At 46.4% G+C, this 132,173-nt stretch overlaps 2 protein-coding genes and 1 non-coding gene across 6 annotated transcripts in view; 1 reads left to right on the top strand and 2 right to left on the bottom strand.

Moving 5' to 3' along the window:
• Nucleotides 1–12,697: 12,697 nt before the first annotated feature.
• LOC149360282 (uncharacterized) lies at nt 12,698–63,865 on the bottom strand. Of its 2 annotated transcripts, XM_089572244.1 has the most exons (11): nt 63,743–63,848; nt 43,131–43,247; nt 41,747–41,947; nt 37,833–38,034; nt 32,219–32,322; nt 28,182–28,384; nt 23,873–24,041; nt 22,293–22,568; nt 16,698–16,842; nt 15,699–15,965; nt 12,698–12,877 (listed from the first exon to the last, which is right to left on the bottom strand). In XM_089572244.1, the coding sequence occupies exons 3-11, from the start codon at nt 41,867–41,869 to the stop codon at nt 12,750–12,752; spliced, it is 1,617 nt and encodes a 538-aa protein (XP_089428370.1). In that variant the 5' UTR covers nt 41,870–41,947; nt 43,131–43,247; nt 63,743–63,848; the 3' UTR covers nt 12,698–12,749. The 2 variants fall into 2 exon arrangements, with proteins under 2 accessions (XP_089428370.1, XP_089428371.1); XM_089572245.1 differs by lacking the exon at nt 43,131–43,247 and having other exon boundaries at nt 63,743–63,865.
• Nucleotides 63,866–75,152: 11,287 nt separating this feature from the next.
• TRNAS-AGA (transfer RNA serine (anticodon AGA)) lies at nt 75,153–75,234 on the bottom strand. Its single transcript has one exon. It is a non-coding gene; the product is annotated as a tRNA-Ser (tRNA).
• Nucleotides 75,235–104,033: 28,799 nt separating this feature from the next.
• Nucleotides 104,034–132,173, top strand: part of LOC149360280 (N-acetylglucosamine-6-sulfatase-like) — a 49,490-nt gene continuing 21,350 nt past the window's right edge. For 2 of the 3 annotated variants that reach the window (XM_089572235.1, XM_089572233.1), the window contains exons 1-10: nt 104,034–104,116; nt 106,295–106,547; nt 109,023–109,082; nt 116,352–116,555; nt 118,607–118,672; nt 122,592–122,690; nt 124,042–124,215; nt 124,913–124,995; nt 127,995–128,113; nt 131,460–131,563. In XM_089572235.1, coding sequence (XP_089428361.1) covers nt 106,419–106,547; nt 109,023–109,082; nt 116,352–116,555; nt 118,607–118,672; nt 122,592–122,690; nt 124,042–124,215; nt 124,913–124,995; nt 127,995–128,113; nt 131,460–131,563 — 1,038 coding nt within the window. In that variant the 5' untranslated portion in view covers nt 104,034–104,116; nt 106,295–106,418. The remainder of the gene's footprint in view (nt 104,117–106,294; nt 106,548–109,022; nt 109,083–116,351; nt 116,556–118,606; nt 118,673–122,591; nt 122,691–124,041; nt 124,216–124,912; nt 124,996–127,994; nt 128,114–131,459; nt 131,564–132,173) is intronic. The other variant, XM_089572234.1, reaches the window with a different exon arrangement.

Below are 132,173 nucleotides of genomic sequence, written 5' to 3'. Positions count from 1 at the left end.
TAGCTGCTGATGGCGATGATGACAGTTAGCGATAGTGATAGTTGGGGGTAGCTATTGTGATGGTAGCGATAAAGACAATAGAGTAAAATAAAAACAGAAAAATGATAAAAATAATAACCACGAAAATAAATCAATAAATAAAAATGAAACTGGGAGTGATGAACAAAGGCAAAGGAAAGGCTTTCCCATTTCTACTTTTAAGCAGATTGAAGTGCAATCCTGTAATTCTTAAACTTCAGTCTTCATTTCTGGTTGGTTGGTTTATGGGGTTTAACGTCCCAAAGCGACTAAGGCTATGAGAGACGCAGTCTTCATTTCTACATTTCAGCCTCGACCTCAAGTAGCTAAAGTCCGGATTATTGCAATTCATGGCAACCACTTCCAAATCGCTTGCACGTCGTTCCACTTTTAGAAATTTATGCCCAGAAAGAGGTTTTTTTGTGCAGATGAGGTCTTACCACATTCATTTTGCTCCTTTTATTTTGCAGTACTTCACAGAACTCTTGAGTGGTTTGAGCCCAGCCCCTACACCCGTAAAGTTGACCGTGACCACCACGCAGGAAAAGAAACAGCGAAGATTGTCACTATTTCGCGGGGTGAGTTTTACGGACACATTTTTATTTATTTGCTTTCTGTCAGAACGATCAGCGCCTTGCAAAGAAAAAAAAATACTGTCAGATCCCAAGCCTGGTTACGTGCAGCGAGACATTTGTGTTACGATACACTTACTGTTCTTAGGAGCTTAAAGAGAAATGCAGTTGAACCTTAGTATAACAAAGCTGAAGGGTCCCGGGGATTATTTCTTTATAGCCTTTCTTCGTTATAGCCCGCACTGACTATGAGCAAACTGATAGCATGCCAACTGACCTGCCTACCACTTTGATGACCGAGGACAACATAAGTTTCGTTCAAGTGGCGGGCAATCACCGCCCGTGATGAAATTGAAATTAAATTTTGACCAGCAAGGATATAAATCTTTGCAGCATTAAGTATTTTATTCCAAGGAAACATTATTCAGCTCATTTCGGTGGAAAAAGTGCGTGATTTCTTTCTGGAGAGTCTTTCTCAAGAGAAAGGTTGCGTTCTCACAATCATCATTCCTTCGTCAGTTCCTCGTCCCGGGCACGTAGCCAATCCGCAAAAATCTTATGCGTGAGCCATGCTTTGTGGTTGGACACGTATTTAGGCCTAATTTAGAGCTTGCTCTTTCCTTTGAAGCAACAGGGAGAGACACGTTTGCCTACCACGAGATGTGGTATCTTTTCCGAGGCGCCCAACTTCGCTGAGAAAAAGACCGCGATGCACAGTTTAGTATGCTTGCCCCCGCGACATGAGTCACCTCTGAGAACTAATGTTTGCTGCGGTAACGTCCGGAAAAACAAGGTGGTCTTGTCAGCACTGAAAATATTTCTCTCACCGTACGTGTTCAGTCAGCAGAGGTTCAATGCTTTCTTTTACCCACATCACATGAACCCGCTGGTCGATGGACTTAGCTTTGCCGCTGAGCACTTTCCCGATGATCTCGTGACATTCCTTGAAAGGCTGGAGCCAACCGTACTAGCCACAAAACGGTCGAAGTCTACGATGCATGCGAAATCTGTGGCTATTGTTTGGAGCACTGCTCCAGTCGCTGACACATTCCTGGCTCTTCTATCTAGAAACCATTTCAAGCGCGCTCTCTAGAACGCCCCGAATGCAGGGAATCAACTTCGCCTTGGATCCTTTGACACCCGACTGAAGGCGTCAATGATGGCGTCGTCTTTGCCAAGGATTGTAGAAAGTGCTGAGTGGAACTCCAAAGACCTTCGCTATTTGAGACTTCTTTGCACCCATTGTAAGCGTTGTTATCATGGTCGCCTTTTGCTCACCGGAAGTCGTCTTCCGCTTTCGTTTTCCACCACTGTCACTCATGTTGGACTTCAGGAGCGGTGGAACGGCGATGCAGTAAAACTCGCCAAACAAGAAGCGGAACGGCCAAACAACACCGCCAAGCAGAAACCACGCAATGCTGCACGCGATACAAAATACGAGGTCTGTTAGAAAAGTATCCGACTTTATTTTGTTTTTGCGAACACCTGATGGATATGAAAGAAGCGCGCTTACAGCAGCCGACCTTGAACCCTCGTGCGCATGCACGAATCTTTTCCCGCCTGCCGATAGCGTCAGTCGCTGGGAAGCAGCGTTTGAGTGAGGCAGTGCGCAGTGCTCTCGTCGGTTTTTTGTTGCAAGGAAAATGGCGGCGCGAGAGGAGCAGCGCTACTACCTCAAATTTGGCCAGAAACTTGGCGATAGCCAAGTGGAAACCATTCGAAATGTTCAGGCGCCTTTCGGTGATGATGCTATGAGCAGCACACAGATTAAGCAGTGGTGCAACTGGTTTAAAGAAGGCCGCACATCCGTGGAGAGAGAGCCACGCTCCGGTCGGCCATCAACATGCCGAAATGACCAGGTAATTGCCGAAGTGAACGCTGTGGTGATGCGGGACCGTTGTGTGACTATCCGAGAAATTGCGGAAGAGGTGGACATCAGCAATTTTTCTGCACATTCCATTATCACCGAAGATTTGGCCATGGAGAGAGTTGCGGCGAAGTTGGTGCCGAAGCTGCTGACGGTGGAGAAAAAGCAGCTTCGTGTTGAAGTCTCACAGGAGATGCTGGATTCCACAAACAGTTACCTTGACTTTACCGACGCCGTAATCGCTAGTGACGAGTCTTGGGTGTACGGGTACGACCCGGAAACCAAATCCCAGTCGTCACAGAGGACGCATTCCACGTCACCAAGACCAAAGAAGGCCCGCCAAGTGCGCAGCAATGTCAAAGTGGTGCTGACTGCTTTTTTGACTCCCTCTGTGTGGCACACCACGAGTACGCACCCCACATGGTCAAAGAATGACTAAAGAGTACTACAGGAATGTCCTCAATCGCCTTCGTGGTGCTGTGCGGCGCAAGAGACCGGAATTGAGGTCAACAAAAAATTGGCGCATCCCTCGCGGCATTGCTCCTGCACATTCCTCGCATTTGATTCAGACTTTTATGACGAAAAACCTGACTCCTGTAGTTCAACAGGCTCCTTACTCTCCTGATATGTCCCCCTACGACTTCTGGGTGTTACCTAAAATCAATATGCCATTGAAAGGAGCGCGATTTCAGAAAAGAATGGACATTATGGCTGCAACGACAGCAGAGCTAAATTCCATTCCGAAAAGAGCCTTCCAACAATTGCAGCACCGCTGGGAGATGTATATGGAGCCCCAAGCAGACTACTTTGAAGGTTATTAGGTTTTTAACGCTCCAGTTATGCCAGTTTTTTTTTCTTCGGGCAAAGGTCGGATACTTTTCTAACAGACCTCGTATGCATACCGCTCTCAGCGGGCAGGGGGCTGGAGAATGATGATTTGCAGTGTACCCTGCGAACTCTTGTCGAGCCGAGCGGGCCTTGAGCATTGCGCCTGCGGGCGTAGTTCATCGGGACGCGTGCCTGAGTTTAAGCAAGAAATATCTGAAGCTAGTCTAAACCTGGTTGTATGGAGCGAAAGCTCGTCGCACAGCTGGGACCCACCTGTGGCTCTGCCATGGGTCTGTGAAGCACCAAGCAGCGCCCGCGCTTATATTTCGCCGAACATCAGTCACGTATCAGGCTCACCTATGAGACAAAGCGAGCGCCCGGCGCCGAGCTAATGACGAGTCACGTGATTAGGCGCACAAGCTGAGCGAGCGAGTGCCACCGGCTCTCCGCGTCGCATCTGCGGTAGAGATGCTCAGCGAGCCACGGGTTACGGCGCACAGCAACCAGCTGCGCTACTTTGAAGGTCGCTGGTGCGGCGCGACATGACCTTCAGCTTTGCGTGGGAGAAGTGGAGCTTTCGCCCCAAAATGGTTGCGCGCGCTCGCCGAATGTGACTGTGGCGTATCGTCAGGAGAAACGTTCCTCGCGGGCCCCACTCAGGAGTGGAAGTGTTGCGCGCTCTTTTTGCGCGCTCGAATGCCGCATGTAATGGTTATCGAAGTGTTAATTGCCACTCCCCATCAGTTTGTGCATTGCGAAACGGCCAGTAAGATTTATTTGGGGTTGTAATATCATTCTGCGGAAAATTTTGTTGCGGAATAACGATATATCAGATAGATGGGCTTCTACGCGAGATTCCGAGGGAAATCGTCATTTCTTCGTTGTATCCATCATTACGGTATAAACTGTTTCTTTATAACGAGGTTCAACTGTAATTTTATCTTTTTAAGGCGGAAACTTGGGCTAGTTGGAAAGCGTTTGGAATCATATTTGCTAGCGCTTAGTGAACACACGGCACAAGAACACAAATACACAGGATGCGCATGTGTGGGTTCAGCTATTCTGAGATGTCATATATTGATTGTCTTTCGAATAAACGGCAGTTGAAGAGTAGCGTCTGTTCTGTGCATTCACCAAGCGCTAGGAAATATGTAATGGTATCGTGCCTAGGCTCATAAAGCAGCTTGCGCTTCTTGGTGTGTGTATCAACGGTTCGAGACAAGCCGTGGCGTCACGTCCGGGCCAGATGACGTGGACTCACGCAAGATGAGCGCCGTATTTGTTGGCCAATAAGTCTCCCCTCTACTGAGCCCCATGATGTCACAACGTCACAGCTCCTTGATTCCCTCCTAACCTGAAAACCTCCTCGCCGGAGCTCTCGCTACGTTATCGAAACAAATGGCCAGAAAACGAGGATTTCCAGCGTAAAGCATGTGCACATTTTCTCCAGGCTGCGAAGCCCAACCTCGACTCCCAGGGTCTCAGGGAGCTCCTGACCACTCTGCATAGCACGGTCACACCCTCGGTCTCTTCTCGCGGCAAGCCAGGAACGGTCTCCGGTGGCTCGTTCGACGACAAGGCCCAGGACCGCACTAGGCGGCGCTTCGCCGCCTCGCTTTGCGCAGGCTTCGCCGCTTTCGTCTTGGTGCTTGTTGTCGTGGGCTGGCTGAACAGCGGGCCCGCTGAGCGGCGCAGCCTTCCGTGCGACTCTCTCCAGTGCCGCTACTACGCCCAGATCCTCGACGATGTCGCGAACATCTCCATCGACCCGTGCCACGATTTCCACGCGCACGTCTGCTCCCGATGGGTCTCCCGCAGCGAGCTGCCAGTCAAGGAAACCATGCTCGACAAGTTAGTATGCGAGAGCGGATCCTTATTCGTGCGCTGTCTGTACGCGGCTGCGCGTCACACCCCGTCAGCGCCTGACACGCTTCCGGACGGAGGCATAGCTCTAAACAGCTGAGATCCCTCTGTACAGTCTGACGCGATTTGAAGGTCATCACTTCATGCTCAACCCGTTCAACACAAAAGCTCTTACGCGATTTATTTTAGCATAAAAACTGAAAAGAAACGCGAGTGCAGCTAGCCGACAGATTCCTTTATTCTGCACCGTCGTTTTATTGCACATTAAGCCAAAGTCACACCACGAAAAACTGTCAGCACATTTTGACCGGGACGAAATCAGTAATCTTCCAATTTCACGAGACTGTACGCATACTGTTTTCCCTGCCTTCCGCATCAGTCATTGGACCAGTGTGGACACGGTATAATGAATTGCTCGGCTAGCCCTGATTTTTATTTTTCTTAAAACTTCCGCGAATCGCGCAGAGAACGACCTCACCTTGCGTGTCGTTTCAACCGGAGCGGTCGAACGACTGATAACCGAACGAGTAGCATAAATTTTTGAACAGAAGCGATTTTGATCTCTTAAGTTACAAATTATTTTTCTGTCGAAGAAACGCTTATGAAATTTAAGATTGTTTAATAGTAACATGCTTAGATACCAAAATACACAAAAAACACGCTACCCTCCCTGATGAATAATTCTGCAATCTGCAGGTCCGGTTGTCTCTACTTCAAGACTCTCCACTGTTTACAGGAGTCGATTGTGCATCTTTTGACACAATTTGTAATAAAAAATTGGGCACCTTTTTAACCACTTGCTTAAAGAAGAAAACGCGACAACGTTTAGGTTGCCTGCCATTGTGTTTACAATGAGTGTCTAATATTCTTGCAATTTTCCCGCCAAAGCGCCGCTTGGAATCGTTTCTATTACCCTTATATAATATGCAAGAGTCATCACCTTCAAGAATGCTCGAGGAACTTTCATTAGAGTACCTTGTGGGTTTATATTAATCCGACCCAGAAATCCGCCTTAAATGAACGGCTACTCTCTACTGACTTTCCTTAGTCGATTTTAGGGCTGGACCAACTTCCAAAGCTCTCTTATTAAGACCACTTACCAGTTTCTTGGTGTCCATCAACAGTGGCAATACTATGTCGGAAAACCCATATTTTTCCTCACGAAGCCTATGTTTGGAAATTAATAATGTGTTGCCCGGAAAACCATGTACAGGGTTATATTCAATTTAGCGGGAGGCTTTGTTAGTAGGTGGCACAGCCTTCTGCCTAAAAGTCTAGTATTTACTGCCTTTGCCATTTGCGGCTTTCTTCATTGGCAATATCTGCAACGCGTTATGCAGCCACGGAACCAGCCAGCGCTATCTCGTGGCGATGCGTGCACTTACAACATTCGCCTAAATTTCACGTTGTGCTCACAGAAGCTCATCCGAAGCCTGATGATACTTAGAAAATGATTCTTTAAAGGCGCCGGGTAAGAGCTTTCAAAAAGGTAGGCTGTAAATTCGTTTAAGAATGACAGTACGTCATGGACCTCTCCAAGAAGATTTTTTGCAGTGCTTTTTGCAGAAACAGAGCTATCCGGGATCGCAATTTATCCTCTGATCTTTTAATACTTTCTCTTCTCTATGATTCCCAGCATGCAAAAAGCTATAGGCGGCTCTTTAACGGCCCTACGCAGTGAGACGCCACAGAAGAAGTAATAATATCTTAATTTAGTTTCCACGTGTTATTTATCTAAAAAGGCAGCAAGTTCCAGCCACTACCCGCGTTATTGGCATACCGGCATACCGGCCTTAAAAGATGAAGTGATACAAATCTCATTACTCAGTGTCCCGTGAGAAAGCCACACGTTTTCTTTTATTTTGACTCTGCCTTCAGCTTCGCTGCTACATGTCTAGCACTGCGCGGTCTGTGCGCTTAGCCGGAAGCACCTAGATTTAGCTCTGGGATTAAAAGACCGACCTCAATTCGTGGGTTCTCCCTTGCGCCTGCTAGCATGGTTCCTTGGGTCGTGACAATATGCACTGTGAGTGAGAGGCTCCAGAGCGCACAAACAATTTTTTTGTTTGTTTTATCAGCTTTCTGCAGAGTGTGGCTGCACGGGCTTTCAAGACGACAGTGCCTCGTAAAGGTCAGAGCGCCGAACAAAAGGCGGCGCAGTTCTTCCAGTCGTGCAACGCGGTAGCCACTGGAAAGGTCAGCGAACTTAATGCTCTGAAATTCATTCTGTTGAAGTGCGGAGTCCACTGGCCGGAGCTAACCAACACGTCCCGCCTGCTTCACACTATATTTTCTCTGACTGCACTGTGGAACTGGAGTCCCATGGTCAAGTTCATCATGGACCGCTCCGGATTCCTCACCATAAGGCCCGAAGAATCCTACGGTGAAACGCTACTTCGAAGGCGCTACATGCTTAGTCAACCAAGCGGTGCGCAGAGCCAGTACGAGGACTACTTCCGCCTAATGGTGCAGGCTTTTCGGAACGGCAAGGAACCCGTCGAGTACGAACAACTCCTGAAACTTGAAGGCAGAGTCGTACCAAGCCTGTACCATTCATTCGTGCTCTCGAACTCAACGACCCTTTATAACCAGAGCATGCAGACGGTGATTGCCGCAGCCGAGGACGCCTATAGCCTCCACATCTGGGAAGACAGCCTTCGGGTGCATCTGAACATGTCAGCACACTCAGCGCGGGTGGTAACATTCGAAAATGTGGAGTTCTTCGCTGCCTTCTTCCGCCTTGTAGCGAGCGTAGGTGAGGCCCAGATGGCCTACTACCATAGCTGGGCGCTGGTGCAGATGGCGTCCCTGCTTGCCGGCAAGGAGCTGGCCACATTGTATACGTTGCGCAAGACAAACCGGTGGCGAGCTCAAAGGCTCTTCTGCGCCTGGTCATCGCATCACTACATGGGGCTGGCCTTCTACGCCGCATATATGAGGGACGCAATTAATCTAGACATGACCGCCGAAGTCTCTGCCCTGGTCTCTTCCATTCAACAGGCAGCGGAGAAAAAGCTTGCTCGCTCTCCGTGGCCAAGCGCAATCAGCACTGTGCAGGCAGCGAGTCCACCGAACAGCAGCAACGCTTTACACAGGCTTCTCAGCGAAACCGATCCCGCAAGCCTCGACGTTACGTATCGCCTGTTCCCAGATATGACCGACTCTGTCACCACCAACTTCGAGTTGGCGACCATAGGCCGACGTCGTACGGTAGCCAGCACGAGGATGCCTCCCTTCGTGGACAAACGAACTGTGCGCTATATCCACGTCGACGATTCCGGCCGTCTGGTGCTCTTGCCCATCATATTCGAGCTTCCGTTTTTCCCAGACGGACCCACCTTTCGAGCAGTCAAGTATGGAGCTCTCGGAGGGGAAGTCGCGGACGCGCTGTCGTCGCTTCTCTTCCAGCGATTACGTGAGCTTTACGGGAATTTTATGAGGACAGCGTTGAGCATGCCGTGCTTGGTTAAGTCATCTCAAGGTGGCCATAGACAGCCGGCGGACCATGACAAGTTGCTCCTCCTACGAAAGGCTTCATCCATCCGCTTCTTGTATGAAGCGTTCGCGCATACCAATCCGAGCTCCGTGCCTCTTCGCCTGCGTAACCACGAACACTTGACGGAAATTCAGATGTTTTTCATCTTCTGGTGTCTCATCCAATGCGGCTTGGACGGCGCGAGCACCGCATGCAACGAAGCGCTCATGGGATTCGACAGGTTCTCTGCAGCATTCCAGTGCACAGACACGAGCCCGGCGTCATCAAGTGAGCAGTGTGACATCCTTAATTTAAGCATGTGAGCACTTTCCCCGATATCATCAGATGTGAACGAAAACTTTGACGCAATTCGATTACTTAGAAATACCCTTGCTTTTGTTTTGCGGTTTATTAGTGGTCAGGCACCATTCTATGTGTCATATTTTGTGCTCTCAGAAGGAGGCATGTTTCGATCGCAAGTGTTTTCGCTTTGAATGTTTTTATTCGTTGTATGCTTATAGCCTTACTTCCTGCATATTTATCTCAAACAGTGCTTAACGCTTCGTGTATTTGAATGCATTGTCGAAATACTAGAACCAAATCTTTTGTTCCCATCCCTCATAACCTTGTGTGCGATTCTCTGCTCAATTTTAACCTTCCCGCTAACTTGCTATTGTCCCCCATTTGTGGTAGTTCAAAGGAAGGGTGCTGACCCAACTAGCGTTTAAACATTGTCTAAGAGCTTTTGTAGGCGACAGCCTCATATTTTACTTGTTTACTACGGCCTGTCGCTACAGAGGCAAGCTGCATAGTAATTCCTTGGTATTCAACGGAGGCAACGTACTTCGAGAAACTTTTGCTGTTTTTTGCTCCTTGCACATCTTATCGCTGTTCCGGCCACTAGGACTCAGACCCGGACGAAAGTTCTTATGATTTTCATGCACAATCTGCTTCAGCCGGACGGTCCGTTTGTGTGTGTGTGTGTGGGGGGGGGGGGGGAATTTTTGACATTTTTTTTACAGCTCAGCCAGAAAAATTATTTCTCCCTTGATAGCTGTTACACAGCAGTGCCAATTTAAGAATATGGTTTTGTGTCAAACAAGTTTCTTTAGAAAAACGAACGATGGAATTCCTATCGTTATTTCAGTCCACCATTTCGCCCCTTTTATGGCATGCTGTTGTTAGTTAAAATCAATGCAAAGAAAAAATTGTGCGAAGAAAACGCATCGGTGCCATCGAACTGAGGTACAGCTTTAATCGTGAGCTTCGCGTCTTATTTTGTGTGTGCACGCAAGCATTCTGTTTCGTTTCTCGACTTGTCTCCTTGGTGTATTCAGCGGCTTCATAGAAGCTGCATCATTTGCGCATGCACCACTGGTTGGTTCTGCTGAACTTACATGCCTTCTTTGTAACTGCTTAGGACAGTTATACTGCTTTCAACCCCATCCGTAACAAATGTGGCAAAAATGTATTCTTTTTTTTTTAAAGTGCCCTGGTTCTTACCTGTTTGTGTGTTTTCTTCTTACTAAAGAAACACAGAACAGCACAGCGTTCGCTTTCACATTTCAACCCTTTTTGTGCTGTTTTCTGGACATTTGAAACCTAAACGTCTTTGTAAAGTTGCCCGCAACTGCTAGTCTAAAAAACTGAAGCAGACGTTTCTTCTCCAACAAATGATTTTACCTCTGTAAGCCCCAGGAAGCGACCTACGATCGACATTACGGGTGGGCTATATCGCTGCAACGGCAGAGGAACACGGAATAAATTGGGAAAAAACGCTCGCCGCGCATCACTTTTTTTTTTGTAGTCTGGTTCATCTCTTGGTACTCACTTCTTTCCTTTATTTCACTCTTTATGCGCTGCTTTTCTACTCGGCTGGTGCGGCAAGGAAGCGCGCACTACGTACGTAATCTGTCTAGAAGCAAGTCTTGCATATTTGAGTGCTCACCGCTGTGTTTCAGTCTCACGAAGCATATTTTTCACGTTTATGATAATCAATTCTAACACTGATTTCGCCATTTCGCTGCAAACTGCCGCAAGTCACTCGTCGTAAATTGGCTCTTCTCCCCATGCCAGCGAGCTTCACCACACACTCCCTTCCAAAAATAGTCGCCATTTACACGGAAAAGACTTAATCGTAGTGCCTAGCGTAAATTTTTTGCGTAACAACAAATTATATCCGAAGATCCATTTCCCCCACGCGGCTCATTTTGCGAACTTTGCCGTCGAAAATATATTCCAGAGTCTTCAAGGCAGTCGTAACTACTCGATGAGAGCGCTGGACACCTTCCGTGAGGCAGTTTTTTCACAGCATCACAGCGTCTATTAACTTTTAACTGTTTTCTCGAAATTAAAACTTCAAAATTTCTCCAATGTTTTCCACACTGCTTCCGCTAGCAGCTGACAGATGACGCTAAGGTGTTGTCCACGAAAGCGACTTGTGTCCCATAGAAAAGTGCGATCAGCTTTCTTCAGTGCAGTGAGCATGACTTCCGAATAAAATCCTGAACAGTGTTTACCAAAAGTAACCTGGCTGCCGTAGAGTGGCGGCCTTACCGCTCTACTCAACACCAAAACGCCTTCAAAGGTGAGGAAAAGGATGTGCCTAACCCTACCAAGATTTATAGTTTAAAAGCGCCCTAGATGCGCCTCTCAACGACTTAGAAGCAAAACGTTCAGGTTAGTTACTTTGGAAACAGAGTGCTATTGTAGGCTTTTGTTCCCCTTCAGAAAAGTTAATTGTTGGGCTGGTTAACACTGCAGATTTAAGGTCCTTTTTAACACAACAGCGCAACAGCTAGCACACGGCCGAAGAAAGAAGGCAGAAGAGAGACCAAAAAGGACGAAACGCAGCGGTTACAACTGTTTACCCACGAGCAAACTGGTGGTACCGGGTTCAAAGCCCGGACCAGGACTTTTTTTCCTTATGTACGAAGTCCCTGTGGAAGCTATAGAGCTTTCCTTTGTAGCCTTATGACTGCGGTTAGGTGGATGCGTATGAGAAATTACTCCCCGATTAAAAAAAAATATGCTATACCTTCAGGGATTCCCCTTAACATTTAACGAACACAGTTCCCACATCGAGTAAGTGATCAATACGGTCTCGCGCTACCGTACAGCAGCCGTCCAGGTAAGCTCATTAGGTAGAGCGACAGCCTTGTTGAAGCCGCGGTGGTCCCGGGTTCGAAACTCTGCCAAGGAGAAATTTTTCTTTAACTACAAAGCTTCTGTGCAAGCTGTATAGTCTTCTTCTGTAGGTGTGTGGCTGCATTTGGGTGGCTGACAATAAGTAATCAAACTTGCGCCGGCGCAATCAGTAAAGGAAGAACAAAACGTATTTCAGCTTCATCAAAAGAATCGCGAAAGAAACATCTTTTCCGTGTCATGTAACAAAGGTGAGCTATTGCCGACGACACATCGTGGTCCAGCCTTTTTTGATATAATAGGCTTCTAATCATTCACGTATTATTTGCAGTCTACTTCTGCTCAGAATCTTCACGTCCGAAAATCGTGGTGTACAATCTTTGCAAGTGCTGCAGTGCTCAAAAAGATTGATAGTGATGTCGTCTTCCAGATCTTTTGCTTGCATGCTCCCTGAGCTGGTAGTTAACGCAAGCCACCTTTTGGCAATTGTACAATTTGCCCCACGACAATGGAATTCCGTAAACAGCAGTAGTTGCATGTTATAAAAAAAACTCTTTTTGCGGCCGTGCTATTCGTTTTCATCAGTGTTACGACAGCTGAAATCTGCAAGCTTCCTAAGGGATAAAAAAAGCTACCGGCGGGTTCAACCGGTTGGCCACCTTTTTGGGAGCATGAGAAACTGTACGTAAGACACCATTACAGGCCCTTATTTACCCTGCAGGGAGTTCGATAATTCTTTCTTATCTTTGGGCTCCTTTTTTTTTCATGAGGAGCGTTTCAGCCACTGCCAGAAAAGTCATCCCAGTACAGCCAGTCGTTGCAGAGCAAGTCGCTGTTCGTAGCGTTTAAAACAAGCCAGCCTATCAATATTTTAAACAGACACACGTAGACATGTTCTAAACTGACACTTTCCAGATTTTGTGCAATAAATCTTTAATTGTAAATTAATGGTTTCGCATATTCGTGCGAAGAGCATTTTTTTTCAGCAAGCACATCCTGCAGCGCATGCTTGCGCCAGTGTGGTGCGGCTGACTTTTCCAGTCTCTGTCTTTGGTAGCGAGTCCAGGAAAAAGACGCCTCCATGAAGATTTTTGTGCACCGCCAGGTTGTCTGCCAGGAAGCGAAATAAAAAGTTATTACAATCTTCGAACGAAACTGTTAAGCACAATGTTTTGTCTTGTGGCAACATGGCGATTGTGATTCAAATAAACTACCATGTAGAGGACTGGCGATGCATGTCAGCATAGCTACAATTCTTTTCGATGACACAATTTATTTAATAGTTGAGTGCTGCCAGTGTTTAAGACATTATCATCATAACCGCGCTTCCCAATAGAGGTGAAGTACAACCGCGAGGTGGCGGCCTCCGGATTGAGGTAGTTGATGGTTGGTTGGTTTATGGGGTTTAACGTCCCAAAGCGACTAAGGCTATGAGAGACGCCGTAGTGGAGGGCTCCGGAAATTTCGACCACCTGGGGTTCTTTAACGTGCACTGACATTTCTCCTCCAAAGAAATTCTAGCCGCCGCGGCGGGTTGAATCGCGGGCCTGAAAAATCACTACTGGAGGCGAAGGCAAGAAATAAATAAAGCCTGTCAAATATGCTTAGTCGAACAAACGATCTGATGCTAGAAATCAGCGTTAGCAGTATTGGTTGTGTATTTCGCTTTTACATCTATCGCCTCCTCATTGTGTCTTTGAACATGAATTCGCTGTCGCGTTTAATGCAGTAGCACTACTATGCGCGTTCTCTGATTTCCCGCATACGAACGAACATGCTTTCCTGAAGCCTGCTTTGTTGCAGGCGGCACACCTGCCCACCGCGCTGTGGACAACCACCAGGTGTAAACAAGTGGCATCTGAGTGAAGGCTTTCAAGGTAGATGCCTTCAGGGTACAGGCCTATATTCCACAGGCTTTTACGATGAAGGACTTTAGGGGAAATACGTTGTGAAGGCCTTGAAGGCAAATGACTTCGGTATAAAATTGTTCAGCCCGAAGGCCTTCGACCTAAACAATTTTATACCGAAGTCATTTGCCTTCAAGGCCTTCACATCAGGACGGTTGCCCACAACCCGGCAAGCAGGTGGGTCGCCTGCCACAGAGCAGGCTTTAAAGGCATTATAGTAAAGGTCTTTGGGTGAACGCCTTCATGGTAAATGCCTTTCATGGAAAACACTTTAGGTAGAAGGTGTTTAAGGCAATTTGATTTAGTTGAAATGCCCTCAGCACGAACGGACCTTAAGTTGCCAAAGTGCTACTGCACGATGTTCTGCTCTTAGCCATACTAAACCGTCTCAATTTTTTTCGTTGTATTTCTACGTGGGCTTTTGTAGGGCAAGTATGGGTGTGCTGATGGTGGGTGCAGGCTCGAAAGTGCACACGCTGGAGAGTGTTCCGGAAAAGAGCGTGCGCGCGCAGAGGCCCCACTTTTCGAAAAAGAGGACTATACTCATCAATGAAATCGCATCGGCTCCTAACCCAGAGCCGTGTTGAAATAACATGCGTCATGTGTGGTTCATGTGAACTGTTAAAGACGATGAGTGATTCTGGTTAACCAACGTAATTATAAACAAGTCACAGGAGACACTATCCGAAACATAACATTTGATTCTGATTCAAAAATTCTTATGATTACTTCTCATTTTATGTCGTGCGTCCCTTTGACCGTGCATTCATCCATGACACAGCTACTCTTTCTTCCGGCCATAGAATGTTTGGCGGTTTTCGCGAATCCCACGCAAGACACGAAAATAATCATCAGGATCCATTCTAAAACATTTTGGCTTTTAAAGAACGAAAAAGTGTTTTGACCCAGCAGGACAGTCTTGTTTGCAACTGCAAGTTGTGAATAACGCAGAAAATCATCGTTGGCGAGTCCTCTTCAGGAAGGAAACACATCACTCTTGCTAGGAACTTCTCTCTTCGCTCCTGACGGCTCACTAATTCAAAAAGTGCTGAAAGGGAAGGCGTTCAAAAAGTTATCCACCTCACCCGCAGGCAGAACATCTGTTAATTCGTCAGTGCACGGAACAGATCCACAGGTGGTCTAAATTATTCCTGCGTTTTCCCCTACGGCATTCCTTCCTCTATTTCTTCTGTTCCTTATCTGTTTCTGCAGTGCAGGGTAGCCAATCGCTACAACCTTCTGTTTCAGCTCCCTGCCTTTCCTCTACCTTTCTCTCACTAGATAAGAAAACAAATCGCAAGACGGTAATACGCGTGTAACGCGAATGTCTGAACGTTAGCTGTGGTGCGAGAGCCAAGAAACAAGACAGACGTCCGGCCGGAGGATGCTTGCACCCAGCCTTGTCCGCCAGTGCGCTTCAAACCCATCACCTCCCCAGCCGAGGCGGGAGCCCAGACCACTAGTCCACAAATCGCCTCCCACCCTTTATCACTCTTCCCCCTCCCTCAACTTGAAGATGACGAGGGGGGTTTCCCAACTTTCCTTTCCACTGCCAACCGACGAAGATGGCACGGTGGATGCCAACGACGGCGCGACGGTGAGGATCGAGCTAATAGGAGCTAATGCCGTAGAGAGCGGGTTATTAATGCAGTGGCACCCCAGCAAGCGGAATTAAAACCTGGAGCACTGCTTGGCTTAACTCAATGAATATCCTCCGCCAAAACAATACACAGTCAAGATTCGATCATTTAACAAAAAAAATGTTTCCGCCTTTCGTCATTGTTTTATACACCGCCGCACTGCTCCTTTTAAGGTGATTGTCCCCACAGGAGCGCCAACGAAAAGATGTAAATGGAGTTCAAAGAAAAGACCACTTGTTTTAAACTATCCAAAACACATCTCCCTTCTTCGAAGTATTATAATCATGGAAAAGAAGGAATGTGTCTCGCATCTGAAGGGTGAATTCCAAGGAATAAAAGAGTTCGCAAACGCAGGCACAAAACAACGCGCCACTGCGCACCAACCTGCGATTGTGGCCTTGATCTTCTTGGCAAGATCTGCAGGGTTGGTGTCGTTGTGGTTCTTGAGCACCAGAGCAGCAGCCGGAGCCTCGCCGTACTGCGGATGCGGCAGGCCCACCACGGCCACTTCGGATATGTCCTCCGTGTGCTGCTGGAGAATCAGTTCCTCGAGCTCCGCGGGAACAACCTGGTTATCCATGCACTTGATCATTTCCTTGACCCGCTGGACGAAGAAAAGGCGTCCATCTTCGTCGTAGTATCCCGCATCTCCTGCGTTAAATCATTGCACAGGGTTGAGAAACAGGCTTTTGTCCATTTTAGAAATGTCTCGCCTCCTCATATTTACTTTATGTAGGAATGCGCTAACGCGCCTCGTTGGTTCAGTCTTTTAGCCTACTTAACAGAAATATTTCTAGCACAAATACCACAAGGCGATCAAGTTGAACTCAAATAGCAGTTAGTTCTCTTCCGATATATTAAATCAAGTGGCAATGCAATATGGCAAGCATGGCCTCACTTGTTCGCTAAAAATTTTCTTTCTTGACGCAGGGAAGTTCCTTTTGTTTAAAAATCTGTGCAAGTTCAGTCAGGCCCTTAGTTTATATCTTGCCTCGTCGTAGACTCATTCACTTAGGGGGCCTTTTTCGTCATTCTAGAATAGGCATAAAACACGAAAAGTACAACCAGGAGCTAAAATTTATACCGAAGCTAGTCAACAACGGCTTGAAGGTCAGAGAATTTTCTATGTCTTTTGGTATTATTTTAGAGCAATCCGATGCTGGAACAGTTTTCCATCTAGCAATGCATACATCACATCAAATTCTTGTTTTTCTTCGTGTTTTGCACTTATTTCTTCGTGTCCATATTTCACATTACTTATAGTAATGCCTTAGAGGGCAATGCAGGTAACCAATAAACAAATAAAAATTAATTCTCAGCTTTACATACCGTATTCAACTCTCAGTGATCAACGTCATCGCCGAAAGAAGATGCGTAACGCACCTGACTTGCACCAGCCGTCTTCATCAAAGGTTCCGGCAGTATCCTGTGGCCTGTTGTAGTACTCTTTGAACATCGTGGGTGCACGAAAGCATATTTCGCCCGTCTGGTTTGGTCCTAGTTTTTGCCTCGTCACCATGTCAGCAATCTGCGAGGGCATTTTCATCAATATTCATGTTCAAGGTAATTCTTCTGATATTGCAAATTGAGATGCTCACTTCAATGTCGTAAGATGAACATTAAGCCCGTGCGCACAAAAAAAGCCACAGAAAACTTCCTTGCGTTTCAGAATTTCAAGTTTTCGCCACCCCTGCAGTTGAATAATCTGTTTTACGTCCAGCCTGGAGATGTCTCATTGTTTTCTTTTCTTTAGCGCTTGAAGACCAGTGGTCTGTTTGAAAGCGAAGGAAGTCTTAAAGACACTCTCAGGCTCTTTTCCCTGTCTTGGGAGTAAATAATTCTAAGGACAGTTGCGCAACTGCCTAATGCGAAATTTGAGCGCAGCTGAGTAGGTGTCCTGATTTTGCGATATATTGAGGCAATGCACTTGAGATACGTGTATGTATGTACAGTTACAAGGCATTCTTTATTTTCTACACACACTTCCCTCGAGTAACACTCCTCTCCCAGTCTTTGATTGTCCTGAATGTGGCTTTGTGTTCAGAGAAATGGATAAAGCTGTGTTGAATCTGCTGCGCCTACGCCTGGTTCATAAGCAGCCGGTTTTTACTAGGAAGACAGCGCTGTATGTGGCGTGGCCGACGCGGACAATCGATCGCATGCAGCGCACATTTAACAGCACCGCTCGCCAACGGAACGGAGCGCGGCGCGACTGCTAGGAGGTAGCGCGTGGGGGCGCATGTCGCCGCATGTCGCCGCAGACAGGTAAAGCCCCTGGAAATTTTTAAAGTAACGACAACCTTTGCAGAACGCCGCCTCTCCCTCTCCTGCGCCCGTCGCCTCTTCCCATTGGTCGATGGTTTCGCGCGTAAAAGTCCTTTAAACCCGCGCTTTTCGCGGCCGCAGACGCCATATTGTCCGCTCCAACCGCGCACTGTAGCTTCGGCAGGCGTCGTTGCGGACACTGCGCTTTTGCTTGCTGTGAAGAACAGCGGCTTTTGTTTTGCTCGGAACGTGTGTTAGTCACCTAACTTCAAGCCGACTATCTGTGCGGCATGACGGGCTGCTGCGCCTTCGGGTGCGAGAACCGTCACGACGGTGGAAAGCGGTTATTCGCGATCCCATCAACGAAAACCGACGCGGGCCGGAAGGTTCGGTTAATTTTAACGCAACGCCATCGATCAGACTGTGCGAGGTCAGTGACGTGCTTTCAAAAGCTGCTGAGTTTTCCTTTTTTTTTTCAAGCTACGCTGTGCAGTGGTTTGTTCGCAATCGAGCGTATGGCCGCAGTAAGCTCGACATAAGGGCGCTTGCGTTGAGCGCATCGTGATTGCACGCACGCAAACGTGTAACTGACGCGAGGCACACACCTAACTGTAGAGTGACGTTCCTTAAATTTTAGCGCATGCCGCAGTTAGACATACATGCGTACTATAAGCGCTGACCAAACTGCGCTCTCACATGGTGAAGCGCACGCGTTACATTCTGCAGTCGCGCGCGTGCATATTATATATAGATATATTACAGAAAAAGACAAAAAGAGAATTATCGCGCCGATATGCATCGTCAAGGCACCGTAGGCACCGTTGGTGGAAACACCAGCTAGCGGGCGCTGGCTTGCGTTTACTCTCGAAATATGACCAGTAGCTGTGGGTATGAGTGATAGTGCCCATCGTAAGTGGGTCGCGCGTTTCCTGTCACATACTTTGTAACATCACTTCCGCGTTCTCACTTCCCCTTGACGCCTAACTAGTTAGGAGGAGGCTACGAATGCGAGGAAATCTGTGATAACCTCTTTTATTAATGTTAAAACTTTTTTTTTGTTAACGTTGCCCAGAGTTAGGCCTCCATTATCTCCATTTTTAAAAGTTTTGTAGCCACTTTTTTTTTTAATGAGATCCATATAACAAAAGGCTTCTGCTTTACCGGTGTGCATTTAGTACTCGGGCTGTCTCCGAGCCTTAGCCGGGCATGTCTACCTCGTGGGCCGGGCCGGGTTCGGGCCTATATCGAAAAAAATCGGGCCGGGCTGGGGCGGGTAACGAAAAAGGTTGACGGGCTCGGGACGCGTGAATAATTAAGGCCCGTGCAGTGCTCTAATAGCGACTATACGAATAAGGAAGATTATCGGACAGATGTGTTAAAAGCGAGGTAGGTTTTGCTTCTCACTAAATGACTGATGCCGATGAAACATTTACGTAGAACTTTGTTATCCCTTTGCTGGCAGGCGAAGGATATTTGCGAAGTAGGTTTTCTCCTTACTAACTATTTCAAAGAAAATTTTATTGCGGGAGTCTATATCGTTACTGTTCATGCACGCGAGAGAACATTAGGGGAGGCACAGATAAGTACACACGTAGCGTGGCCTTCATACCTCATTTTCGAGCATTCCCTCAAGCGTCTTACCTGGTCCGCGATACACTGCAGCAGACCAAAACCAAAAGCCACTAGGAGAGCGGATGAACTACGGGCATTTAGAATGCCTTCACTTGCAGTTGTATTTTCGAATGTCAAACCTGTGCATCCGTTGTAGCACGTCCAGTGTTCCGACGGGGGCGGTCGTTCTGTTTGCATACTCCTCTTCATCAAAACAGATCACCGCAAATTCATTATAAGGCCTCGTGATTCACGGTCACGTTCAATGCACGCCCCACTCTCGATATCAAACTTGGCACTCCGCATAAAGCCCGGCGCACCCGTACACGGTGCGCGTGCGGCTCTACCAAAACAATCCATCAATGCGTGCTCATTTTTGCCTTTACACGATTCAGTGAAGCATGCAAATGTTTCTCCTAAGTCACCCATGTATTTATGCAGCGGAACGCACGGTTAATGCGGAGACATAGAGAAGAACTCGGCAACCACGGGAATCCAGCGCAACCAATTGAAAAGGGGCCTTAGTTCCTTCGGAGCGGGCTAGAGGTCGCCACCGCAGTCATATGAATTCACAAAGAAAACAAAAGTCGTTCGACCGGCGCGCGGGGGAGGAGGAGAGAAGAGGGAGGGCGTCTTGTCGCTACTTTAGTTTTTTCAGGGGCTTTACAGACAGGCCTCCCCTCCCCTATCCAACCTACCTCCGCACATGCGGTGGCGATGAACAACGGCGCACACGGCGCGCTGCACTTTGGCGCCATCTATGAGCGAGCAGCGGTACTTTTGTTAACTCGGCACGGCCGGTCTCGAGTAGAGCGCACTCGCTCTACTCTCGCTCTCCTCCCCTCACTCTCCTCTTGCTCGGGTACACCAACGGCGACGGCGATGCTGTTGAACCCACGAACGGGAGCATAAAAGGCGCGCTGTAAAACTTTGGGACAGTGATTTACATTGCATGTTGGGGATACGAAAGTACAGAATTCTGAAGTCCGTTTTGCCTGTTTATTTTCCTCCATCACTGTTGCTCGCATGCGCTAAGCCTCTGTATTCACCGATGCTCTATTTTTAGCGACATACTTCAGTTCTCGTCCTCGACACTTGCGGGAATTTTCGTCGACCGTAGGCACACGCTGCTTCTATTCTGGATTAGAGATGTGAAGGCCTGAAAAAAACACTGCAAATTTGAAAAAAAAACGTTTTTTTTTCGTTTTTTTCAGACGAGACAAAATAGAAAGAAAGATCGAAAATTTCACAACACAATTTTAAGGTTTTATGATTGCTTGCTTTTAGTTCAGGTTTTTGTTTTTGCTTTGAAAACCATAACAGCGTACATCGTCGAACGATTGGACAGCAGTCGTCATCGCCGGTTCCAGGTAGTGCTTTTAAAACGTTCGTGCTGCGAGTACGCGAGTTGAAGGCCAGGTCACATATCAGATCCAGGCTTGACTTAAAAACAGACTAATACTTGAACTCACGGCTGTAGTAGAACAAAATGGCTGCAAATTCTACAGCGTTGCACACACGGCATAAATAACATAGGCTGCTGTGCACGTAAGCGGTTTTAACCAAATGCAAGCCCGGCTTCGTGATTTCCAACGTAGCAGAGTACAGGACATCCGCAGCAATTTGGTCCAGGACAGCGGTCTTCAGCGAAGCACGTGGCCCATCTACCTGGTGGCAAGGCCTTTGCACCAACCAGCCGCTAACTCGTCTGGCTTGCTGACTGCTGCAGATACCACCATCATCCGCCAGCTGGCAACGAAACTGGTCCCGTTTCGGAAACTTCCATACAAGGATTCGCAACAGGCTTTCAGGGGAACGCGTTCGAATGTTAGTGTATGTGCAGCCGAACCTAGCTGTGGACACAGCTTCGATTCATGCTACTGCGCGTAGCGCCGCATCCACCGACAGTGACTCTGAGTCCGATGTGGAGTGACTTATGGAGCAGGTTCCATGTTCCCTTTCTCGGTGCAATAGAACAGGAAGTTGGTTGGTTGGTTTATGGGGTTTAACGTCCCAAAGCGACTAAGGCTATGAGAGACGCCGTAGTGGAGGGCTCCGGAAATTTCGACCACCTGGGGTTCTTTAACGTGCACTGACATCGCACAGTACACGGGCCTCGAATTTCTCCTCCAAAGAAATTCAGCCGCCGCGGCCGGGATCGAACCCGCGTCTTTCGGGCCAGCAGCCGAGCACCATAGCCACTGAGCCACCGCGGCGGCAGAACAGGAAGTTCGTTCCACAAATATGATAATTATATCTCCATATTCGCCTGAAGTGCAAATCATTATCATCTGGGTGCAATAGAACAAGAAGTACGTTTCACAATATGGCATCTATAACTGCATATTGGACTGAACGCCGGAGCATTACTATTAATCGTTGTGCTGTTGCAAATAAATCTGCTTTTGTCATGTTCTGCAAAATTTCCAATTTTTCATGAAAAAACCCTGAAAAAAACGTGTTTTTTTCATGCCATTCGAAATTTATTGAAATTTTACATCTCTATTCTGGACCCATATAATCTGCATAAGCGGAGCTATCTAGACGCGTCTGCATACAACCAAGCGCATCGCCATTTGCCGCACGCCCGCCACCGCGTTAGGCACTGCCATGTGACCAGCTGACCTGCCAAATCGGCCACATCACGCGGCTGTCTCATGACATCACACCACGTCGACCAGTCAGCGTACCGCCATGTCAGATGACCCTGTGACGTCCTCGCGTCTTGACCAATCGGAAAATTTTATCACTAACTAGGTCATGTTTCTTTATCACTCACCACGCCATGTTTGTTTCAGTGATGAGGTTTCTAATGCTGTCGGAATAATAATTACTAGCGTTAGCTGCTTATTACACACGCGGAAGTGCTTAAATGAAAAAGATAAAGCTCTTGATTGAGCTCATCGTAATTGCTTTTCCCTTGATTAGCACTACTGACTAGAGCTTGTTGGTTATTTGATTTGGTTAAGAACAAATGTCTCCTCTATTATGGTCGGCGTTAATGGTTTTACAATTTGTTCGTTTTGGCATGGTGGTTTTCGTTTCGTTATCAGTGCAATCCACCAAGAGTAGATAACATAAAACATCTTCATACGCTCGCACCTTTATCTGCGACCACGGAGCAGGGAAGCCGACGTCCGTCCCTTGGGCCGCATGGACAGAGGGCGAACAGAGGACGCCCATGCACTCGGTCATGGCATACATGTGCACTACGCATTCAAGGTCACTGAACGCGGCCTGCGCTGCCCTGCGGGTAGTCTCCGGGAACGCGCCGCCACTGAGGTTGATGCGGCGGACGCCAGCGAGGCTTCTGCGTGTCTTCTGCATTTCGGCCACGAGTGAGCTTAGGTGTCCCGGTAAAACAGACAGGACGGTCACCTGGAAGTACACGGAAATATTTTAGCCTTGAATGCAACCAAATACTGTTCAACAAATGCTGATGCCGAAGAGTGCACCGTACAAAGTGAATGAAGAATGGTACCCCACGTCAGTTTTTGTTGCTTTTCGTTCACACATGTTTGTGGAAGCCTGATGCAAAAGAATTGTGGGTACCTCTCGCGCGAACGAGAGCGCTGATGAAGCCACTCTAAAAGTGCACTGTGAAGAAGACGTCGAAAGGGTAATAGAAATGGCGGCCGTTTATTATCTGCTTAGGTTGCATAAGAGGGTAGCGAAAGGAAAGCAGGGAAGTGGAGATCGACATGAATTGGTGGAGCTTGAAAGCGAGTTAGGTGGGAAGGAACATAATTTCACCGGCACTCAGAGAAGTTCCCTTATCGACGTGGCATCTTTGTAAATGATCTCCGGTAATCTGTCTGTACAGGAGAAGTATCATTGCCCTTGGGTCTTTTTTTTTATCTGCAAATTGGATTAAGCCTATTGTACGTATGTGGTGCAGGCAGGAGCTTATTATTTTCTATTCTTTTTAGGTTCCCCCCAACCTAATGAATGTACAGGTGGAGTGGTGCTGGTCTAAATGTGCCGGCGGGATTAGCCTTGCAGTGGCGGGTCAGCAATTACTCCGCCGGAGTCACTGATTTAAATCACTGCGTCTCTGTTACTGTTACGAAGGGCCAGTATCCTCTAAAAACTTCAACAGTGATCGTGACACTGACCACCGCTCAGTTCGGGCGCCCTCACAGTACATGATGCGAAAAATGTCGTCCGAGGGAGCGTTCAGTCTCTTCAGTATGGATGCACAAGATTCACCGTGCCACCTCAGCTATGTGCGTACACTGTGATTTTGTGGGTGATGTGAACCATTTCGTTTTAGCCCGCTTCCAGTCGTCCTGCCTATCCCGTCAAGTTTAAGGTATAGTCGCAAAGGCAATAAACCATAGGAGCTCAGTTGTTTTTCTAACCATGCAAGGCTGGTTTGGTTTATTGGGGTTTAACGTCCCAAAGCGACTTAGGCTGTGATGCAAGGCATCAGTATTCCACACCCCGTTGCGCAAACCACCGCACACCTGCAATGCTTTTTAAGACACTTTCAACTAAAATAAGACCTTCATTTGCTATGCAGCACATCTGCCAAATATCATGTAAAAAATATCATCTAGACCATCACCTTAAAAGACGTTTATCTCTCACGGAAAGTAATACTCGGAGAGTTCAGTGTATTATTAATACCGTATATGCAATCCGTTAAAGCAAATTTCTGAAATTAGAGAAAGCGTTCACACCTTGTACTTGCTGACCAACTGGCTGACTTGTTCCAAATTAGCGCCGGGGGACGCCATGACAACTGCAGCGCCCAGAAGGACGCCAATTGTGACGAAGACGAACCCCGACCCGTGCGTGATGGGGGACGGTGCGAGAACCACGTCAGTTACTTCCCAGCACAAGCAGGGCCTGCGAAACCACAGTGAATCATGATTGCGGTGTGCCGATGCGTCAGAGAAGCATCATTTTTTGCTTGATAAAAATGGCTGGCTGCTTAGTATTTCTAACCACCAAATATCGTACGAAAGCACGGTTTCGAACGTGGGTCAACCCAATTTTCAAATTTTCGGGGGGAGGGCCAACCACATTTTTGGAGGTGGGCCAATTCCATTTCGAGCGTAGGTCAAACTGATCTCCCACCCGAGCACACCCAGGCTCGTCGGCAGTCAAATTCGGCTAAGGTCATTCATGTCAAAGGTCAAGGGCAAAGGTCGATGCTTCAAAGACTAATCGGCTATTTCAAGGTTCAGACTCAGAATAAGTTTATTGGAATAAAAAGAAAATATACGGTGGACAAATTTGTACAGAAGGAGATCCCGTAGTTCCGCGCTAAAATGAGCAGTGACCTCAAAGTATAGCTGCAAACTTTCACCATTGATTCAAATACACTGAGCAGAACTGAAGACACCGTTGATGGCAGCCACATCCTCGAGTGCTACACCGTTCATTGCCAGTGTACGCCGACAAGTAGTACAGTCGTGGAGAAAATTTTGCGGGACGCTGATCTCCGAAAAAAAAAATTTCTCCGTTGCCTCACTGGACAGGCAGATTGTAATTTTGCAGCAGATAGAACACGCATGTCTTCTTATGTTCCTATGTTATGTTCCTATGCCTGACCTCACAGCAATAATTTTTTTCCGCGAGCTTGCATCGCCCAAACTTTTGTCCTTGACTTCGAACATCTGTGGCGCTAAAGGCGAACCACGAAGGAAAGATGCAGGTGTCGTGAGCTCTTTTTCCACCACCAACACACCCTCTTTCCTATTCACTATCCCTAACTCTTACCTCCCTACTCGCTACCTCTGTAGCAAAGTGCTCTAAGTAGTGGACCCGCGGCAGGCGGCAGTGGACAAGTTTAGCTCGAGCTCTCGGAGCTAAGTGGCCGACGTTAGGAGCTCTTGCGCTTAGCGATAGGTTTCCTCTGTAAAGGTCTCGATTAGGGTATCTTTAAGCTTCCTTCCCTTTCTTCCCTATTCTTTCGCACTGGTGTACGCGATTTCTTCTGCCTTTACGAATTGTCTTTCTTTACATTTTACCAAGCTTTACATTTTACCAAGAGCAAACTAGCGAGGAGACCGGTGCATGCACTTGTGAAACTGTGCCAATTCGGAAGTATGCATCCTCGACCTAGGTGGGCGTATTTGAATTTATGCACGGTTCAGAAGCGCTTTACGGTAGAGGCTGTAGCTTGTTTTGCGTCGGTTTACGTTAAGAGCTCCCAGCCGCTGACAACAGGCCTTATCATTTCCTCTCCGCCGCGCATCGAGAGTTATCTTGCGAGTTGGCTCTAGATCTTTCCCCAAGGTTTGCGATAACGCGCGACCAATTGTCCTCTAATGATTGTTTGAGCTTTAAGAGGCTGTTTTATGGTTTCACTGCGATGGCCTGATTTGATAAGCACAGGAGGCCGACAGGGGGCCGACAGAAAGCGTGGGGGGGGGGAGTCCAGTCTGCGGAAATTTGCGCGGAAATTTTCGGCCATTGTTCTCGAGGGGCAGCTGTCACACCTGATGTTCAATAGCACTGGGTACTTACGCATGCCCGGATACTCTCGGTTTAAAAAATTACATTACTGACTCCATGCATCCAGGTCTCTGTTTATTTTAATGTATAGTTTTGTTAAAGGAGCCGAAGCAGGATCCATCGACGAATTGTGTGCATCGTGCTACGTGACGCCATTACTTCGATCAAGACGTTCCAATTATTTTCCATTGATTTGAGATTGGCTGCGTTATGTAAAAAGGTGGCATCTTGGCCGAGAAAGGACAAAGAAAGGACAGAACATGTGGTCACTACGAATTGAAATCTTGCAGTGGGAGAGGAACGTATTCCCGTCACAGTGATGTTTAATACAGCTCCTAACACATTTCAAAAGGTGCACATGTGGAAGAAAATAGAATAAGCCTCCAAGGTCAGTAGCGAACGCACGCTGAATTACAACACGGGTTATCTAGTATTGAGGAAAGCGTCAATCATATTCGGTGATTTGCTTTGTAGCAAGGTGGAAATTTTATGCTGCCACGTTTTGCGTTCATAAACAATAACACAGAAGGGGTCTTCCAGTTATGCGTTTTAGCTGCGGAAAACACGCTAGGCCTTCCTGTGCCCAATTAACGGCTGGAATTAAACTCCCAAGGTTGAGATCACCGAGTAACTTGAGCGCTTTCCTTTTCACAATGTACTGTTCAACGGAAAGCCGGGTGAAGTATTTCTCAACTGCTTGGTTCGGCTTTCAAACAAGCAGGCCTTTCTGTAGCGCCACGAAACTTACTTCTTCGTTCGAGACCACGGCCTTTAATTCATTCGTCAATAGCACTTGTTCTGTCCTTTCTTCGTCTGCGTCTCCGTTCCTGGGGTGCCACATCAGTATGGATGCCTTATGTGCTACATGTGATCTGCCCGTTCGCAGTTGTTGAAGGGCAGAACAATGGCCAAGGCATATTCGAAACGCTCTGAAAACTTGGAATCTGTTCGTAAGACTGCTAAATATACAGGGTTTTGTCTTACGTTTTTTTATCGAGTAACACTTTTTTAGCCCCAGAACACTTTCTCTTTGAAGATAAGCATGGAAAGCTCGCGCGTCACATGCCCCGGCGCCTTATCAAACACTACGCGGGATGCTTCGCTAATCGCGCTGCCTGATCAAAACCAGAGCGGAACACGTCGTCTCCATCAGTGCTTTTTCAATCGCTCTGCGACACGCGTCGTTTTCACCAGCGAAAACAATTTAAAAACCCGCGCTATTGATGCCGGAAGCTCTTTGGGGCTAGTGTCATCATCAACACTTACGCTTGCTTACAAACACCGAAATCTGTATAGGCGCAATCGAATGTGATTGGACGACAGCGCAGTAAAAATGATTAGGCGAGGTAGCACCCTGAGCGTGGGTTTCGAAGTGCTTGACGGAAATGATGTTCTTGCCAATGTGACCCTCTTGTTGGCATGCCGGGAATACTAAATTCACGAGGCTCTTGCACAGCAAATTCAGTTATTCACTAGGACAGCGAAGTATAGAACTAACGCGGATAATGCAAAGGAAAGGCAGAGGGTTACCTTGAGGCATCTTACACGCAAGATATAGGCTTTGTAAATAATTACTCGCCCCCCTGCGTTTGCTTCGGGATCATGCATTGTCCCAACATTCTAAACATGAATACGCCTATACGGAAGTAAAAAAGAAGTTGGCCCCTTGCGTAGTTCTTTTTATAAAAGCGAGTGCGCAAGAGAACAGCTCAATCCATTTCTACTCTTTTCTGTTTAGAGTGTAGTCTTGCATCGCCAACAATGGCAGCTATTTAATTTAGGGCTTACGCGCTTGTTGGCTTGCCCGAGAACACCGCTTGGAACCGAACCTTTGGGCAGTATAGTAAAGCCTTAGCACTAAAAGCCTCATGTGGGCAGAATGCGTCGTTAGACATAAAGTTTGCCCTTTGCCTAGATGGAAGTTACGTCACAGATTGGATAATTCCTTTTATCTCTAGGGAAGTGACCCCGCTTCCGGTAATGCATCAACTGCTTGTAACCTTGTAGCACAGCCAACACACATTGTCATTCTTTTTGCATATGCTGTGCCTATATCTGCAAGTATTCATATACAAATTATCTGCTGTGCCTTTGTCTGTGGTAGTGGTTTTTTTTTTTACTGGTTCCTATGAGTATGCACAAATGTTTCAGCGTCGAGTATTCAAGTTCACGTACTTCATCACAGAATATTTCGACAGACTTGACGCCACCATTTATATTCCGTAAACATGCTTGGTTCAGGTGCTTTTGCAGTGCATGCACTTGTAAAAGCGCCGGAATCATCAACGAAACCTTCAACTTCAACAGTTTTACGCGACTTTCCTTTGTTCCCGTTCTCGTTCACCTAGTTGGCCATTCACTTTCTCCAGAAAGTTGGCGTAGGAGGTGGAATTATAGACATCAAAGTACCCCTATACGGCTTGTGTTGGTTCTAAAGCTGCAGTTTGGGCTTCTTTAAACACTATTCGTTACAATATGCGCAGCCTTGCTTCCATGCGAAGTCTCCAGAAGTGCCCACAAGCACACCCTTCAGTGGCCATGTTGGCCAGGAAGCCGTAGTGGGTGGAAACGACCCCCTTGGGAAGACCAGTTGTGCCCGACGTGTAGCAAATGGAGAGCACGCAATTCCGAAGGTCCTGGACGGGAACCTCTCGGAAGGTGGCTTCATCCAGGTCCAGAAACGCAGCCGTCGACACGAATCCTTCCGCGGGTCCGGTGGCAAAAAAACCCTGCGCAAAGGGTGGAAGAGAATTTGTCATTCCAAAAAATATTCGCAGAAGGAGGTCTTCTACCATACCTTCCTTCACTTTTAACTCCTCTGTATGGTTTCTACGCCCAAGAGCTGCAGTAGGAAAATAAATAAATAACAGTTTTATAATGTTTTATTTGTTCAACTGCGTAGTTTTTTTAGGTCCTTAACCAAAGTTACGCTCAGGAAAGATACTGGACACTCCGCTGTCAAAAATGATTTTTATTAAATGATCAACTCAAACAGCGCAAAGACTTATACGACAGCACAGACCAGCACACGAGAGGAATCACCAGACATGATGAAAAACTAATCGACATCTTAGGCGATCGCATAAGTTGATGTGTAAAATTAACCCGGTTACTTTTTTTCAGGTGCCATTTAACAAGCTGGGGCTTCCTTCACCATATGTGACAATGTATGCTAAGGTGGCGCGAAGCACGTTCGAATAAATAGTTCGATTCTTTTAAGTACTCGTTCAATCAATTCCTCGCCATCCCAAAATACTCATTTGCGTAACTTAATGGTGCATATTGCCTTACAGGGAGAACGCCGAAACAGAGGTAGAAAAAAATATCGCATATACGTGTCACGCGTGTCTATGTACAGTATGATCGATGTGTCATATGTGCCCAGATAGGAAAATTTACTTGTATTTGTTGTACATGTCCTCTTTATACGTGGTGATGATAAAAGGAAAAGCTGAGCCGGAATAAAATGTGTGACCTATAAAGTAGCCGCCATAAAGTATATTAAAATAAAATGACTGGAAAAGGGGTGAAGGCGCAGGAAAAAAACCGTGCCGCCATTATTCTTCGGACAGGCAAGCCACAGATCTCCAACTGAATACGTTAAATACTGCACCACAATTTTTTTTTCTTTATCCGGAAATTGTCTTTTTAAAGTTATCTGCGCTCTGTCAAGTGTTCCAATACAGACAACACCTGCCGCACACACACACTAGTTATTTCTGCTTTTCAACAAATCATGGCGTACTCTCACGGAAATGCAGCAGCGTGGGCCTTGCGCCCGGATCACAATTCAAACAGGCCCCGCTTGGACACCATAAGGAACAGAGCTTTGCGAGCATAATGGGGTAGTGTTAAAGTCCGTCATTATTATTTGACGCTGTGTTTCAATGTGCCATTTCTTATCGCGAAGTGTAGGCAACCTGAAACTGTAGATCGCCTTTCTTTATATTGCGACAGAGTCTATACTTTTGGCACGACCTCCAGAGAAATATAAAAGAACGGTTTTCGTGGATCTACACAATATTGGACAATATTTCACTACACCACAACTTCCACATAATATTTGTGCATGTTTTCTATGACAAGTCTCACTATGTTTCCGCTTTCTGGGTTCTAACTGGTAAAGTTAGAAGTTGCGGCCGTTAGGCTATTGTCCCTGAAGTGCTCCGAAGTTTCTTGTAGGCTCTCGGGAGGTGCCACAGATATCGCGAATTTAAATGTGCACTGTGCAATGTATCAAAAACTTTCGCATAACGTAATCCTTGCAGTGTAGGCACTTCGGTCGTTATCTAAGCTGCACATAATTCTCGCTACACGTGTACTTCTGCAGCGAGAAAATCTGGCGTTATGTGTTACGTAGCCTCTCAACTGTCCAGCGGAGGAGAGATGGCTTACTTATATTTCAACCAAGCGTAACTTATATGAAAACACACCGGGAACTATTCGACGATAGACAGCTCGGCTGAAGATATTTAGAGAAAGAAAAGACCGAAAGTGGAGAAACAGAGAGGACACTGCCCGGAATGAGCGCTCTTTTGGTTCGTCACTTACTAGCCACTACTTTCCGTGTATTTCACCAAACAAGCACGTGTTTAAACGAGGCGCTTATGAGCCGCTTTGTGTCCCATATATGACGCAGATGCGACTGATACCAAACATATCTTAGCTGATGTCTCCTCAAGTGCGTCTCTCTTATCGACTCGAGAGCTTGAAGATATGCTTGGCCCAGTTTGTTAAAACCGCTGCATATCCAGATTTAAGCTTCTTTTATCTTTCTTTCCATGCACAATCACTTTTCCGGCAAGCCTTGAGCCACGTCGCCGGTAAGAGTACCGGGATATAGCGGGGCGCGACCCAGTGGCACTGAAAGCTCGGTCTCTTGAAACTGGTTTGGTTTTGGGGGGTTTAACGTCCCAAAGCGACTAAGGCTATGAGAGACGCCGTAGTGAAGGGCTCCGGAAATTTCGACCACCTGGGGTTCTTTAACGTGCACTGACATCGCACAGCACACGGGCCTCTAGAATTTCTCCTCCAAAGAAATTCTAGCCGCCGCGGCCGGGATCGAACCCGCGTCTTTTGGGCCAGCAGCCGAGCACCATAGCCACTCAGCCACCGCGGCGGCTGGTCTCTTGAAACTATCTGACCATTGTATTTGGGTCACACTGGATGTATTTTCGCGTAATTTAACAACGCTGGCCATTTGAATATCACGCCAGTTTGGTGGTCCCCTTGCTAGTTCCGTAGGCCGCGGAAGTATTTTTTTTTTCTCGGATGAATAACGCCATCAAGGTGCTACTGAAATCTCTAAGAGATACAAGCTGGAGTGGAGGCCCGTAAATTCACGCTGGGCGTCCTTCGCTGTTACAGAAAGAACGACGGCATGAAGACATTGCGTTCTACAAACTGAGCAGGCGTTTCATTGCCTCTTCTATTTCGCTCTGTCTCCCCACGTGAAGAGTAGGCAGTTGGTTATTGCCTGGTTAGCCTCCATGCATTTTTTTTCTCCGGTCTGCATCTCTCTGTATGTCTAGAGCACTCTACAGCCTGGTCTTGAGCCGCCTTTTCTGTAATTACAACTAGTAGATGGCAGCAGCTGCACTGAGTTCAAATTTTCTAAGCGAATTCTAGTCGGTGCTTATACATGTGTTAGTCTGCGTGCTCTTAAAAGTATTTAGAATTCGCAAGTTTATACTACTATCTGCAACAGAAAGCGCATTTACCGCGCATATAGTACCGTGTGGACTCGATGAACAGGAAGTAACCACCTCTTGTATGTGATCTATTGATGCCATGTATTGAAAACAAAAATCACCGCACCACTGAGGGAAGTTATCAGCGGCGACTGTGCTCAAATGAAATTATAAATCAGGCTACAATTCATACTAAATGGTCCTTAATAATCTGCGACATTTTCGCTTCGGTACTAGTTGGTGCATTTAGATAGCCATTTAGAGAGCGGTTGTTAAAAATAAGCAAGGAAAATTTAGCCAGCTCTCTTCGAACGTGGCAGCTAGAAAGTGATGAAATACACCATCTATCCGGTTGGCGTTTATGTTATGCCGCCTACTAGCGAGGTACAGAGTAGGGCAGGTAAGAATAATACGGAACAAGAGCTGTCGAAACGCTGAACGAAATATATTGAGGCCAACGCATAACAGCGCATATAAGCATGCTGAGATACGATACCGGCGCCGGGGTGCATGTGGATCCACACATGTTTGCGCATCACAGTCGGCGCTCTCGGTTTACGCTGCCGCAGTTCGGAAGTTTCTATGCGATACCAGTGGATGCAGCGGTACTACGGACATTCGGGCACCAAATAAAGACTTTTTCCAAAGGTTGTTAATTCCAGGCCTGATGCTTCTTGGAAAGTAAAGAAAGATTTTTTGAAAAAGGCCCCTAGCATCATTCTCGACGAAAATAAAAATAAGAACGTAACAAAACACCAAACCATCGACGCAAAGCTGAACAGCGTCATTTGCTGCGTTATATAGTTAGGCAAACATTGACGCATTGTCATATAGGTATATCGCAAAGTGTTATTCTGGATTGCTGCACTTTACCTTTATTCTCAGAGACGCTGCTGCTTTGGTAGTCTTCTCTGCATACACTGGCTCCGTCAGGACGTGGGTGCTGTCACTGTCGTTGAGCTGGTAGCGCAATTCGCCTTGACACGCAAAAAGAAAAACAATCATGCACCGGGACTAGAGTTTCCATATCATGCATCACTGGCGTACGATATCTTGCACATTGTAATGGCGTTCTTGGTACAGAATCCGTTTGGTGCCGGCATTTCAATTTGAAGAAATTGAATACTTCACGACACATCTACCAAATGCCGACCTTCAACAGAAAATCGCAACCTTTATCATTAAATGACGACGTTGAAGAATTTGCCCCTAAAACAGAGAAGCGGACGGTTCGGCACTTTATAAGGAAACTCACGCACACTTCCAAAGCTGAGTTTTCCATTCCGTATTTGAAAGGAAGTGTTAGCTTTGCGGACCTTTCTGTCCAAGCCATAGCCATAAGACACTGCGCAGAGGCCTTAAACATTTGAGACACCTTTTCTTATTAATATTGGCCTGTACACGTGTCCAGAAGCCGAGTTAGGGCCCGTTTAAATGAGAAGCAAAAAAAAAAAGTTTTGCACAGGCATTATTCAAAACTTTTTACATTGCATGACTAACTGCAAGTTGTAGCATCGAGACATGATAAGTAAAAAAAAATGTGCTTGAGGAATATGTAATAACCTTTATTTCTGATCTCGCTGATGACGCGACAAATATGAAATAAAAACGAAGCGCACATCAGACTACTTACGTGCTTTAAATGCGAAAGTGCTGTTTTTTTATTTCCTATTTATTTTTACACCTTTTAAATTTCTTCCTTTCTAACGACACACCTACTCATTAGCATGCAGTCGTAAGGAGACGCATCTAGCAGGCTCGCTTTAGCTCGCCATGCAGGAAAGCCGTTTGGTGGCTTATAAATTGCGTGTTCACCTCGCAGTCTGAAAGTTCTGGCTTCAATTCCCCACACCTTTGGAAGAAACTTTATTGTTCTTTGATACCACGGTGACGTCATCCGATATTTATGGGACCACTGCTGCTGGTAAACGCCAACGGCGGGTTTCATTGCCGATGGGCCATATAATGCTTCCGTATTAATAAAATGCTTTTATTGCTTGAGATGGTCTAAAAATATCTCCTGGTTTCTCATCGCTAAGCACGAAATGAACTTGAAAATGAGTGAATGAACTTTATTCCCATAACTTTATTTAATGAGGCAGATTGGGGCGACGTGGCCCCTATATAGGTTGGGTCGACTGCCTGGGCCCACGACGCGAGAGCGACTTGTTGCATAAGTAGTAGTAGTAGTATTAGTAGTAGTAAAAGACTTTTATTCAACCATAATTTATAGGGCGAGCATGTCGACCGCCTGGGCGACCAGAAGCCGCTGTTCTTCCCCTTCAGCGCCAAGCCAGTCGAGCCAGGTGGTGATGGATAGAGAGGGTGGGGGGAAGGAACCCGACTGCTGAGCAGCCGGGCAATAGAAGAGGCAATGGGCAAGGTCTGCATAGATACAGGGGCAGTTGGGACAGGAAGGGTCCGATCGATAGCGATAGAGGAAGAGGCGGGACGGGGTGATAACTGCATTCATGTGAATGTGCCGAAGAAGGCGAGACTCCGGCACCGTGAGTGATAGATGAGGGGCAGGGTAAAGGCGTTTGTCGAGGCGGAGCTCAAGGTAGACCATAAAAGTTCATTCAATCCCTCTTCCGTGTGAGCTGGCTCTAGGGCGTGTGGGGGCGGTTGTTTGGCGCAACCCCGTAAGATGCGAACCTGCGTTCCGGGGCTACCATTGTTACGAGAGAGAGAAACACCTTTATTGACACACCAGTCAATGAACGCCAGGAGAGAAGTCCATCTCCCTCGTCGGCCGGAATCCCTTTGGACACAGCAGCATGCAGTAAGGGCTTGACTATATGTCCTGCTGGACTTCTCCACTTAACATCCTCTTTCTTATTTAGCGTTCTGACCGCTGGCAGATAAGTTTCTCGATTTAGTCTGGAGTAAAATCGTGGTTTGGGCTAGTTGGTACATCTTCAAAATTTCACCAGCGCTGCGACTAGGAACAAGAACAGAGAAGGAAGGACAACTTAACAGGGCTAAGATTAAATTCAGACATCCAGATCAGCTGACTAGGGAGTTGTGTGAAGCCTATCACATTCACAAGAGCAGCTACACGTGCGTTAGGACATCATCTGTAAACTTACATGAGTGTGAAATTTTGTATCTAGGTTCTTAACTTTCTTTTGCGAGCCTTTTGCGGGAAGCGCAGGGGCTTTGGGTTGTCAGTTGTGTGCATATAATCAGTGTTCTTACAAATAAACTTTCAGTTGTTAGTAGCGCTTGTCCTTGTCCTTCCTTCTCTGTTCTTGTTCCTAGTGGCAGCGCTGGTGAAATTTTGTCGATTTAGTCTGCAGTATAGTGCGATTTCATGGTATGAGCGCATATCCTCCCTGCGCCACTTTTTAGATCCGGATAGCGCAAAGAATCCGAACAACAGCTGGAAAGACTGACGAAATCTACGAAAGCACGGTGTTTTGCAGGTGGACACCACCGCATGTACCTGAAAGCGCGATTCAGGTGTCGAGTGAGCCAGGTAGCCAGTTATACGCCTTTCTTCTCAAAATCAAAGGGGGTGTACAACGTTGTCAGCGCCAATGAACGCGGGCATCGTATTGCTCCAGTGCCGCGTTTCTGCCACAATGTTAACGCCAACGCATGAAGCGCACATCTCTAGCTAGTTATACGCGTTTTCTCTCCTTTCGTGGCTATCTCAGATGTTTCACATCCACCTGCGGATTTTTCGGGGCAATAGAAGTAAATTGGTTTTTGTGATAAGGAAATGACGCAGTAACTGTGGCACCCGCCACAGAGGATTCAGGAGGATGACCTCTGTTGGCTCACGCAAGCTTTCCGCATTAACAGGAGAGTGTACTCCTAAACCTGCTATCACCTTCGCCGGAAGGACGAGGAAGCTGTGAACAGCGTTATACGTTCAGCGTACAAAGCGGCACTGGGGCTACCCCATTACGCCAGCAGACAGCTTCTCTTCCAACTCGACATCTACAGCACGCTCACCGAGCTCATAGAGGCACACAAGATCGCCCAAAACCACCGCCTCTCCCGTGCTCAACAAGGGCGGCTCATACTTGACCGTCTCAACATCAACCCCATAGGCGACGTCCGCCCCACGGCGCCCATTCCGATAGGTGTTCATAGCCGCCTAGTCATAACACCAATCCCCAAAAACATGCTACCTCGCCGCCATGATCAGCGCCGTCAGCTAAAAGTCCAAGAACTAGATGTCACATACCTTGCCGACGAACACGAAATATACGTGGACGCTGCACGGCAAAATACAAACACATATATGGCTTGTGCCACCACGCCACAATCTACTCTCGTCACCGCCGCCACAGTAGGAGCTCACTCTCCCAGAGCGGCAGGAGAAACCGTCTTCGCGCTGGTCACCGCTTACCCACGTACGCGCACAGTCCTAAGCGGCTCCAAAAGAGCGATGCAAAATTACTCGGCAGGTTATATCTGCAACCTCACTGCATGCATCCTTCGCGGCTGCACTCCCGACCACAAGATCAACCTGATCTGGGCACCCGCCCACGCGGGAAACTCTGGAAACGAAGGGGTCGACCGACTAGCCCGAAGGCTAACCAACTGGGCGGCCGGCCCCACGGGCCCAGACACTCTTGCCGAGGCTCCCCAGACCTTTGCCGAAATCCCCAACCTCCACAGAGAGATAAGACGTCATTTCCTGCCTCCCCACCCCGACTTAAATCGAGTGCAAGCCACCTTACTCCGCAGGTTGCAGACACACTCCATCCTTAGCCATTCTAGACTTTCACTCATGTCAGACGGGGAATACGACCCCGTCAGCCAAAATTGTTGCCAGGGAGAAATCGCCACCCAGGCGCACAATCTTCGGGGTTGCGCGGAAAATCCGCCCCCTCGAACCTTACTGCCAGCTCCCTCCGAGGAGGGATGGAACCAACTCCTCAGAAGGCCTGACAAGAGCGTCCAAATGGCACTCATTTCGTGGGTCCAGGAAGTCGCTCCCACCTTGGGGTAACACCAAGCCCACCTGCCGTTAATCCCGCCAATCTATGGCAATAAAGATGTCTCTCTCTCACTGCCTCTCTCTCTCCCTCTCATATCTCGGTGGACACTACAACCACGCCGTAAGGGAAGAGTGGAAGGTGGAAGTGAAAGAAGAGAGAAAGAGGTGCCGTAGTGCAGGACTCCGAAATAATTTCGACCACTTGGCGATCTTTAACGTGCACTGACATCGCACTGCACACAGGTGCCTCTTGCGTTCCGCCTCCATCGAAACGCGGCCGCCGCGATCGGGTTCGAACCCGGGTACTCCGGCTCGGTAGACGAGCGCCTTAAGCACGGCGGATTCGGGGCAGGAGGCTGCGTGCTTTTTGCGCGCGGATGAAAGTTGATGAAGACGACGACGGGCAATGTATAGCGCGAGGGTGTGGCAGGTAAACACGAGGTGTGATCGGTTGCAGCGATAGCGTAGTGCTCTCGCGTTATTTTCATCGCAGTAGAGGCGCTTTCTAGTATGAAAGCCCTATTAGCCTTCTACCCCGCAAAATTCACGTGAAGCCTTTCAATCCACTGTCCGTGAACCTGCGAGCTTCCGATGCGCAGTACTGTGTACGCAGCGTCTAAAACTGTAATTGGCTTCCAATCAGAACCTCGCTACGGTGGATAACGAGGCTTCACTTTTACACACTCACCACTATCCTCCGAAGCCAAGACTTTTGAGTTCTCCGCATGCTTAACGCCTCTGCTGCGCTGCCAATACACGGTGGAAGCGTAGCATTATCAATGCATAACTGTAGCGCCCAAGTGTTTTCGTTAAATTTTTTACCGCGAGAATCGAAATAGCATCGGCGATGACATCCAACGAAAACGTTGGCCTCAAACGCCAGATCATACAATTCCGAATAAGAGCTAAAGGGAATCAACAACAGCAAACGTAGGTGCATGCAGTGGTCAACAAAATAGAAAAGCTTCTAGGCTATCCCGTCCTACTTCTGGATTAGAGAACTGTAATTTATGCAGAGGAGCAGACGCAATAGAATACCTTCTCGCTGCGCTTCGTTCCATGGAGCTCCGACAGGTGCACTCTTGTAAATATATGGGCTGTCCTCTCCAAGTAAACTGTATAGGCGACTTAAAATCCAATTGAATCCCATGGTTAAAGCGGCGCCTGTCTGAGGGACATTTGGCCCGTTAGTTTCACGATGTTGGTTGCACGCTCCGGTACAGCTTAGCGCAGCGCAACCAAACGTTTAGAACAGGTGTAGTTGGATTTTGGGGTAGGTACTCTTGTTACACTACGTGCTCAAGCTGGGACATCTTTATTTTTATTCTTTTTGGTAGTGCTGCCTCTGCGGACCGAAGGACGGCCAAAAATGAGCTGACACGTAGGAAGCGAGAGCCCGGAGAGCGAAGGCGGTACAGCAGTTCGGAAGACTGGACAGCGGGAGACAGGACATGGATAAGCCAGTGTACGCGTATAACGCTTTCCGTGCGATAAAAACATCTGATTAATATGTTCTGTATGCAGGCCACTTACGTTCGGTGAGTGATGCTTTGGCCAGCATGACGCTTGCCCCGGCGAAGACGCAGCCCCACATGGCAGCGAAATTGTCCACGCTGTTGCTGACGTGGACGGACACCCGATGGCCAGGCCCCAGGCCATGCTTTTGGAAGCCCGCGGCGTAGCGTTGCATGCGCCTGAAGAGCTCTCGACGCGTCACCACGGTGGAGCCATCCGCCTGTGTTGTATTTTTTTCGCCCTGTCGAACTTGAAGCATCATAAAGCATAGGCATATTGACGTTGGCGGAGCTCAGCCAACATAATAAAATGAACTAAAGTAGGTGTTTGGGGTTGTTGGTCTGCGATCGTGGTTAAGGAATACAGCGTGACAAAAACGAGGACAAACGAAGAAATTGGTTGCGTTAGTTTATGGGGTTTAACGTCCCAAAGCGACTCAGGCTATGAGAGACGCTGTAGTGAAGGGCTCCGGAAATTTCGACCACCTCGTGCCCTTTAACGTGCACTGACATCGCACAGTACGCGGGCCTGTACAATTTCGCCTCCATAGAAATTCAGCCGCCGCGGCCGAGATCGAACCCGCGTCTTTTGGGTCAGTAGTCGAGCACCATAACCACTGAGCCACCGGGGCGGTCTCTGAACGATGAAATGGACAGGACAGGCCTTGAGTAGAGAAATAAAAATAATATGTGTATCGTTATGAGATCAGAGGCTTGCGGAGTGGGAACATACGCGGGTTAATGACATCCTAGTCGAATGCGCAGGGCATGCAGTACGAAGGCAAGAGGAGTGGATTCCAAACGAAGGCAAGCGTAGCAGGGGGTGGCAACAAGTTAGATGGGCAGTTGAGGTTAACAAGTTTTCGGGGATACGGTGGCCGCAACTGGCAAATGACAGGGTTAATTGGAGAGACATGGCAGAGGCTTTTGCCCTGTAGTGGGAGTAGTCAGGCTGATGATGATGATGAAGTGCAAGCCAGCATAGATTATGCGATACAGCTTGTCACACAGTCGGGCGTTGAAACAAAGGGGCAGAACGGAGCTAACGACGAGACTGAGCTACTATTATAAGCAGAGCACACGTAGCAGCCGCGCGCATATTAAGTGGCAGATAAGCAGTGCGAAAGATTAGAAGAGTCTTGAGTGCGGAACGCAGACTTACGCTACATTTGAAGCATTTTCTCATCAGGCTTCCAATAATTGTCCTTAATTCTGTTCAAGGCTGGTAACGAGGAATGCATCAGCACCAGGCTATTCCTGAAGCTACAAGCAGCCCCTATGACCACTTGCCTGGGCGCCGTCGAAATGTCGTAAGGGTCGGCAGGATGATTGTATGCCTGCTTGCGCTACCAGAGCGGCAATATTGGGTACAAAGTACCCCCTTTCTTATCGCTTATTATATTATATTTTTCGTCTCTTGAATGCACGCTCTGTTCATTTAATCTTTTCACCGCGCTTTGAAACCAAGGTTATTCCTGTGTAAACTTTGTGTAGTGCAAAAGATTAGTCGACTATGCAAAATAAAACGGATCGGCAATGCTGGCTAAATTGTCGCCTATAATCCGAGCGATTTACGCCGCTCATACGCTGTTATAGCAACGATAAAACACTGATATTGCATGCACTGCTGACGACAGTCTGGAAGACAGCGATAAGGGCTTCCTAGAGGAACTGCTTATGGGGTGACCTGCGCGCACAAAGAAATAGATTACTCGGCGGCGTCCGTAACAGCAAGCGGTTCACGGTGGTCATCGAACAGAATCACTGCCGCTCTCGGCCACGCTGAATTTAAAGCTGGCAAGTAACCATCGAGATAAGGCGCCAAAAGTGGCTACAACAATCTGGAACAATGTGGAAAAAGTTGCGCCCGACTGCGATCCCTCGAGATTAAGCTGACCGTATTTCGCGCGACAAAGGAAATGATAAAACCGAGTGCCGGCGACTTTGGGCGAGAACAAACAGTACGAAGCTTCGGTTATCTTGACGGTATTGTTACTCGCGAATACCGGACAAAGAAATAAAGCTCACGTGCACGCTCATGCAGTGTCAGCGGATGCCTCAGGAAATCTGCGCCGCACCGAGAGTGTGGTTACGCAACGGTTACTTCGCGCTGGGCTATCAGTGCTCTCAACGTAAGAACGGTCTGATACACTCCTCCACTCCTTTCTCGTGTTGATTCGCTGCAAGATTATGCCTTACCAGTAGCAACGGTGCCTACGCTTTGGTCACCGGTGATGCGCCTTGCGGCGCAGTGCAGAGGGACTTCGGATTACGTCACTCAGGCCGAGATGTCGCGCGTTGCTTCCGCTACGCGACGCCATCTGGCGGGACCTGACGTCTCCAGCCTATGCCGTTAAAGACAGGAATCGAAGCGAGCGGTACAGGTCAGGACTGAGGAGAGATAGGAAAGGGCTTGAATCGCCGTTCCGGCTGATGTCTACGGGCATTGAAAGAAATATCGCTTGTTCCTGTCGTTATCTGGGTGTTCGTGAGCTGGCTGGTGTTCCGCCGCCTTGATTCACGGCTACTTGTTATCGTTAAGCGCGCGTTAACAGTGGCGCAACGCGACTCGTTCTAGTAAAGCTAGAAGGTCCAGAAAAATATGCGCATGTGCAAGCGACTTGGCTGTAATTTCTGCTTCATGGATTAAAGGCAGTGGAGCCAAGAAATGCAGCCAGTCTCTCGGCGGAATGAGTAGAGAGCCACTATAGACTCCATCTAGCCGTTCCTTTTATGGGAGTTGATCACTTTTACAAGGTTCGACTCTAAACACGTTAGAGCTCGAACTGGATATCGTCACCGCCACGTTACAATATGCATTAGCTTAACTATAGCCCTGTCCAGTCACTGTGACGACAAGCAGTATAGAGGCAAAAATTCTTCGTCGCAAAGCTGCTTAACGAATCTGCGCCCTCTAATGAAAGAAAATGACCTCGGTGGCGGCGATAATAATGAGAACTCCGCAGTTGTCATTATGATAGCAGCCGTAATTATCAGGCGCTCCCTTCTTAAACATGAATGGCAACCTGCGAGGCAATATATGCGCTCCGCCGCCAACAGTGTCGAACATTGCTGAACACGTGAACACGAATATTTACAAAGAATCCAAAAGCGCCTGCCGCGAACGAAACGAATAACTCAGCGCTTGTCGCCACCAAAGATTATAAGAGCATGTGCAGAAAACTGACGGAACGCAATAACCGTATGAAACGTTCGCGACAATATGAACTTGCGGCACGACGGCCACGTTTGCGCAAGGCACTTTGGGAAAATTTTTCTCGAAGGAAATCTGTGCGATGGAAGCCACAATCTGTTTCACATAATGAGAGGGTTATTTCGTATCTATACCTAATAATAGCTTCCCACGTCAAGAAACAGAGATAGACGTCGCCGACTTGCACGGCTCGCCTAAGAAGTGCTCTCAGGCGTTGCCATTTTGGTCTTTTCTGAAGGAGTAGAATGTGTTACTGAAGGACACTGCAGCTGATTTTTCGTTGCCGAAACAGCATCGCATGAAACGGAGAAAAAAAATAAATTTGCCAAAAGTGGCTTCTCCGGAAAAGTAAGGCTTGAATACACGGAGCGTATAAGTCTGCGGCGCGCGTGAATGTTAAAGTTGAGCAATTCATGATATTTTGTAATCGGTGGGCTGTAAGTATACACCGGCATATTCTTAGGTTTTTTGTTAATATAACATAATGTGTGCAGAAGGGGATGTATTAAATTCAAGGGATAGATTCAAGATACATAAGGAATCCACAATTTTCGAAGCTTTCTCGAGAATCACATGCCGTTGGCGTTTTCAGAATAAGCAGCCAGGCAATAACTTACCACGTTCCATGCGACTGACCAGCGACAGTGTGCGGCCTCCTCCTTATGCCTGTATTCACTCGCGTTTGTGCGTTTAATGAAGCCAGACGCGGGGCCACTTACCAGCGCCATCTTGTCTGGATCTTTAAGAAGCGCCTCCTTGGCAGCTTCGTAGACGGAGCAGCAAGGTATCTCGACCGCGGGGAAGGGTGAGTGGACGACGCAGTCTTCGATCCTGGCCCTCATCTCAACCGATGAGCCCGTGCAGCGCAGCAGGATTCGTTGAGTGAATGATAGTTGTACACCTGGTTTCCTCGACGAAAACTGTGATGTAGCGGAAAAAAATAGTTATGTCGCCAAGTGAAGGAAGGATAGACCACTTCCCGTAAACGAGGGGTAAACACTTATGATTATACTTACCACTAAGAGCATCACTTTAACAGAGTAATTTCAGCTCTTGTTAGAAGCTCCTCGAAATCTTTTTTTCTTCCATGAGTGAAATAAACACCTATATGGCTCCAACATCCGAACTTCAGCGCGCTCAGAATGCTCAAACTAGCGGTCCTTGTAACAGATTCTGCACTCAGGTATACGTCGTGCAAGATATACCCAGTACAAAACCCATTCGGAAACTAAGCTTAGCAGGCAAAAGTGCGCACTACCACTTTCTATGTTTCTCTCTTTTTTTTCATCTTTGAATTCGTTCGTGCCCTCCAAACACTGCCTTGAAAGGAACGGCCAATGCTCAGACAGCAAAGTGCACGACCCTTTTTATTTGTTGGTGCTTAATGCTTCATAAATGAACTCTCTTGTCGCATCTCCTGCGGGGGCTTTCTTTAGCCATACTCCGATCATCGCTTTTGTTTTCATTCTTAGTCGTTAAACTAGAGAAAACATTCATGTTGGATTTCAGTTTAGAGTAAGCGCTTTCAGAGTAGTATATTTTTCATTGCACGCAGCGGCCGCGTACGGGGCTAAACATATTTTACGGGGATAAATACTGAGATTCGGTAAGAAACCTATCCTGTCTTACTACGCCCTAAAAGTGAAAAAAAATTGTATTGAATACCGGCATGTGGCCGTGCCTGTCACACGGCAGCGGAAACAAGAAGCTTATTTCTATGCAAGCCGAACAACGATACATCTTGCACGTAATGGCTAAGTGAAAGGCAGACAGTATATTATAAATAACTTGGATGGGTGAACGAGGCCACGGGGCGGTACCACAGTAAAGATTATCGTTCTGGCGCAGCGGACGGTACGGATGCTGTACACTGTTCAGACGCACAATCACTGCCTTACTATGCAGCGGTCCGTAGCCGGGTCCCTGTCTGGGGCAACTGGTTTAATTCCACAATACTGGAATTTTTGCTTGCGTAAGACTCCAAAAAATAGTCTATGCGTCACATGCATAAGACAGTAAACTTAACTACCTGCTTTTAAGCGCACAGAGTGGGCCTAATAAAGGATAAAAACAAAGTTTTAAAGAGCGGTAGCACACAAATACCGTTTTGAGGAAGTAAGATAGGGCTTGGCGTCAGTTATGGCAGACCGTAGACACAGTCTTGTCGACACAGTTGGCGGGATGCAGTCCAGCTCGCTCTGAAGCCTGCGCGCGCCCCTGCTGAAGATAAATATTCAGGGAGCGCGGTTCATCAAGATAAGAGATAAGAACGAGCCTTCAGTGGACTTGGATTAGCGGTCATAATGCTCGCTAAACGACACTTTGCAAGCGTAAACAAAGCTCTCACCTCAACACGTCACAAGTGGCACGTGAGAAGGTGAAACCTATCCGGCATCTGATGCCTCTGAAAACGTATATATGCACGCTTCAGGGCATTGTGCAGTATGGGCGATAACAAAGAACAATTCAAGCCGAAAGAACGTTGCAAAGAAAAAATCACGTTTCGAAAGACAGATCAAAAGGCAGTGAGGTAGTCTTTTATCGGCTAATCGGTGACTCATGAGTGGCGAGATCGCGAGATGTAACTGTTCTGATTGTGATTAAGCAAACAAGAGAACGGGATGAGGGGCTCGTTATAAATACGAGAGAAGCCAACAGCCACAGAAACCGAGGAGCACTGGGGATTTTTTTTAATTATTTTTTTTTGTGGTGTTGATCAAGTAAGAATATTACTGAATATGTTGTCGCTTAAAGCTAATTGATTAGAAAAGCAGAAGAAAAAACAACCACATGCCGCCGGTGGGATCCGAACCCACGACCTCCGAATTACGCGTCCGGTGCTCTACCTCTGAGCTACGTCGACGGCTGCCAATCCTTCTGCTTTCGGGGGTATTTATGTTTACAAGTAACCTAACCTTGAGAGTGTTCATCAGCGCCACCCACGTTCGTAAGCGGCGGACGTGGAACGTCCTGAGTTACCGCTGGTGTGACGTAGAACGCCATTGAACGGCGAGGGTGGAAGCTGTGTGAGAACCCTCTTATGCTTCCTATGGCGTCAAGGCTGCCAGAATCGAGACCCTCGCTAAGCAATTAAGCAAACAACGGAAGGGGAATGAGGGGCTCGTTATAAATACGAGAGAAGCCAACAGCCACAGAAACCGAGGAGCACTGGGGATTTTTTTTTTAATTATTTTTTTTGTGGTGTTGATCAAGTAAGAATATTACTGAATATGTTGTCGCTTCAAGCTACTTGATTAGAAAAACAGAAGAAAAAACAACCACATGCCGCCGGTGGGATCCGAACCCACCTGGGTGGCGCTGATGAACACTCTCAAGGTTAGGTTATTTGTAAACATAAATACCCCCGAAAGCAGAAGGATTGGCAGCCGTCGCCGTAGCTCAGAGGTAGGGCACCGGACGCGTAATTCGGAGGTCGTGGGTTCGGATCCCACCGGCGGCATGTGGTTGTTTTTTCTTCTGCTTTTCTAATCAATTAGCTTTAAGCGACAACATATTCAGTAATATTCTTACTTGATCAACACCACAAAAAATAATAAAAAAAATCCCCAGTGCTCCTCGGTTTCTGTGGCTGTTGGCTTCTCTCTGATTGTGATTAGCAGGATGCGTCGAACGCGGCAAGGTTATCAGTAGGATAGTTGTGCCAAAGCTCAGATGGAAGTGTTAAAAGTTGTGCCCCAGAAATGCGACGAAACATTTGAAGGTACGAATGCAGCAACTATTTCAGTGCGTACAAAACTGGCAGGGCGCTGCAAGCAGCCGTCTCGAACAGACGCACGCTCGCATCGCTCCGACTTTTTGAAGCTTTTTGGCCCGGACGTTTTTGGGCTAGGCTCCCAAAAATGAACGGGCCACCCCCATCGTGTTCCTCGCCACCTGTGGACGACGGTTTCAACGCTTCCGCGTCAACGACTACCCCAGGAAACCATCCGGATGCATCGGATACGCCTACCGCCGAAGCCGCCTACATGGCTTCGCAGCAGCCTCGGCAAGACGCCGCGGTAACATCGCTTTGCAGCTGCACAGATAACGCGGCCCAACCTGACGCCGTGCTCGGCGCCGACGAAAGCATGACGGATGACGAAGCCATTCAAGTGGTTGCGACGATACCTGTCTCCAACCCATTCTCTGTTCTTTCCACGGAAAACAAGCCGGGAAGCGCCCCTTCCGAGGTAGGATCTTGCACTTTTCCGTTTTCGAAATTTGCCAAGCAACCTAAGATGATGGGGTCAGGCACATCGCGGATGGCTCAAGAAAGCACTCGCTTTGAGAACAAACGACACGGCGTAAAACATACCCACTCGCAGATAGCTATAAATGCTCGCTTCACGGATGCGCATTATCGATCGCTAGGCTGTGCCTCAGCGTCCATAGTCACCCCAATGGGCAGAATCGATCACTTGGCCGATAATGAACATACTGAAGAAGATGAATGGCAGCCTGTTAGGCGAAAGAACAAGGCCACAGCCGCCGTTCCAATCAGTGTTAAATACACTGTGATAATTAAGCTAACCGCACCTGGACAACTAGGGACACTCCCCGCACACTGGCTGCACGAAGCTGTTGCTAATGGGCTTCGGAAAATTCAATTTCCACTCTGGCTTTCAATTACGGCCTCTTGAACGAAGCAATCAGTTTGCTGTCGACATATCGCATATGCATGCGAGAGACCATCTGATTGGACTGCAGTCTCTCCTAATTTCTGGAAAGGAGAAACCTATCCAAGCTTATGAAACCAAACGCCCCGGCCAGATCCGCGGGGTCATTTATCGTGCCAACGGGTTAACAAGCGAACAGCTCATGGCAAACCTCACGTGCTACCTGTGCAGGATAATAAACGCCAGGCCTATGGGCAAGAACGGAGCAGCTCTAATCACGTTTGAGGGCTCCAGACTTCCCCGAAAAATTCATCTGTACAGCATACTCCTTCCTGTGACGCCTTATCACCCGAAGTCTATCATATGTGAGACCTGTCACAAAATCGGACACAGGGCAATTTCGTGTCCATTAGTCGACCAACGTCGCTGCTCGTACTGCGGTCGCCTTGCACATGGAAACCTCGAGGTTTGTCCGACGGAACCACTATGCCGCAATTGCAGAGGTCCCCACGTAGCCACGGACCCACAGTGCCCTGCTCGGCGGCAGGCCACAAAAACCTTGAGGAATGGCATTTTCCGTCGTATCCGAGTATCGCGACGAAAAGAACGCAAACAAGCCGAGATTCTACGTGGTAACCAAACGATGTCGACGACGGCGCACAAGGGCCCTGTCAGTACACAGCAATCAGCCTCGAATCCAATTGTGCTTGTTTATCAGGACTTCCCTCCACTACAAAGTCAGCCGTTGCCGAAGACACGAGACAGCGAAAACAAAACTAAACGGCAAGGCGCGCACAAGCCCTCCACAGAATCTGAGAGCAATAGTCAAAGGAATGCCACCTCATCTCTAACCGCAGTTTTTGAGCATACCGCGGCGGCACCAAAGCAAGCGCGCATTCATCGGGTTTACGCCGAAACACTCCGTGATACGCAACGCGGCGCGCAAACGAATCTTACAAAAGATAGTTCGCGTACGCTACACTTAGATGAAAACCAGCTCACGCGCATTATCGAACTGGTCACTGCCGAGGTGATCAAGCGTATGCTCCCACTCTTGGGAATGTCACAGGTTTCTCCGAATCAAGAGCCTGAAATTGGGCACACATCATCTTCACTTCCGCGTACCTTTCAGTTTAATAATGGCAGGAATTAGCGCGAAACCACATGACATTTTTGCTTCGGACTCTCCTATATGGTTCTTGCAATGGAACTGCCGGGGAATCCGTCGCAAACAAGCGGAACTTCAGAGGAGACTGTCCATCACGCCAACGCCTCCTCTAGCTGTCCTGCTTCAGGAGACTGGCATTAATAAGCCCAATCTAATAGGGTACAAACCTTACTGCACCCCTTCCATAGAGCACCGGCGTCCCGGGCCAGGATCGCGATCTGCGCCTCCAATGGCCAATGGGCAGGCATGCGTTCTTGTTCTGTCGCGCACGGCCCACACTGAACTAGATACTTCCGCGTGGTGCACGCAGACGCAAGAGGTAGCGGGAGTACGCCTTAGCTTAGATGGCGACCAACAAGCCTTAGTTTTTTGAATCTATGCGCGATCATTCGGTACTACGACATATCGAGTGGATATGTCTTTTGTGGAACACTTCTTAAGGATATATCCCCAGGATCGCGTTGTAGTTGGGGGTGATTTTAACGCCATGCACAGAAGCTGGGGATATCATCACTCAGATGCTAGGGGAAGGCACCTTTGGCAGCAAATTGTCAGAGCGAATCTGACCATAGCCAACGACCTCGCGCTACCTACTCGCCTTGGCCAGCACAAAGGTCAACAAGACACTTCCCCAGACTTGACACTAGTGTCTCATCCCAGTGAGATCCTATGGTCGAGGGCTGATGATGTCATGGGCAGTGATCATTATGCCGTGGTGGTCTCATGGGCTCCTCGAGGGCGAAAGTCATTACAGCGGCAACAACGCCGTCGAATAGAGGAACACGTCTCATGGGATGATTTTCGTAGAATGCTCGGTACAGTGAACGCTCACACAGGGTTAGACGAGCTCATTACTCAGATCAGCGATGCCAAGAAGAAAGCTACAACGACGCTTTCAGTCAAGTTTAATGCCCCAAAGCCGGACTCCCACCTTTTGAATCTGTGGAATCGTAGGCTTCGGGCTCTCAAGGCGTATCGCCGATCAGGCCGGACACCCCATCGGAGGCGTGCTCTCACTCGCATCAGTCAAGAAGTTGAGAAGTATACTCTGCAGCTCGCTCTCCAAGACTGGCAGCTGCTGTGCCACTCACTCAATGGAGCAGCTAACTTATCGAAGGCCTGGCACATATTTCGAGCTATCCTTGGACGCAAGAAGCCAATTTCCCCTGCCCAATGCATGGCCTTGAAATTGAATGTCTCCCCGGCGAAGTTAGCTATACAAGCAGGGAAGGTATTTTTTCCCCAACCTGAAAATGCAGATGCCTTGCCTGCGGACCCCGTATCAGGTACATCAAACGATTACGACGTTCCCTTCACATTAGACGAACTGGAGGCAGCTCTGTATGACTCCAATCACAATAGCGCCCCAGGGCCGGATGATATACGCTACTCAACACTTCTGAACCTTCCCAAGTCACATAAAGTTGCCCTCTTGAAAGAGATGAACAAGTACTGGGCCAACGGTGATCTTCCTCTTGCCTGGAAGAAGTCAGTGGTAACACCAATTCCAAAACCTGGCAAGCCAAGTCGAACATTACAAGACCTCAGGCCAATATCGCTGACGTCCAACCTTTGTAAGCTCATGGAACGTATGGCTCTAAGAAGACTTGAATGGTACTTAGACAAGTACAACGTCCTGTCTCCTATGCAAGTAGGTTTTCGTCGAGGGCTCTGTGCCCAAGACATTCTCAAAAGGCTTTATAACGACGTTCTCGCATACCCTAGCAGCGCACAGCTCCGAGTGGTTGTTGGGGTAGACGTCAAAAAGGCGTTTGATTCCGTGCCCCACTTGACCATACTTCGCAGGCTACAGGAAGTGGGGATAGGCAGAAACCTCTACCGCTTCGTGAAAGCCTTTCTTGCAGAGAGAACTTTCTCAGTAATGGTTGGAGATACTCAGGGTGAATGGCAACATAACCAAACAGGTGTCCCCCAAGGCGCTGTCATATCGCCGGCTCTTTTTAACATTGCTATGTCAGGCCTCCCGCCAATGCTGTCGTCAATACCCGGTCTTAATTTTGCCGTGTATGCGGACGATATAACGTTGTGGACCAATTCAGGGTCCCCTGCAGAGCAAGAACTAGCCCTACAAACAGGCCTTATTGCCGTCCATGAATACATTAAGAAGTGTGGAATGGAAACCTCTCCCGAAAAAACCGAGTATGTGGTTGTCTAAATGGTTCGCGGGGTACGAGCCGAGGCCGAACGCAAACGTATCTCTCTTCATTTAGGGCACTCAGTTATCTGCCGGAAACAAACAATCCGTATACTCGGCATGCTTATTGACGAGGATGGAGGAGTCAAAACCTGGCTTCATAACACGATGCATAGCTGTCATCAGGCTTTACACCTTATGCGCCGCGTCTCTGCGCGTGGATGGGGAATCAAGGAGGTGGGGCTCCGTCAGATTACCCTGGCACTCATAACATCAAAAATCCTGTACGCATATTCGTACATGCGGCTTAACGCAACCCAACGCCTTCAGCTTGAGCGAATCAATCGCAAGGCGATGCGCCTGGTTACTGGCCTGCCGCAGTACTGCCCAGTAGTGAACCTACACGCATGCAGCAAAATCAATGCCCTACAGGATCTGGCAGAGCAGCAATCGCTAGCCCAGCGAGTCCGTCTCTCCACAACAGCTGCTGGCCGACAGATCCTGCGGGCATTAGGCTACAACGTGGACAACTTAGAGCCACTTTCGTCCGCTGACACGCCATGGGAACTGATCGAATTAGTAGATGGTATGCCATTACCAAAGAATATGAGTTCGGCTAATCCTCACAGGCGCAAAGCTGCCGCCAAACGGCACGAGAAGACATCATACAAGTTAGCCCAGGAAGGAGCCATTCAACTATACACAGACGCCGCTCAGTTTCAACATTGCGCAGCTATAGCTTGTCACGATTCTGTGTCAGATACCTCTGTAGTTCAACGGCTTTCCGAGGAACACACCCTCACCAATCTCGAACTCATTGCCATACGACTTGCCATTACTCGAATAGTAGAAAGACAAGATCCGGCTCCTTGCACCTACCATGTTTACACAAATTCACAAGCAGCGTACAGCGCCTGCCGCGCAGGGGGAGCTGACTATGCCGTTCTCAACACTATTCGAACAGAAGCCCGTCGCCTGCGAGAGGAGGGCTACACTGTCATTATCAAATGAATTCCTGCACACGAAGGAATCACTGGAAACGAAAAGGCACACCAGGCAGCGCGCTCAGCAGCTCTTTCCGCACCTTTGCCTGGATCGACATTCGTTTCCGCTTCTTGGCACCCTGATGACGTTGCGCACCCGTCGTCGCCCCATATGGATAGGGCGGAGACATGGCATCGCGCACAACGCTATCGTCGCAGCATACTCCAGCACTTGGCCAACCCTGAGCAACTATATCGCCGTCCACATAGCGCACTCCGGAGAGTGGAGGCGGTGCTCCTTCGCCGAGCCCAGACCGGCCAGCTTCTATCACCAGCGAAGTTGCACCTCATAAACCCGCGCTCATATCCGACTCCTCAGTGCCCGAAGTGCCCTGCCAGAGGCACGGCCGAACATCTCCTGTGGAGCTGCCCTACCTTTGACGCAGTACGGGAGAGAGCACTCAAGTCCCTGGGCGGGCTTCGGCCTGGAACCCTGCAGGAATGGGTCGATCCGCCATCGCACATAGGGCCATCAGACGCACTCCGGCTCTGGCGAACTTTTCTTTCCTACTTCAAGGAAGATGAAGGGCCAGGCCATCACTTCGCGGAGCCGACCTCGGGACGACACTACCTCGAGGAAGAAGCGGACACCGGTCCCCCACCCGCACTCCGACCTTCACCCCCACCCCCATCCTCACCCCCACCCTTAACCACTCCCCCACCCCAACCTCCATGAAGCACCTTAGTTCTGCCGCAAGGTATCGGCCTACTAAATGCAGAAATAAAGACGTTAAAAAAAACTGGCACATCGATGAAACAAAATCTTTAGGTAAGCGCTTGTTCTCGCAGAAGTCATGAGATATTTCAGCTCATTCACTTCTTTATGCGGAATATATAACCATGGATCTTTGGTGGCACGGGTGGATAAAGAAATTTGTCGCAATATACATAAAGAGGCGACTAGTTAGGGCGAAAACCAGAAATCAGAAAGGGGAATGTAGACTGACAGACGCAAGCCTCTGCTTGAAGACTGAACATAATCTGTGCGGCTAGCAGATAAATAAATAAAAATAGCAACTTCGATTGCAGGATTTTGAAAGCGAATTTGATAAACTGCATAGATATCTTCGCTATTAGAAGCTAACTGCAAGAATCATTGTCTTCCCGCTTTTCTGTGTTTCCGAAGTAATGAAATGCATGTGTCCTTTTACTGACATTATTGAAATGATGTTATTTCAAAAAGCCCGTCCTTAAGTTGTGCATGCAGATGCTAGAAAACAAAATTTTATGTGTCACTATGTTGATTTCTGTTATTTAAACAAGGAAGCCCAAAAGGATTCAGGTCCAGGCTGCGGTCATTTCGTATACCAGAGGCAACCTTTAAGTTGGCGCGCCGCAAATGGGCATCTCATTGTGATTATGCTAATAAGCGTTATGTCCTGAACAGTCCTAAATTCCTGGCAAAGATTATACCTAAATATACACCTTTCACCCTAATTTCTCATCCTAGTCGGCCTGATTGCTTTGGCTAAATCGAAAGCGCATCAACCCTCCCAAAAACACGATTATTGCTCTTTTAGTACGAAGCAAATGAGGCGGGTCATGCAACCACGAATACCGATAAGGGGTAAAGTTACGCGTAATATTTTATCAGGTGCCATGTAGATCGATGGGTGGAGTCAAGTTTCGAAGCCGCTTCCCAGCTCTCACCCGCCGTGCTCGTCTCAAGAGGCGACTGTCTTTTGAGCTTCAGGCCTTCGAAGAGGTTCTCCCCTCACCCGCCGTGCTCGAACTCGCTGACCGGCAGTCTGCTGCCTGTCGGGCACTTTGGAGGACTGCTAGGACGCTCGACAAACGGTTCTAACTCGTTTATTCCATCTCGAATTCCCCCCAAAGCCCTAAGACAAATCGTTAAATAGCCTCGTCAGACAAAGGACATCCAATCTCACCAATAAGGCGCGAGGTTCGTGTCCCTGGGCGGAACCAACCGTTTCGTCACCTTTTCTCCTCGCATTCGCACGCACTGCACCACCCACAACTCTCTTCCCACTCTCCCATGTTCGTCACGCACTACGCAGTGTTTGGAGTCAGCTGCTTGCATCCCGCTCCCCATTGCGCCCCATTGCTCATTGTCTTTGAACACTCGTGTAGTTTGTGACACTAAGTTCAAAACCCAGCGAAACGCCCAAAGATACAGGTGGCTGACAGGCAATCATACAGGCGAGTAACAGCCGGATTTCGTAAATGTGTTGTACGGAGCCGCAGCACTTGCCGGAAAGTACGTAAAGCACTACAGCCTTGCACGCACGTTCAGCAACAAGAAAGTAAAAACGATGTGGATAGGCCAAACGATACCATCGGCCGGATATGGCTCTATGAAGGAGGGCGCTGTTCGATGCCTACGCTATAAGCAAAGTTTCACTTGGACAATGGTGCGGTGAAGTGAGGTTAGTGTCCTTCCATTAGTTATAAGAGAAGAGTGCGATACTCGCAGCCATGCCCTCAAATATCTTTCATTTCACTTTTTTTAAGCCAGTTGGCGCAGTCCCTGCTGGTGGATCCTTATTAAACCATCCCGCCTACCTATATCCCCCCCTCTACGTCCGAGTCGTTCTTGTCCTTCTCGTTAAAAGCATGCCAATATCTAAAGATCGCTTTATGGTTTCTGGTGGCGTAAGGAGCGGTCTTAGGCGGATACCTTGTTGTGAATCATGTATTTTAACGCCTAACGCATCATTTGAAAGAAGAAAACATGCAACTAAACTTAGGTGCTTATGTTCCATTAAAGGTGGCAGCCCGCAACACTCAAAATTTATTACCAGGCAGTATTTACACAGCTAAGGGATTCTTAAGCTCATTGCTCGAGACACGAAACCAGCTCACATGCGAGCCCTCTGCAAGTTCCTCTTTCAGAGCGCTTGTTTTAACCTCCTTGTCCCATGTGGCCTCAGTACGGAAAAAGCACTGTCCCGGTGCATTCTGGGACTGCGAGCTAAAGCTCAAATATTAGTACTTCAGGCTTGCTATATCCGCGGCATCGTTGGGTGGTGCAGCGGACAAGGACTTCGGATGCAGAGGCGTGATTTAGTATAGTGACGTTACTCACAAGGCGTAAAGACGTACGGCTCCACATAAAAAGCAAATTGTATTTGCGCAGGCCCATCAGGCTGGAAAGAAGCCAAAGCAAGAGGAGATATTCCAGACAGAAGTGCGCCTGAGAGTGGAGGCGGTCGTATAGCGGCGTTTCTGAGAGGTTTGGGTGGCAGAGAGTTTGCCACACACCACATGGGAACGCCATCTTTCCAGGCGCTTCCGCCACGAGCGACTAACTGGTTGGGCCGTGGTCTAGGAATGAGCTGTTTAAGGGCAATAACGGGCCGTGACAACGAAGAATATCGAAAGGATATAACTAGCATTATCACGACGTGACGAGTCCCGGTCGAAGGTGACAAATTGTAGACTAATATCCCAAGAGCGATGTTTGTCTGGTACGTCTGTAGAGAGCATATCACTCAATATTCTACAGCTGTGCTCGGTTTCACACATTAACAAAAGGTATTATACTGCTAGCATCATTTTCCGTTCTAACATGCACTATCCGTATTTTTGCATGCGGAGCTTCGGCTTTCTTTTCCGCTAGGTACGTCTGTTATCGGCGTCTGTTATGAGCGCTTCTGCTCTTATTCATTGGTTCTTCATGGGTTACTCATGGGTTATTAATGGGTTGAGAAACGCGCATCTGTCGATGCAACCCTACGTACGAACGCGTGGGCTGCACATACGCGAGTAGGCCAAGCAGTCAGAAGCATTGTAATACCAGTGCAATGTATTGCAATAGGCAAACTGTATTCGCAAATTGTTACGTGCTGCATTTGTCTCCTTTATGAGCCTATCTCAGATCACACCAATGCGCTCATGTATGCAAAACCGACCAACAATAATCTCCTTTTTCTCGTATGATACTGTCATCTGACACGTTATTCCAGTTATGGGCTCAGTTGGTTTATACAGGGTGTTTCACCGAAGATTTTACACAATTTTTAAAAACAGGGTTTTGAAGTTAGGAGGGCGCTTTTTTCGCGCATAGCATTGTCAGCGGTGAAGTACATCACAATGCAGCTAAGATGTGCTAACTAGCAGGTTGGTAAACTAACACTGAATTGTTAACTTTTTAACTATTACCGTTAAGCTCCTTATTTATTGGGAGACATGTATTCACCGCAAGTTATATTCATATCAGCTCTTAGAGCTATGAAAACATGACAAACCCTCGGCGCTGTGGCCCAACAAATTTTGGTTATTTCGACGAGTTCCGTGTTTTGGAGAGGTTGCTTTGCCTGCAAGGTTCTCGAAAGAGCATTCATTTTTGGCGCGATGGAGGCGAAATTTGTTGGGCCAGAGCGCTGAGGGCAACGATGTTTTCGATATTCTGGAAATTGATACTGATATTACTTGCGGTGGGCTAAACGCCTCTTAGTATTCAAGCCGTCTAACAGTAATATTTAAAAAGTTAACTATGCAATATTAGTTAACCAGACTGCTAGTTAGCACATCTTAGCTATATTCTGATGTACTTCACCCCATACAATGCTATGCCGAAAAAGCGCTAATCTAACTCAAAAAGCCTGTTTTTAAAAATTGTGTAAAGTCTTAGGTGAAACGCCCTGTATACGTATACATATAATGCAACTGTTTGAAAAGGTCTCTATGACAAACGGTACTTGAAATAAATAAACTGCCGTCATTTCCTACCCTACTCCAGTCATCCCCTTGAGCCCTGATTCTTGAAAACGTACTCATAAGCATGTTTTCCCACTTTCGTTTTCTCATAGCTTCGCACAATGTTTTTGTGCCAATAATAAACCTTTTTAATGGCCCACCAGAGACAAATTCTACGAAACAAGCGACTTCCTTGTCACCTTAACTGCAATGTGCTGGGTTATCGACTACTTTATTCTTCCTGGGCCATAATTTTTTTATCGTCGTTTACACCACATTTTCGCCCATTTTCCGAACTTTTCACGTGAGCTCTAATTTAAATTATTACAGTAGCAAGCTCGCAGGCATGCACGAAAACTATGTTGAGGGAAACTTTAATAAAAGTTCAGACGCGTACAGAAACTACGTTAAACAAGCAATGCCAAATATTTGCCGCCTGTGGCCGAATTTCCACTTGTTGTGATTAAGCATGTGCTGTCAAGGCTATAATTACAGAAGAAGACGTGAATCGTTGCAGAGGTTCCGGTCGTTGGCTGTTTTCTTCGACCATACGCTGGCGCATCAAGCAAAGAACTTGACTGCAAGTGTCCTAAATGGTCTCCTTCCAGAATACTTGTTCCAGTATCTGAGCCACGTAGTTGCTTGCACAGATGCCTCTCAACATGGCGAAAAAGCAGCAGTAGGTGTTTATTCCCAAACAACTAGATTGGGATTACTCAAACCGGGTCCCAGATTGCACGGCAGTTTTTGCGGCTAAATTTCTCGCTATTGGTTTGGCCCTTTAAAATGATATATTTCTCATGTGATCATTCTCTCGGACTGTCTCTCGGTCTTGGCAGCGCTTGAAAGTCTCTTGTATCGATTCCTAATTTACTTTGTGTCCTTTCATGCGCAAGAAGTGTGTTTTCAGGGAATTCCAGGGCACTGTGGCATTACTTCAAATTCGATGGCGATTTCTTACTGCAATCAGCCATCAATGGGCCTGTTGCCCACGTCGTTCAAACCTTGCCCTGCAGACCACGTCCCGTTATGAACGATTCCAACTACACTAGAACCTGAGCCATCAGCCCATCCTTGCTACAGCGGACAATGAACATTTAAAATTCTCGTGGAACGTTCGTTCATGGGCTTGAAGGCAATGTGAGGTCTCCATGACGCTGTTGCGCTGCAGGATTCCTCGTCTCAATATTTCACTATGTCGCTGTGGGTTCACGCTGTCGAATCTATGTGCGTCATGCGGGGATGTTGAATCCTTAGACCGTTTCATCCTCTCCTGCCGGCGGTTTGCACGGCAGAGAATTAAGTATTTGCAAAATCCCCTCGCTCAATTAGGACTGCCGTTTACTCTTCCTGTCCTCCTCTCCTTCGGTGCAACCTTCAAAGGGCATGCCCTTAAGCTGGTGTGTGAGCTTCTTCGCAGGTATGTTATCGAGACCAGGAGATTTTGGTGTTCTCTTCTTGTCATTTGCTGTTTCTCAAAATTTATTTATCCTTATTATTTTTAATAACTACTCTTAAACCTCACCTCTTTGCTTCTTGCCTTTTTGTGGCAATCTGCAATTTTTGTTCGTATTCCAAGATTCCTCACTTTTATTTATGAGCCGCTTGAGATAAGCCTGAACGAATTTTTATCCTCTTACCCTGGTCAATCCCTCATTGCGGGTAAGTGCCATCACTATAGAGGCAATAACGACAACAACCCTGCTGAAAAAAAGTTCTATGATGCAATAACCTCATAGATCATTCATCATAGAATATCATACAATCTGATGACATGTCATACAATCTGTATGATATATCATACAATTCGTATGATAAAAACATAGGGTCACTGACCAAGTCAAAATTTTAATTAAACATACTGACATTTTGGAAGCCCTACTGCCTCTACCTGACCAGACGATGTTTCATCGAACTCTTGACTAAATTCGTGTGCTCGGCGGCGACGTAGAAGCTAATCCTGGGCCGATGACGAAGGCCCAGGAAGAAAAGCTGGATTCCGTCTTTGATGCCGTTCAACGTCTTGAGACCAATAACACCAGTATTCTTGAAGCTGTAAATAAGGTTCTTCTCATTCATATCAGCCTAAAAACTGATATAGATCAATTGAGCAAACGCGTTCATGATTTTGAAGCAAAGGTTGTGTCTCTTTCTTCGCAGCAGCCTCCAAGCGACGGTAATGGTAATTTGTCGAAATTGGAGCAAAAAATTGATTATCTTGAAAACAATTCCCGGCGGTCTAATTTGCTCTTCTATGGCATCAAGGATACTGATAAATCTGAATCTTGGGAAACTTCTGAACAGCTCGTGACTGATTTCTGCAGTCGCGAACTCGAAATCACTGTTGGTTCAATTCAGCGTGCTCATCGCCTAGGGCGTCATTCCTCCGATAAGACGCGGCCCATCATCGCTAAATTTAACAGCAGTAAAGAAATTGAAAACGTTCTCAGCAATGGGCACAAGTTAAAAGGTTCGGGCTTTAGTGTTTCTCGTGATTTTTCTGCTGCCGTTCGCGAAAAGCGCAGGAACTTGCTGAATTTTTGTAAAGAAGTAAAGAAAGAGGGGGACAAAACTAAGCTTGTGTTTGACAAACTTCACATCAATAAACATGTATATCAGTGGGATCACAACACCAGCTGTGCAGTTCGTATCTCTCGTTCCACAAGTACATGAAGTCGTTTAAGCGGTCCTTCATCTTCGTTTCCACCCTGTTCCGAGCGTTCAGTTAAGTTCACTTCTTTTCTTTACACTAACATCAGAAGCGTTGTCCCTAAAGCCGCTGCTCTTTCTTCCTTCATTGACTCTAATTCTGCCACGATTGTTGCCTTAACGGAAACATGGTTGCACGATGCTATCCCAGACAGTAGTGTTCTGCTGACTGAATCCTGCTTTAATATTTTTCGTTGCGATAGGAAGTTCCGGAGAGGGGGCGGTGTCCTCATTGCAATTAAGAAGGAAATTGTAGCTATACCTGTAATAGTCACCTCTTTCATTGAATGTGTGTTTGTTTTTTTGAAATGCGGCATTGATAACCTTATAATTGGAGTGTTTTACCGTCCTCCTGACATGTGTGACGGTTTTGCTGAGGAATTGCATCGCCTATTAGGTGAAGTGTGTGCGCGTTTCCCGAATTCTGTTTTGCTCATACTCGGTGACTTTAATTTTCCTAACATCAGGTGGGATATGTTGTCTGCCCCTCCTAGTGACAAAGAAGCCCATGCCTTCATACAGACGTGTCTCGACTTTTCGTTATCTCAAATTATCTCTCAACCTACTCGGTCATCGGTGCATTCTTCAAACATTCTGGACCTCTTCTTAGCCAGTGACCGAAATATTTGCTCAGATGCCATTCATCATGAAGGCCTTTCCGATCACGACATTATCACCGGGCACATCAACTATCTGTTCAGCGAAAGGAAAACTGTTCCAAAAAAGATAAGATGCTACAACAGGGCTAACTTTCACAAAATGAACTCCGAATTAACCTCCTTCTCAGTGCAATACCTTTCTGATTGGTCCTCTCATTCTGTTGAGGAGAACTGGATGTTGCTCAAAACTACACTTACTAACCTCATCAATGAATGCATTCCTCTTATATCGATAAAGTGCTACCCAAGTGTACCCTGGTTTGATCTCAGGCTTCGTAGAGCTAATAACAAGAAAAAACGTCTGTACAGGCAAGCCAAAGCGCATCGAACTACTCATTCTCTTGAAAGGTATAAGCAAAGCGATAAAGAATGCCAAGTATTACTAAAAAAAACCCGCAGGGAATTCTTCAGCAATATTTTGCCAACAATCATCACCAATAACCCACGAAGATTCTGGCGCGTTATTAATCCCCGCAGCTCTGGTGACATTATCCTTACTGACTCGAACAACGCTCCAATTCCTGCATCCGAATGTGCTCAGATGTTTCTTTCAGCATTCTCATCCGTATTTACTTTAGAAGACATCGCTACAGCTCCCAGCCTAGATCGATTTCTTGAGGTTTCTATGCCCCAAATAGTTATTAATGACGAAGGAATTAAAACCCTCCTGAATAATGTTAAACTAACTTCTAGCTCTGATCCGCTGGGCTTTAACAACAAGATTCTGAAAAACATTTCTGAGAGCATTTATCCAGTATTGTCATCACTCTTTTCTCAGTCATTATCATCTGGATCGATTCCTAGCGATTCGCGCGTAGCTAAAGTAATACCCATATTCAAATCTGGTGACCGCTCTAATCCCCTCAACTATCGTCCAATATCCTTAACTAGCTCCATATCTAAGCTAATGGAACATGTTGTTTACACTAATATTATCAGCTATCTTGAGCACCACAACATCATATTCAAATACCAGCATGGATTTCGAAGGGGTTTTTCATGTGACACTCAACTTTCCGGCTTCACTCACGACCTCTTTTCATCAGTGGATGCAGGCAAACAAGTCGATGCGCTATTCCTTGACTTCTCTAAGGCATTTGACCGGGTCCCCCATCACAGACTTTTGCTCAAACTAACCCACTTGAACATTCATTCCGATGTTATTGCCTGGGTTAAAGCTTTTCTTGCATGTCGATCTCAGTTCATTTCTGTCAATAATCATCTTTCGTCCTCCTCACCCGTTTCGTCCGGTGTTCCCCAGGGAAGCGTTTTGGGACCTTTACTTTTTCTAATCTTCATAAATGACTTACCCGCCTGCGTATCATCCAAAATCAGATTATTCGCTGATGACTGTGTTATATACCGTAGCATTTCTAACGACTCTGACCGCCAATCTTTGCAAACTGATTTAGATTACATTATAACTGGTGTTCTTCTTGGTTAATGACCCTTAATTCCTCTGAAACTAAACTTGTCTCTTTCACTCGCAAGTCTTGCCGCATCCCGACATCTTACACTCTCCTTAATAACCCGGTTGAACTTTCTACTTCCTACAAGTATTTGGGACTACACCTTCAGTCCAATTTAACATGGAATTACCATATTAGCCATATTCTTGCAGCTGCTAACCGCTCTCTGGGTCTTCTAAAACGTAACCTTAAACAAGCGCCTTTTCACCTAAAAAAACTAGCATACGTTACCTTAATACGGCCTAAAATCGAATATGCGTCGGCCATCTGGGACCCGGATCAAGCATACCTTATAGATGACTTGGAATCTTTGCAAAACCGTGCCGTTAGATTCATCTTTTCTGATTATTCTCGTCATACTAGCGTCACCGCACTAAAGGCTCGCGCCGAACTTGATACGTTATCACATCGCCGCAAACTATCACGCTTGACCCTTTTCCATAAACTTTACCATCATGTTCTGCTCCATAACGATTTTTTTCGATCACCTGAATCTTTTTTTCCACGTCGCGACCACCCACTGACAGTTAAACGCATATCATGCCACACTTCTTCTTTTGCTAACTCTTTCGTACCACGTACTATAGTCGACTGGAATAATCTACCATCACACATCGCTTCTGAAAGGGATCTTAACAAGTTTCACGACCTTCTAACCGAAATGTCTGCTTAGCTTTACTAATTGATTGTACCACTTGCTGCATTGAGCTGTTTTATTATTTTGTTTTGTTCCTGCGATTGTTATTGCCTCTGAAACGCTATCTGTTCTTTTTTCGTGTAAATTACAATGTATACTACAGGTTTTTGTTTGTTTGTTGTTTTGTTTTCTACATGTGCTTTTTGTATTTATGTTTTGCACCTTGGTGCTTGCTCATTCTTATTTTGCGTTGTGTGTCATTGCTCCCCCCTATGTAATACCCTCATTGAGGGCCTGTAGGGGTTCATTGAATAAATAAATAGATATATCATACAGATTGTAGGATATGTCATACAGATTGTATGATATTCTATGATGAATGATCTATGAGGTTATTGCATCATATAACTTTTTTTCAGCAGGGAACAGCAACAAAAACCGCAGCCAAAGTTGAAAACAAAAAGCTGAGCTGTTTCCCAGATCGCTGTCGTGGTTATTCTCAGTCAAGAGGTACGGGCGGGTAAGTGCTGAAAGCCACACGTGGTGAGGGTATGCTTGAAGTAGGAGAACTCTAAGGCAGAATGCATCGATCCACAGCGGCATTTACAGGATAAACATCTCTGCAGCGTCGTGACAATTACACATACAAAAAGAAAGGGAAACATTTCGGATTTATTCGGGATAGCCCTTACTGACTGCAGAGAAACCATGGAAACCTGAGGTAAGAAGGTCTTGTTGCTTTTAAGAAAGCTCATAAACCTACCAAAAATAATATGATTAATAATTATTGAGTGAGACACAAGACGACAGCTTCTGCAAAGAATGCAGTGCAATGCAGGCATTTTTTTTTCTTTTTTTGTGGGGGGGGGGGGCCCATCCTTGTTTGAAGGATGAATTTTGAAAACCGAACTTTGACAGCCCATCATATGGAACGCGTACTTCGCCTGCTACCTATAGCAAGAAACGAGGGTGTTGTCAACGCTGCAGATAGCTTACCACGTATTATGCAGGCTGCTGGTGCAAGGCGGGCCTGCTTGGTATTCTTTGCTGGTTACTGCGCGAGTGAAGCAAGTAATTTTCTAACAAAAAGTACTCTGTGATGACAAAAATTCAGGGGGCACTTTGGCTCTCTAAAGTGCTGCAAGGCGAAAGCGTTTCCTGGGTCCCTGTTTGTTTTTATTTACTTTTTAATTTTATATTTTGTTTTTTGTTTATTTTTGCTCATTTTCTTAATTTTATTGTTTTTTAATTCTATTTTCATTTTGTTGACTTTACTCCTTTTATTTTATTTATGAAGCCCATGCATTCACTAGATGCGCCTTTAGTCATGCTGGAATCTTGAGCCTTTTAAGCAGTGCCGTCGAAAGGCGGACGATCTGCCGACGCGTCTGTCGACACGGCTGCCAACGCGTCTGCTTACGACAGTATGAGGCATTAAAGGCTTTAGCCTTGATATAAACTGTATGTCTGAGTATAGTACGAAAAGCTGCAATGTGTCAGTAGCCCTGTGGATACTCTGCGCCAACTGATTGCAACTGTCCTGTTATTCGCCGTTCCTCACACCCTCCCCGGGCATCGAAAGGTAGGTGCTCTGGGATTACATCGTACTCTTCAGTACTTAATGCACAATAACACATGAAGTCAAAGCCGAGGGCCTTCCCAAATGTGCATCTGTTTTCATTGATGCACTGATGTACCGACGGCGTCGCGCAGCGCGAGTGCTGAACCGATTCGTGCGCCACAACGAGCCGTCGTCGTACGAGGCCGTGCCTGCGAACACTCAGGGACGCTGGAAGCGCTCCGCCACCTTAGAACGTCACCACAACAGCGCACCATGCATCATCTTCATCTTAAAGGCTCACGGAAGGTGAGTACCGGCTATAGGTTTTTTGCACCCCTTTGGGGCATAACGCCCTCTAAAATATCGCATGAGCGGGCATTGAAGAAAGATAGAAGGATTTCGTCTGCACTATTCCAAGTTTTACTCTCTGAGAATCAGCGAAATAAATGCCAGCACTTGTTTGCTTGGAGGAAGCCAAACTGCCTCTCCGACCCACTGCTTTTACCCACCCAGGACACGTGAATAAACTAGGTCTCCTGCGTGAAGCTTGCGCACTAAACTATTTATTTATTTATTTTGTACTGCCTGCCTCTATGCAAGGCTTTAGGTGGGTTTTACAAAGCACTTTCAACACGTACAATGCGCTTTTCAATACGAGTAAACAACGAAAGAGCGCAAAGAAAATCGCGACTACGCATGCGTAAAAACAATCCAAATTTTGGAAGAAATCTAAAAATTGTGGGCTGAGAATTGTGTAACACTACGGCACAAATAAACTCGACTGAATAACAGACACATCCAAGAGCTCACTGCCAAATGAAGACATATATTGATCGAGCTTATCAATACATTCTTTTTCTGCTGCAGCACAACCTATATTCTTATGTATTTATGCGCTCGCAAATTAAATACACTAAGTTTCTAGTTACTGCTCGTGTGTGTCTGTTCTTTCTCTGCAACGTTTATTACCTTTCCCAATGTTAACTCACCAACTCGCCCAGGAACGCACCATCACCGTCTATTGAAACGCGAACAAAACAACTGAAACACAAGCACGAACAATCAAAAATATTAATGGCCTCAGAGGAAATACGGGCGTGGCCAATTAGCACTTCAAAAAGCGGTATTCATTATTACCTTTTTTACTGGGACAGAGTTGGTCTTCGTACGTAGAATGCATTTTTTCAACGGAAAATACACAGGGCAAAGAAAGGAGATACACACAGGAGGAAGGCTGACTTCATGAGCATTTTCGGGCACAAACAGGAAAAGCCACCCAGCAAGGTTAGAAGTCCCAGATCACAAGCGCATGCCCCGCAAATTCACATCCGGTTTAACACAGTTTATAGTCCAGCCGTTTCATCTGCAACACTTGGAACGCAAAATCGAGCAGTTGACATGTGTGCCTAGGTTAAACTGCTTTATTTTTAAACTGTATTAAAGTGGATGTGAATATGCGGGGCATGCGCTTGTGAGCTGGGGCTTCAAACCTTGCTGCGTGTCTATTCCTGTTCGTACCAATAAACCATCAGTTGAAGTCAGCATTCGCCCTGCGTGCATCTCCTTTCTTTGTCGTGCGTATTTTGCGCTGAAAAAAATATTACCTTCCGTGCGAGAATTACCCGTTCTAGTATTCTGCTTTCCTACTGTAATATTCTTAAGTTTTCCAGTTTCAGTTTTAACTCTCTTGTCGGCGTTTAATTTGACACTGATGGTATTTAGTGTGGCAGGTCGAGAAACTTGCACAAAGAAAAAACAATAATAGCGTATTAGCTACGTACTTGTTCCTCGCAGAAATTCTCATTAAGTTACTGCGATTTTCGGACATATCCAGGCTAGAGCTTAACCAGTTCATTCATAATTTTAGCGATGTGGCTCTTTGGGCATGAATGATGGTCAGTCTCATAACGCAATGCTTTTTTCCTTTGATCTTCTTGTCATCACCTTTACTCCTACTAAAGAAACGAGATCCAAAAATTTTTGAACTAGACGCATTATTCGTACCTGTAAGCATGAAATTCATTGCAGGGATAGCGTACCTGTTCGAGGTCGGCTTAGGTGGTGGTATCCGCACTCGGGTACTCGTCGCGTATTCTCTCTGCTGCACGTGCTGCCGCCTTCAACAACCTGTTTTCTCTGAGCTAGGCAGCGCCCCTAGTTATCCTGGCTGCATTCAAGGCTGGAAAGCGGCCTTTGCTTCCAACGCTATCTTTTGTACTCTGCCTGCGGCGCCGTTAAGTAGCTCCCCTTTTGAGAGCTCGGCAATGCGTTGACGGCCTCCGGCTGCTTTCGCTGTCACACGTCTCGTAGAGATCTCCAGCCCTTTCAGCCGCCTCAGCAAATATTGACGGCGCAGATCAGACGCATGAACAATGGCTAAGATGAAGATTTGCACCCCATAGCGTTAGAGGCTACCATTTGGAACACGCTGTACGAGAGGCTGCGGAAATCGCCGAGTGGTTTAATACCCCGGACAATGCAGCTCATTTTTTTGTACCACCGCAGGTTCGAATCCCGTTCGAGGCTTTGCATACCGCTGCACTCCATTCGGACGGAAAGTCATGTAGTGTTTCGGATAAATTCGGCTTCAAGTTTAGATCCATGTTCACCTTCAGGTTCACCGCGGTTTCCTAGCGATGTTCGCCTTGCTTTGCAGCGAAATCGTTCCATGCTTTCTATGACAAACCAGCGCAGCACTCTCGTTTGAAACGACCACTTCCGAGGATTCTCTGTGATAAAGAGTTGAGCCTATTTAACTGTTTGCGTGCTGCAGTCGTATAAAAGCCATGTACACAGCGGCAAATGCGTTTCAAAAGACGCCCTCTTACCTGTGGCGCTCACCTGCTGTGATTACGTCGCCGCCGGCCGCCTTCCAGGCGTAGCTTCGTGGTCGCTGACAGACTCAAAACATGTTTATTCAAGAAAACTACAGCAGTTCCCCTATATCATTTTTTTTTTAAATCTAGGTATAGCTGACATAATAAACAACAGCTGTTCCATGGCTTCCATGTCAACCTTTTTTAATTATTCTCGCAACATAAATACCACTGCTACGCGGAAGAGTAATCTACGTGTTCAATAATTTTCATTAGGCTGGCTTCTACCCGCCCCGCAGGCGTGACCGGGTAGAAAGCTGAGGTGTGCGTACCTTTGCCTTGCCTAGGCTTCAACCAGCTGGCTGCGTATATCCTCAGACCCGTGTATAGATCGCCCTGTGTCAGGCTTTGGGTCCCTGAAGTACATTTCGGCCATTCTTTTGCATAATCTAGCGCCAGGCATGAAACAGCGCCAGTCATCACGGCGAACACTTAGATAGCCAGTCTACGTATTTTTTTTACGTTGATGTGGGCTGCTTGTAGCGCTCCTGTGCGCAATAATAGGAGCCCAATATGGAACACTGATCAAAGAGTTTCTTCACGAAAGCCGAGTAAAGGAAGAGTTTTGAGTAGATATTTTTAAGCTCACTTTAGAATCATTTAATGAATGCACAAAGTTTAAACATCCTGAAATGCTCGCGCTCATTCTTTCTACTCAGTGAAAGAATGTAAGTCTATATCCCTTTGGGTTGTTTTAGAAACGAAAGCAAAAACCACGTTCTGAACGCTACAGTAGAATGTTACGATGTCCGTCCTGTACTGCTAAAACTATAGGCGAATTGCTCTGGATAATAAATTTTGAGAATGCAATTTAGCCCTCCTCCCCCCTCGCTCCCTTTCCCGGAAGCTTTTGGTTTGTCGAGAAGAAATAATGCAGAAGGTTGGTCGAGTTGGTGATTCCTCATTAAACATCGCAACCAGGGTAAGCAAGAGACGAAGACACAGAACAGGCACACGGGAGAATCGCTAGTCCTTTGGACCACGCTACTCACGCTAATGCCAAGTTTAATAGTCGATACAGGCAAGATGCAAGAGCGCATTTGTTCTGCGTGATGTCAATACACGTTAAAGAAACCCACGTCGTTAAACATTTAATCTGCAACCGTCCAGTACGGCGTATCTCAGCCCTGTGTGTAACTTTGGGATGTTAAATTCGACACATATAGCAACAGTACTTGTGAGAGGTGCGAGGCGTATATGAAAAAAGAAACAATTAATGCAAGCAGGAAAAGAAAAACGAGCCTTTTTTGCTCAGAGAAAAAAATGTTCTGTTCCGTTGAACCCTCCCTGAAAGCCTTTGATGCGTAAGAAATATATTGAAAACGCGGCGGTTTGCTCGGGAATGACAACTGCAGCCAGAAGGCTAAATTGCCCCTGCCAGAGTTTTATTGCGAAGCGTCATCAGGAAGAAAATTTGTCATCGTTGGAAGCTAATTTCCCTGATTGGCTGGAAGTCACCAAAGCGGAGCATTTGCATTGGCTAGAGGGAAGCGTCACCAAACCGGAGAATTTCCCGGGGCTGGAAGGAAGTGGCGTTAAAATACCGGAACTCACGTCACTTCTTGAAAAGGAATCACCAGTACCTAATTCTAACGCTTTGACAGCACATAATGAAATCGGCGTCCGCGAACGCTGCCTATGTTTGTAAAAACTGTTGGATGATATAGATACTCAATGAGCTATCGGTCATTTCAGCTGCTTCCGCGAACGGGCCTCGGCTGGAATCAGGCGTCACGACGATCTTGGAGGGTCATGCCAAGCAGAGAAAATAGATAATTTGGTGGACTCAAGCCGACCACGTGCTATGAGCCTCAGGTCCAGGCTGGACCCGGGCCTCTGTTAGAGGCCTGCCTGGAGCTCTAACACCTGGCTTTAGTTTCAGTATCAATGGGTCTGCCTCGTATCATGCAGGAACGCTTATAACCAGGAACCGATTATTCGGCGAGCAACCTTACCCACTTTTTTTTTTTGCACAAAGCTAAAATGCTGCCAGAAATTAGGATGCGCAGATTCGTTTATTGTTACGTTTCGTGTGGAATCAATAACCAAAATGGAAGGAAAATTCTACCGGAAATTGGTAACTTTGTTGAATAGGTTGGCTTATTTGAAAGATCGATATTGGGGAACAGACGGGGACGAGGAAACTAGACAGCACCAGCACCAACTCAAAAATTAACTCGTTAGCAGGAATGCAAACATGCTATATGTTATTTGGTGTAAATATATATATATATATATATATATATATATATATATATATATATATATATATATATATATATATATATATATATATATATATATATATATATATAAACTTAGACGGCAAAAATAGGAAAGTGACCACCTACCTATTGATGTCCTGCATTATGTACGTGGCACTGTTCTGAACTTGCAGTACGCCTCAGCTACATCTCGCGTCAGCAGGTCAAGGTATCAAAAAAAATATAGCGGTGAAGGGAAACCTTCGAACCCTCCTTACACTTCGGCGACTGGCCTTGTTATACGCTGACGAGCTATCCTTGCAGACATAAGCACTACATTTTCCCGCGTTTAGCCACATCTGCATGTAACCCACAGTCCTAGTTCCGAGTACCTCGATAGAAAAAAAAAATATCCCCACTTTCCCGAAAATAGAGGAGTACGCACTTTCACCCCCTTGCGCAGGCGGCGATTGCTTTGCTACCGAAAGCAGTTTATATCGAGGAGCAAGACGCAGTGCCCGATTCACTACACTAAAAGCGTTGCATTTTCGGCGAGTTGGTCATACATACTTGCGTAAATGTTTCGCGCACAACACGGACAGGACGGCAGTGTGTCTCTTGCTTCGTCTTGTCCGTGGTGTGCGCAAAACATTTCCACAAGCACTACATCAAGTTGCCGTTCTCACCGCTGTCAGAGATGTCATTCTCCCATTTAACCAAGCTAATTGTTGCTAATTGGGCACTTGCTGAAGCTTTCTCCCCACATGCACCACTTGAGGTGGGACTGCCTTCAACGCACTGATCATCCAGCAGTGCTGTCATCCAGTTGTGCAGTGATAAAGCAGTGCCCAAAAGGTATAACGCGATAGCTTCAGTCGGTCAATTGAGTGGGCTGAAGTCCTCTTTGCATATCACATCGCAGACGCAAAAACTCTCCTTTCTTTCCTTTTGTTTTACTGTATTTGTTTATTTCTGAAATCATTTTTTTCATTGGCTACAAGGCTTCCCTTCAACCAATTCGAACGAACGTTTCAATTGGTTAAAAAAGGAAAACCACTTAGAACGAACGTTTCTCAGTGGTCGATAGGCTGATGGAGTGCAGTGTACAAAGACATGGCAATGTATGCCTGCATCGCGGATTACTATGTGTGTGCGTAAATTATTTTGTAGCCCAGCCGGCCTGATTTTCAAGGAATTAAAAAGAAACGTTTTTCAGTGGTCGAGAAAGAGCGCGCCCGACTCGAGGCCCAAGGAGCAGCGGTTCGAGTCCCGTCTGGGCACCATTTTGTATTTCAGCGCAAAGGCATTGTGTAATAATGGCATAATGACGTCAAGGCCCTGTAGACAAATCGTGAATTGTGTAGTGATGCCACCACTCTTGTACTGTGGGATCATTGTGATGCGTTTGAACTACGGGCTCGAGGTCACGTGGTTGTAATGTCATAATCTTTTCGATAAATCCCGATTTTCTCGACACGCCAGCGTCAACTACGACAGCAGGTTCTGCGCTATCGGAGACGAACATCGCCCAGTAGCTGCTGTGGGCGTGAAGCTGATCATAAACCGAACATCAAGTGAGTTTTAATAGACACGTTTAGAATGTCAGAATGGTATTCCACGGAAGGCAAAACTTATTGCAGCTCAGAGGAAGATCTGAGCACCGACGGCACAAATAAGCAGCTTCGTTTTATGCTATATTAGACCACTCAACAATCTTTTTTCCGTTTACTGAGACCACTGCGCCGCCGTCAAGTGGTCTACCTTCTGGAACGACCATAAAACATGTAACCACCGAATGATTTACGTTTTACGACTTGCAGCCACTCGCACCTTGCTTGGGCAGTCTTCGTCTGCGTTATTTTGCATCGCTTGGTTGGGTGCCAGAAATGTTTGTAAGGTAACTGAAGAGAGGTCCAGATCTAAGGTGCATAAAGAGAAAGCAGTGAGGACGCGGAAAGTGCTTCGAAGCGTGGAAAACATCAGCGACAGTACGCTGTGGCCGGTAAAGCCACCTAAAGCGACCAAAGCAACGGAGCGCATGGTCCTCAGAAAACTGAGTAATAGCGAGGAGTCCTAAAGGCGCGAATAAAGACCGTGCGCGCTGCCTTGCTCGGCAAAAAGATGCGGGCGCCAGAAGGGAAACATTCAGCATACAACGGAAGCGGCCAATTCCAAAGTTCTTCTACCGCCATCTATGAGTCACCGTTGGTTGCGCTGCGCCTTCCCAAACCCTGGCGCTATTTTTGCCGTCACAGCAATTTTTCTTTTAATCTGTCCAAGTCTACTGTATACATGCAGAGCCCGAATCTTGGCGGACACACTCGAAGTAGAACACTGCAGTGGGACTTCTCATAAACGTTCGGGCGTAAATTATAGAGTACAGCCATTTTCAATTTAAAATAACGGCAGCAGGTTGCAGCCGAAGAAAGGTAGAAAATAACAGTCATAATAAACACATCAGTGGGTATTTTACGACTGCAAAACAGACGGCACCACGATAATAGCTCAAGAAAAAACGGTGGCTCATACTTTATCAGTTTCTACCAAAAAGAAAAAAAAAACAGTAGAAAATGTTGCGTAGTCAAAGTAATCAGAAAGACAATCTCATCAATAGGTAAGATTAAGCAAAAGCCATCGACTACCTTTTAGTATGAAAGAGAAAGTTACTAGTTTTCTATTTCTTGTTGAATACAAGGGGGGTACTGCGCACAAAAAGACAAGGACAAGAAGATAACACAACAAGCGCAGATAACACAACTGCGCTTGTTGTGTTATCTTCTTGTCCTTGTCTTTTTGTGCGCAGTACCCCCCTTGTATTCACCATGATTGACCGACTAGCCCAACAACGTACGCTCTTAAACTATTTCTTGTATAGACCTAACTGATCAAAGAGCTTATACCACTGCCTCCCCTTAAAAATGCCCGTTCTAAGGTCCACCTGAATTCTGCATAAGCACAAATGTCACATCCTGAAATGCGTCTACTTCTCTTTCATGGTCATGCCAAGCTGGATACCATTGACTAATGGTCTACAGCTCCGTACGCAAGGATAGGCGAAGGACAACAAAGATAACAGGCAAACAAGCGCTGACTTCCATCTGAATTAAATGAAAAAGACAACGACAGATAAAATCACTTCAGACTACAATATAGAGCAAAACAAGATACAAAACCTACAAATGGCGTACAATATCAGCGGCACTGCAATTCCGCTTTTGTGAAGAAAACAGAACGTGAGGTAACACATTTTTATTTTAGCCTAGATACCTCCACTGCTTTTGCAGTCTGCCTCGCTATCACGTCAGGGATGTTAGATGTGGGCCGTTGGTACGACTGGGGTCATCTCAACCAGGGCGAGGTTCTCGAGCTGCGGCTCGGAAGGCTCCTGCTGTGATGTGACAAGGAGGGACGGCTTCGAGGAAGGAGTTTGCAAGCGGTTTATTTTGAATATCTTCAAAGTACGTTAAATACAAGTAAAAATCAGAAGGTCCTGCACGCATGTACTCCAACTGCTTAAATACGCTTGGTTCTCCCCATATCCTAAGAGAACGCGCTTTTGTGCGAGTTGGTTCAACATGAGTGTAGCAGTCTTGTCGAGACTGGGACGAAAAAATTTTTGGACGACACACGTAAGACGCACTATCAAGTGTGCCTTACGTGTGTTGTCTCGGAACCGGTTCCTACACTGATATCCTAGCTGGGGAAAGTTTGCATTTCATCAGTGCTTAATCAATTCGTCACTCCTGATGACTTGGGGAGCGGCCCACCGCAATCGTTGCCCTTCTACAGCGGTTCCGGTGACGAGGGCCCAAACTTCCGATGGCGATGTCAATAATTTGCCGCTGATAGCGGAGAGAAATGAGCACCATGAATAACTGGCCAAGGATAGCAATGCCACCAGCTCGAAACACGGCGCTTCGAGGAAACGGTAGATGACGGCTGCCCCTCTTAGACACTTCAGGGAAGGTGAGAAAGAAGTTCATTTTCCGATAGGTAGGAGCATCATGGGAAAGGAATTACACTTTACTTTCGCCGTCGTCATTCCGTCTGGGACGATGCAATTAGCCCCGAGTGGCCACGCAACGCAACGTCCACCTCGCTAAGGCTGCTGGTTGGCGAACCCTCTCTTCAGCTGAAGAAGGAAAACCCTTCCGTTGTTGGCTCAGCCGCCATGGCGACACTGGATGACGGCTCCACGCTGGCACCTCTGCGACTCCGCGCGTCTGCTGACAGTTCACCGGAAACAGCGGATGCAATCTTGTGCACAAGCTTAGAAGTTGTACTATTTTGGGCTAGAGCGCTTATGTGCCTACCCTCAGTGTAAAATCGGACTTGGCACTGCATGAGGTCCCCCCTGCCTGCTGCAGGCACTGAGTGTGGTTTCGGCTACCCTTCTGTGTCCAGTAGCTACGCTAGCGGTAGGAGTAAAGCTGCCGGAGTCCACTCTGTAGGGGTTGCGAATCGTCAGGAGAGTTGTCAGCGTGCTGTCTGCAATTATCAGCGTTCTGGAGCCCACTCTGACCGTTCCCAGATGCAGGTTAGGCCCGGAGGGGTCCGGACTGGCCACGTGGAGTCCGGGTTCACAAGGCGGGAAAAATCCAGCAGCTTACACCGACTAAGCCGCAAGCACTCCCTCTTGGCACGAATGGCGTGCCACCCAACCACGGCACGTTGTTTTCAGATTCCGAGCATAAGGGGTCTTAGCGGGAGCACTGCAGTTGGACGAACAAAGTCTTGGTTTTGTTGGAATCGGCGACAAATAACGCAACAGTTAGACTCCTGGGTGTCAAGCAGTCAGCGAAGCTTTGGAAGGCCAGGCGGTAAAACTGAATAATGGTTAGTAGCCTCGGCTTCATCTCCACACTGTAATGCCCGGATGTGGTTCCGGGCATCCACACTTTAGTAGGTGGTGGGAAGGGCAGGGAGAAGACAGACAAAGATGATGACTGTGGCTATAATCCCCGAGATCAAAGCGAGTTGAATATTCTTACTGGGTGCGTAAACAGTGAAAGGGACAAATTCGGCACTATAGTACTTTGAAGTAGCGCCAAAGCACCCTTTGTGTCAGAGCTAAGTCCTCTAGCAACCTATTAAGGGAGAAGGATTGCATGGCTTGGGGGAGGGGACCCCAAATCTCGCCACTTTAGGTTTCCCTGGTTCGGAGACCCACGCTAACGCTCCGTGGTATGGAACTGCGCTTGGAGGACGAGGGCCGAATAAATAGGCAAAGAGCGATTGCATGCATTATAAGCATCATTTCAAAATCTCAAACCATCCCCTCTCCCATACAAGCGGACATAACGTGCTCTTGAATCCGATGTCATTTTTCCCGCATCACACCCCAGGGCATTATGAGGAGTCTGCCCGGGGACCCACCCCGTAATTGTGGTTTGGCTGCTCATATGCCATCTCTTTTCATTGCATTTATGTTTTCATGTACAGGTGTACAAAAGTAAAAGCTGTCCACCCGTCGACGCTTTAATTTACTTACAGTATTAAATGGAACCATTGTGCTTTAGCGCTGCAGAGAAGGGCTTATTATTTATAAAATTATAATTTTTTAGGGCAGCCCCAAGGTGCCAAATGTTCCTCAATGCACCATCCCTTGCATTTCTGGCAGCATAATGCTGATCATTGATTACTAACTTCCCCGCACCAACTGCGTAGATAATAACGTTTTCATTGGCAAACATCTCAATGTTCGCAATATTTGTTCGTTGGCAAAATTGTGGAACAGTCTGCGATCAAAAATTTTGGCACGTAGTCGAAAGAGTGCACGACGCAAGCTGCAATAAGAGAAAATGAAGCATTTTATGCAGTGAAAGAGTATCATGGGTGTCTTGCGTTTAGTATCTTATAGATATAAAGATTTCTTTATGTGGCAATTGTCAGATGCACCTTTGGCGAGAATAGGTCACTTGGATAATCGAAACTCACTCGGCACAGAACATTCATTCTCTTCTGGGATAGTTTTCGGCTAGAAACGACCGTTCGCGGGCACTGAATAAAAAACAACTTCCTGGGGCATTTTTATCGTGTAGGGTTTATGAGCATTTTTTTTCTTCGATGATACTTGTTGGGAGGTTGTTGCAGTCGCATTTCGCTGCCAAGAGCAGTTCCGTTCAACTCTTGGCCCTCCATAGTGCTATGTATATATGACTGGCGCTCTTTAGAAGGCGAACAGTGTTATTATAAAGTAACACCTGGCCTTCGTTCAAGTGGTCCGTAAGCAGAGTACAGTCAGGTGCACCTTCTCCGAAGATCACCCGCTGGCACCAAGGTATGAAAAAAAATGCTATAGTTTGTGTCCCGAGCTCCCGTTAAACGGGTACTCGGGACAAAGAAATCAAAAATATAGATTTGAACTAAAGGTGCGTTAGAAACATAATATCAAGGAAAAAGACACGGGAAAAGAATGGAAATATAAATGCTACAGAGATTTACAATCAGATTCGCTTGGTAAAAAATCCGCCTTAAGAAAATGTGGGTTACGCTGACAAGAACGTTTTCTTGATGTAATTTCAGGCTGCCTTCGTAACATTCGACAGCCTTCGCGCGGCACTTGCGAATATCCCCGTCACACGATGTTGTAGTAAACTTGGGTTGAAAAAGTTATTGAAAATCGCACACGCCAGCTACGAGGCAGGCGCCTACTATACCGTGTTGTTAGAGCTTCCAGGGCCTTAAAGTATAGTATCAGTGTCTGAGAAGTCCGCCCATACCTCCTCGTTCATCTACTCGCATGAGCAGTTCATTGTGTGTCGGTGAACTGTGTACAGTTTTGTCGGTGTGTTGTCGGTGACAACGTACAGTGACTATTTACGACACTCCGCGACGTTCTTACGTTCTTGCGTTGCATTGCATTGCATTGGGTTGCGTTGCGTTGCATTTTCGTGCCGTATACTTACACCAGTAGCAAATGTGAAAAGAACTATAGCAAAAATTTTATATCATTAATAATAATATCAAGCTACACTAGGAGAGCTGTATTCCGTGACTGACAGTTTATTTCTTTCTTGTCAAAAACCTTGTAGACAAAACGGGAAACGCCGGAAGGTAAACAAGGCTCCTCTCTCAAAAACACGCCAATTTTTTTGCACTGAGTCTCGTTGGAAGTAGTTTCTTTTGTAATCAGGTTGAAGAAACGCAATATATTGACTCAGTGTTGAGGAAGTTCATCGTAAACTTGGACAACGTATAGCAGAAAACAGAAGAATCAATAATTTCTTGGCACCACGAACGAACGCATACAAGAGAAAACAAGGAGCGACGCTGGTCATTGTAGTATTAAATAAATGATCAGCTGGGACTTAACGGTTCTGATGGTTGCGTGTGTACTTGTCCTCGTTTGTATGCGTTCATTAGCGGACTGAAAAAATTCAACACTAACTAGCCGAAAGGTCAGTGGCCCTAAAGCATTGCCGATTAATATTTACTACCTCAAGTTCATAATTCGCTGTGCAATACATAACCGTAAACTGCCCAGACTAGGAAATTTCGACTGAATTGGCCATTAAGGCTGTAGGTTAATTGAATAACACCATCTGTCGGGCTAGTTGGTTGCGATCCATATGTATCAGCAGCGCGAACACCACACAGGAAGAAGAAGGAGAAGAAAGTTGGAAGTTCAGCGCTCTTTACCTTCTTCTCCTTCTTCTTCCTGTGTGGTGTTCGCGCTGCTGATACATATGTAGGTTAATTGCTGTGCAAGGAGTCAAAGGGACCCCAAGAAGCAATCTGTAGGACTCTTGTATCGATATGTTTGCTGCATTTCAATGATAAATGTGTTGCTATAACTGAATAAGTAGCTTTTAAAACTTACAAAAGCCAAAAGAAAGTAAGTACAGGTCTTGCCACCAGACGTTCTGGGAATCAAAGCGCGTTGCGTCAATAGAGTTTTTTTACGCGATCCCTGAGGCTACTCAGTACCGCTATTTACTTCCGGCGGTACTCAAGGAGTCCTTTTCAATCTTCACGCCGAGTTCCAATCGAGCGATGACAAAGTTTTCTATTGAATTCGCTCTGTAGTAAATGCGTACTTTTGCTGCTGGACAAAACATCGACGCAGTAAAAAAGAGACTCGGAATGAAATGGACCTCGGAACAAAAGGTGGGTGTAATAATTCTGTGCCCTTTTAACGTAAGCAGTATGACATCGACCAGTGTTGCACTAAAAGAAAAACTCCCGAAGCCCATTGAAGTGTGTGCAGCATGACAGCAAAAACCACCATATTTCGCCCGTACTCTGACTCCTCCAAAACAAAGACAAGAGAGAAACCAGCGCGAATCTCGTGACTGGTGCGATTTGACGAGCACAGCGGAATAGAGCATATGCTAAAAATATTTTAGCGAAAGAGCCAAAACAATTTGCGCAGTCGACAGGATTCGAACCTGTGCGGGGAGACCCCAATGGATTTCTAGTCCATCGCCTTAACCACTCGGCCACGACTGCTCGACGGTGTTACGGCGGCGAACGGGCGACTGTCGTATCGTGCTGCTATTTATAAACGCTCTCCGCGGAAAGCTTGCCCAAGGTCGACTGAAACAAGACGGAGCTGCTCCTCTCTACGACGCCGTCTGCGGGGAGTTCCCGAGCCGTGGGCGATCAGGTCAAACGAGTTTACTGCATATATGTTTCTAGTGCGGTGGGGAGGAAGTTAAAACTCCTACTGTCTTCCCCTTTACCACAAAAAAGCGGGGTCAGAGCACCCATACCATAACAAAGTTAAAGGCTTCTTACAAGGTAGGCCACATAAGGTCAACAGTATCTACTGCTTCTATTGATGCATTTTTTGTTATTTTGCGTGCTTACTTACTTTATAATTTGATGTCAAGAGTTCGACGGACCAGACGGGCGTCTTGTCGAGATGGCGCATGATGAAAAATTATGAACGTCTTCTTTTGTTTTCATCGGCGTTGTATATTTTTCTTCTTATTCTAGAAGAATTTTCGGGGGGATTTTATCATCGGCACTACCTCGAAAATGTGCGTTTGGAACATTGATCTAAGGCTGTTTCAAAGTTTGCAATCAGCTGAACGAACAAGATGGCAACTAAAACCCGCATTCGGCCCCACTAACTTTATCTGGCCAGATTAAGTATTCTAACGTGTGTCGTATTCTTCCTATCACTTTGTTTCTAGGTTTACCGGCTCGGCAACATAAACGCCAGTTCCGACACACTAAAAGCAGAACTGGTGCTTCTTTTAAAATACGCTGTGAGCGAATACAATCCAGTCATTGCTTTTTTCACAGAATCCCTCTATTACAAACACGGCGACTTGCAACAATACTCTGTCTAGTTTGCTGCCTTCAAATGTGATTTCTGCCTCTTCTGGATTTTCGCCGTTCAGAACACAAAAACAGATGGAGAGAAGCATCGCTCGATGATCGGTGTTGTAGGGAGTTGCACTCAGGCCTCCCTTAGTATTCTAACGTGCCGGTCACAATACGGTTACGGTCATGCCTACCCACTCCGTGAATCAAAACGAGACTACTACTTCATCTGTATTTAGAGACAGCTCATCGTTTTCCTCCTCGTGTTTTTACTGCCCAACCAACAACTCGTTATTTAAAAAACTTCAAATTATTTCCTTGAGTGGCTTTCTAAAATCCTTTAACTATTATCGCATTTCATAAAGGTCTAACAAAACGAAAATTCATCGAGTAACATTTTCACCGAATAAATTTGCTCGAATAACCACACAGCTTAACAACCAGCTGTTTAGCAGATGACCCCAGTAGCCGCTCTGCTACTGTCCCGTAACTAGCACAATCACATTTTATTCTTTACAGCCTGCTTATGTCTGTTTGTTTCATGCACTTAAGGTGTGAGGCCACCCTTTTCAAAATTTTTTTAAATTTTGACCACTAAATTTTCATTTCACATTTACCTTATAAAGCACCACTTTATATGATATTCAAAAGCAAATAAGAGTGAAAAAAGCCATGCTGGCAATTATAATTCACAAAAAATTGCCCAAATATGGCTGTTATGCAAACACTCATAACTAGTCAATGAAGAGCAGGATATGTAAACTTTTTGGCACAGACTTAGCCAGCTAACCATACTGTGCAACCAACTAGGATCTTTGCCATCCGATAGTTGAGAAAAAAGTTATAGCAAAAATGCTAAAGAAAACAAAAAAATGTGCCATTTTTGCCTACCTTCCTTGACGTAAAACATGATTATATCAAAACTCTCCATTTGATTTCATTTATCCTAGTTCATTGCACAGCCTAGTAACAGAGGAACTAAGGTGCAAAGTTTCATTGAAAAATATGTATTCATTTGGAAGTTATCATTGTTTGCGCAACATGAAAGTGCGAGAAATAAAGTTTTGAGAAAAACAAGAATAAAGTTTTTCAATCCTTGTAGAAACACGTTATCATGCCCTAGAAAGTTAAAATCCTCCAGGTTCATAGCTAGGGCCCTCCTTAGCTGACACGAGCTCTCTTTTGGCATTTGTTGCTGCCCGTCTTTTCTTGCCGAGATGTTTTGCCTCGCCCGTTGATTGACGCTCGGCCTTCATCACACGGTAATGGTCACTGGTGCAACATGCTAAGAGCGTGTGGTGGCCAGATTCGATGCCTGCTTCCCTCAAAATATCTGCTGTACTTCTGCTGCCATCATAGAAGGACGAACCCGGTAGCATTCAAAGCGATAGCGTCAAGTGCGCGCAAAGTAAACAACTGAGACGCTTGTAGCCATACTTGTAGAGTCTTGCATCCCCCTTGCGGAAATTTAAAGCTATTTTTAAAAAAAAGGAAGCAATACAAATTCCCTTTGAATAATCTTTTACATATCAGACTAAAACAAAACAGAAAATTTTCAATATACGCCGCTGATTAAAGCTGAGTTATCATTTTCTGTTACCAAACCACATCAGTTTCGGTTTCAGAACTGTTCACCACCTGTTCGAAAGTTGGCTATATCTTTTGAACAAAATAAGATACGAACATTATTCTTGCTTCAAAAGATTTTTGAATGTTTGGGGATTCGCGAAATATAAAAAAGAAAAAATGTCATTTTTACAAAAAAAAACGATTTTTCAAAGGTGGCGTCATACCTTAAATACCAACCAATGTTCTCCGCCTGAAATCAGCACAATTCTTCACTTCACGTCTACAACGAAAACTTCAGTCTTTTCTCTTCAGTGAGCGAAAGTTTCACGGCGGGGGTCAGGGGAGAGGACGCCTCAACTGAGTCGCACAATTATAGAGACAACGCTTTTGAGCCACACCCCTTATAAAAATTTCTATAGACAGTCCATAGACTGTCTATAGACTTTAGTCTAAGAAGTCTATAGACTGTCTATAGACAAATCCTTTAGACTGGTCTATAGACGGCCTATAGATTTATGGCCATACACTTTTAGTAGACTTTTATCTATAGACAGTCTACAGACAAATGTCTACTGAAAGTCTATAGGTCAATAGGAAGTCTATAGAAACAGGTCTACAGAGAGTCTATAGACGATCTATAGACTTATGGTCATACATTTCCCATAGAGCTGTCTATAGACACTTGTCTATAGACGGACTATAGACGACCTATAGACTTATGGCCATAGACTTCGTGTAGATTACTGTCTATAGACAGTCTACAGACAAAAGTCTACTGGTCCAGTAGACATATGTCTATAGACTGTCTATAGACATTCCATAGGTGTGTGGCCTGGCAGTGCTATAGACCTTTGTCTATAGACAGTCTATAGACCTCTGTCTACGAAACTATTAGTAGACCATTACCTATAGACTGCCTATAGACTGTCCACAATCATTAAAAAAGGTCACCAGACAGAGTTCACACATGAAACAATCAATATACTTACAAATTTAGTTTATTTACAAGCTATCCAGGCTGGGAATATGCAATACATGCACCATAAGAATGCACCACAGTAACATAAAAGTTGAAAGTAACAGTCCGGCTAGTTTCCTCAGAAGCATTCTTGTGGCCTGTTGTCTGCAGTAAATCATCCGGGCATGTTCACCTGTACAGCACAAAGGAAAAAAATAATATAAGAGGAACGAAAAAAAAATCCCATTCCATCTCTACACATGTGCTTTACAATGCAAGGCATATCCTGGCTATGCCATTCTAGAAAGGCAATCTTGATCTTTTGGTTTGGTTTTATGGGGTTCAAAGACCCAAGGCGACGCAGGCTACGAGACGCTAAAGTGAAAGGCTGGGGAATAATTTCGGTCACCTGTGCAGAGTACACAGGCCTTTAGCATTTTGCCTCTATTAAAATGCGACCGCCTAGGCCGGAATCGAACCTGCATCTTTCAGGTCGCCATACGAACATGATAGCCACTGAGCTATCACGCCGGCTCAATCATTTCAGTAAATACACGTCAGATTATAAGTGTCGTCATAAAACATTGTAACAAAGGCCCCTAATCCCTGGAGTACTCTACTCTGAATCCAGTACTGATATTGATTTCTGTATGTCAATACTGTTACAGCCAATACTGATCTCTTTATGGCAATCCTTTTACACTATTTGTAACAGAAGACTTCGAACAATTGTGCCACATATCTGCATTGACTCGCAAGGAGCTGTTAAGAATGCCACCTCCATAAAATACAGATTCAGTGCACCTTACAGAGGGATCCAAAAAGGAGAATATTGCAGCATTTATTCTTATAACCGCTATAGAAGAAGCGCTTCAGAATACCCTGCGTGAATTAAGCCTGGTACACCAGGCCAAATTTTTAACTGCCTCGGGTGTTGCATCGCTAAATGCACCTTGTAAAAAAGGTGCCTTTCGGCTACACTGCTGGCATATTCATGCTGTAATTTAACGAGTGAAATGTCATTTCGTGGTTCCTTTTTGTTCATAGAATGTTTGAGTGCAGTACTTGCGTGTTTAGATCAACGTTATCAGAAACATTCGTCTGCCACTACGAACAGCTGAAACAAGCGGCATACGCAGATATGGATCTTGCCCATATGGCCTCATCCTCTGCGTAAAGTACCACTCCTTTCATGGCGGACAAGTCGTTTACCCAGATTAGTGCAAATGCGCCACCAGAACCATTGCTGCGTATTCCGCTTGTTTCGGCTCTTCGTAGCTGCAGACGGTGAATATTTCTGATAACTTTGATCTAAACATGCAAATACTCCACTCAAACATTATATTAACAAAAAGAAACTATGAAATGCCGTCTCAGGCGTCAAATCACAACATGAATATTCCAGCAGTGTAGCCAAAAGGCACCTTTCTACAGGTGCATTTAGCGATGCAACACCTAAGCCAGTTAAAGATTTGGCCGAGTGTACGTAAGCCGATACTCAAACGGGCACAAGCTATACAAAACCAGCAGGCAGAAGCAACCAGTTCACCACAGATTTGTGCCTATAACTTGAAGCACAAACACGGAACAGCATACTCGTACATCTGCGCGCGCTCTTAGAAACAAGCGGGTTGCAGCGCTTCCATGCCGCGCTCATTATTCAGAAAACTAATACAGCACACAGAGGCTGCAGCTGCGCCGTTTCAAAAGCAGTCGCGAGGTTGAGACAACAAATTACTGTCACGATAAAATACCGCCTGAAATTCACTTAGTTTTTCCTTCAAGTGCTGCTCGAAGAGTGCAGTAAAGAGGTGTGTTTCTTGCATGGAGGCAGCCTAACCCAACGCTGCTAGAAAAATCAGCTAAAGCATTGAACGTGCCCAAAGTAGGAAGTATTTCAATGAAACAATTAACGCCCTTCAACAGGCGCAGCTATAATAACACGAGAGCTTAATTTAATTTTAGGCGCAAATAAGCGGCGAGTCACATCGGCGCTTTCGTAACGTAGCAGTCTGAAATCAGAAACACATACTTTGCCTCTCGCGCAAATGGTATTCCAGAAATCTGTGTACGCGTGAGCGGATTCATGAACGAACCACTCGGAACGAAATGTAAGCCACCTCTTGTCGAGCCGACCTTTATCCAGCTTTCAAAATGAAGTGCCCGCAAGCCAGCGGCGGCGGACAACGGCTCTGATGACAGACACGGACGAATCCATACGTGTGCAACGAAGGGGAGATGGGATGGAGCTCGTGGGTTCTTCGCGGTGTTTGAGCACGCCGGCCATTCGCGCCGGCAACGAATTCGGCAACGAGGGGAGTAAACCTTTCTTCCCCTTCGACAGTGCGCATTCCAAACTTGTCAAGCGGGCAGTCGCAACTAGCGCACTTCATGCGTCACTAACAAAAAGTTGCGAGCACATGGCTGATTACAGCTTTGATAACCAGGTTGAACGCCTTCTTTTAGCTGGCTACTCACCTTTCCTCATAGCAGGCCTGTGCGAAGCCTTACTACAGAAAATGAAGCTAGGAGAGGGAAGGAGAGAGCCCAGGGAAAGGAAACGTGTTGCCGTAATTCCTTATATCCATAAGCTATCGCACAATGTTAAGAAGGTTGCAGCCAGGTACGATGTGAACGTTGTGTTTTCTGCCCCATGTAAGTTGGCAAGAGTGTGTCCGATGGTAAACCGGAAGAATCGGGCGACCTGCTCAGTAAAACATTCCCGTCAGTACACCGAATGTCGATCCGCAGTTGTCTACCAGATTCCCCTCACTTGTGGAAAAGTATACATCGGCCAGACCGGACGCTGCTTCAATGACAGAGCAAGCGAACACTTCCTGAACGTAAAAAACAAGTCTGGGAGCCACATGGCACTACATTGTAACCAACCCCGTCACGATTGTCGACCTATGTTTTCAGACACCAAGTTTCTGGCGACCGCAAGGAGTAGAATAGAAAGGGAGATTATTGAAGGTTTTTTGATTGAAAAGGCTGGGGACGAGTGCATCAGCAGCTCATCTGTCTGTTTACAGGAGAAAGAAAGGTCCTTTCTTGAACGGACGCGATTCTTGCGTTTTAACTGCTAGACATCCTGACAAACGGTTTTTCCTGCATCTCACCTTATAGTGTTTTATTTTGCGTTGTTTTGTTTTTTGACCTTATGCGGAACTTTGCTCCTCTGTCTTTTAAAGACTTTTAGTTGTTTTACCGTCTTCATTGCTTGGCCGGTGGTGGTTCATGTTTTTGTTCTTTCTTTTAGTTTCCCTTTTTAACGATTGTTACTTTTACCGTGTTATTTGTTGGTGTCGGTTTCTTGTTTTCGCTTTTAGCCTGCTGACTGTGCCTATTGCCTAGCAACTTTTACTTTTTTCATCGCCATTTTGCTCATGCTTTTCTCATGCTTTTACGCCTTCTCGCTCTCTTTAATGTTTTTTACGTAGCCCAAAGATTCCGCTTTGCTTTGAAGTACTCATTTTCTTGCCTATCTGAGCTGCAGTTGTCATTGGCTGTAGCTGGTCCATGCACATCTTTGTATCTGTTAGTCCCTTTATCATTAGCTTGGTAATGCTATATTTTTTGATAGTGCATGCACGTTTTATGAGTTCTGTCGAGCTGTGTGATGACTCCCCAAACGTGTGAAGCGTTCCTTCGCTGTGTCCCGTGGCTGACAGTGCATCACGTGGTCCAGGAAATAGTATAAATCTGTGCTGGTTTTTTTCACGCAATAAAGAGTTGGTAGTCAGCGCCCGTCCTGTGTTTTTTGTGTTCCTTCTGTCCTTGTTCCGTAGCGCTGTTGTGAATCTGTTTATTAAGCATGAACCAACTAGCCCACACCAGAATCCTCTTAGGAGACCAAATGAATAAAATACAAACGTGTAGACTTACCGTAAGCGGACGATGAAGCTGGATTTTGAAGAAAACGTAATCAGCGAAAAACACGCCAACGCCATTGATGCAGCCACGCACAGGGTTGTTTGCAGCTCGAATGATTTTCCGCCGTCTCGCGGTAAAATGGGTAAAACGTGAAACAGAAACCCATTTCACGGTCGTATCTTTATCGCTCGCACTCTTGCCGTGTGCAGCTTGATCTATATCCAAGACCACAGAAGGCAATTGGTTTATAAGCGTAAATTCTTCGCTTACCCTCTAAAAATCTTAGTGTTTTCCAGAAAACAGAACCGAAATCTGACTTCTTGTTGGTATACGTGCCGCATATCCCACCGAATAGTATGCGGTACAATTCTCAAATAATAATTATAAGGTTGCATAGCATAACGTCTTTTTTGCGTGTGTTCGTGCTTAGAAAACTGATATGCGCCACATCAGCGTGTCATCGGCTCCGAAGCAACAGGTGCAAGGGTAGGAACGAAAAAATACTGGCTTTGTGATTGTTGCGTCGCAGCACTTATACACGTGAATACAAACTGCAAAGGTAGAAATGGCAGATATTAATCGCACAGAGGACCAGGCTCTTCGAGATTAATCTAAAGTGTTTCTAAGGGATGGGCGCTTCATTGAATTCTCACACCCGTATTTCCCCCTTTATTTTCAGGACGTTTTAAAGAGAAATGTAGAACATTTGATGAAATGTTAATGATTTCAGCGCGTTGGACAGTAACGATCGAAAGATGGAATGGAATTGTGTAGAGCGATTCCTTTAAGGCACAGCGTATTCGTTCGATGTAGTACAGTTTGCGGGCGCGCTTACTTCAAGAACGGCTGCCTTTCCTCGGCTTACTTGTTAGCATTAATATCTAACTGTATTGACAATATACATCACGGTATAACGAAAAGGAGCTTGTCAATGCTCCTGAAAACAATATACAGGAGAATGTTGTAATGGCCTTACGCAATACTTTTTAATTTCCGTAATAGCGAAGGAGGTGGGGGACTCCCGACATAGTTGCGGTCACTAGATGCAGGTCCCCTCAACATGCAGTGCAAAAATAAATTGACATCGTTCTGGACTTAGCGAAAGTCAGTGTATCGAACATTGTTAGATAAAATTACGATTGTTATAGGCTGGTCTATAGGCAGTAGACTATCTATAGTGTACAGTCTATAGACGAAAGGAAATTGAGGTAGTTGTAGACTGTAGTCTATAGAGAGTCTATAGACCGTCTATAGACAAAAGGAAATTGAAGCAGCTATAGACCTAGGTCTATAGAGAGTCTATGGACGAAAGGATATTGTGGCAGCTATAGACCTTAGTCTATAGACCGTCTATAGACGAAAGGAAATTGAAGCAGTTATAGACTTTAGTCTATAGAGAGTCTATAGACAAAAGAAAATTGAGGCAGCTATAGACCTTAGTCTATAGCGAGACTATAGACCGTCTATAGACGAAAGGAAACTGAAGCAGTTATAGACTTTAGTCTATAGACAGTCTATAGACAAAAGGAAATTGAGGCAGCTATAGACCTTAGTCTATAGCGAGTCTATAGCGAGTCTATAGACGAAAGGAAATTGAGGCGGCTATAGACCTTAGGCTTTAGCGAGTCTATAGACCGTCTATAGACGAAAGGAAATGGAGGTAGTTATAGACTTCAGTCTATAGCGAGTCTATAGACCGTCTATAGACAAAAGGAAATTGAGCCAGCTATAGACTAAAGTCTATAAAGTGTCTATAGATAGTCTATAGACAAAAGGAAATTAAGGCAGCTATAGACCTTAGTCTATAGAGAGTCTATTGACAGTCTATAGACGAAAGGAAATTGAGGCAGCTATAGACCTTAGTCTATAGAGGGTCTATAGACGAAAGGAAATTGAAGCAGCTATATGCTTTAGTCCACAGATTTTCTATAGACTGTCTATAGACAAAAGGAAAAGTCTATAGGATGGCTATAGAGTCTATAAAAAGTGTATAGAAAGTCTATAGACCATTTTTATAAGGGACTGCAGCTAAGTAAGTATACAAGATACGACGACTCCTTGGCAAAACGTCGAACAAAGCAGGTGTTGCTTTTGCGTTACGTGAGCAGTTAAGAAGCAAAAGCACAAACCTGAATTCATAGTGAGATGCAGGCCCTTATAAAAATGGTCTATAGACTTTCTATAGACTTTTTATAGACTCTATAGCCATCCTATAGACTTTTCCTTTTGTCTATAGACAGTCTATAGAAAATCTATGGACTAAAGTCTATAGCTGCTTCAATTTCCTTTTGTCTATATACGGTCTATAGACTCTCTATAGACTAAGGTCTATAGCCGCCTCAATTTCCTTTCGTCTATAGACTGTCTATAGACCCTCTATAGACTAAGGTCTATAGCTGCCTCAATTTCCTTTCGTCTATAGACTGTCTATAGACTCTCTATAGACTAAGGTCTATAGCTGCCTCAATTTCCTTTTGTCTATAGACTGTCTATAGACACTTTATAGACTAAAGTCTATAGCTGGCTCAATTTCCTTTTGTCTATAGATGGTCTATAGACTCTCTATAGACTAAGGTCTATAGCCGCCTCAATTTCCTTGCGTCTATAGACTGTATATAGACCCTCTATAGACTAAGGTCTATAGCTGCCTCAATTTCCTTTCGTCTATAGACTGTCTATAGACTCTCTATAGACTGAGGTCTATAGCTGCCTCAATTTCCTTTTGTCTATAGACTGTCTATAGACACTTTATAGACTAAAGTCTATAGCTGGCTCAATTTCCTTTTGTCTATAGATGGTCTATAGACTCTACATAGACTGAAGTCTATAACTACCTCCATTTCCTTTCGTCTATAGACGGTCTATAGACTAAAGTCTATAATTGCTTCAATTTCATTTCGTCTATAGACGATCTATAGACTCGCTATACACTAAGGTCTATAGCTGCCTCAATTTCCTTTTGTCTATAGACTGTCTATAGACTAAAGTCTATAACTGCTTCAGTTTCCTTTCGTCTATAGACGGTCCATAGACTCGCTATAGACTAAGGTCTATAGCTGCCTCAATTTTCTTTTGTCTATAGACTCTCTATAGACTAAAGTCTATAACTGTTTCAATTTCCTTTCGTCTATAGACGGTCTATAGACTAAGGTCTATAGCTGCCACAATATCCTTTCGTCTGTAGACGGTCTATAGACTCTCTATAGACCAAGGTCTATAGCTGCCTCAATTTCTTTTCGTCTATAGACGGTCTATAGACTCTCTGTAAACTACGGTCTATAGCTGCTTCAATTTCCTTTTGTCTATAGACGGTCTATAGACTCTCTATAGACTACAGTCTACAACTACCTCAATTTCCTTTCGTCTATAGACTGTACACTATAGATAGTCTACTGCCTATAGACCAGTCTATAAGAATCGTAATTTTATCTAACAATGTTCGATACACTGACTTTCGGCTAAGTCCAGAACAATGTCAATTTCTTTTTGCACTGCATGTTGAGAGGACCTGCATCTAGTGACCGCAACTATGTCGGGAGTCCCCCACCTCCTTCGCTATTACGGAAATTAAAAAGTATTGCGTGAGGACATTACAACACCCTCCTGTATATTGTTTTCAGGAGCCTTGACAAGCTCCTTTTCGTTATATCGCGACGTATATTGTATTCTTGAAGTAAGGGCGCCCGCGAACTGTACTACATCGAACGAATACGCTGTCCCTTAAAGTAATCGCTCTACACAATTCCATTCCATCTTTCGATCGTTACTGTCCAACGCGCTGAAATCAGAAACATTTCATCAACGGTTCTACATTTCTCTTTAAAACGTCCTGAAAATAAAGGGGGAAATATGGGTGTGAGAATTCAAGGAAACGCCCATCTCTTAGAAACATCTTAGATTAATCTCAAAGAGCCTGGTCCTTTGTGCGATTAACATCTGCCATTTCTACCTTTGCAGTTTGTATTGACGTGAATAAGGGCTGCGACTAAACAATCTCAAAGCCACTATTTTTTCGTTCCTACCCTTGCACTTGTTGCTTCGGAGCCGATGACACGCTGATGTGGCGCATATCAGTTTTCTAAACACGAGCACACGCAAAAAAGACGTTATGCTATGCAACCTTATAATTATTATTTGAGAATTGTACCACATACTATTCGGTGGGAGATGCGGCGCGTATACCGACAAGAAGTTAGATTTCGGTTCTGTTTTCACGAAAACAATAAGATATTTAGAGGGTAAGTGAAGAATTTAAGCTTCAATATACTGTAGCGCAGCAAAAGACGAGGACACAAGAGACGAGAAACGAACAGCACGAGCGCTAACTTCCAACAAATTTTATTCTCCTGAAGCATCACATTTATACGCCAGAAAACATAATCACATGTGCGAACAGTATCAATTCCTTAGAAACCCGAGCTCTTTATCTGAGAGGAGAATGGAAGGAGTGCTTACACACGCGCATCCTGACCTATTTATCTTTTCGGCTTCAATGATTTCGCGCGTTACCCTTTCTCTGCTTTTTCCTATTACCCGACATTTATCAAAGAAAGGCTTACAGGTTTTTGAGTTGCATGCGAGAATGTGGTCAACGAGCGATCCGCCTTGCCCATTTCTGACGTTGCGAGCGTGTTCCATTAGGCGCTCATTCAGACATCTCCCCGTCTGGCCGATATAGTGTTTCCCGCATGACAAGGGTATCTTATACACAACCCCTTCATCGCACGTGACGTATGGCTTCTGGTGCCTAGTTGTGCATCCGCGCGCTTTGTTTGTGTTGGGTTTTCCCAGTTTGCACAACGTTGCAAGTTTTTTCGGCGCCGAGAACACGACGGTCGCATTCGCTCGTTGACCAATTCTTTTCAAATTGTGGGAAATCTTGTGAAGATAAGGCAATACAACAAGGTTTTTTCGTTCACGAGGAACCGCGTTTGGGTGACAGTGATTTTCTAGTTTCATTTTCTTAACAAGTTTTTCGGCAACAGATACTTGAACATGGGAGGGGTACCCGGCATTAGTCAGCCTCTTGGACTGCTCTTGAAAACTATCGGTCATCATGTGCGGACAAGATTTCTGGAGAGCATTTTGAAAACATAAATTGACAATACCTCTTTTTACCAGTTTTGAATGAGCGGAGTGATATGGCAGCATCGGCTTGTTGCTACGAGGCTGGTAGGCCCAGCATATGTGATGAGCGTGAAAGGTGAAGTTAATATCTAAAAATCTAATGGAGTTATTGATGGGCAATTCGCATGTTAAAACAAGCGGTTTAAAATGTTCTTTCATGATAGTTAAAATGCTATGAGCCTTTGGCTTAAGTGAGCCGTTGTCACACTTAACAAGAATAAAAAAATCATCAACAAATCTAAAGACCTTGATTACGTCCAAGCTGTCTAAGTGGCTGGAAACAGCCTTGTCAAGTTTGGATAAAAACAGATTACTCAGAATCGGCGCTATGCACGACCCGATGCATATCCCTTCTTTCTGAAGGTAGGGTTTTCCTTCCCAGTTAATGAACGTTGACTGCAAGTAAATAGCTAAAATTTCTAAAAAACTGCTCGCCGACACACCCGCCGCGTTTTGGAAAGCGACACACCCGAACTCATCTATGCACTCCTCTACACAGCACAGCACCTTGTCGTTCGGCAGCGAGTAATATAGATCCTTAACATCCACAGAAAATGCAACAATGCTGTCATCAGAGCGCGACTGAACGAAGTCTAAAATTTCGTCAGATTTCTTAACCATAAAAGGGTCGTCGAGAGGTAAAAGGTTAAGTTTGCTTTGTAAGTACATTGAAACTGTTTTTTGCCATGTGCCAGTTTCAGAAATGATCACCCTGAATGGTATTTCCGGTTTATGGGTTTTATGGGTCCGGTTTATGGGTCCAAGCTACCCCTGAAGCGCGTCGAGTCCTTCATCAAGGAACAGGACCTGGTCGTGCTGCCTGCTGATAAAGAAGGTGGTTTTGCTATTCTATCCTGTGAACTTTACAAATCCAAGGCTGACGAAGCCGTGTCTTCTGTATTTAACTGCCGCAACGAAGTAATGATGTCTAAAGTAAAAGCTAAAGCGAAGAAGCTATGCAACAAGTTAAACCTTACCAGGCTGGCTAAAGAAATAGGCGATGCACGAAAAGATTTTTTAGACGTGTTTTTCAGTGCAAAAACCCATAAACCGGAAATACCATTCAGGGTGATCATTTCTGAAACTGGCACATGGCAAAAAACAGTTTCAATGTACTTACAAAGCAAACTTAACCTTTTACCTCTCGACGACCCTTTTATGGTTAAGAAATCTGACGAAATTTTAGACTTCGTTCAGTCGCGCTCTGATGACAGCATTGTTGCATTTTCTGTGGATGTTAAGGATCTATATTACTCGCTGCCGAACGACAAGGTGCTGTGCTGTGTAGAGGAGTGCATAGATGAGTTCGGGTGTGTCGCTTTCCAAAACGCGGCGGGTGTGTCGGCGAGCAGTTTTTTAGAAATTTTAGCTATTTACTTGCAGTCAACGTTCATTAACTGGGAAGGAAAACCCTACCTTCAGAAAGAAGGGATATGCATCGGGTCGTGCATAGCGCCGATTCTGAGTAATCTGTTTTTATCCAAACTTGACAAGGCTGTTTCCAGCCACTTAGACAGCTTGGACGTAATCAAGGTCTTTAGATTTGTTGATGATTTTTTTATTCTTGTTAAGTGTGACAACGGCTCACTTAAGCCAAAGGCTCATAGCATTTTAACTATCATGAAAGAACATTTTAAACCGCTTGTTTTAACATGCGAATTGCCCATCAATAACTCCATTAGATTTTTAGATATTAACTTCACCTTTCACGCTCATCACATATGCTGGGCCTACCAGCCTCGTAGCAACAAGCCGATGCTGCCATATCACTCCGCTCATTCAAAACTGGTAAAAAGAGGTATTGTCAATTTATGTTTTCAAAATGCTCTCCAGAAATCTTGTCCGCACATGATGACCGATAGTTTTCAAGAGCAGTCCAAGAGGCTGACTAATGCCGGGTACCCCTCCCATGTTCAAGTATCTGTTGCCGAAAAACTTGTTAAGAAAATGAAACTAGAAAATCACTGTCACCCAAACGCGGTTCCTCGTGAACGAAAAAACCTTGTTGTATTGCCTTATCTTCACAAGATTTCCCACAATTTGAAAAGAATTGGTCAACGAGCGAATGCGACCGTCGTGTTCTCGGCGCCGAAAAAACTTGCAACGTTGTGCAAACTGGGAAAACCCAACACAAACAAAGCGCGCGGATGCACAACTAGGCACCAGAAGCCATACGTCACGTGCGATGAAGGGGTTGTGTATAAGATACCCTTGTCATGCGGGAAACACTATATCGGCCAGACGGGGAGATGTCTGAACGAGCGCCTAATGGAACACGCTCGCAACGTCAGAAATGGGCAAGGCGGATCGCTCGTTGACCACATTCTCGCATGCAACTCAAAAACCTGTAAGCCTTTCTTTGATAAATGTCGGGTAATAGGAAAAAGCAGAGAAAGGGTAACGCGCGAAATCATTGAAGCCGAAAAGATAAATAGGTCAGGATGCGCGTGTGTAAGCACTCCTTCCATTCTCCTCTCAGATAAAGAGCTCGGGTTTCTAAGGAATTGATACTGTTCGCACATGTGATTATGTTTTCTGGCGTATAAATGTGATGCTTCAGGAGAATAAAATTTGTTGGAAGTTAGCGCTCGTGCTGTTCGTTTCTCGTCTCTTGTGTCCTCGTCTTTTGCTGCGCTACAGTATATTGAAACTATGTACCAACAAGCCCAAAAAGCCACGCTACTGAATTTAAGCTTATAAACCAATTGCCTTCTGTGGTCTCAGATATCAGATCAAGCTGCACACGGCAAGAGTGCAAGAGATAAAGATACGACCGTGAAATGGGTTTCTGTTTCACGTTTTACCCGTTTTACCGCGAGACGGCGGAAAATCATTCGGGCTGCAAACAACCCTGTGCGCGGCTGCATCAATGGCGTTAGCGTGTTTTTCGCAGATTACGTTTTCTTCAAAATCCAGCTTCATCGTCCGCTTACGGTAAGTCTACACGTTTATATTTTATTCATTTGATCTCCTAAACCACTCTAAGCAGAGCTGTTTGTGCAGAACAAATTATGTGCGCAGTTACAAACGTCCTATGTTCGTTTCTGAGGCGGAAGCCATCGGGTTCTCGACTAATGCCGCTTATCTCTGTCCCGGTGTCTTTACTAACGCGCGGAAAGGCAGTTTGTGCGATGCCCTTGATGATAAGCCGCTCCTCGCGAGCTGTCTACTAGATTTTTCGTGTTTCAAGGTAGATGCGCGGCCAGAAATGTCGTTTAGCCTGTGAATGACGGCCGAAATGGAACTGTGCGTTAGTTAGCGCCGTGTGAGGTCAATTTTCTTGGCGCCTCCGAAAACGTACTTACATACAGTCTCGTTCAGTGGTGGATTAGATTTATTTTCTTATCTTTGTGTTATCGCCTGTCCGGATCATGGAGTGCTGTTCTTTTTGAGGTGTGCATTGCTTGCTACGTATGGACGCTCGCTCGGTGCATGCGCGTCGTGGACGCCGACGTTTCAGCAAAGGTGTCTTGTAACGCTATAGACTGGAGCGCGAGACGTTTGCCAAAGTTGTATTCAAGCGGCGCTGGAGGAATGCTTGTAGTGTGATGGGTGAATAAAGTTCGTTGCTGGCGCGGATCGGCGTGCTCAAACACCGCGAAGAACCCACGAGCTCCATCCCATCTCCCCTTCGTTGCACACGTATGGATTCGTCCGTGTCTGTCATCAGAGCCGTTGGCCGCCGCCGCTGGCTTGCGGGCACTACGTTTTGAAAGCTGGGTAAAGGTCGGCTCGACAAGAGGTGGCTTACATTTCGTTCCGAGTGGTTCGTTCATGAATCCTGCTCACGCGTGCACATATTTCTAGAATACCATTTGCGCGAGAGGCAAAGTATGTGTTTCTGATTTCAGACTGCTACGTTACGAAAGCGCCGATGTGACTCGCCGCTTATTTGCGCCTAAAATTAAATTAAGCTCTCGTGTTATTATAGCTGCGCCTGTTGAAGGCGTTAATTGTTTCATTGAAATACTTCCTACTTTGAGCACGTTCAATGCTTTCGCTGATTTTTCTAGCAGCCTTGGGTTAGGCTGCCTCCATGCAAGAAACACACCTCTTTACTGCGCTGTTGGAGCTGCACTTGAAGGAAAAACTGAGTGAATTTCAGACGGTATTTTATCGTGACAGTAATTTGCTGTCTCAACCTCGCGACTGCTTTTGAAACGGCGCAGCTGCAGCCTCTGTGTGCTGTATTAGTTTTTTGAATAATGAGCGCGGCATGGATGCGCTGCAACCCGCTTGTTTCTAAGAGCGCGCGCAGATGTATGAGTATGCTGTTCCGTCTGTGCTTCAAGTTATAGGCGCAAATCTGTGGTGAACTGGTTGGTTCTGCCTGCTGGTTTTGTATAGCTTGTGCCCGTTTGAGTATCGGCTTACGTACACTCGGCCAAATCTTTAACTGGCTTAATTAGGTGTTGCATCGCTAAATGCACCTTGTAAAAAGGTGCCTTTTGGCTACACTGATGGCATATTCATGTTGTAATTTGACGCGTGAGATGGCATTTCATAGTTTCTTTTTGTTAATATAATGTTTGAGTGGAGTACTTGCATGTTTAGACCAAAGTTATCAGAAATATTCATCGTCTGCCGCTACGAAGAGCCGAAACAAGCGGAATACGCAGCCATTGTTCTGGTGGCGCATTTGCACTAATCTGGGTAAACGACTTGTCCGCCATGAAAGGAGTGGTAGTTTACCCAGAGGATGAGGCCATATGGACCAGATCCATTGCTGCGTATGCCGCTTGTTTCAGCTGTTCGTAGTGGCAGAGGAATGTTTCTGATAACGTTGATCTAAACATGCAAGTACTGCACTCAAACATTATATGAACAAAAAGGAATCACGAAATGACATTTCACTCGTTAACTTACAGCAAGAATATGCCAGCAGTGTAGCCGAAAGGCACCTTTTTTACAAGGTGCATTTAGCGATGCAACACCCGAGCCAGTTAAAAATTTGTCCGGGTGTACCAGGCTTAATTCACGCAGGGTATTCTGAAGCGCTTCTTCTATAGCGGTTATAAGAATAAATGCTGCAATAGCTCCTTTTTGGATCCCTGTGTAAGGTGCACTGAATCTGTGTTTTATGGAGGTGGCATCTTAACAGCTCCTTGCGAGTCAATGCAGATATGTGGCACAATTGTTCGAAGCCTTCTGTTACAAGAAGTGTAAAAGGATTGCCATAAAGAGATCAGTATTGGCTGTAACAGTATTGTCATACAGAAATCAGTATCAGTACTGGATTCAGAGTAGAGTGTTCCAGGGATTAGGGGTCTTTGTTACAATGTTTTATGACGACACTTATAATCTGTCGTGTTTTTACTGAAATGATTGAGCCGGCGTGATAGTTCAGTGGCTATCATGTTCGTATGGTGACCTGAAAGATGCAGGTTCGATTCCGGCCTAGGCGGTCGCATTTTAATAGAGGCAAAATGCTAAAGGCCTGTGTACTCTGCCCAGGTGACCGAAATTATTCCCCAGCCTTTCACTTCACCGTCTCGTAGCCTGTGTCGCCTTGGTTCTTTGAACCCCATAAAACCAAACCAAAAGATCAAGATTGCCTTTCTAGAATGGCATAGCCAGGATATGCCTTGCATTGTAAAGCACATGTGTAGAGATGGAATGGGAATTTTTTTTTCAGTTCCTCTTATATTACTTTTTTTCCTTTGTGCTGTACAGGTGAACATGCCCGGATTATTTACTGCAGACAACAGGCCACAAGAATGCTTCTGAGGAAACTGGCCGGACTGTTACTTTCAACTTTTATGTTACTGTGGTGCATTCTTATGGTGCATGTATTGCATATTCCCAGCCTGGATAGCTTTGAAATAAACCAAATTTGTAAGTATATTGATTGTTTCATGTGTGAAATCTGTCTGGTGACCTTTTTCAATGATTGTAGACAGTCTATAGGCAGTCTATAGATAATGGTCTACTAATACTTTAGTAGACAGAGGTCTATAGACTGTCTATAGACAAAGGTCTATAGCACTGCCAGGCCACACACCTATGGAATGTCTATAGACAGTCTATAGACATATGTCTACTGGACCAGTACACTTTTGTCTGTAGACTGTCTATAGACAGTAATCTACAGGAAGTCTATGGCCATAAGTCTATAGGTCATCTATAGTCCGTCTATAGACAAGTGTCTATAGACGGCCTATAGACAGCTCTATAGGAAATGTATGACCATAAGTCTATAGATCGTCTATAGACTGTCTATAGACATGTGTCTATAGACTTCCTATTGACCTATAGACTTTCAGTAGACATTTGTCTATAGACTGTCTATAGGCAAAAGTCTACTAAAAGTGTATGGCCATAAATCTATAGACTGTCTATAGACCAGTCTAAAGGATTTGTCTATAGACAGTCTATAGACTTCATAGACTAAAGTCTATAGACAGTCTATGGACTGTCTATAGAAATTTTTATAAGGGGGAATTAGTCACGTTATCAGGTCAATTCCGAAATCAAGCAGTGGTCGTGTTCGGCTTGTAAACTCGTTCCGCCCCCCTCCTAACTTATGCTATATATACGAGATAGCAGTACCTTGGGACCCTCCCGAAACAAGTTCCTGTCTACGTGCCTAGCAGGGACCAACAGGAGAATAAAACAAATATATGCTTCTCCCTCGACTTTTTGGAACAACCGGTATTAGTGTATTCATATTGCGCTCTCACTGAGATTGGTTCTGCCAATGGACATTCGGTCTCACCCCAGCTTTTGTTGCAGGAACTGGTACTACTCCAACAAAGTGCGACGTGATCTGCTAACGCGACGCTCTCTATGGCGTGATTTTCCCCCTTGCCCAGAGTCAAGGTCAAACTGCGCACGCGATGTCGCGCCGTGCTTCATACAAACGAACAATACAATTAAGACACCCGCAGTCCAGTCTGCTGGCGTGCTTCGTAGAGCGCTTCAGTTTTGGTGATTCCAGGGAAACACACAGTACGCCGGCTACTGGCTCAGAATGCTCTGCACGTCGCTCGCGTTGTGACAATTTTCGCCGCGGAGATTAATTAGTGCATTTTTGCGGAAAACCACACCTATGCTTTAATTTAGCGGCGCGATATTTTTTCTTGTGCCAATGGAGATTTTAAATTTGACAGATGCGGAAAGAGAGATTATACCTTACGATATTATATGCGCATTCAATACGTGTGTGTGTATGTGGGGGGGGAAGGGTTGGTGTGCGTGCGTGTCTGTGTGTGTGCGCGCTCACGCGCGCACTATATTCAAAAAACAAAAGTAATCAAGTTTGCGCCGCTCGCGCTAAGTTTGCAAGCTTTGTCCGAAAGTAAAAGCGCGCGAGCGGCCCCTGTGCACAATCTCGAAGTCAGGGATCTGGAAAATACGAAGGCTATTTAACGGATTGTTGCTCTGTTACCGAAGCACTCCTATCTCGACTGTCAATACGTACATATAAACCTACTGTGCAGTTTCCTCCATGAAGAAGTTCGACACCGTCCTTCAGAGCAAGCACCTGCGGGGCTGAACGAGTCAGTAAACTCAATGCCTCTGTGTCTCCAACACTGGTGGCAGCGGTTGGTTGGCAGCAGATGGACCATGCGACATCGCGCATTCTGCACGGATGAGCGTTTTAGCTTTTGCTGTGGAATTCGCCAGGCTTCAGATTTTGACAGAATAATCTTGAACCTCAGGGAATCATGTGTCTGTCGATTGAGAGGGATTAATCTCACGACAGTTTTCAGACAGCAGAGCCAAACCGCAGAAAGCGCTGTCATGGACCTAATGAGACTGTCGAAGTGGGACTTGCTCTTGTTATGCGAAGAGCTGTCTGTAGAAGTGCAGAGCAAAATAACAAAAATTGAAGTATGCAAGATCCTTCCTAAACACGCCGAGAATAAAGATCAGCTTGTAGATCCGTGCAACTTGGTACGAGAGACTAAAGAGAAAGCAGACCAGGAGGAAACAACACGTAACTAGTAAGCTGATCGGGAGTTGAAAAAACAGAGGGAACGGCAAAAGTGGGAAGCTGAAAAAGCGAAAGGGAACTAAAGCGATAACAGCTTCAAAACGAAAAACAAGAAGATGGCTGTAGTGCGAGTGCCGGAACTCCTGAGAGAGCAAGCGATGCAGAATCGTATCGAATGAACAAATACATGTATTCATATTAAATTAGGCAATTTTTAGAAAGCTTGTGAAAGGGAGAACTTCGCTCGCAGTACATGGCCACAACGGCTTCTGACCCTCTTGCCATGTGAAGTAGCTTAAGTCATAGCGAGGCTTAGCACGAAAGACGTAACTGATTGCGAGAAAGTGAAAGCCAGCCTGCTGAAAAGATACCGGCTCTGAGCCGAAGCTTTCTGAGAGCGCTTCAGAAGCACAATCAAAAGCGATAGCGCGGGCTATCCGGATTTCGCGTATCGCCATAAGATTAACTTGCTAGAGTGTCAAAAAGGAGCAAGGGTTTACGAAAGCCGAGAGAAAATTATCGAGTGTTTTTTCCTTGAGCAATTTTACTGAAACATTCCCCAAGCGGTGAAACCGTGGGTCCAAGACAGGGAAAAGTTCGACACAGTTGAAAGAGCCGCTGAGCTAGCAGAGGAGTACGTTTCGCTCAGAAGGTTGAGCACTGAAGAGTGTGCATCAACGCTCGAAACGCGATGCTAGATAAATGGCCCAGCAGAAAGAAGCAGAGAGCTAGAAGTTCTCAGCAATCAAAGGCACCGAAGAGAGCGCCAGTAAAGTGTGAAGAACAGTCAAAGAAAAAAGTAGCAGACAAAGCCGGGAAAAGAGAGTTTGAGGCTAGTAGGCCACTCCGTTGCTACAACTGCAATGGTCTTGGGCCCTTTTCAGCCAAATGGAACTAGGGCTATATTCCACCAGCCACAGGTCTGCTCGGGAGCATACGCACTGCTCAGTCTACTGGAGGAGTTTCCTTCGAGTCCCCGTGCAACCACCTGCCAAAACTACAGCAAGGTGAGGGCCAGAATGCTGCAGTATTGTGCTTTTAACTTTATGTTATACCAGGGACAAAAGTCTCCAGGACGCGGGAAAAGCAATCTAGGCGCATAGGTGTCGCACCTGCTAACGAATATCTAGTTTCATTGCCCCACATTCGAGCACGTGAATCCGTTAACTTCTACAAATTTGCCTCGTATGAACCGTATAATAACAGAGCCATCGGCTTAGGCTCCTGGCCATGCCTCCTGAAAACGTTTTTCCCCGATATTATGCTATGTTGATATGTCAACCGAAAAAAGAATTTCGTAGATCGCAACCCCCGATACAAGGATACTGCTCCGTCTTCCTGACATTCCCCTGCAAGGCGAAATTAAGCTTGAAGGCAAAGTCGCCGCTTCTGGAACGCTTGCGGTTTCTCTTAGGTGTATTTTCGAAAAAGTGGGAACGCATGCACCGAGAAGACACTACGCCGAAACGAACTCCTCTAATGCACATGGGCAAAAATATGTCCCAAGTCATGTGTGGTGCCTTAAAACAGTTTTTGTAGTAAATATTCTTTTACGTTCAATGCCTGCCGGTTTCTTCAGTAGGTAAGGGTATATATCAGACAAAAAATGATAAAGTACGCTAGATTTACACCCCAAATATCACTTACGTAATTGAAAAAAGCAGCACGCCTACTTCGGCAACTTCTTCCCCTTTTTCCGCGCTTTCCGGAGAGCTACGGCCAACACGTGCGCGATAATATGACAAATCTCGGGTGTAGCTACCTCGAACAGCAGTGGTTGCTTGGGCAAGACCGCCACTGCTCCCAAGAAAAAACTGGTGAAAATCGGCTATATGAATGTGCCCTTGCACACCAAGGGGAAAATGGTAACGAAGGCGCGCGTAGCAAGAGGCGGCAGGAAGTCGAGCTGGGGTAGGAGATCAGGAAGCTTGCGTTGATAACGCGACCAGTGATGGCCCAGGACAGGGTTAATTGGGGGTCCGTGGAAGAGGCCTTTGTCTTGCAGTGGACGTAGTTAGGCTGACGATGACGGTGATAACAAAATTGTTTATGCATTTTTCATATATTTTATTGTGCCCTTCCCGAACTTGAAACGACGCCGTGTTGTCTTGTAGTACCTCATTTGTGGTTTTGCCGTGAGCACCTGGCGTTGATGTAGCAAGCGACTTACAATTATTCCAGGAACTTCTGTACTTAGGCACAAAACGGCATTCCCTGCCACCATAATTCGCTTCCAAACGCCTCTCGGTGCATCGCACCTCTTGTACCCCTGCAGGGCTCAATTCTTCATTACCGATTCATATTTTCGGGCTTGCGGCCTAGTAGTCGGTCCGTGCTTGTTCATGTATGTCTGGCCTATAACCTGAGATATATTCGAGCTAAAGCTGTACTGTATACGCGAGGTACACGGCTGGCACAAAGCTTACGCGCCTGTAATATGCCGCTCACGTATCAATCAGTGAATGCCTAGCAGTGTTCATTGTTCCACTGAATTAAGAAAATATTCTCTCATGGCACTCAAAATGGGGACGGGCTAGATGAAACTATTGATTTGCCTATGCGTGTGCAAGGTGAATTGTAATGAAATGCCGGAACACAATAGTGGCGAAAATATTCACATTTTGGGGCAGATTACTTGTTAATGCAGCATGACTTAGCGGCAGTAATCACAATTTTATATTTTGAAGAAAAGATCTGTGTCCGGGAGCGACAGCGCATTCAGCGTTTCCCGTTTTCGTGAAGACAAGTATGAAGGTCTAAAAAAGCTTTAAATAGTGTTGCGAAATATATCGACAGAACAACTAAACTCTGACGGCAGGTAAAAGAGGTGCAAATGTTGTTCATTCCATTTATTGCGTGAGCAATACTGCGCCAGGTTTCGAGCCATTGCGTAGCTGCCGGCGGTGGCCACGGTGACATTTAGCCGCAGCGAGGTCAAAGAGATGGAGGGCCGTTGCCATAGCAATCGTTTCAGCGTTTCGGCGAAACTACATAAAAGAAAACTGTGTCGAGGCGGAGAACCGAACCAGGGCCTTTGGCATTTGAAGCGGAGACGCTACCACTCCGCCATCGCCAGTTATCTGTTTAATTACTGACGATAGTGAAAATATCCTGACATAGAAAAAATTACGGAGGCCACTGAAGACTACTTACGTGCGTGAACGCGAAAGCATTAAGAAGCGGTGTTTGGCTGCGGCGATGGTGTAGTACTCTAATGCAGTAGTCAGCGAAGTTGATATGTTCGCGCAGCCCGAATGAAAGATGATGAAAATGACAATGCCCAAGCCTAGCGCGATAGCCTTGTAGTTTGGTACAAGGGATCTCCTGCTGCGGTGATGGCGCAGTGCTTTAATAAAGAGGCGAGCGAAGATGACCTGTTCGCACCGGCCTGGGTGTGAAAGCTATTTCAAGAGAAATGTTAGTTGAGAAGTATTTTTTCTTTTTCTTTCCTGAAGATGTAGGCACTGCCGATGACGTCATGACGTCACGTGGGTTTTCGGAGCGTGTGGCTTGGGCAACGAAAACGCAGGATTCTCTGCTTCATGCGCCATACAATGCTTTCGCATTATTAAAAAACATGCGATGAGCCGTTCCAGCAAATTTTCTACGTCAGCATTAGAGCACAAAGCGATGTCCCCGTTGGGCGCGATGAAATGTCTAAACAAAGAAAACAATTTCCTGACGCACATCCGCATGACAAACACACATCCGATGACAGCGAAGTCACTTTGAAGGGAACAGTGCGAAATATTCGACGCTTGTTCTTTGTTTATTCTTTTCCATCGTCTCTCTCCAGCTCTTCATATCAATGCTTGTTAACTGCTAATTAATGACGCTTAAGCTTCGCCTTTAGGAATGAATGAATGAATGAAAAACTTTATTGTACTACAAGGGTTCTCTCTCGAAGCGTAGGTGGAGCCCTCAGTCCAGGGCCCCAGCGGCCTTTGCAGTCTTGCGAGCCCTGTCGATGAGCTTGAGCTGCTCTTCACGCTTCGAGCTGGACAGCGCAGCCTCCCACTGGTCCGGTGTTGGTGTGCGCTTTTTGGAGTAGAACGCGACAGTGTGTTGTAGCGCTGCCAGGGAGTCCATGGAACGCAACCATCCGCTCGGTGCGATGCCTGGCGATGCCTTGCCCTTTGAACGCAACGCTTTTTGAGCAAAGGAAACGGCTCAGTAATTCTCTGTCATCTCGGTGGACACCTTAGCCGCACTGTACAGGAAGGGAGCAAGTGGGAGTGAAAGAATAAAGAGAAAGAGGGGCCGTAATAGAGAACCTGAAATTTGTATTTGAGGAAAGGAAATTAAGCAGTAACTGTCTCCATATCTCGGTGGACACCCGTCATTCAGGCGCTGGATGTAACGCCGGTCGAACGGGAGAATGAGCAATTCAAGGTTTTCGCCTTAATATATGCATTGCTAACTTGCCTACAAGGCTACCGCAGTAATGCTGTTGCGGCATTTTCGAATGTAGTAGCCTAAAATACCGCAGATTTGCCCCATGGCGCCACAGTGTGCATTCTGACCGAAGACCTCTCAGGGTGCGCCTTTCCAGCTTTGACTTCGCGAATTTCTAAAGAATGAACCCGAGAAAATGTTAGAGAAATGACACCAAAGGAGGAACAATTTGGAGAAAGTAAGAGGAGAAAAAAACGGTATGCTACAGCATGCAAAGTTTCATTCCCAAAGCCGCGAACGGCAGGCTACGACAGGCGCCGTAGTGGAAGCCTCCACTTTAATTTAGGCCATCTGGGACATCTCGGATTAATTAACTCGCCGACGTCGCACAGCTTAAGCTCGAATGTAAATTTCGCTCCGAATTAAATGCGGCCCCCTGTGGCTGACCTTGGGATGAGCAGCCGAACGCCATCCTTAAGCTACTGCACCTGTGAAAGGAGGAACTAAAGAAGGAAGAAGAAAATTAGAAAGCAAAGAGAAGAAAGGAACAACTGCACAAGGTAAAAAAAAAAGCATTGAGGGGTTCGCCGCTGCTGAGCCTAATGTCGAGCGATAAATCCGGTGATACGACACAACGCTGGTTTCAATGGTTCACATTACCTTGCCCGGCCGGGTGGTGGTGAGACACTTTTTATTAACAGCCTTTGTGTTAGGCGTTCAAGAGGTCCCGGGCCAAGGTGACGAGGGCGCGTTGCAGGTTCAAGTCCCGTGAGGCAAGCCAGATGGGCCACGGTGGGGGTGGCGGGAAAGGATAAGCGGGGGACTGGAAGGCTACGTGGCACTGTGTAAGGCAGTATCGCGTCTACGGCCGCTTATCTGTTTTTATTGCGAAAGCAATACTACTTCCACTTTCACGCCGTTGCGTGCCGCGGCCGGTGACCACCATCGTGCCGCGGCCGGTGGCCACCATCGCGCCGCGGAGGTGACCACCATTGACCTTCATTTGACCTTGATTGCATTACATTGGATTAGATTGGATTAGATTAGATTGAATTGGATTGGATTGGACTGGACTGGACTGGATTGGATTGGATTCGAGTGGATTCGATTGGAGTGGATTGAATTGGATTGGAATGAATTGCATTGGATTGCATTGCATTGCATTGCATTGCATTGGATTGGATTGAATTGGATTGAATTTGATTGGATTGTATAACCGATGCATCACCACAAGTCTAACCACAAGCACCACCACCAGCTACACTACGAGCCGTACCATGGCGTACGTACGGATATAGCTTTCGCAATTACCGGGCTTAACCAAGCTAAGCCACAGATTTTTTCTCAGCCAGCGTCCGCTTCGGCGGACGCGGTTGTTGCTGCGATGCGCGTCTCTTCTTTTCTTTTTCTCTTTCCTCCGATCTTTTAACTCTCCTCTATCTGCACGTGACAGCGGTGGTGGCTCGGCTGGAGCCAGTTGGCAGGCCCGTGCAATTTCCTTTTCATCCTTCTCTCAGTCGCAACAACAACTGTGTAAGGCAGTGTTCTATGTCTGCATATGTGTGTGGACAGTTTGGGCACTGAGGTGTGGAAGTGTACCGGTACAATTAAAGTTTGGCTGGTGTACGTTGGAGATTAAACTGTATTCGGCGGAGAATGCGAGCTTCACGGATCGATAAAGATGGTTGTGTTGGTGGTAAATCAGCTAAGTCCAATTTTTGCTGCGCGTAATATTCGTCGACAGTGTGTCTGTAAGCCCTGACCGCCTGCTCCATCGGTGGGCTCGCCCATGGGATCCCCGGCGCCCGGTATATAGTTTCGCAGGCAAGCTGGTGAGCCAGCTCATTGCCGGGGATGCCCATGTGACCAGGGGTGCACCGAAGGGTCACCGGTCGTGGGCTTAATGCTAAGAGGGCGGCATCTAAGGCCAGTCGGGAAGGGAAAGGGAGGGCTCTTTAATGGAAGGCACGCAAAGCTGCCTGCGAGTCTGTATAGAGAACGCATTGGGGGGTGGGGTGTAGGGTGGCAAAGTGTGTGATCGCGGGGATTTCGCTGTGGGCGACCGGCCGTTGCACCGAACACAGCCAGAGTTCCGTTGAACGCATCAAACTGCACCGGCGGTCTATGCAGAACCCACTTTCATGCTCTGCGCATTCGATGCCAGCAGACGCTTTCCTGCTCCACTCGGTGCGTGACGTCACGGAGGGAGTATGTGGTACACCTGGGATGCCTTCTTCCCTCCTCTCCGCAACGCGGCGCCTGCGACGGAGCGCACATCTTCTAAGCTCTGCGAGGCGTATGTGACTGGAAACACGTGCGGCTCTTTAGAGGTCAAATTGCGGAGCCAGAGGTCGTACGCTGAAACTCGCCGGATGGGGGGGGGGGGGGGTCATGATAGGAGTAGAGCTATCGCTCTAAAAAGACACGTAAAATATCGGGAGCTCCCCCGTAGAAATCGTCGCACGGTATCTTAGTACAGGAAGCAGCAGCAGCCGCGCTGGCAGGCTTTGATGCGCACCAGGAGAACGGCGGGCGTGGTGAACAGCGCCGCCGAAGTGGCCAGGGCCAGGCCGAGCACGAACGACATGTAGCGGAGAGAGCAACCGGTGTGCGAGTTGCATTCGGGGGGCCACGATCCCCGCCGCCAAATGTCGTCGTCCCTGGCCAGGTCAGGCAGTCGCCTCTGCGGCAGCACCACCTCCTCTATTTCCCGCTGACCCCACTGCCATCGCCTGACCTCTCCCTGCTTATCAAAGGGGTGCAGGGAGCCTGTGAGGACAATATACTCCATCGCAGGTTCCCGAGTTAAGCCGGTGCTCCAAGAACGAGAAGTCCCAGTGGTAGATCGCAGAACTTCTCCGAAACCGATCGGCTGAAGCTTCTCAATCGGCTCAACCCAGCTGCTCAAGCGCGCAGACGAGCCGTTGCTGGTACCAGTGGGCATAAAATTCCCGATTTGTATGTCTCAAGTAAAGTATTGACAGACGCCTGGATGGTCAGACACAAAGAATGCGCTAGTAGGATGCGCGTCGACTGATATCCGTTTCCGTTTGGTATATTTCTTTTTTGCCGCCTCCCATTAACTAAAAGTGGCGCCAAGTAACTTTGCTTTCCTTTTGCTGGCTTTTATGGCTCGATAGTGGTTTCATGTTTTACATCTGATGCATTTACACTTACCTTTAGTTTCGATGGCTCTATTACTCACTGAAGATTTTTTTTATGAATTTGCGTTCGTTGTTGTAAACACATTCCTCCCCTCTTGCCGCGCTGGGTTGGATGCAGCCAATGGAATAGTGCGCACTCACTTTCGGTGCCGATTTTCCTCTCACTCCACTTTCCGCGGTCGTCACTCAACCTGGATCTCGGCCGGTTTATTTTTAGCACGAAAGCGCTACTTGACTAGCAAAGTTACAAAACCCGAGGTATTTGTGGCGAAACTCACTGTTGTCCGTCGTCGAAGTATTCACTGTAGCATGTCGATCAAGTGATGCCCTAACATGAACTGATATAATGTTCATGTAATCAATGATAAATAGATTTTGCACACCGCCTATACTGTCACGACGTTTTAATCATTTCCTTACTCTTTAGGAGCGGCGCCTCGTATTCGCGCCTAATCAAATGATCGGGTTTGCTGCCTCCAACTATTTTTCTTTTTCTAGCTATCATGCCTCAGGTTCTTTAGACTTTTCTTCCGGGTATTTTTATGTCCAGTTCGTGTTTCGATCGAAATGAGCATGCGTCGGATTTGTTGCTTCGACTGCTTGCTATTCGGTCACTGCACTGAAAACTGACTTCACAGGCAGCCGACAGTGTACTACAGTCTTACTCGATTTCATTTCCAGTCTGCATGCTGTTCACGTCTATCTCCGTTCAATGCATCGCCGTAGACGGCAGCCGATCATGCGGATATGATTTCCGTGCCTTTCAGACTGCCCACTCAAAAGTTCGAGTCAAGTATTGTAAGATAGGGGAGCCCAAAAAGCTCCTTGCCTGCACGGAAATTGAAACCGATATAAGAGAAGCGAAGGGTTCCTCCCGCACGATAGCGGCTATCAGGCCACTTATTCGCTTCTGCCACGGTGTTTACCGACAAGTTCTTATCATCTGGGGCGCCATCGATACAGCCACTGAGGGGAAGCACATGTCTCTAGCAGACATTCATCCGTACGTGCACGGTCCGTGCCGGCTTTCGAAGAAAGGTGGGTGCTTCATTTCATTACAACGCATGTGCAGCGCCTTGTGTGTATAAAAGCCCAAACATACTGTGACGAACGTCAAGCCGAATCTTGCCTTCTTCGACGTAGGTTTGGCCATGTTACGTTCTCTAAAAGATCTGGACAGTGCTAAAGCCGCAATGTCACTATCATGTACGTGGCAACCGATGGACTATCGCTCCTTATGAGACCAGAATGCAGAAACGCGATATCGTAAAAGCAACGCTAACCTGCTTGAATGCGAGGTCTGATAAACATACAAAAAAAAGTAATAACGCATTTTTACCGTTTTTTTTTCTGCAGTCATCAAGATTATAACAATGTACTTGTTATGCAGATGGAATCATAGAGAGTGTTCAGACCGAAAACAAAAACGGCACAATATTTCAAGGCAACATATCACGCTGTGTTTAGTATAGTCGCTTAAGATTGCCACGATGCATCTTTCACTGCCTTGTTCTCTCAGCGCTTTGTCCAGTGTGTTATGACAACGATATGAAGACCTTGGGTTTGGCTGTTAGACTGTTCATCGCGTGTCTAGTGCATTTTATATGCAGCGTAGAAAGCAGAGAATCGCCCTTATTTATGACCTTATGGTAATATGTATAGTATACTTGTGGCTCTAAATGCTAGTAGCAGCGTTCAGAGGCTGGAAAACATGAAATTTATTGTTCAGAACGGCGGGGACAAGATGATTTACTAAGCGCATCGATTGCCATCTTCTTTCGTTTTCTAATATTTTGCCCTTCCAAATTGAAAAATTGTGATATGTTGATGATTTTACAACTTTACAGTAAGCCCCGCTACCGACGTATCAAAGCCATTTAAAATGCCGAGACTAAGAGTAGTAGAAACGACTAATACCAGGAAGGAACAGTATATTAAGAGGTCACTGGAGGAAAAAACTGTAGTGAGCTACTGAGCGAAAGCAACGGGCGATGATGATAAATAAGGTGAGTGAAGAGCGGAGGTATCATCTGTTTCCGAAGTTTTCAATTCACCGTCCCTTGCACTACATCAAGTCCGCAGTACATTACACTGTTACTGGAACCTGTTGACAAAATTTCTCAATGTGTGGGCAGGTGCTTTTCCTTGTTTTGTTGACTGTGTTCATTTGTATACCTAAATGTTCATGCATTGTATCTTTCATGCTGTCACGCAATAAAAGCGATTAAGGTAATAAATAAATAATTGAATTCTGCTTCTTTACGCTCTCTTGTTGTGAATTAATACCAAGCTACGAGTGTAAAGCGTGCTTCGAGGCGAAAAAGAAAATAACTGCAAGTGGTAACGTAAAATACGTATATTTAGAAAGCAACACCATGCGCAATACAACATAACATGGCAGAAATACGAAATGATACGAAAGCGTTTCTGGAATAAAGAGACATTAAAGTGTTAAAGCATAACCTTAGAAATTTTTCAGAAACAATTGAAAGAATGGCTATAATTCTTAATTATTCCTATGATGGTTCTTGTCGGACACCGTCGTTGAAAACATATTGAATTCCTAAAACAATTACCGTTCGAGCAAAAAAAAAAGGTTATTGTGAGATGATGACACTGCTTTAGATCAGAGCCACAGGGAAAAGAAAATGTTGGTTTATGGGGTTTAGCGTCTCAGAGAAACTCAGGCTATGAGGGACGCCGTAGTGGAGTGCTCCGGGTAACTGCAACCACCTGGGGTTCTTTAACATACACTCGCATCGCACTGCAGTACACGGGCTTCCAGGATTTCGCCTCCATCGGAATGCAACCGCCGCGGTACGGATCGAACCCGCGTCTTCTTGGTCAGGAGCCGAGCCTGATAACCACTGAGCAAACGCAGTGGCTGAAAAAAAAAATTGTGTTAGCAAAATACAGCTTGCAATGCGTGTTAATTCCCTGATACCAAAGTTTATACCCTTTTGTGCATTATTTACTTAGCTGCTTTCGAACGAGAATAGAGTTACTTTTCAATTTCCATTTTAACGCGAACTGCCTGGCTGGACAAACCGTCGTGCCACATCTGAAGCCTGCTTCTTTGAGCTGTCAGTAGACAGCGTAAATCAGTTTCGTCACTGACGCGCTGGCTATGTTTCCAGCGGATATCGCTAATGGCCAGTTCAGGTACAGAAACCAGTTACAAAATGTCCTATAGCATCACCATATTTGCACATCCAGCCCAGGTTCAACAGAGGCGGCGTAATCTTCCATTGCTCCACCGGTCTCTCTCAGAGCCCATAGCTTCAACCGGCCGCAAGCACCTGCAAGCCATCGATAGCTCTGGTGCCACAGTGCCCCCTTCATGATGGCGCACTGCCTGCTGGTCCTGCTGGCTGTCATCATCGCTGCATCCACATTCCATGTGCAGGCAGGGAAGCCTAACATTGTCTTTTTCCTGACGGATGATTTGGATGTGGAATTAGGCAGTATGGTGAGCATCGTATAATATTTTGCTGTAGTTGTTTGCTATAAAAGAGTTAAAAGTTCGTCTTTACCGGAGAGAAAAATACCTACGTCATGGCAGACAGTTAAAAGAGCCATGCGTTATATTGAATCTATTGTGCATATGGGGACATAATTCACACGTGATTTATTCTTTTTTTCTAGCTGAAGGAGTACACTGGTAGCAGTAGAGCGGTTCAGAAGTGTAAAGCGGCCAGAATAAGGTGTAAATACGTAATCGGATCTGTGATTGAGTTGTCGCTAATTTGAGGTGGTGTCATTCCTCTCCTTCCTCCCCTTCAACTTTCGGCGTAAATATGCTCTTGTAAGAAGCCGGATGCATGCGGCTACAAGAGTACAAAACGATCGTCGAAAATTGAAGATTGGTTTTGAGAAAAGGAAATTACGTAGTAACTGTTTCACATAAGTTGACGAGCACCCGAACCGCGCCGTAAGAGAAGGGGTAAATGATGGAGTGAAAAAAGAAAGCGGTCATCGACGAAATGCCGGAATTGGATATGGGCCAAAATCGAGTACATTTGGATAGATTGGAATAGCTATACATCAAGGAAACCAACAGTTGCTCAAACCAAGAAACACAAAGAATTTTTGTTTTCAATTTTTTGCGTTAATTATTTGGAGCTTAATACTCTATTTATTTTATAGCTTAGATAAGGAAGAAGAAAAAACAACTACATACCGCCCGTGGCATCTGAACCCATGACCTCGGAATTTCGCGTCGCGTGCTCTACCAACTTAGCTATGTAGACGGCTGCCCAATCTTCTCCTTTCGGGGGTTTTCATGTGTAGTGTAACCGAATCATGAGTGTTCACCAGCGCCACCCTCGTCAATAGCGGCGGACGTAGTACATCCTGCATTAGTGCGAGTGCCACATAGGAACGTAATCGAACAGTCAGGGCGGAAGCTGTGCGGTAACCCTTGAGTGCCTCGAATCCGGCTGACTCGATGCCACAGGTAGCTTAAGAAAGTTCTCGCACAGCTTCCGCCTTCACCGTTCGATCACGATCCTACGTAGCACTTGCCGTAATACAGGACGTTCTACGTCTGCCGCTATAGACGAGGGTGGCGTTGTTGAACACTCTTAAGGTTCGCTTACACTACGCATGAACACCTCCGAAAGGTTCTAGAAGATTCGGCAGCCGTCGCCGTAGCTCAGTTGGTAGAGCATCGGACACGAAATTCCGAGGTCGTAGGATCGGATGCCACTGGCGGCATGTGGTTGTTTTTTCTTCTCCTTTCCTGTCAATTACCTCTAAGTGATAAAAATGAGTGCAGTAGTAATCTATAAATAATTACCACCAAAAATAAAAAAAAAATCTCTATGCTCCTTGGTTTCAGTGACAAGGCTTCTGTCGTGTGTGCCATAACAAGCACCTCCATTTCCTTCACTTGTCTGCTTAATTGTAATAGCCATAGGTGCCCAACCTTATACAAATTATTAAACTTTTTTCTTCTCTTAAGTGCATGCAATTCCTGGGACGTTTGCGCGAAGGGAGGCTTCAGAGGTGGTCTGCTTGCGTAAGAATACAGAAGTTGAGCTTTCGACACACGTTAAAAGAAACTTTAAAACTTTAAAAGACAGCGTGGAGTAAGAATGGAAAACTACAGAGCTAAAGTCGGCAATTGCTTTTCCATATTCTCTTCGTGAGACTTGTTAGTTGGAAGGATTTTTTTTTCTGCGTATCGTTGTGTTTGAGCCCTCTATGGAATAGCGGAATGGTCTCTTTTGGGAGCACGCCCTGACGTCAGGTAACGTCTCTACGACTGTACTTTTAGAATCGAGGCTGTAGATCGTATATCGACTGGCCCGACTTGGCCCGTATATCGAATCTTACACACTTTTCCTCGCCGTTCCTTTGCCGCTTTATCTGTCACTGCGCTGTTCAATGTTTGCGAAACCACAAAACCACTTGCCCCGCATTACGATTTTTCACCAGCTGTGATGCCGTCTGAGGCTACTGCCTAAATATTACGCCTGAATTTGCTTTAAGATGGAACCAACAAACAAATTCGCGGAAAAAAAAAACACGAGGTGTTACCCTCATGTTACAGCCGGCTTGGAGGCTATAAGAGTTAAAGCATAGAAAATGTGCTGAAATTTCTTAGCTGTTTTTATATCACTTCTTCACCTTCAGCGCCCGAAGGGCATTATTGCAGGAGAGTGTATACAATTTGTATGTCACGCAAGCAGGCCAGAAGGCGCTTACTACCATGTGAGAAAACTCCCACTAATGCACAGATCAGACACTAACACACAGATGTGCTTCGATATCCTGTGGCACGAAACTACAAAAAGCTGAAAATCACAGCTGCATCCAAAGCATTCGTGTCCAGATATAAAAATATATGAGCGCTAGCACACCTCGCGTGTACTTATTGTTTTGTCGTGCCCGTTTTCATAAACAAAAGGCAGAGGAATGAAAGAAAACCTCCTTCTTCCAGAAACCACTGGCGAGGACACGCCAGCTACTCGGAGACCAAGGGGTAACTTTCGCCAATGCGGTGAGTGAAAAGAAGGGGTGTGCGCCATGCATGAACGGTGGAGGCGCCCGATTACCGACCTCATTTGGAGCACGCTTTTTATTCTGGACCGCTTGAGGTAAACTTCTGGTCCATGACAAATTCGTGTCTCATGCTCTCGCTAATAAACATGTGCTTCGACACATAGGTGCAAAACAGGACCGTTTATGAAAATTTGCATATACGCCTCAAGGAGCACATCGTCACAGGGTCCTCGTTTTTTTTTTATTTAAATGATGACTAGAAGAGACTGTCAAAGGAAAAGGTATGATTACCATCAACCTTTATCACCTAAACCTCATGCTGTATTGTGAGACGGAGAATCACCGGAGCAGGCTTGTTTTACTCCTACTAGCAGGAATGAAAGCCTTGTACCAAGGCGAAGACGGTAGATAATTATAAATATTCAGCGTTGAAGGTGGTGTTCGAGCACAATACTCATAGCCTTTTCGTCCTCCCTCCCGCGAGAAAACGACCGTTGTGGCCGCCGGTTATAGTGATCAAAGGCGACGGGTAAAGGGCCTCAAACTTGACACACGCACTATTTCGGTGCCACAGTAGCAACGGTCATGAAAAGGTGAGCCAGACTCTACACGATAGTTCACCGTGGCCGTTTTCCCCAGCACATTATAATTGTAACGAGGACAGGACTGGCACAGATCACAGTTTCAGCGTAGGAGCCGATGTCTGCGTCGTTGTGACCAGCGGGTAGCATAGCATCCAGCATGGTAGTGACACACCGTCCGTAGACCAGCTGGAAAGGTGTAAGACGGGTAGTCTCCTGTTCTGCCGTATTGTAGGCGAAGGTTTCATAAGGAAGAACTTCGTCCCACGTGCGATGCTGAACGTCGACATACATAGCAAGCATATCTGCAAGCGTCCGGTTGAGGAGTTCAGTCAAGCCGTTTGTTTGGGGATGATAGGCTGTTGCCTTCCGGTGACTGGTGTGGGTAAGGTCGAAGAGGGATCGCATTAATGCCGCCGTAAAGGCGGTTCCACATCCATGATGACGACTGATGGCGCACCGTTACGCAAGACAATGGATGTCATAAAAAACTGAGCCACTTCTGCACCACTAGCGTGCGGAAGCGCCTGTGTCTCGGCGTACCGCGTTAAGTAGTCCGTCACCACAACAATCCATTTGTTCACAGAGGAAGACAATGGGAATGGGCCCAGCAAGTCCATGCCAACTTGTTGGAAAGGTGTTGTAGGCGGCGGGATGGGCTGGAGAAGCCCTGCGGGTTTAACTGGTGGTGTCTTTCGTCGCTGTAGTCACGGCAGGTCCTCACATATTCCAGGACTGATGAGAGGAACTTTGGCCAGTAATACTTCGTACGAATGCTGGGAAACGTCCGGGTAATACCCAAATGGCCAGCCGATGGCTCGTCGTGGCAGGCGTGCAAGATTTCTGGACGGAGTTCGGATGGCACAACCTGAAGAAAGGTTTCCGTGTTATGCGCGAAGTTTCTCTTGTAAAGGACGCCATCTCGGAGACTGTAGGAACCCAAACCTCGAACGAAAAGCCGCAGAACAGCGACGTTAAGGCCCTCCAGATGCTCGATGAGCGGACTCAACTCTGAGTCAGCCCGTTGACGCCGGGCCATATCGGACGACGTGACGAGAGAAAAAAACGGGAAGTCGTCCTCCATGTCGGCCGGAGCAACGTCGGCAGGTGCACGTGACAAACAATCGGCGTCATTGTGCTTACGGCCGAACTTGTACACTGTCGTGATGTTGTATTCCTGGAGCCGAAGGCTCCATCTCCCAAGCCGTCCCAAAGGGTCTTTGAGGTTGGCTAGCCAGCATAACGAATGATGGTCACTTACAGCTCGAAACGGGCGACCATACAGATATGGTCGGAACTTGCTAATCGCCCACACTGCCGCGAGGCATTCCTTCTCTGTGGTAGAGTAGTTTGCCTCTGCTTTAGAGAGGGAGCGGCTGGCGTACGCTATGACTGTCTCGTTGCCGTCTTGCCACTGAACGAGAATAGCGCCGAGACCAACATTGCTGGCGTCAGTATGAATTTCAGTGGCAGCTCGTTCATCAAAATGGGCGAGTATTAGGACAGTTAGCAGGCAGCTGCGTAGCTCGTTGAAGGCAGCTTCCTGATCCTCGTGCCACACAAAAGAGACATTGTCTCTAGTAAACATTGTGAAGGGCTCAGCAATTGTTGAGAAGTTTTCAACGAAACGTCTGTAATAGGCACAGAGGCCCAGAAACCTACGAACGGACTTTTTGTCGCTTGTGCGCGGGAACTTTGCCACAGCGGCAGTCTTCTCCGGGTCAGGACAGACTTCGTCAGCGCTTATCACGTCAAGAAAACTGAGCTCTTCGAAACCGAAGTGACACTTTTGGGGCTTTATCGTCAACTGTGCCGAACGGAGCGCCTGTAACACCATTCGCAGCCGGTTGAGGTGTTCCTCGAAGCTAGGAGCAAAAACGACAACATCATCAAGGTACACTAGGCATGTCTGCCATTTCAGCCCAGAAAGAACGGTGTCCATCATGCGTTGGAAGGTTTCTGGCGCAGAACAGAATCCAAAGGGTAGCACTTTGAATTCATCAAGGCCGTCAGGTGTCACGAACGCTGTCTTCTCTCTGTCCCCTTCGTTCACTTCGATCTGCCAGTAGCCATTCTTAAGGTCAATTGAAGAAAAATATTTAGCATCACTCAGTCGATCCAAGGCGTCGTCGATACGTGGAAGGGGGTAAACGTCACGTTTCGTGACACGATTTAACTTCCGTTAATCGACGCAGAATCGCAAGGTGTTATCTTTTTTCTTCACCAATACCACAGGCGAAGCACAGGGGCTCGTGGACGGCTGGACTACGTCGTCTGCAAGCATTTCTTGCACTTGCGATTGTATAGCCTCGCGTTCCATCGGCGACACTCTGTACGGGTGTTGGGATATGGGGCTAGTCTCCTCGTTGACGATGAAGCGGTGTTTGGCTACCGGGGTGCGCCCTACCTTTGATGTCGTGGCGAAGCACTGTGCGAAATCGTGAAGGAGCTCTAACAAGCGCTGCTTCTGACCCACCGAGAAGCCGGAATTAATGTCCACGGTAGACAGAACGGCTGCTGCATCGCGTCCGTCTGGCGACGGTAACTCCAGAGCACATATTTCTGCGGGCTCAACGAAGTCGGTAACGTATGCGACGGCCGTCCCTTTAGCAAGGGGCTGGAACTCGGTTCCGAAGTTGGTGATCAAGAGTGTCGCAGAGCGATCCCGTAAGCGAACAAGCCCTCTTGCAGCGCAGATTCCTTTCTCGAGTTGAAGGCTGACGTTTCTCTCTGCCGCAACGTCTCGATTACCAGGTGAGTCACTTTCCACGGGGACCATCATGCTGCACCGCGGAGGCACCGTCATGTCATCAGTAGCAATACGCAGTGCGGGCATCCTGTAGTCGTCTGGGTCGGCTCTTTCAATTGCTTCCGTCGGCGCCGTTAGCTTGTAAAAAGTCCAGGCCGAGAATTACATCGCGTGAACAGTGAGGTAGGACAACAAAGTCACAAACGTAAACAAATCCGTCGATTGTAACTCTCCCCGTACACCGGCCAACAGGGGTGATTAGGTGCCCACCAGCTGTGCGAATCTGAGGCCCCGTCCACGCGGTTAAAACTTTCCTCAGCTCCTTTGCTAGCTCGTTGCTTATAACCGAATAGTCCGCTCCCGTATCAGCCAATGCCGTAACTGCTAAATCGTCGATATCGGCCGGTAAGTCCGAAGCTGCACACCGTTTGTGATCGTCACGTGTCTTCGTTTGATAGCCGTCGTCTGGTCGGGAACGCGTTGGAGGATGTTCGGCTGTTCGCTCGTCAGCGGCCTTACTTCCGCAGGCCGCTGGGTCTAGCTTCCCCGGTGAGGACTCGGTGAGCGGCTGAAACGGCTTGTCGAAGGACGGGGACTCAATGAACGATAGCGGGCAGAGGTTGGTGGGCGGTAGTCAGGGCGAGGGAAATCAGTGTGATCCCGGCGCGTTGACAGGTGCTCCTCAATTTCGCGGGGCCGTTCGCCATTGAGCGGACAGGGGACTCGCGGATGAAATCCACGAATTCCAGCTCGGCGATAAGGGCACCGCTGCAAGATAAGGTCAGCCTCACCGCAGTGGTAACAAAGGGGCCGCTGTTTGAACATACCAGGTGAGGTGGTCGACGGCAGTAGCATTCCGGCTGTTTTCCGCAGGAGAGGAAGATATAGAGGTCCATAGAGGTTGATTATGAAGACTTCAAAAAGAAAGGACACGGCCGAGGTGGTCGGAAGCCAGCAGAAAGAAACGTGCACAGTTATCGTCGTTGACAGGAGTTACAAGGCACAACATATTTTGCAACGGAGGTCGAAAGGCCTGGTCAAAAAAAAAGCTTCAAATAGGAGAGAAGCAGTGCACGTAGTTCTCCCTTTGAACGCTCACTCCGTTTATTCTCTTTCGCTTTGTCGTCTTCCCTTCGCTGCTGCATCCACATCTTAGCTACTGTTCCACCCTCGGCCAGTACTGGAAACCTAAACAGAGCAGTTACCACGACATCGTCAGTCTGACGGACGGGCCCTTTCCGACAAGTGTCACACATGTGCAACTAAGTTGTTTTTCCTTCTGTCCGCGCCTGCTTCAACTGACGCAGTGCACATACGCCATGTGTTTTCGCCCAAGCGCCCGGTAAAGGTGTAGGGTCCATGCAATTCCGTGGTGAGTCCCCGACCTGACGACTACATACCCGCTCGCACCCAAACCTCGTCTCCAACTTTGAAGCATGGCGCTGCCCGACGTCAGTGGTCGAAGATGCGCTTCGGTGCCTGTTCCGCATGAGACGCTCTCTTCGCGCTTCTCATCCGATGTTCTGGCAAGCCGCAGGTAGTGTCAAGTGTAGTCGACATTAATAGTTTTCATGTTGCACGCTACCGTAAGTTTAGGCTATTCACCGCACTCAACCTCACAGAGCACTGTCAGAGCAAAATTTTAGAGAGAAGTCCTCAGTGCGCCGGGTGCCGACCGGAGATGCTGATCTAGTCCTCCCTCACCATGTTTACTTCTATACTGTAGAGTTAATCAAGATTGGACAGTCTGATTCAACCTTTTCGTTAGGTCATTCGCTTGCGGGAGATAAAACGATCCAAAGTGGTGCTCAACTCCCGCCCATCACAGATAGGTGTGGAGTTCGCTACTCCGGAAGGTGGTTGAACGATCCGTTATCAGCTCTCGTGGGAGCCTGTTCCTCCATTCGAGACGATCTTGAAAAAAACCAGCGACATACCTAGCAGAGAGAGGGCACTGCAGAAACCTCTACATATTTTTACAAATAATCAACAGTAATACGTACTAATTGCCTGCCGCCGTTGTGAGCAGTCAGCCAACGTGATCGACGCCACTGGTTATTGAATGTAGTTTCGGGAAGTGCAGTGGTGGTAAGACCTCCAGGCTGGCATCCCGAAAGGCGCTTTGGCTGCTAGAAGAATTCGCAGTTAGTGACGAACGAACGGACGCTGCTGCTCATCTTGGGCCACCATAAGCGCTCCTCATTCTTTTGTAACATGGCTTGCTCACCGGTGTGCCGGTTTATCGACGGCCCTCTTTAAATTGCTAGGCTCAAGCGACACCTCAGTGACCGTCTTTCGCAAAAGCTTTTCCGCAAAGACTTCTTCTCGTCAAATAGCAGCTCGCTGCCATTTAGGCCAATGATGTTATAATGAAAGAAAATTTTAACTGCAAAATGCTGTATAGAAAAGCTCCAAATATTTTTAACCTTGTTGTTTCTGAAAACGAGAATCCAGTTTACGAGACCAGATGGTTTCTCCCGCAGATGCGAAACCCCTGACACACTCCAAGAAGAAATGTAGGGAAAATGCTACTAGTCTTTATTTAATGAAAAAAGAAGTGCTTCATGCTCAATTTCTTCTTTCATCACTTGTGTTTCTGAAAGTAGCAAAGATGGACATTTCTTATCTGTATGTTCACATTTATTAATTTCGAATTCGCGGGAATTTTCCTCCGTCAGTTTCTCTGCTGCTTGTTAAAATCCACGATATCGCCAGTAGAAATCGCAGAACGCAACATATACTCGTAATGCTGCAGAGTAGAGATATGCGTGCGGCTGGACGTCGTGGGATATACGTAAGTTAACGATAGACTAACATCGCCACCAATTGCACTGGAACAACTTCAGTTAACGGGTAGATTCATCATCATCGTAAATGTCATGACTGTAGCATTTAGGCTTTCCTGCTTTCTGGTTTAACTGTCCATTCTGTTCCTTTCTCGTCGTGAGCCGGACTCAAATGAGCAATAGATGCCTTGTGGCCACCGCTTCTCCTTCCAAAACAAAAGGTTTCTGAAGTGCCGGTGTGCCAGATTTGTCAAAACTAGGGAAGTTTTCTACTGTCTTTTGCAGTCACCATGCTCATAATGACTTGGCATTGTGCCAGCTGATATATCTTCTAGCGAGGTTAATATGGTGAACTGGATTCAAAATACTTCACTTATCTCTTGCACATGTTTCCTCTTCTGTCTTTTCTGCGCAACATGATGTTCGTCATGCTAGGACAAATTTATGGAAAACATGGCCATTCTCACGCACTTAATGATGCGCAGGAAATTTTTCTTGTTTCGGTTTCCATTATGACGCAGGCCACTGCTACTTCTTTTCTGGTCACATTCTCACTCTCCTAAATTCCGCGTTTTAATGCGATAGTACCGGAAGTCTAATAGGGAAGAAAATTCGTTGTCGATCACATGACACCCGAGACCAGAAGTGACGCCACCAGAACGGAAGTGACGTCACCAGACCGCCAGTGACAACAATACCTTTCACTGTATCTTCGTTGTGTCCGTGTCGCAACTTCTAGACACATTTGAACCAGCAGCTAGAGGACCCGAAGAGTTGTTTGGTTGTGAGCAAATCGACGTATAGGGGTCGGCAAACACAACCATGAAACAATAACAATAAACTCGATGTAAAGGCATCAGCGGCTTCTAATGCTATCCAGCTGCCAACGCATAATGCAATTAGGTGTCACTGTGAAAGTTGATTTCTTTCCTTGCGCGTTACAATAACTTGCTGACCGCTCACTGATCCCTACCTGAGTAGGCGCGATGTGGCAAGAGCAAAACGGCAGCTGCGAGGAAAGGAAGCAGCTACACTATACTCGATCGAGAATCACCGCTTATGAAATGCGCCTAACAGTCGTTTTGGGATCGGGAAATGGTACCATTCCTGATTTCCCGTCATTCCCGACATCCGCTGTCTCTCGGTCGCAGTACGTGACGACACCGCTCTGCTGCCCAAGCCGGTCGAGCATCCTGACAGGTCGGTATGTGCACAACGCCGGCGTGCACAACAACTCCGTGTCTGGTGGCTGCAGCTCGCTAGGCTGGCAACGTGGTCCAGAGCGCTGTGCCTTCGCCGTGGCCCTTAGTAGGGCGGGCTACGAGACCTTCTACGCCGGCAAGTACCTCAACCAGGTAAGTACGTGGTTGTGACATCCGGACCGCCCATGGAGATCCAACACAGAAGAGCCATTCACAGTTCCCATCGGTTATTAAGAGAATGGTTGAGCTCATCAAACAGTGATGTTGCGTTTTTAACCATTTTCAGAGCGAAAGCTCTACCTCACGACCAAAGCTGCAAAAGCCGTTTAATCACTGAAGTCTGACCTAAATCAATAAAATAAATGAAGATGCGACCGGGTTTCGAACCCGCGGCAGGCTGAAGAGATCAGCTTCGCTGGCCGGTGCACGAGAGCTCTCTGCTATCGCCACAGCCGATCACGCCTCGTGTTAAGTTGCAGCACACTCTCGCGCGGCGCATTGCACATCATCGTCTTCATTAACATCCATATGCTGTTTGAACAGATCAGATCAGCTTAACCTTGATCAAAGGCTAACCTCTGCAAAAGCAAACGCATGAGTCAACCAGGCAAAACACACGCTTTCACACGTATGCTCGGTTTACCTACATTAAAATTCTGCTCCTTTTCTTTTCTGATAATAATTGCCTCCATAAGTTATCGAGAAAAACTCCACTCTTGGCGATACAGAGCTGTAGTTCTCGGGTAAAGTTATCCGCGCCCCTTTCCTTCACACTCCCTGCAATGCGAAACGGCATACGAACACGGGCGGAATGACAGAGCGCTAGAAAAAATCCCTGCAGCTCCTGTAACCGAAAGTAGAGTAAGCATGACATGTTTACGCGCATAACACATTGGTTGTGGATGGTACTAGTCAAAATCTTGAAATGGGTCTAGTGTTCAACACACCACACCACACGTACTGTGCACTGGTCCATGTGGACGCAATCGTTTCCTGTGAGTGTCTGGGGAATCTCTTCCGCCCTGCCTCGTCAGCTGTATCCGGTGTCTGTCGGGCTCCATTGCTCGGCTTAAGCAGCTTTGACGGTGGCGGCATTGAAATGCAGGACGATGCAGAAGCGTACGCGGACACGACAAGACGCTGGCCTGACATGCAGCGCGTTCGAATACTCCGCGAGCGTGTATACATCTGCCTGCCAAAGGGGGAATCTTCATGAGCTGAAGGCCCAGCGGCCGGTCTTTTACATGCATGTGTGTGGGACCGCGGCGCCATCCTTGGGGACGGCGCGGAAGCAGTTTTTCCGCCCAAAGCCCTTCTCGCCCTGGAGCTCCCCTCTTGCTCTAAGCGGCCCTCTCTCTTAGAGAGTCTCGTTAAATCTCGTACGGTGCCCGGATGCTCTCGTTTCAGCTCCCGGGTGTGTGAAATTCAGTGCCCAGATGAGTAGAATTCAGTGCCCGGATGTTGGCTCTCGGTCTCGCCGTGACGTCACCACACTGCCGACAACAGGAGCTAAAAGCATTTCATGCTTAATACTGCCCGATACGAATGTCAATACAACACACCTTCTACCACACAAGTTTGACAGCAGAAAATGTCACTGTGTGTGGGTGGGAGGGGAGAGGTTGTTTGTTTTGATTTTTATGGGAGTTTAGTATCGCAAGGTAACTCAGGCTGTGAGGGACGCCATAGTGAAGCGCTGAGGAAGTTTCGACCACCTGGGGTTCTTTAACGTGCACTGACGTCGCACAATACATGAGCCTCTGGAATTTCGCCTCCATCGAAATGCGACTGCTGCGGCCGGGTTCGAACCCGCGTCTTTCGGGTCAGCAGCCGAGCACCATAACCGCTGAGCCACCGCGGCGGCCTTGGGAGACGATGTTGTGAGTTTGGGTATGTTGGAAGTGCCTGTGTGCGGGTGGGTGCTTGTGCGTGCGGGCGTGTTCGCCTGCTTGCGAGCGCGGGCATGCTTGTGTGCGAGAGAAGCTAATTGCACAGACACAAATAAGATGTGCAGCTGTGTGACCGATTATTGTTTAATTGAAACAGCTGATAGCAGTTATTTGCAGGAATGCGAGATCAATGTTGGAATAATCTGCCTGAATTTTGTCTCTACACAAATCATGCTGCCGCCTTGGTGTTTATGCACTCCATTTTGGCTGATTGAAAAAGGCAGACATGAGAAATTCCTCCGCCCTTTTTCGCAGTACGGCAAAAAGAAGGTGGGTGGGGTTCAGCACGTGCCTCCGGGCTGGAGCCACTGGAATGCTCTGGTAAGTACTAATGATTAGCAGGCCCTCTTAAAAGCGGCGGCGGCGAATAGTTAATGGGAGACTCGATGCCCTTTTGCGTCCCATTTTAATGTTCCATATCCAGGCATTCATATGCATGCGATAAAATAATGCCTGTGGCTATGGAACAGCCCCCTAGCGCTCGTGGTAAGGCGCAGTTTTTAGGTGTCCGGATGTTTATCTTTCTAGTGAAAGCAGGATCTGGTGTCTTAGTTTCGGTTTCTCACATCAGCTATCATCCAGGACTGCCATCGTCCGTAGCCTCCAATTCGTGCATGCTACATGCAGCTCAAGAACAGTACTAAATGGCGCGTGTGTGATGAGTGAAGTTTCATTTCTTCAGAGTGGTCTACACTGACATCGCCTGTGCAAGGCGCTTCGCAAGTGAAAGGAACTCGCAAAGGCCCCTAAACCACATCCAGAGAGCTTGCTCTGTCTTTTCCAGTGTTAGCGTTTGAAGCCAAGGTTACAACCCTCCGCGTCCGGTGTCATGTGACCACCCAGTACACATAGCCGCTGATTTGCGCACCGCGTTACCTTAGTTGTAATCAGATGGAGCGCCCGGTCCAACAAGAGAGCGCCACATGGCTTGAAACGCCGGTCATGATAACCTCCTGAAATAACTGCATAGCAAGGCATCCTGCGCGCATGAGCAGTAGCAGCCGCAGCAGTAATAATAAACCCATCTGCGGCGACGTGGCGCATCAGTCAGGTTACGAGAAGGTCAGGGATGCACCGAGGCTGCGCCTTGTGTTCTGAACGCTGTACGTGAGTTATAGAACCCAGCCGCAAACGTACAGCCTTTGTCAAAAGTTTAGAGCCCAGGGGGTTTGCTTCAAAGCACTAATGTCGTGCTCCTGTAGCACTCATGGAAGTCCTGCGCATCGGAGGGAGCAGGATGAAAAATCTTCTTACCTTCAGGCGATTTGGGACGCTGAGCGCGCATTACGAGCAAAGCAGTGTGGCCCAGAAACAAACCCCCTGGGCTCTAAACTTCTGACAAAGGCTGTACGTCGGGTCACACAAAGGACGAACACTTTCCGGACGCTACCCGCGAACACACTGCACTTCAAAGTAAGTCCCTGCCAACACATTTCTCATACCGTAAAGCACTCATCGTGACCCTCCCAGAGCAGGAATAGAATCTTCACTAACTCATGTGTGGCAAGAGCATTGAAAGCGAATACAACGAATGTAAAAGCACAATGTGACCCGTGGTAAAGCTGGTGATCCGCGTAGGAGAGTTTTAATCGCCATTTAACATTTTGTCACTGGTCTACACCACTCCTGTGCGTCAACATACTACCCGTCCCTTAATTACAAACACCCTGAGGGCTGCCGTATTCAAAAGGGTGTCATTCTGCGTTCGTTTTATGAGCGGTTTTAACTATTGCGACTGTCCGACCACGGGAGTCGACCGTAAGAGTAACGATGGGTCAGTCAGTACCGCGGACTTCTGAAACTCGGACGTAGAGAGCGAGGTAAAGGTGTAGTGAGACTTCATAAGGAGTATAATAATAAAACATTATGTTGCAGTTGCATAATCAAAAATACCTTAGGGAAAGTCGGCACAAATAATGCACAAAGGTAACAGTCACCAAAAGGACGGAACTTTTCGCAAGAATTTCATTGTTTATTTTATTTCTTTAAATATTTTTCGCTCTTTCTCAGCAGTGACTCGTAACACAACACTGAAACTAATGTGGAATTCCAATGACAGCTTTCTCTTTTTGAGCAAGAAGGTGTAAACGTTGTTCCTAACTCTTTGTGACATTTTTAAACAGAAGCCCCACTCCTATATATCGGGCAGTTTTCATTGTCGTCAAGCAAGCAGATCGTCTCTAACGGGGCACCTTTGGTGAAAAAGACCTTCAAGTCTTACAGTTAATGTTGTACTTGCGGATCAAACAGGAAGTTCACTCCACCAGCAACGATGTTGTCGAAGGCAGACGAACGCATTCTGCGACAGCTACAGACGAACACCTGCTGGCGTCCCTCTCAATGGCTGCTCGCTATGACCCGTAAATAATTGCTTTATGCCCACAGTGTGACGAGCTCTCTTCTCTATTCCACATAGTGTGGGCCTGTCAACACTGTCCCCACTTCCCTTCCCACCCCACCCCCACTAAAGAGACTTGGGAGACCTTCCTCCTCGAGTGTTCCAGTGTGACGGCGCGAACTGCCCTCGCTCGCCGGGCTCGCGAGGCGACGGGAGCTTACGGCATCCCGGACTAGGCACGCGTACCGAGATGATGCCGGCATTCACTATCTGCGCCCGCTCATCCTCTATATTTGTATATTAACGGTTTTCTCTCTCTCCACGCGCACCACAGTTTATCGGTACACCGTGAATTGTGCCCGAAAAAGACTCAAGCGTGGCGCACTCAATCCTGACGGTCCCGCCTTTTGCCTACACAACGAAAGTCACTGCTGACGCCAGCGCTACCACATCTCTTTGACGTCACAGCCTGAGGCTTGTCTATAGGCAAGCGGGGATTAAGAGTAATTTCAATTAAATTCTGGGGTATACGGGAGCTTCTCGGATCGTGAGGGACGGACGCTGCGGAGTAAGATTAGCTACGTGTGAACTCATGTGTGTGTGTAGTGCAGCTTGATGGCCTTCTTGTAGACCACCCTTTCGCCACCGCCGGTATCACAGGCGCCCAGTGAGAATTTCGCGGCCGAGCTGATGTACACCTCATTACCAGGGTCCCTATATGGCTAGGAATCCACTGAAGGTCTACGGAGTGTGCTTTCAATTTCTTTCCTGTGACATCTAGGGCCGCGCGGCCGTCTAACAGAGGGTTTATCTGGCGGAAAGCTCTGAGGACCTCCTGAAAGTCCGTACAGGCTGCACATGTTGAAGAAGAGGGAGGCGAAAGAAACGACTGGATAGTGCCGATAATGCCCAGGAGCTCTAGCTGTAGGATATCAGTGGCAGCGTCCTTCCATCAAATGAAAGTCTCATGGCCATGGTGGCTCACGATGCACTCTCCTTGCATGCGTGCTAGTGTCCGACGACCTCCGGGGAAATCTTTCGGCTTAGAAACGATAGAACTTTGTACTAAGGGCCAAATTCACCAAATAGACTTCGGGTCTCTGTTGAAACTCTAGTCGCTAATCCGCGCAAATTTCTGCCGACTATAGAGAAGTTTACACCAAGCCCTGAGTCACTTGTGCTGAAAACCTGCTTCCACTTGAGCTTTTCTGAATTCCTGTGAACCCCACGGAAGTGCTCGAAGCGTCTCGCTTTTTTCTTGCAGCTTTGAATTACAGGTAGTTGGTGTCAAACCTTTACAGCATTACCTAGTGCGACATAAAAGAAAGGCCTCAATAAGGGTTTCTGGAGGGAACCAGATTACTTTCCGACGCGTGGACATATTTCGACAGTTGCTACTCTTGTTAATCAGCCATTTTGTTAATTTCCGCTTTCCATTGATGCTCGGAAGGGGTTTTTTTGGCAGAATATAAAGTGAGTATGCTACATATCCAGTTCATGTGCGCGAAAAGTTGCTAAGACGCAAAACTTTTGGCGAGCGCTTTCAGTCCAGAGTCAGAGCGTTATCCCCTATTGGCCACACAATATTCCCCGAAGACAAATAAAGGTATTTACGAACCAGGCGAACAACATTTGAATTCATACATGGAAATGGAAAGGAGCATGTTGGAAATCAGGAGGGAATGCGGTGGCGTAGGAGGTTTTTGAGAAGATGGAATGATCGATAGTCGCAGCTATCGCCCTAAAACACAGTTACTCCTTCTAAAAGGACTCATCCCGACCTTTCGGCTTTTTCGTGCATGCAGTGCTCATAATATCAATTATATTCCCTACTGAAGTTCCGCTTTCGAGCTTTGTATGGCATTTCCGGAAGTGTTTTGGTTGCCTATTCTCCTGACGCAGGTGGGAAACTCTGTGTACTACAACTACACTCTCTCGGTGAACGGCGTACCGGAAAAGCATGGTGACAATCCAGACGAGGACTACCTCACAGATGTAATGGTAAACAACTATAAGATCATCTGTCCATGGTTCGACAACAGGCACAGAAAATTTTCCACTACGAAATTAGCAGAAAAACTTATAATGCACAAACAGGTTTCATGTAATCGAAGTATACAGCAGTGTTTAAGTATTATTTAGCTTTAATTCGGTACTTAGGTTCTTAAGCTAGTTAGGGCTTAAGCTTGGTCTAAGACTAGGAAAGGAATTCCTTGGAGTTCAACCATGAAGCAGAAGAACAAGCAGTGTGTGCTAATGAAAACATACAGAGGAAGTAAGTATAAGGCAGTGTTAAATATTTTAATGAGGGCTAAAGGAAGCAAGAAGTTTCTTTCACGTAAACTAGTCGACAGATGAGCAGACGACACTACTGCAGCGCCTTCCTCGACTTATTTTTTTTGGCGAAGAACAATCACGGGCCACATTATCCTTTCTTCAAGGACAAACTGCCAATGGTCGCACTGGCGAGGTATTCAAGCCTGCTCTGTAGAGAACGGATCACTGGAGGCATAACTAACAATGTGAAAATAAATTTAAGCTTTACTCCCATTAAACATACCTGAAACCATATGAAACGGATTGTCATGGCGCCATCTTCTCTTCTTTTTTCATCTGTGGGCATTGTTGTCGGAAGCGCTCACGCCGAGGTATAGGAAGTTCTCGCAATTGAGCTTCATGGTATAAAGACGTGAGCTATACATAGCATACGATAGTTCTGAGTTTACGCTGCATATTATGAAAATACAAGGAAAGAAAATGCGACGTTAACAGCAAGAAATGAACAGCGAATGATTCAGAGCGTAGGAACGAGAGAATGTGGACGTCTCCCACAACACAAGAAAAACAAAATTATAGAAGATAGATAGTGTCGTGTTCATTGCAGCGACCGGTTTCCAGAAGAGTACAAATTGGTTTCCTTTATCCGAGCTTAAGTAATGGGAATAGCTCTGCTATACTAAAATGAAAGCACATGAAAAAATAAAAATTTGTCATTTCTATTAGGTAATTCATTGTGAAGTTGAAAGTCAATAATTACAGCGAAGAAAAGTTTGGTAACTGAAGGCTTTTGTCTTATTCTTACCACCGGGTCACATCCATTTAATTCTCATGAGCAAGATGTTAACAGAATGAGTTCGTGAAGCGTCTCTCTCTACACAATGAACTCTTGAGAGAAGTGAACCACTGTGCACAGGTATGCAATGTAAACTCCCAGGTTTCAATTGGAGAACACGTGTGTTATAATTTTTGCGTTCGTATAATTCGTGAAGCTAGGGTACGCTAATGCCTGGCGACAAATGGCTTTTGGCAACGCACACCTGGCTATCACCTTGATATTGCGTGCTCTCTGCAGGCAGCCAAGGCGCTCACCTTTCTGGAGAACCGGCCCGACACGCGGCGTCCCTTCTTCATGATGCTGAGCACACCGGCCCCTCATCAGCCGTTTACGCCCGCCGAGCGCCATAAGGACGCCTTCGCGAAATTGAATGCGCCCAGGACACCGTCGTTCAACGTCAGTGCAAACGGGGTAGGGATCTACATTCCGCGGTTTTTCTCAATGTCAGGTAACCCAATGCGGTGTCGGCCTTCCCTTACAAATTTTTTTAAACAGTCTGTAGACTGTTCATAGTCTTCTGTCTATGAAGTCTGTAGACTCGCTATAGACAAATCCTAGAGAACAGTCCATAGGCAATACAAGTGCCATAGACAGTCTTTAGACAATCTATAGATTTATGGCCATACACTTTTAGTTGACTTTTGTCTATAGACACTCTATTGACTATGAACAGACAAAAAGAAGTATCTATAGGAAGACAACAGAGTCTATAAGAAGTCTATAGCCTGTCTGTAGACCAATTTTATAAGGGTTATTCCCTGCTAGCGGTTGTGCGGCCTGCCTTCGATGCATCCCTCTTTTTCACCTCATTTGCTTTTATTTTTAGCAACATATACCACTCCTTAATTCGAGAAAATTGCTTCAGGCTTAAGAAGGCGGTATGTATAACGCAGTTATTGAGTAAGCACTGAGCTCTTCGAAGCGTATTAGCTAAATGCGTGATATTGAAGAAATTGAACGGTATGTGAAATTAGCAAACTGTGCTGCCGGTATATACTGAACACAGTGTACTACTCTGGCGTCTAATGGTAAGTACTGATGATAATAACCGACTGCACTGACAACCCCACGACCAGGGTTGCTATTCGAATCACAATTTGTGTTCCAGACAAAGCACTGGTTGGTACGGCGAGCCATTCACCCGATACCAGAGGATGTGGTTTCCTGGATCGACGAAGGGTACCGAAACAGGTACGTGAAAGCAATCGCAACAACGCGCAGATTAGGTTAGGAACACCAAGTCGTTAATGTGATGTCTTCATTCTGAATATTGTCACGACCCCAGGAGAGCCGTGCAGGTAGGCCTAGAGGGAAACCCAAGCATGAGGTTGGTCCTTGTAACCCCAGAGCTAATTCTAGCACAAATTCGCCTCTCCAGCCAACCACCGCTTCGTTGTCTTTTCGACCAAGCGCGGAGGACTAGCAGTGCTAGGCACGTGGCATTATCACCCCCCCCCCATCCCCCCCCAGCGAAAGAGCATTGGGTCGATGCGAAATCAGGTGTGTACAAGGATAGAAGAAAATAAAAAAAAAATAGGGATGAGGCGAACATACAATCCATGCTAGTGGGAAGGAGGGGAGAGTCAAGTCCGTATCTCATGGACCTGACTGTGGATAGCATCTCTCTCTCTCGAGGGGACACACTATAAGGCTGCTGATAACATAAATGGAGTGCGCAGTTTTCTATTATCCGCGTGAATAAAACAAACAAATATAGAAAACAGAGATGCATTCAAATTTTGCCTCTGTGAATGCTTTATTTTTGATAATTGGTCTCAGCTGCAGTAGGTGTTCTCGGAATTACCTAAGTGGATGTTGACCGTGTTCTTATCTGCAGATACAACCAATTTTGAAAAAGCGCTTATTTCCTTTCATTTCCTTGCGAGCACGAGAGTAATCCAAGATTTCACATTATACCCAATGAACTCGAAATGACTGAGCATGAGAGTTTTGTGCCTAGACACTGATCAAATCTTGTACTCCCGCACATTTATCAGCAGTAGTTATTTTAAAGCCCTTATTGTCTGCTTCGTTTTACGGCAACTGCCAAGTGAGGTGCTCTGTTTTAAGGATAAAATTTTCTGTAGCTGTTGCGCATGACTCCGCATATTATGAACCTTAAAGGGCCCCGACCAGGTTTGAACATTCCAGATAAACACGCCCAGTGCAGTGCAAGCTAGGGCCGTTAGGCTTCGTGTCTTCGGTACGTATTACTGACATACGCGCCCTGAAAAACGAGGAAAATAAAGTCCGTTCGTGCTCTCTTTCGACAAGCCAACCTCCTATTCAACTCCTCTGAAGGCATTGATGAAGCAACACAGCAGCACACAGTTTTATTGGTCCACCATTGTTTTTGCACGGGCGTATGGCGGACAACGTACTGTGGTCTCTTAGTTGACCTTGATGTTTTTTGTTGCGCTTTCGTTTTGGTACAAGGAAAACGTACATGATAGATTTTAGTTCCATGGCCTTGTCCATTTTTGTGCCTGCGAATTATGGGTACCCTGCCGTTCGTTTATCGTTAAGCTCTTTAATTTTTCTTCCTATTTTACAGTGCATCGTTTTTTCAGTTCGCGCGTGTCCGTGCCCCCGCCATCAAATACTGATTTTCACACGTACTGCCACACAGTATGAGCCGCTATCTTGAGGCGACTGGTTCACATCAATAACGCAGGGATGCGCTGTCGTAAATACGACAGGAAGCAAAAAAATAGAAGCACCTACCGAAGCGGGACCATGACGCAGGCATCTGATATATTAGACGCCTCCACTTAAATGTGGTAGAGAAAGGGATTTCACTTGGGGATATTTGTAGGCTGGATGATGAGAGAAATAGGCGCGGAGAAGAACGGCAAAGAGAAGGGCGGTAAAATTGTTTGGTTGTGACTTTACTTCATTATTAGACATCAGTGCAAACAGACAAGAACGAAAGAACGGTCACTGCACCCGAGTTCTGTCTCACAACTAGTGTCTCTATTTCGACGGTAACAGATATAAAGCACAACAGCTAACACAAAAAAAAACATTAGAAGATCTGAGTACAAAGCAGGTGCATCACAGAGGCCCAAAACAGAGAAACTGCACCAGGATGGATAGGCTACTTCACCGCTGCTGCAGGATACCCTAGCAAAAACGAAGTCGGCGCTCGTGTGTGCACGCATTCGCTTTTCTTTCGTTCTTGTCTGTCTGCGGTAATGTCTAACTGTGAAGTCACTTCAGATCACGCAGTTGAGTATGCACTTGTGGTGACTTTGGTGACAATATTTTTTGAAGAAAAAAATTGCATACGATTGTTCTAGATATGATGCCTGAAGAACGGCGGAGTAAAGATTTCAGACCAGATAGTAGTCATGTTGGCAAGGGGCCTTTAACAGCACCGGAATAATCGCAAACACAATAGGAAATTTATGCGGTTACAACAAATTTTTGAGTAGTATATTAAGACCTTCCCTTCTGATGACAACAAAAACGCCTGAAGTAGTAACACGATTTCCTGTATGCATTGCGCAGTCCGTTGTAACGACAAGGCGAGTTCAGTAGTGACGACAGGCGACTTAACAATACTACAGGAAAATCTCGTTCCGTGAAGACGACCAAATATTGGTCGCATTTGGTCGCAAGTGCCGTAACCTGGTGCACTTGGAGCACTGTGGTTGAAAAGTATTCTTAGAACATAGCCGCTAGCATGGCTGCGCTTAGGAATTCGTGAAGCAATAGTCTGTACCCGCGCTATATATTCGAAATAGCCGATGAATTTGATGTGCTCCGCCTTTCTCATGAATGCAGCATCCAAATGAAGTGTTAGTTTTTACACGACGTTTATCAATGTCCGTTAACGACACCTGACGGATTCATTTTCATAGATACCTACAAGGCTTGCATGCAATTTGCCTGTGTCTCTCAGGGCCCTTTTAATGAGCTTAAATCAGATGCTGTCGTGCAGGATGTTAACTCTTCCATTTGGGAACAACGGTGAGGAAATCGGTAAACGAGGGAAGTAACGAGTACCGAAACTGCACCGGGCACTCCCACTTGGTGCATAAATAGCCAGAAATAGACTGAAAATGCTAACAGAATAATTTTGTCATAATATAATGAAGTCACCAGCGAAGAGTGGGTGTTTTTGGGCTCCGCTCCCGGAAAAAACAGCACCTGAAAACACTTCCTGTGCCCACGGCTGTCCTTTTCAGGTTGCGAACACTCTTATCCGTAGACGACATGGTATCCGACGTCATAAGTTTGCTGACATCAAAGCAGCTCCTGAACAACACCTACGTCTTTTTCTCTTCCGACAACGGCTACCATCTGGGTGCGTATTAGGCAGATGACCTCCATCTTCAGGAGCAGTTGTTCCCCGACGTGCATTATCTTATTGCGTACTTTAATCGGATATCCGGAGCGTTGCCCTGAATCCGCAAAGGAGCGCAGTATCCTCCGCCACAAAATAAGAACTGAGGTTCTGTATCCAAATCGCCCATTTAAACCGCTCTTCGGCTTCATGGAGCAAGACAACTTGTTCCGGATCACCGATTGGAATGCGCCATTAAAAAGTTCAATGCGCCCATGAGCTTGTCGAATTAACTTGCAGCGCATAGAATAGATTGAGCGACAAGGGGGTTTTTCCGGCAAGTTGCTAAGAATGGCACAATAGTAAATTTGTTGCGAATTATTGTCACTGAGGCAGAGACGAGGCGCCGGCGATTTCTGGCTGATGTTTTATTTATTTATTTGTGTATTTATTTATTTATTTATTACAATACTTTCAAGGCCCCAGGGGAATTTTGCAGAAGAGAGTTAAATAAAATAGTAAAGTCATAATACAGCAAAACGAAAACAAAATGTAATAACGTGCCAGAAATATCGGCAACCTAGGTGGGCTGGCGGCTCCAATCGCTGGCCGTCTTCAGTATAAATGAGTTTAAATATGCGCTGTTCCGGAAGTATGGGTGCGTATCTTGGGACGATAATCTGTACGAGGTGATATGAACGATAGCTAAGTAAACAGATTCCCTTTCAACTGGGGATTATGAAAGTACCTAAATCACGTGAACAGCTAGCAATCCGGGGAGTTTTCTGCGAAGTTAAAGGCTATGAAGGACCGAAGTGTTTTCCATTGCATTTTCTCAAGCTGTCCGGGAAAAGTGCGGGATAGAACTGCTAGCGCAGCCAGAGCGATACACGTACAGACAGCTGTTTGGAAAATATTAACGGCGTCGGCGCTTAATCGGCAACATTATCTGCGCTTCAGTGGCTATTATAAACAACGTCGGGCTCAACCTGCGCCATCTCTTAGAAACGTTTTTTGTAGCGTACATTTAGTGACCGTGAAAGCCTAATCCCAACGCTGACGAGACTGGCGCTGGCGGCGGTGGACTTTCGGGTTATAGCGCCGTCTGCTCTGGCCATGTTGTGCATGTCGCAGGTAAGCATTGGTTTAGGCTCGTGGCAATGTTCTAGGTCGCCGGCGATGCAGTGAACTAAATGACCTTCTGAGATACAAGAGCACGCAGAAAAACCAGCCGAAAATGCCTTTTCTCCCAAACTAGAAAGCACTGAGAGTTATTCGGCAGTTATGTCGCACAACATTTCTTTGTTGCTTGCCCGACTTCGGCTGTTGGAGCTGCTTGTAGCGCAGTAAATAGCACTCCGTCTTACTATTCATCGGTAACAAAATGGAGGTAGGCTGAAGCAAATGACATACAGGCTGAAGTGTACATAATCCAACGGTCAGTGATGTGATTTATTCGTATTTGAGCCCGCTGAAAATGGCTCCTCCTCAAGTTACATGACACATTAGAAATCCATATTCTCCCTTATAAAGCCGCTATTAAATTAGCCTGTTATTTCGTTTCGTTTATATATAGGGAAATGAAACTGAATTGTTCTAGCGGAAATTGTTCGTGAATAAAAATAGCCTTTTTTTATGCTATACTGAGACCTGCTGGATGATGTTCAGGTGTCAGATTCCCATGGGGTGGTAACGAGTCCCAAAACGTTTTCCTAAAAAGATTTATGCTTTATTGTTTTATGTAGCCCAAAGAGACTCAAGCTATGAGCGACGCCGTAGTGGTAGTCTAAGAATAACTTCGACCACCTGTAGTTCCTTAATGGGCACCGGCATCGCAAAGTCCGCTCTTCTCTAGCATTTCGCGTCCACCAAAATGCGACCCCCGAGGCCGGGATCGAACCCGCGTCTTTCAACTGAGCTGCTGAGCACTATAACTTCCACCGCTACCACAAATTATGGCAAACAAGAACGTAATTTTCTTATACCTCATGCTCTGAACAGCTACGAATCTTACCAGCTTAGCGAGTATAACATCCGACCACACGATTTAGAAGTGTACTTTGTAAATAATATTCCATAAATTCTTGCCATATATTGTAGTTTGTGTATGTACCGGTGTCCTTTTCCCGTTTGTCATCAACACACCAGAGTGTCACTTTCAAGTGCACTTTGTTTAGCTGTAATGTTTTTGCTAGTTTCAATACTACTTCGCTGTATAACAATCTCTTCAACCGTAAATATTATAATCTGTTTGCTATAGTGTGATTGTATGCGACCTGCCACGGTTGTATGTATGTGTTTATTTTATTTATTTTTTGTAATGGCTTTCAGATGAGCCACTGGGGTCTTCAAGCTATTTTCTTTAGCTTTTGGCCTGTGGCTTATTCTAAAGAGTGTTTCCACTTTTCCGAAATAAAGTGAACCTTACTACTATAATCACCATTAACGTCCACCTGAATGGAACCGCACAGCTGGAAAGAAAATGACGCACTATCAGGAACATTTCCCATTTATAGGCTTACCAGTTGAACCAACTAAACTATCCATCAAAAGTTAGGTTACAACAATTATTTCCATTTACAAAATAAATGGCATAACTAATTTGTAATTCGTTCTTGTCGACATATGCCAGAATGAGCAATGGCATGGGTCGTATACTTGCAGCCGAGACGGCGCATGCTGAAGGTTCTCCTTTCTTCAACATATCACCCTCAGTTTCCTACTGCGGTTGTCCCAAAGAGCTGAACACGACAGTGTCTTGCAATGAATGTTTGCTTCTCTCGAACCTGGGGGCGTATTATGTAACGATTCATTTAGTTTCTGTTTCATTTGATCCTATATGCCATTTGTCGCTGCGCCCGGTGAGGTAGGATGTGGAAGAAGGCATCACGCTGGCGGTGACCGAAACGTATCCATGCACCCACTTATTTGCATAAGCTCGTCCCGAGCCCATGTGTGGCCCGCTCGTCCCCCTGCCCCCGGCGAACCGGGGCCGACGAATTAAGGAGCACGACGCCGCGTTTGACATGCCTGAAGACTTCTATCGACGCAAATTTCATCTCGACAAAGAAATCTCGCGCCGGGTTTGAGGCGCATTGGCGCAGCAAGATACCTGTGACTGGGCCGGATTGGATGCGGCACAAGTATATAGGGCGGCTAGCAGCTGCGCGACCAGACGAACCAAGGCGGTGATTGGTCGATTACGTCCCTACATCTTTTTGCCTTCGTCAGGGCTGACGACGCGGCCACATGAAGCGAACACAAAATCAATCATTACAAAATGCATCCCCAGATGCTTCACCTTGCACTCTGGCCTACGAAGTTTTAACGCCACGCTAAAGAGGCTTTGTTTTGTCCTCATGTCCAGGTCAGTTCTCACAACCCAAGGACAAGAGGCAGCCGTACGAGACGGACATCCACGTCCCGCTGCTCGTTAGAGGGCCGGGAATTGCCACTGGCAGGACCGAGAGGGTGAGAATGCATAGAAGAATTTGATTGGTTTATTGGAGTTTAACGTCACAAAGCGACTCAGGCTATGAGGGACGCCGTAGTGAAGGATTCCGGAAATTTCGACCACCTGGGGTTCTTTTAACGTGCACCGATATCGCACAGTACACGGGCTTCTCGAATTGGATGGATGGAAACAACTTTATTACACCAAAAAAAAAAAAACCTTCCAGGGTGGCCCCCTACTGGTCCAGGAGACCACGGACTTGCGCTTCACGTAAAGCCCGATCCACCAGCCATTTCTGGCAGGGCTGAGCGGTCCGTAAAGCAGCCTCCCAGGAAGAATGAGTGGGATTGGGGATGTGGGGTACTGCCTTTGGGGAAGGACATTCCCAAAGGTAGTGGAAAAGTGTGGATCTGGGCACGCCACAGGTGGTACAATCAGGAGGAAAGGTGGGGTGAAAGCATGAGAGACGGTGGGGGAAAATAAAACAGCCTGTCTGTAATTGTCGCCATGTGGCGCTGGATGAGGGCGACAAGGTACTGTGGGGTGGTGGCAGTGTCATGCGGCTGAGTTTGTAGAATGTTGTAATTTGATGATATGTATACAGGACCGATGTAGCCTCTTTCGCAG

This window comes from Amblyomma mixtum, chromosome 2, assembly GCF_055824585.1.
Source record: "Amblyomma mixtum isolate Tamu chromosome 2, ASM5582458v1, whole genome shotgun sequence".
Taxonomy (NCBI): Eukaryota; Metazoa; Arthropoda; class Arachnida; order Ixodida; family Ixodidae; genus Amblyomma; species Amblyomma mixtum.
This window is presented reverse-complemented; position numbering and strand designations above follow the sequence as displayed.

Bases quoted from the DNA above. Each gene is read 5' to 3' on its own strand.
- LOC149360282 (XM_089572245.1), bottom strand. From the start codon at position 41,869: ATGAGGGCCAGGATCGAAGACTGCGTCGTCCACTCACCCTTCCCCGCG. The intron at 38,035-41,746 runs GTAAGTGGCCCC...AATACAACACAG, and splicing joins ATCCAGACAAGATGGCGCTG to GCGGATGGCTCCACCGTGGT. The intron at 16,843-22,292 runs GTGCGAGCGTAT...ATGCCCTCGCAG, and splicing joins CTCCGTGGTCGCAGATAAAG to ATTGCTGACATGGTGACGAG.